This window comes from Coregonus lavaretus, assembly GCF_964263955.1.
Source record: "Coregonus lavaretus genome assembly, chromosome: 20".
NCBI classification, from domain to species: Eukaryota; Metazoa; Chordata; class Actinopteri; order Salmoniformes; family Salmonidae; genus Coregonus; species Coregonus lavaretus.
In genome coordinates this window covers 7,021,327-7,165,505 of record NC_140007.1, presented here as the reverse complement: position 1 = coordinate 7,165,505, position 144,179 = coordinate 7,021,327, and the positions used below count along the sequence as shown (strand labels likewise).

The window sequence follows — 144,179 nt, the reverse complement described above, 5'->3', positions numbered from 1 at the left end:
GTTGTTTCTATGACCAGAGAAAGTGAAATATTCCTCGATCTTAAAGTAGACACGATGAGCTGCTAATAATAAAAACACAAGGCTACCGATACACTTGGCTACTCATTCATTGCCGTGCCAGTGGAAGTAGGGAGAAGCATGTTTTATATTTTGTAGGCCTAATAGTGTTGAATATAAACAGCGTTGACAGTGCTGAATAAAAACAGACCTGAACTCATAAAACAGCAGCTCTTTGCTGTATTCTTTGACAGTCTCTCTTACTCTGGTCAAGGTTTTAAAAGTTAATCATCTCACGTAGGCTAGTATCAAATTTAGCTGTGGCCGGGGTTGTGGAAACTGTAGGCATGGTGATTTGAGCCATCTGATTGGCCAGCGCAGTAGGCGCACTCGATTTAGCCACAGATCTCCCGGTCCGCCGGGTAGGCGGAGTTTGTATTTTCAGACAAATGAAATGGTTCAATATTGGAACACTTTGACTACCCGGTGCGCAGGGCTTCTGAATCAAGTGCACCTACCGCCAACAGCGCGACACAAAAAAAAAAAGGAGCGCAACTCTTGATCGTTGGCTTTTCAATAGAAATGTTTGGTGATCGACTAGGAATTTCTTGAAGATCGACTGGTTGGTGACCACTGATCTAGATGAATGCTTATCAGATCTGCAAGAGGACAGCATAACTTAAGATAATTAATAACAAGGACAGTGGAAAGTAAACAGTGGATGTTGAGTACGACTAGCATCATTACAGAGGGTAAATTCAGGATGTCATCTTCGCCAGCACATACCGTAGAACCTTCTCTCTAATTGTTATGAATCCCCACTTTTAACAACCCTGCTGCCTCCTGGGTCTTATTGACAAGAGGTCAAACGGCAGCGCTTGCCTTAATTATAGTCTAGTGCAGGGGTGTCAAACTCATTCCATGGAGGGCCTAGTGTCTGCTGGTTTTTGTTTTTTCCTTTCAATTAAGACCTAGACAACCAGTTCCTCAATCAAGTACAAGGGAGGAGCGAAAACCCGCAGAGACTCGGCCCTCCGTGGAATGAGTTTGACACATGTGGTCTAGTGGCTGTAAGCATCGCACAAGGGAACTCCACCAGGGACAGAGCGCAACTGCCAAAACGTATGAACATTTGTCCCCTATGGGTGAGTTCTTTAGTATTTTTCTCAATGCATATGTTAAAATATCTGAATCATAGAATTGTTATACAGAAAGAGTGTTATAACTACATTACATATTCTTATTTCTACTCCCGCGGGTGGGTCAGATGAGACACCAAGTATTCTAGATTAGAATACATCCTATGTTGTGTTAATAAACACCTGCAGATACAGTGCCTTCAGAACTTATTCATACCCTTTGACTTATTCCACATTTTGTTGTGTTACACCCTGAATTCAATCCTCTGCTTTTCCACAGGCTTCAAATTAGCACAGAATGAATCAAACTACCACTCCGCTTTCACCGTTTTACAGGGTTAGCGAGTGTTGGCCTTCCGCAGGCTAGAAAAACAACAAACACACAGTTTCTCCTCTGCTGGGTGCAAAATTAATTGGTCCCTGTGTCTCTTTACACACCGTAATTACAGTTTTTGAAAAGCAGAGAGGACTGCAACATGCTTTGGTGTTACAGTGCCTTCAGAAAGTATTCATAACCCTTGACTTAATCCACATTTAGCTGTTTTTTCTCACAAATCTACACACAATACCTCATAATGAAAAGTGAAAACATGTTTTTAGACATTTTTGCAAATCCAGAAATATTTAATTTACATGAGTATTCACGCCCCTTTACTATGACACTCCAAATTGAGCTCAGTTGCGTCCAATTTCCTTTGATCATCCTTGACATGACATTACAACTTGATTGGAGTCCACCTGTGGCCAATTTAATTGTTTGGACATGATTTAGAAAGAAACACATCTGTCTATATTCAGTAAGGTCCCCCAGTTGACAGTGTATGTCAGAGCAGAAACTATAACGTGAAGTCCAAGGAATTGTCTGTAGATCTCTAAGATAGAATTGTGATGAGTCATATCTGGGGAAGGGTATAGAACAATTTCTAGAGTGTTGAAAGTTTCCAAGAGCACAGTGGTCTCCATCATTGGGAAAAGCAAAAAATATGGAACTACCCAGACTCTGCCTGGAGCTGGCCGTCTGACCAAACTGAGCAACCGGTGCAAGAAGGACCTTGGTCAGGGAGGTGACCAAGAACCCAATGACCACTGACAGAACTACAGAGTTCCTTGGCTGAGATGGGAGAACCTTCCAGAAGGAGTCTGTACAGCACTTCACCAATATGGGCTTTATGGGAAAGCGGCCAGATGGAGGCCACTCCTGAGAAATAGACACATGACATCACGCCTGGAGTTTGCAAGAAGGCATGTGATAGACTGAGCGCATAAGGCAAAATATTCTGTAGTGTGACGAGACAAAACATTTTACTCTTTGGTCTTAATGCAAAGTGCTATGTCTGGAGAAAACCAGGCACAGCTCATCACCTGTCTAACACCATCCCTACTGTGAAGCATGGTGGTGGCAGCATCATGCTACTGGGATGCTTTTCAGTGGCAGGGACTGGGAGACTGGTAAGGATAGAGTTAACAATGAATGGAGCCAAATACAGGCAAATTCTTGATGAGAACCTGCTTCAGAGTGCAAACAACCTCAGACTGGAGCAAATATTTAAGTTCCAACAGGAAAATGACCCCAAGCATACAGCCAAAGCAATACTGGAATGGCTTCAGAACAAGAATGTGAAAGTTGAGTGGCCCAGCAAAAGCCCAGAATTTAATCCAATTGAAAATCTTTGGAAAGACTTGAAGATTGCTGTTCACCACCGCTCCCTATCTAACTTAACAGAGCATGAGAAAATCTGCAGGGAAGAATGGGAGAAAATCCAGATGTGCAAAGCTGATATAGACATACACAAGATGACTCAAAGCTGTAATCGCCATCAAAGGTGCTTCGACAATGTATTGACTCAGGGGTGTGAATTCTGTGTTTCATTTTCCATAAATTTGCTAAGATTTCTAAAAACATGTTTTCAATGTCATTATGGGGTATTGTGGGTAGGGGTATTTTGAATTCAGGCTGTAACACAACAAAATGTGGAAGTCAAGGAGTATGAATACTTTTTGAAAGCACTGTAATTGTGCTCTCTTACATAAGGTGTGGAGGTTTAGCCAGAAATCAGCAAGATCTTGTTCTGTGCATTAAAGGTGCACTTCATAGCTTCTAATTCCGACCAACAGTGTGGCCCTGACACTTGTTTGTTTTTGTTTTGGAGGACTGAGGGAAAGGGTCTTTGCAAGTAGGACCAACAAAATCAAAGGGGAAGAGGATAATAAGGACGAACAGCGTCCTGATAGTTCTAAATTGAGTGACATTTAGTTGTTTCAGTGGAAAGATAAGCTATGGAGTACTCCTTTAACTAGATACACCTGCTGTAGTTTATCACATATATTGGATTTCAGTCTGACCTCTGGATAATGAGGGAGTGTGTCTGAATGTCTGCTCAACATTATCGATACTGTCATGGATTAAGGTCAAACAGAATATGGATCACTACATAGACCAATACACCTAATCACAATTGCATACAGCAGAGAGAAAATACCACTATTCCAGCAGGAAAGAAGTGGGTGGCAATATATTCTTATGTAGGACTACAGTGCCTTCAGAAAGTATTCACACATCTTGACTTTTTCCACATTTTGTTGTGTTACAGCCTGAATTTCAAATTGATTAAATTGAGATTTTGTCACTTGCCTACACACAATACCCCATCATGTCAAAGTGGAATTATGTTTTAGAAATGTTTACAAATTAATTAAAAATGAAAAGCTGAATTATCTTGAGTCAATAATTATTCAACCCTTTTGTTATGGCAAGCCTAAATAAATTCAGAATTATAAATGTGCTTAACAAGTCACAGTAAGTTGCAGGGGTTCACTCTCTGTGCAATAATTGTGTTTAACATGATTTTTGAATGACTACCTTATCTCTGTACCCCACACATACAATTATCTGTAAGGTCCCTCAGTGAAGCAGTGAATTTCAAACACAGATTCAACCACAAAGACAAAGGGAGGTTTCCCAATGCCTCGCAAAGAAGGGCACCTATTGGTAGATGGGTAAAAAAACAAAACAGACATTGAATATCCCTTTGGTGAAGTTATTAATTACACTTTGGATGGTGTATCGTTACACCCAGTCAATACAAAGATACAGGCGTCCTTCCTAACTCCGTTGCCGGAGAGGAAGGAAAACGCTCAGGGATTTCACCATGAGGCCAATGTTGACTTTAAAACACTTTCAGAGTTTAATGGCTGTGATAGAAAACTGAGGATGGATCAACAACACTGTAGTTACTCCACAATATTAACCTAAATGACAGAGTGAAAAGAAGGAAGTCTGTACAGAATAAAACATATTCTAAAACATGCATCCTGTTTCCAATAAGGCACTAGAGTAAAACTGCAAAAAATGTGGCAAAGAAATGAACTTTATGTCCTGAATACAAAGCATTATGTTTGGGGCAAATCCAACACAACACATCACGGAGTACCACTCTTCATACAGTGAGGGAAAAAAGTATTTGATCCCCTGCTGATTTTGTATGTTTGCCCACTGACAAAGAAATGATCAGTCTATTATTTTAATGGTAGGTTTATTTGAACAGTGAGAGACAGAATAACAACAAAATAATAATTGACGCGTGTCAAAAATGTTATAAATTCATTTGCATTTTAATGAGGGAAATAAGTATTTGACCCCCTCTCAATCAGAAAGATTTCTGGCTCCCAAGTGTCTTTTATACAGGTAACGAGCTGAGATTAGGAGCACACTCTTAAAGGGAGTGCTCCTAATCTCAGCTTGTTACCTGTATAAAATACACCTGTCCACAGATATCAATCAATCAGATTCCAAACTCTCCACCATAGCCAAGACCAAAGAGCTCTCCAAGGATGTCAGGGACAAGATTGTAGACCTACACAAGGCTGGAATAGGCTACAAGACCATCGCCAAGCAGCTTGGTGAGAAGGTGACAACAGTTGGTGCGATTATTCGCAAATGGAAGAAACACAAAAGGACTGTCAATCTCCCTCGGCCTGGGGCTCCATGCAAGATCTCACCTCGTGGAGTTGCAATGATCATGAGAACGGTGAGGAATCAGCCCAGAACTACATGGGAGGATCTTGTCAATGATCTCAAGGCAGCTGGGACCATAGTCACCAAGAAAACAATTGGTAACACACTACGCCGTGAAGGACTGAAATCCTGCAGCGCCCGCAAGGTCCCCCTGCTCAAGAAAGCACATATACAGGCCCGTCTGAAGTTTGCCAATGAACATCTGAATGATTCAGAGGAGAACTGGGTGAAAGTGTTGTGGTCAGATGAGACCAAAATCTAGCTCTTTGGCATCAACTCAACTCGCCGTGTTTGGAGGAGGAGGAATGCTGCCTATGACCCCAAGAACACCATCCCCACCGTCAAACTTGGAGGTGGAAACATTATGCTTTGGGGGTGGTTTTCTGCTAAGGGGACAGGATAACTTCACCGCATCAAAGGGACGATGGACGGGGCCATGTACCGTCAAATCTTGGGTGAGAACCTCCTTCCCTCAGCCAGGGCATTGAAAATGGGTTGTGGATGGGTATTCCAGCATGACAATGACCCAAAACACACAGCCAAGGCAACAAAGGAGTAGCTCAAGAAGAGGCACATTAAGGCCTTGGAGTGGCGTAGCCAGTCTCCAGACCTTAATCCCATAGAAAATCTGTGGAGGGAGCTGAAGGTTCGAGTTGCCAAACGTCAGCCTCGAAACCTTAATGACTTGGAGAAGATCTGCAAAGAGGAGTGGGACAAAATCCCTCCTGAGATGTGTGCAACCCTGGTGGCCAACTACAAGAAACGTCTGACCTCTGTGATTGCCAACAAGGGTTTTGCCACCAAGTACTAAGTCATGTTTTGCAGAGGGGTCAAATACTTATTTCCCTCATTAAAATGAAAAAATCAATTTATAACATTTTTGACATGCGTTTTTCTGGATTTTTTTGTTGTTATTCTGTCTCTCACTGTTCAAATAAACCTACCATTAAAACTATAGACTGATCATGTCTTTGTCAGTGGGCAAACGTACAAAATCAGCAGGGGACCAAATACTTTTTTCCCTCACTGTATTTACAAGGATGGTGTTGGCTGCATCATGTTATGGGTATGCTTGTCATCGGCAAGGACTAGGTATCGTATTTAGGATAAAAAGAAATGGAATACAGCTAAGCACAGACAAAATCCTAGAGGAAAACCTGGTTCAGTCTGCTTTTCAACAGACACTGGGAGACAGATTCACCTTTCAGCAGGACAATAAGGCGACGTCCTGACGACTGATACACAGGAATGTTCTTGCAAGGTTCCCATGAAACGTGTCTAGAACATTAATATCTTATATTCTGAGAACATGGCAACCCTGTTCTGTGTAAATTTGGTGGGACATTGATGGCATGAATATTCTCCTAACACTTAGAAAATCTCTGTTTTGGACAAGACTGTCTTTATGACCAAAATTATCCTATTTACATGTTCTAGTTCATTTTGACACTAGAATAAATGTTTGACTCATATTGATGCCATATGCTTTCAAAAGGATAAGTTGGTTATTACGTTCAATTGTTCTTCAGTGCACGTTATCATTGACTCACAGAAGCATTGCTATATTACCAGAGGTCTATTAAATGCAATGGGAAATTAGGGGTAAAATGGCATGGGGATGACGCACCATCTCCAACACCATTACCAACAATCACCAGGGTTGGGGTCAATTCCATTTCAATTCCAGTCAATTAAGGAAGTACACTGAAATTCCAATTCTCTTCAACGCTTTTAAATGCGGAAAATTTGGAATTGGAATTTGGTTTACTTTCTAAGGGTGCGTTCGTAAATTGTCTCCAGTGTGTCAGAGTGCACACTGGGTCGTTCGTAAATTCAAAGCATTGTCAGATTGCCTGTTCATAAATTCAAAGCATTTTGCTCTTGGAGCATTCAGAGCGCACACTGGACGCTCTGGCCAAGGGTTGATCCGCTCACAACGGCAGTCAAGCGCCCAAGCTAACTGGCTAAAGTTGGCTAGCTTGCTAGCTACATCCAGACACAAATGAGAGAACACCTCACTCTGACCATTTTACACGCCCTAGCAGAGCTGGTTAGGCTGTTTTCATGTGATCTAGAGAGGTTAGTGACTGTAACTGTGCTGCTGGCAACAATTGAATTACTTTTTTTGCCAACATTTACTGACACCAGTCATATTCAGCCAGTGTTGAGGTCGTAAATTCATCAGTTATTCTGCGCTCTGGCACACTCAGACAAGTGCTCTGAAATCTGAGTAGATAGCCACAGTGAATTTACGAACGCACCCTTAATTGTCTGGAATTGAAAATGAATTAGCATGACGCATCAATTAATGTCTATAGTTGGAGAGAAAATACAGATATAGGGGCTGCAGTAGTTTAGGAATGAATCCATACATTTTCATCATTGACATTTAGTGTAGGCTCATCTTAAACGACTTGAAAATGACATTAAATCGGTCTTCTGCCAAATAAGCACAACCACACTGCGATATTTCTGAATGAATCCTCTCTCGCAGTCATCATATTTCACTCCTTCCGATTCGGCTGGTCGGCTCAGCTGGCGCCCAATAGAAGAACCAGACAGCGTCCTCTAGAGGTTAGAACCTACTTTAATCAAATTGCGCACGAATGTGAAATCAATGGGAGACGAGGAATCCTATGAAATTACTACAGCGTGGTTGGCGTGACGGCGGTAACCGCTGACTATAAATGGCTGGACGCGTTGTATAGGAACATACCTATAAACTTGGTCTCAACGGGTCTCCAACCGCTGCAAGAGGCAAAGAACAACCTTTCTAGTTGGTTGGCTGCAATTTAAAGGTTATTGAAGGTGCTGCTAGTGACAATAGCCAGAACATAAATCTAAGGTAAGTTTGGATCACTTTTTTTACATGAGATAATGTCTCTGGACCTTCGGTTTGTGCATTGCAAAATGGTTTGCTAATATCTATTCATAAAGGATTTTCCAGTTTTACGGACTAATAGGCTTTTGAAATCTAGTATGTGTGTAAAACAGATAGAGTACTCCAAATGAGTTATACAATGCCAATGTCAATTAAATATCATGTAGAAATCATGTTTTTTTAAGTAACCTAGTATATTTCCACTAATAATGATCTATTCTCGTTTTCGAACGAATGGCCAGGTTACGATGAAGTCCACCTGCCTGTTCATTCTGGCATCTCTGGCAGTCTGCAACCTGACGTTGGCTCGAGGACAGAGCATCCCCGCTGAGGAGAAGACTGGGGACCCGCAGATAGACGATATCATCCTACAGAGAGCCGAGAGCCTCCTGCTCAGCTCCATTCTAAAAATGATAGAGGATGAGGATGGCGTGAATGGTGCGTAATAGTTGCTTTTGGATCGATTTTGTGTTTTTGTCAAACTGGCCGAGTTTGACACGAGACCAGTGGTGTTTTACATTGAATTGCAAAGAATTTAACACAATTGAACACATGCATTCTAGTTATGCCTTTGTATGCCTGTTTTAAAGTAACTTAGTTGCACGAAAGACAAATTTCGATTAGTTTCAGAAAGACCAGATTAACTCAATAATTTCGATTGTATGTTTTTTTTATTAATAAATAACCTAACATTTCCAAGATCTTTCATTCATGTTTTGTGCAACATTTACGTTAATAAATTAATAGATCGTGTTATTTGTTAGGATACAAATCTATTTGGAGAGGGCAACCGGCAAAGCGCACGTAAAACGCATCCAATATTTTCCAGTAGTTAATCCTGGCACCAAAGCACATATGCCTATATTTTAATGGGGGAAGAATGAAAACAGAAAAAATGATTTGCATGGAATAAATATGTTTGACATAACCTAACTTTCACAAGTAAGTGCTATTCAAACGTTGTATGTTCAATTGTTAATACATGTACACATGGCATAACAAGTGGCGGTATATTTATATTTTCCCCTGTCACTAAACTAATCAGGTTTTAATTTTACAGAGGCATTGTCCTCTCCGCCAGAGTGGATAGTGAAGCGGCAACACCCTGGTAAGAGGTACCAGGAGGAGCTGGAGAAAAGGCAACACCCTGGTAAACGAGAGGAGGCCGAGGACGAAGACTATGGGGAGGTCCAGAAAAGACAGCACCCGGGAAAACGCGAAGACGAAATTGACTCTTTTGTGGAGCTTCAGAAAAGGCAGCATCCAGGCAAACGCTCAATGCTGGAGCAGATTACAGAGAACTCCGCATTTCTAAGTGAACTCTCCAAACGTCAGCACCCGGGCAAGCGCTACCTGATGATGTACAGCAAGCGCCAGCATCCCGGCAAGCGAGATGTGGACGACGAGTCAGACGCAGGGGACCTCCAGGAGTTGGAGAAGCGCCAACACCCCGGCAAACGTTACTGGGATAACATGAGCCCGGATTTGGGCACCAACAATCCCTGTGACGTGCTGGACCCTGGCTGCAGTAAGGCCAACCTATTACTCGAGCTATTAGACAACGTGAACAAGAGTCGCGCGGAGGAGAAGAGACAGCACCCGGGCAAAAGGTCTGCACCTGAGGAGGATTTGACTGAACAGGAGTGACGAGTGGGCTGGTGCTTGAGAAATACTGTGTTGTAAAAAATTCAACGTGTAAATTGATACAAGTAATCATTTCAAATGGTTTATTATGAATATAATGTGGACCCCTCTGCCATGGGTAGTCTATCGTTTCTTTGGCAAGTTGCTTTTATGACGAATATCCAGAAAACGTATACTGAGAAACGTTTAAATTATATATTATTTTTTGGGGAAGCTTGTGTGTAATTAAACACACTTGGATTGTCAGAATCAGTAACGCTCATAGGGATTTCAAGTTAGTTAATAGCTGTGTTGTTTGCTGGACCAATATTTTTGTTCATGAGATGCTCAGAAATGTATTCGTTTTTCAGATTAAGCCTATGAGGCGAAGAAAAAAAGAAGAAAGCGAAGCATCTCAGGGAAATAGCTTTTGGCTCAGCAGGCTCTAAATCTGCTCTCTTCTCTCTGGCCTAGAATTGAATGAGTCTAAGTTTCAGAGTTAGATCTAGAGGTTGTTTTATATCAACCAAATTGACCTGTAGTTTGTTTTATGATTTAATGCGTTCAAATTGTAAAACACAAGTGAATATAACCCTGAAATATATGGTGGGTCTCTGGATTATTTTTCTACTTGAATATTATCGCATGGTATAAAAACTGATTATTATTGTACATTTTCTGTTACTTTTGCCTTAAAGCTTATTAGGCTATGTATCTACAACGCTGTAATAGGCCTACAATAAAACGCATTGGTACAAATCACGGAGCTTTGGTCTACAGTATGTTTTTCGTTTAAAATCCAGATCTATTCAGAGAAAGCCTCTATTCTTAGCCTAGCAACTAACATGGAATAGGTTAATTATGCTTTTACCTTACCCAGCTGTGATGTTTAGATTCAGTGGAAGAGATGGACACGAATGTGTTCCCACTAACAAAGCAATTACAGCGCCATCATTCTGCGCGCAAATTAATGCAAGTCAATGTAGCAGATGTCTGCGTGTCAAGTTAACTCTCCTCCGATTTAATTGGCCTCATTCCTTAAATACCCTACACACTTAGCAGCATGCAGCATGCCTTAGATCAGGGATGGGCAACTGGCGGTTCAAAAACCAGAGTTTCTATTGGACAAATTCAGGTAGGTCCCTCCGTTTCGTTCCGTTTGCTTTGTTTGCTTCCGTTTGGTTCTTAAACAGTAAACGGTTTCCGTTGCCAGACGTAATTAATACACCCCTGGCTCGATCAATGAGAGCAGTTTTCCGTTATCGGTTTAAATCGGTGACCGCTGTTGTTTCGCGGACAGCATGGACAGTGAACCATGGGTGAATGAAGGGGATATTGCTCTCAACAAATTAGATGACATAGAAGTATGTGGAAAGTTAAAACATTATATCCTCGTACCTCCGATTACAGTGAGGGTTCATAGCGCGTTAGTGACTGTGGCATAAGCAACTGAGTAACATTGTAATTTTGATTGAGCCCATCTGGAAATGGGCTGCAAGGAGATAGCCTACAGTTGCAGTTACCCGCCAGAAGGTTTTCCAAATTGTGACCATCAAACTTCTACTTGAAGGGCAAGTCGTCGTAAAAACAAAAAGCAGTGGATTGTTCTCCAGCCACCTCTGATTTCCGAATATACCATATTCATTGTCATGGAATGCTTGGTTCAATAACTATTGACGAGAGAGAACCGAATATCCAATATAAAAATAATTTGACCTTGGTCCCATACACAGGGCACAGGTGGTCACTGAATGGTTTGATGAGCATGAAAACGATGTTAAACCATATGTCATGGCCATCTCAGTCATCAGATCTTAACCCAATTGAACACTTATGGGAGATTATGGAGCGTCGCCTGAGACAGCGTTTTCCACCACCATCAACAAAACAACAAATTATGAAATTTCTAGTGGAAGAATGGTGTCCCATCACCTCCAGTAGAGTTCCAGATACTTGTAGAATATATGCCAAGGCGCATTGAAGTGGTTTTGACTTGTGGTGGCCCAATGCCCTATTAAGACACTTTATGTTACTGTTTCCTTTATTTTGGCAGATACCTGTATGACACTTTCAAACTTTTTGACAACATAAATATTTTGTCTGTCTGCCTACTCGCTATATTTCTAGCCTCCGCAAAGAGGTGACTACGCTCTTTGTGCACCCTGGTCGCACACACATGTGACGTCTCATAGGCTATTTACCTTTTACCCGTACTTGACAATTTCCAACCTCACCCCCCCCCCCCGTGAGAAAATTGTTGTGGTTTAGAGGTGGTTTGTTTCATCCCTAAGACTGTTGGAGCTTCTTTAATATGTCTTTATTTCAGAGTTTATGTTTTTACTTACACTTGTAGCTTAGTGCTAACATTTCAGTCACTGAGAAGATGAGGCAGAGGAGGGAGATTCGGGGTAGGTTGGATAGAGGAGAGGATAGGATAGAGAGGGAATGTGTCCTTTTGCATGCTCTGTCATGTATCTACCTCTCAGGTGAAGCAGCATCTCAGAGTGACTTCCTGCTCCCACTTGTGTGTGAACGTGTGTTGTAGTTACGTAATAAACTGTTCTGCATTAGAGGAAAGGCATTGTCTGTATATTCACTGAATCTGTGTGTGTGTGTGTGCATGCTTGCGTGTGTTAAGTTTTGTGCTTCCGTGTGTATCCTGGCTTTCTACCCTCTGTCAAGGGGTGCTGAAGGTGGGTGTGGTGCATGAATCAAGCGCAGGATGCAGAAGCTCAGTCCAAAATACTTTAATGCAATATTCACGTAGAAAATAAGCACAATAAGCCCGAAGGCGAAATAACGGCGCACACAGGCGTCAAACAAACGGCGCACTAACATGTGCGAAAAACCTCTCCAAAACACTGGAGGGAAGTACGTAGCTCCAACACGAAACAGAAGAGCAATCACACACAAAGACAAACACACACAACGAGAACTAAATAGGACACTAACGAGGACTAACAAGACACAGGTGTACAACATCAAGACAAAACCAAACGAACATGAAACATAGATCGGTGGCAGCTAGTACTCCGGGGACGACGACCGCCGAAGCCTGCCCGAACCAGGAGGAGGAGCAGCCTCGGCCGAAACCGTGACAGTACCCCCCCCCCTTGACGCGCGGCTCCAGCCGTGCGCCGACCCCGGCCTCGGGGACGACCAGGAGGACGCGGAGCAGGGCGCGCGGGATGGTCCCGGTGGAACTCCGACAGGAGAGATGGGTCTAGGATGTCCCTCCGCGGCACCCAGCACCACTCCTCCGGGCCGTACCCCTCCCACTCCACGAGATACTGGAGACCCCCCATCCGGCGTCTTGAGTCCAAGATGGACCGAACGGTGTACGCCGGAGCCCCCTCGATGTCCAGTGGGGGCGGAGGAGTCTCCCCTATCTCATTGTCCTGGAGTGGACCAGCTACCACCGGCCTGAGAAGAGACACATGGAACGAGGGGTTAATATTCTTATACTCAACAAGTAGATGTAACCTATAACACACCTCGTTCAATCTTCTCAGGACTTTAAAGGGCCCCACAAACCGCCGACCCAGCTTCCGGCAGGGCAGGCGGAGGGGTAGGTTTCTGGTAGAGAGCCAGACTCGATCTCCGGGTGCGTACACCGGCCCCTCACTGCGGTGGAGATCGGCGCTCGCCTTGTGACGAAGGACGGCCCGCTGCAGGTGGACGTGGGCAGCGTTCCACGTCTCTTCCGAGCGCCTCATCCAATCATCCACCGCAGGGGACTCGATCTGGCTCTGCTGCCAAGGTGCCAGAACCGGCTGGTAACCTAACACACATTGGAAGGGGGTTAGGTTGGTAGAGGAGTGGCGGAGAGAGTTCTGGGCCATCTCGGCCCAGGGAATGTACCGTGCCCACTCCTCCGGCTGGCCCTGGCAATACGACCTCAGAAACCTACCCACATCCTGGTTGACACGTTCTACCTGCCCGTTACTCTCCGGGTGGTACCCTGAGGTAAGGCTAACCGAGACCCCCAAACGCTCCATGAACGCTCTCCAAACACGGGAGGTAAACTGGGGGCCTCGATCAGACACTATATCCTCGGGTACCCCGTAATGCCGGAAGACGTGGGTAAATAGGGCCTCAGCGGTCTGTAGGGCAGTAGGAAGACCCGACATAGGGAGAAGACGACAGGCCTTAGAGAACCGGTCCACAACGACCAGGATGGTGGTATTCCCCTGAGAGAGGGGAAGGTCTGTCACAAAATCCACCGAGAGGTGGGACCATGGTCGTTGTGGAACGGGCAGGGGTTGTAACTTACCCCTGGGCAGATGTCGGGGCGCCTTACACTGGGCGCACACCGAGCAGGAGGAGACATAAACCCTCACATCCCTAGCCAAAGTGGGCCACCAGTATTTAGTGCTAAGGCAATGCACTGTCCGGCCAATACCCGGATGTCCAGAGGAGGGTGACGTGTGAGCCCAGTAAATGAGTCGATCCCGAATCTCGAGCGGAACGTACTTCCGACCCTCAGGACACTGTGGAGGGCTGGGGTCGGTACGCAACGCTCGCTCGATTTCGGCATCGACCTCCCACACCACCGGTGCCACAAGGCAAGACTCCGGTAGTATGGGAGTGGGCTCAACGGACCTCTCCTCCGTGTCATACCGCCTGGACAGCGCATCTGCCTTACCATTCTGGGACCCAGGGATGTACGTGATTTTAAATACGAACCTGGTGAGAAACATACTCCATCGAGCCTGGCGAGGGTTCAGTCTCCTCGCTGCCCGGATGTACTCCAGGTTCCGATGGTCAGTCAAAATGAGGAAAGGGTGTTGAGCCCCCTCAAGCCAATGCCTCCACACCTTAAGGGCTTGAACTACAGCTAACAGCTCCCTGTCCCCAACGTCATAGTTACGCTCCGCCGGGCTGAGCTTTTTTGAGTAAAAAGCACAGGGGCGGAGTTTAGGTGGCGTGCCGGACCGTTGAGAGAGAACGGCCCCTATACCAGCCTCAGACGCGTCTACCTCAACCTGAAAGGGTAATGCGGGATCCGGATGCGCCAGCACCGGAGCCGACGTAAACAGGTCCTTCAGTCTCCTAAAGGCCCTGTCCGCATCAGCTGACCACTGCAGGCGCACCGGACCCCCTTTCAGAAGGGACGTGATGGGAGCTGCCACCTGTCCAAAACCCCGGATAAACCTCCGGTAGTAATTCGCAAAGCCCAAGAACTGCTGCACCTCTTTTACAGTGGTTGGAGTTTGCCAATTACGCACAGCGGACACACGATCCACCTCCATTCTCACCCCTGACGCGGACAACCGATAACCCAAAAAGGAGACCGACTCCTGGAAAAACAGACATTTCTCTGCCTTGACATATAGGTCGTGCTCCAACAGCCTCCTCAATACACGACGCACCAGGGTTATATGCTCGGCTCGGGTAGACGAGTACACCAGAATGTCATCAATGTACACGACCACCCCTTGTCCCTGCATATCCCGGAAAATGTCATCTACGAAGGATTGGAAGACTGAGGGAGCATTCATCAACCCATATGGCATGACGAGATATTCGAAATGACCTGACGTGGTACTAAACGCTGTCTTCCATTCGTCGCCCTCCCTGATGCGCACCAAGTTATACGCGCTCCTGAGATCCAATTTTGTGAAAAACCGCGCTCCATGCAATGACTCTGTCATGGTCGCAATCAGAGGGAGTGGATAACTGTATTTCACAGTAATCTGATTGAGACCACGGTAATCAATGCACGGGCGCAACCCTCCATCTTTCTTCTTCACAAAAAAGAAACTCGAGGAGGCGGGAGAAGTGGAGGGCCGAATGTATCCCTGTCTCAAAGATTCGGCTATGTAAGTCTCCATAGCTTTTCTCTCCTCTTGAGACAAAGGATACACGTGGCTCCGTGGGAGCGCTGCTCCTGCCTGGAGATCAATCGCACAATCCCCCTGTCTATGAGGAGGCAACTGCGTCGCCCTAGTTTTACTAAACATATATTCAGGCGGAATGTGCAGTGCGGGCACTTGGTTTGGACTTTCACCGAAGTCGCCCCCACAGAAACACCCAGACATCGCCCCTCGCACTGAGCAGACCACCCATCGAGAGCCCTCTGTTGCCACGAAATAGCAGGGTTATGGGTGCTTAACCAGGGAATTCCCAGCACCACTGGGTACGCAGGAGAGTCGATCAGATACAGCTGTATAGTCTCTTCATGACCCCCCTGCGCACACATCCTAAGTGGTGCTGTGATCTCCCTAATCAACCCCGACCCCAACGGGCGGCTATCTAAGGCATGAACGGGAAAAGGTTTGTCAACAGGTAGGAGAGGGATCCCTAAATCTAAACAAAACTTCCGATCAACAAAATTCCCAGCTGCGCCTGAATCTACTAGCGCCTTATGCTGGGAATGAGGTGCAACCTGTGGAAAACACACAGGTATACAAAAGTGCGCAACAGAAAGCTCTGGGTAAGTGGGACGTCTACTCACCTGGGAGGCCCCCCCAGTGCGTGGCCTGTTGTCTTCTCCCCCGGAGAACCCTCCCCAGCACCTGGCCGCAGTGTGCCCTCCACGACTGCACTTGGTGCAGGAGACAGGCCCCCTCGGGCTCCTCCTCCTCCTTTCTCTAGCGCCGGCACCCCCGAGCTCCATAGGGCTCGGCTCGGAGGTGCCGGAGGGCGGAATGGACGGACCCCCCTCGGGACGTCCACGGGTGGCCAGCAGGATGTCCAGACGGATGGACATATCGACCAACTGGTCGAAGGTGAGATGGGTATCCCTGCAGGCCAACTCACGTTGAACGTCCTCCCGTAGGCTACATCGAAAATGGTCGATGAGGGCCCGTTCATTCCACCCTGCGTCCGCCGCTAGAGTCCGGAACTCTAGAGCAAACGCCTGTGCGTTCCTCCTCCCCTGTCTCAGGTGGACTAGACGCTCCCCCGCCGCTTTGCCCTCAGGTGGATGGTCGAACATGGCCTTGAAGCGGCGGGAGAACTCGGCGTAGGAGATGGTGTTGGCGTCCATCTTCCTCCACTCGGCGTTAGCCCACTCCAACGCCTTGCCCGTGAGACAGGAGATGAGGGCGGAAACGCTCTCGTGTCCCGAGGGCACCAATGTACAGTGGCCAGGTAGAGCTCCACCTGCAGGAGGAACCCCTGACACCCGGCAGCTGTTCCGTCATACGCCCTCGGGAGCGAGAGCCGAATCCCCCTGGGTTCCGGACCTGGGACTGGTGGACCGGCCGATGGGGTAGGCAGGGTAGGTGGAGGTGTGGGTACCCCGCTGGCCTCCCATCGGTGCAGGGTGTTGATGACGTCCTGTAGAGCGGTCCCCAGTTGTCGTATCTGGTCATCTTGGCCGCGAACATGCTCCTCGAGCGACTCAGGCGTTACTGCAGATCCTGCTGATTCCATTTTGGTGTGTGATTCTGTCAAGGGGTGCTGAATGTGGGTGTGGTGCATGAATCAAGCGCAGGACGCAGAAGCTCAGTCCAAAAGACTTAAGACTTAAAATAAGCACAATAAGCCCGAAGGCGAAATAACGGCGCACACAGGCGTCAAACAAACGGCGCACTAACATGTGCGAAAAACCTCTCCAAAACACTGGAGGGAAGTACGTAGCTCCAACACGAAACAGAAGAGCAATCACACACAAAGACAAACACACACAACGAGAACTAAATAGGACACTAACGAGGACTAACAAGACACAAGTGTACAACATCAAGACAAAACCAAATGAACAGGAAACATAGATCGGTGGCAGCTAGTACTCCGGGGACGACGACCGCCGAAGCCTGCCCGAACCAGGAGGAGGAGCAGCCTCGGCCGAAACCGTGACACCCTCTAACACACAGGCGAACCTCGACCGCCTCAACCCCTCTGGAAAGGTGTACCGGACGATTAACATGAACCACTACGCCAATGAAAAATATTGCAGCTCAGAGTATGCTGGATGTGACTCTACTAATGGCTAACTCATCTCAGCTAAATACTTTTCTACACGTGGGGCCACAGCACTGATTCTACATACCTCTTATAGCACTGCTGTCCATGTCTATTACACTATAGGTTGTCGTGGGACTACTGCTGGTCTTTATAGGTTAGTAATACTCATGCACACATACTAAATACACAAACACGCACGCATGCACGCACACACACTAATGGCCAACTGTAAACAGGAAGGTGAACATGGTGAATAATGCTGAGTAATACACTGTCACTCATTCGCACATACTAGCACACACACACACACACACACACACACACACACACACACACACACACACACACACACACACTAATGGCTAACTGTAAACAGGAAGGTGAACATGGTGAATTATGCGTTCTCTCGCGCTCGCTCTCTGTCTCTCTCTCCCTCACTCTTTCTCTTTACAGTGAAGTATGATTTGAATGATGTGAGGAAGCGTGATGAACAATACAGTAACAGTGTTGATTTTCTTCACTGTCCTCGTCTTCATCACTGTGCTCGGCTTTGAAGGTGCTGTGACAGCATTTCCAGAACCACAATCCTTCCCTCTGACCACTAAACAGAACCAGACCAGAGGCCTCTAGACCACAACCTGACCACACCCTCAGACCAACCTCAGACAACTGACGGCTTGTAGAGCACAAGTTGAACACAACCTGGCCACAACCTAACCAGAGGCTTGTACAACATCAGCAGAAACCCAGAACCTAACCCTACAGTGCTGTCAGTTCCCTCTGCAGTTACAGGGCATCTTTCACAAAGGTGTGTCTGGTTAATATCGAGGGGATCAGGCGGCTTTGCGGGCTAATGTCTAGCAGCAGAAGACCAACAGCAAGATACCTCTACTCTTGGTGGGACTTACAGTATGTAACAATTCTGAAAGTATTCATACCCCTCGACTTATTCCATATTTTGTTGTGTTACAGCCTGAATTGAAAATATATTAAATATAATTGTTTTCTCACCCATCTACACACAATACCCCATAATGACAAAGTGAAAACATGTTTTTAGAAATGTTTGCAAATGTATTGAAAATGAAATACAGAAATCTCATTTCCCTACGTATTCACCCCTCAATACAAGTTAGAATCACCTTTGGCAGCGATTACAGCTGTGAGTCTTTCTGGGTAAGTCTCTAAGAGCTTTGCACACGTGGATTGTATAATATTGTTCATTCTTTAAAAAATTCTTCAAACTCTGTCAAGTTGGTTGTTGATCAATCACATTTATTTACAAAGCCCTTTTTACATCAGCAGATGTCAAAAAGTGCTTATACAGAAACTCAGCCTAAAACCCCAAACAGCAAGCAATGCAGATGTAGAAGCACAGTGGCTAGGAAAACTCCCTAGAAAGGCAGAAACCTAGAGAGGAACCAGGCTCTGAAGGGTGGCCAATCCTCTTCTGGCTATGCTGGGTGGAGATTATAACGTTGGTCATAGATGACCAACAGGGTCAAATAATAATCACAGTGGCTGTAGAGGGTGCAACAGGTCAGCACCTCAGGAGTAAATATCAGTTGGCTTTTCATAGCCGAGCATTCAGAGGTCGAGACAGCAGGTGCAGTAGAGAGAGAGAGGGAGAGGGAGAGTCAAAAACAGCAGGTCCGGGACAAGGTAGTACATCCGGTGAACAGGTCAGGGTTCCATAGCCGCAAGCAGAACAGTTGAATCTGGAGCAGGAGCACGACCAGGTGGACTGGGGACAGCCAGAAGTCATCAGGTCAGGTAGTACTGAGTCGGGCCACCAACTTACTACCCTGAGACAAGGCATAGTATAACCCACAAAGATCTCCTCCACCGCACGAGCCTGAGTGGGCGCAAGACCGGACAGGAAGATCACGTCAGTGACTCAAGCCACTCAAGACTAGTATAGCACAAAAAAGCCTGGCATGACGAGACGCACCCCTCCTAGGGATGGCATGGAAGAGCACTAGTAAGCCAGTGACTCAGCCCATGTAATAGGGTCAGAGTCAGAGAGAGGGGAGCTGGCAAGGCAGAGACAGCAAAGGTGGTTCGTCATTCCAGTGCCCTGCCGTTCACCTTCGCACCCCTGGGCCAGACTACACTCAATCCTAGGACCTACTGAAGAGATGAGTCTTCAGTAAAGACTAAAAGGTTGAGACCGAGTCTGCTTCTCTCACATGGATAGGCAGACCATTCCATAAAAATGGAGCTCTATAGGAGAAAGCCCTGCCTCCAGCTGTTTGCTTAGAAATTCTAGGGACAATAAGGAGGCCTGCATCTTATGAATGTAGCGTACGTGTAGGTATGTACGGCAGGACCAAATCGGAGAGATGGGTAGGAGCAAGTCCATGTAAAGCCTTAACAGGAAGCCAGAGGCTAGCACTGGAGAAATATGATGAAATGTTTTTATTCTAGTCAAGATTCAAGGAGCCATATTTAGCACTAACTGAAGTTTATTTAATGCTTTATCAAGGTAGCCGGAGAGTAGAGCATTGCAGCAGTCTAATCTCGAAGTGACAAAAGCATGGATTCGCTTTTCTGCATCAGTTTTGGACAAAAAGTTTCAGATTTTTGCAATGTTACGAAGTGTGTCGTCCGCATAGCAGTGAAAGTTGACATTGTGTTTCCGAATGACATCACTAAGAGGTAGAATATACTGTATAGTGAAAACAATAGTGGTCCTGAAACGGAACCTTGAGGAACACCGAAACGTACAATTGATTTGTCAGAGGACAAACCATCCACAGAGAGGAACTGATATCTTTCCGACAGATAAGATCTAAACCAGGCAAGAACTTGTCCGTGTAGACCAATTAGGGTTTCCAATCTCTCCAAAATAATGTGGTGATCGATGGTGTCAAAAGCAGCATTAAGGTCTAGGAGCACGAGGACAGATGCAGAGCCTTGGTTTGACGCTATTAAAAAGGTAATTTACCACCTTCAAGAGTGCAGTCTCAGTACTATGATGGGGTCTAAAACCAGGCGGAAGAGTTTTATATACATTCTTTTTTCTTCAGGAAGGCAGTGAGTTGCTGCGCAACAGCCTTTTCCAAAAATGTGGAGAGTAAAGGAAGATTCAATATAGGCCAATTTGTTTTTTTACATTTTCCGGGTCAAGGTTTGGCTTTTTCAAGAGAGGCTTTATTACTGCCACTTTTAGTGAGTTTAGTACATTTCCGGAGGATAGGGAGCTGTTTATTATGTTCAACATAGGAGGGCCAAACACAGGAAGCTCTTTTAGTAGTTTAGTCGGAATAGGGTCCAGTTTGCAGCTGGAAGGTTTAGAGGCCATGACTATTTTCATGAATGTGTCAAGAGATACAGGATTAAAAAACTTGAGTGTCTCCATTGATCCTAGGTCCTGGCAGTTCTGTGATGACTCAGGACAAATGAGCTTTGGAGAAATACTCAGATTCAAAGAGGAGTCCGTAATTTGATTTGTAATGATCATGATCTTTTCATCGAACAAGTTCATTAATTTATCACTGCTGAAGTGAAAGCCATCCTCTCTTGGGGAATGCTGCTTTTTAGTTAGCTTTGCGACAGTATCAAAAATTAATTTGGGATTGTTCTTATTCTCCTCAATTAGGTTGGAAAGATACGCTGATCAAGCAGCAGTGAGGGCTCTTCGATATTGCACGGTACTGTCTTTCCTAGATAGTCAGAAGACTTCCAGTTTGGTGGAGCGCCATTTCCCTTATCATTTTCTGGAAGCTTGCTTCAGGGCTCGGGTATTGTCTGTATACCAGGGAGCTAATTTCTTGTGACTGCATCTACAGTATTATGCAAGGTTACATTTAGATCCTCAGTTAGGTGGTTAACTGATTTTTATACTCCAATGTCCTTGGGTAAGTGGAGGGAGTCTGGAAGGGCATCTAGGAATCTTTGGGTTGTCCGAGAATTTATAGCACTGCTTCTGATAATCCTTGGTTGGGGTCTGAGCAGATTATTTGTTGCAATTGGATGGTGGTCATATAGTCCAGGATTATGAGGAAAAACATGTTGGATAAAACTCACTGAGTCTATGATGGATCCAAAAGCCTTTTGGAGTGGGTCTGTGGTCTTTTCCATGTGAATATTGAAGTCACCAAAAATTAGATTATTATCTGCAATGACTACAAGGTCCGATAGGAATTCAGGGAACTCAGTGAGGAACGCTGTATACTGCCCAGGAGGCCTGTAAACAGTAGCTATAAAAGTGATTGAGTAGGCTGCATAGATTTCATGACTAGAAGCGTAATTTTTTTATTTTGCTGTCGTAAATGTTAGCAACACTTCCGCCTTTGCGGGAAGCGCAGGGGATATGGTCACTAGTGTAATCAGGAGGAGAGACCTCATTTAACAGTCAATTCATAAGGCTTGAGACTTGTTTCAGTCAGGCCAATCACATCAAGGTTATGATCAGTGATTAGTTCATTGACTAGGACTGCCTTGGAAGTGAGGGATCTAACATTAAGTAGCCCTATGTTGGGATGTAAGATAATCCAATCTCTTTCAATAATGACAGGAATGGTCTTTATTCCAGTGAGATTGCTAAGGCGAACACCGCCATGTTTAGTTTTGCCCAGCCTAGATCGAGGCACAGACACAGTCTCAATGGGGATAGCTGAGCTAACTACACTGATGCTGGCACTAAGACCACACTCAATGAGCTGTATAAGGCCATAAGTAAACAGGAAAACATTCATCCAGAGGCAGCGCTCCTAGTGGCCGGGGACTTTAATGCAGGGAAACTTAAATCCGTTTTCCCTCATTTCTACCAGCATGTTAAATATGCAACCAGAGGGAAAGAAAATCTAGACCACCTTTACTCCACACACAGAGACCCGTACAAAGCTCTTCCTCGCCCTCCATTTGGCAAATCTGACCATAATTCTATCCTCCTGATTCCTGCTTACAAGCAAAAACTAAAGCAGGAAGCACCAGTGACTCGGTCAATAAAAAAAGTGGCCAGATGAAGCATATGTTAAGCTACAGGACTGTTTTGCTAGCACAGACTGGAATATGTTCCGGGATTCTTCCGATGGCATTGAGGAGTACACCACATCAGTCACTGGCTTCATCAATAAGTGCATCGATGACGTCGTCCCCACAGTGACTGTACGTACAGTGGGGAGAACAAGTATTTGATACACTGACGATTTTGCAGGTTTTCCTACTTACAAAGCATGTAGAGGTCTGTAATTTTTATCATAGGTACACTTCAACTGTGAGAGACGGAATCTAAAACAAAAATCCAGAAAATCACATTGTATGATTTTTAAGTTAATAATTTGCATTTTATTGCATGACAAAAGTATTTGATCGGATTTGACATCAGAAAAGCAGAACTTAATATTTGGTACAGAAACCTTTGTTTGCAATTACAGAGATCATATGTTTCCTGTAGTTCTTGACCAGGTTTGCACACACTGCAGCAGGGATTTTGGCCCACTCCTCCATACAGACCTTCTCCAGATCCTTCAGGTTTCGGGGCTGTCGCTGGGCAATACAGACTTTCAGCTCCCTCCAAAGATGTTCTATTGGGTTCAGGTCTGGAGACTGGCTAGGCCACTCCAGGACCTTGAGATGCTTCTTACGGAGCCACTCCTTAGTTGCCCTGGCTGTGTGTTTCGGGTCGTTGTCATGCTGGAAGACCCAGCCACGACCCATCTTCAATGCTCTTACTGAGGGAAGGAGGTTGTTGGCCAATATCTCGCAATACATGGCCCCATCCATCCTCCCCTCAATACGGTGTAGTCGTCCTGTCCCCTTTACAGAAAAGCATCCCCAAAGAATGATGTTTCCACCTCCATGCTTCACGGTTGGGATGGTGTTCTTGGGGTTGTACTCATCCTTCTTCTTCCTCCAAACACGGCGAGTGGAGTTTAGACCAAAAAGCTCTATTTTTGTCTCATCAGACCACATGACCTTCTCCCATTCCTCCTCTGGATCATCCAGATGGTCATTGGCAAACTTCAGAGGGGCCTGGCATGCGCTGGCTTGAGCAGGAGGACCTTGCGTGCGCTGCAGGATTTTAATCCATGACGGCGTAGTGTGTTACTAATGGTTTTCTTTGAGACTGTGGTCCCAGCTCTCTTCAGGTCATTGACCAGGTCCTGCCGTGTAGTTCTGGGCTGATCCCTCACCTTCCTCATGATCATTGATGCTCCACGAGGTGAGATCTTGCATGGAGCCCCAGACCGAGGGTGATTGACCGTCATCTTGAACTTCTTCCATTTTCTAATAATTGCGCCAACAGTTGTTGCCTTCTCACCAAGCTGCTTGCCTATTGTCCTGTAGCCCATAAATAAAATAAATAAAAATAAATTGGTCATTTAGCAGACGCTCTTATCCAGAGCGACTTACAGGAGCAATTAGGGTTAAGTGCCTTGCTCAAGGGCACATCGACAGATTTTTCACCTAGTCGGCTCGGGGATTAGAACCAGCGACCTTTCGGTTGCTGGCACAATGCTCTTAACCACTAAGCTACCTGCCCATCCCAGCACCGTTATCCCTGATGTCCTTACACAGCTCTCTGGTCTTGGCCATTGTGGAGAGGTTGGAGTCTGTTTGATTGAGTGTGTGGACAGGTGTCTTTTATACAGGTAACGAGTTCAAACAGGTGCAGTTAATACAGGTAATGGGTGGAGAACAGGAGTGCTTCTTAAAGAAAAACTAACAGGTCTGTGAGAGCCGGAATTCTTACTGGTTGGTAGGTATTCAAATACTTTTGTCATGCAATAAAATGCAAATTAATTTACTTAAAAATCATACAATGTGATTTTCTGGATTTTTGTTTTAGATTCCGTCTAAAACAGTTGAAGTGTACATATGATAAAAATTACAGACCTCTACATGCTTTGTAAGTAGGAAAACCTGCAAAATCGGCAGTGTATCAAATACTTGTTCTCCCCACTGTACATACCCCAACCAGAAGCCATGGATTACAGGCAACATCCGCACTGAGCTAAAGGGTAGAGCTGCCACTTTCAAGGAGCGGGACTCTAACCCGGAAACTTATAACAAATCCCGCTATGCCCTCCGACGAACCATCAAACAGGCAAAGCATCAATACAGGACTAAGATCGAATCGTACTACACCGGCTCCGACGCTCGTTGGATGTGACAGGGCTTGCAAACTATTACAGACTACAAAGGGAAGCACAGCCGCGAGCTGCCCAGTGACACGAGCCTACCAGATGAGCTAAATTACTTCTATGCTCACTTCGAGGCAAGTAACACTGAAACATGCATGAGAGCATCAGCTGTTCCGGACGACTGTGTGATCATGCTCTCTCCGTAGCCGATGTGAGTAAGACCTTTAAACAGGTGAACATTCACAAGGCCGCAGGGCCAGATGGATTACCAGGACGTGTACTCCGAGCATGCGCTGACCAACTAGCAAGTGTCTTCACTGACATTTTGAACCTCTCCCTGTCTGAGTCTGTAATACCAACATGTTTTAAGCAGACCACCATAGTCCCTGTGCCCAAGAACACTAAGGTAACCTGCCTAAATGACTACCGACCCGTAGCACTCACATCTGTAGCCATGAAGTGCTTTGAAAGGCTGGTCATGTCTCACATCAACACCATTATTCCAGAAACCCTAGACCCACTCTAATTTGCATATCACCCCAACAGATCCACAGATGATGCAATCTCTATTGCGCCCCACACTGCCCTTTCACACCTGGACAAAAGGAACACCTATGTGAGAATGCTATTCATTGACTACAGCTCATCGTTCAACACCATAGTGCCCTCAAAGCTCATCACTAAGCTAAGGACCCTGGGACTAAACACCTCCCTCTGCAACAAACTAACATGGTTCAAGCACACCAAGACAGTTGTGAAGAGGGCACGACAAAACCTATTCCCCCTAAGGAGACTGAAAAGATTTGGCATGGGTCCTCAGATCCTCAAAAGGTTATACAGCTGCACCATTGAGAGCATCCTGACTGGTTGCATCACTGCCTGTTATGGCAACTGCTCGGCCTCCGACCGCAAGGCACTACAGAGGGTAGTGCGTACGGCCCAGTACATCACTGGGTCCAAGCTTCCTGCCAACCAGGACCTCTATACCAGGCGGTGTCAGAGGAAGGCCCTAAAAATTGTCAAAGACTCCAGCCACCCTAGTCATAGACTGTTCTCTCTGCTACCGCACGGCAAGCGGTACCCCCTCTTTTACGCTGCTGCTACTCTCTGTTTATTATCTATGCATAGTCACTTTAATAACTCTACCTACGTGTACATATTACCTCAATTACCTCGACTAACCGGTGCCCCCGCACATTGACTCGGTACCGGTATCCCCTGTATATAGCCTTGCTATTGTTATTTTTACTGCTGCTCTTTAATTATTTGTTACTTTTATTTCATATTATTTTATATTGTATTTTTGTTTTATTTTTTGGGGGTATTCTTTCTTAAAACTGCATTGTTGGTTAAGGGCTTGTAAGTAAGCATTTCATTGTAAGGTCTACACCTGTTGTATTCGGCACATGTGACAAATACAATTTGATTTGATTTGACTATGCTAGTGGCAGACTCCACTAAGCTGGCAGGCTGGCTAACAGCCTGCTGCCTGGCTTGCACCCTATCTCATTGTGGAGCTAGAGCCCTGTCTATGTTGATAGATAAGATGAGAGCACCCCTCCATCTAGGATGAAGTCTGTCACTCCTCAGCAGGCCAGGCTTGGTCCTGTTTGTGGGTGAGTCCCAGAAAGAGGGCCAATTATCTAAAAAATATATATTTTGGGAGGGGCAGAAAACAGTTTCAACCAGCGATTGAGTTGTGTGACTCTCCTGTAGAGCTCATCACTCCCCCTAACTGGGAGGAGGCCAGAGACAATTACTCGATGCCGATACATCTTTCTACCTAATTTACACGCTGAAACTATGATGCGCTTGGTGACCTCTGACTGTTTCATCCTAACATTGTTGGTGCTGACGTGGATAACAATATCCCTATACTCTCTACACTCGCCAGTTTTAGCCTTAGCCAGCACCATCTTCAGATTAACCTTTATGTTGGTAGCCCTGCCCTATGGTAAACACTGGATGATCGCTGGATGATTATTTTTAAGTCTGATATTGCGGATGATGGAGTCGCCAATGACTAGGGTTTTCAATTTGTCAGAACTAAATGGTGGGAGGCTTCGGCGGCTCAGACCCCGTAACGGGTGGAGGAGAGACCTGAGAAGGCTTGGCCTCTGACTCTGACTCGTTGCTTAACGGGGAGAACCGGTTGAAAGTTTCTGTCGGCTGAATGAGCAACACCGTTTGAGCATGCCAACAGCATTTCTTTCCAGAAGCCTTGAGAAAATTGTCCGGCTGCGGGGACTGTGCAGGGGGATTTATACTACCATCTGTACTTACTGGTGGCACAGACGCTGTTTCATCCTTTCCTATACTTAAATTGCCCTTGCCTAACGATTGCGTCTGAAGCTGGGCTTGCAACTCGGCTATCCTCGCCATAAGTCGATAGTTCTCCTGCATATTATGAGTACAGTGTCTGCAATTAGATGGCATAGCGTTAATGTTACTACTTAGCTTTTTCGGTTGGTGGAGGTCCTGTATAACCATGTCCTGATAAAGCGTCCAGGGTGAAAAAGTTGAATGAAAAAGTCAAGCGAGGTAAGAACTAAGACATTGGTAAATTTGTTAAATACAGAGTGTTGATGAAATGGTTATTAAAAGTAAAAAACTAAAAGTTTGGCAGGTAGCCAGGTAGCAACAAACAGCACAACAACACAGAGATAACGCGGAAGTGTGATGTCAACTGACGATCATTGCTAGACAGCCATTTTCAAGTTTTGCCATAGATTTTCAAGCCGACTTAAGTCAAAACTGTACCTAGGCCATTCAGAAACATTCAATGTCGTCTTGGTAAGCAACTCCAGTGTATATTTGGCCTTGTATTTTAGGTTATTGTCCTGCTGAAAGGTGAATTTGTCTCCCAGTGTCTGTTGAAAAGCAGACAACCAGGTCTTCCTCTAGGGTTTTGCCTCCGCATAGCTCTATTACGTTTATTTTTATCCTAAAAAAACTCCCTAGTCCTTGCTGATGACAAGCATACCCATAACATGATGCAGCCAACACCATGCTTGTAAATATGAAGAGTGATACTCAGTGATGTGTTGTGTTGGATGTGCCCCAAACATAACGCTTTGTAATCAGGAAATAAAGGGCATTTATTTGCCAATTATTTTGCAGTTTTACTTTAGTGCCTTATTGCAAACAGGATGCATATTTTGGAATATTTGTATTCTGTACAGGCTTCCTTCTTTTCACTCTGTCATTTAGGTTAGTATTGTTGAGTAACTACAATGTTGTTGATCCATCCTCAGTTTTCTCCTATCACAGCCATTAAACTCTGTAAGTGTTTTAATGTCAACATTGGCTTCATGGTATAATATCTGAGCAGTTTCCTTCCTCTCCGGCAACTGAGTAAGGAAGGACGCCTGTATCTTTGTAGTGACTGGGTGTATTGATACACCATCCAAAGTATAATTAATAACTTCACCATGCTCAAAATGATATTCAATGTCTGTTTTTTTTAAGTTTACCCATTTACCAATAGGTGCCCTTCTTTGCGAGGCATTGGAAAACCTCCCTGGTCTTTGTGGTTGAATCTGTGTTTGAAATTCACTGTTCGACTGAGGGACCTTACAGATACGTGTATGTGTGGGTACAGAGATGAGGTAGTCATTCAAACATCATGTTAAACACTATTATTGCCCATGCAACTTATTACGTGACTTGTTAAGCAAATCTTTACTCCTGAACTTATTTAGGCTTGCCATAACAAAGGGGTTGAATACTTATACTCAAGACATTTCAGCTTTTTATTTGTAATTAATTTGTAAAATTTTATCCATTTAAAATTCTGCCTGTAACACAACAAAATTTGGAAAAAGTCAAGGGGTGTGAATACTTTCTGAAATCACTGTATAACGTCAGTCACACTTCTTTCAAAAGTTAGTTATTTTGTTACCAATCCTGCGCAGAATTTGCAAATTTTATACACCGTTTTCTCTTTCATTTTTATATCCTATGAACAGGCCTTTATAAATGTGTTGTTTTTGTTGTTGTTAATGTTTCTCAGTTGTATGGGAGATGTATTCTGTTTCTCAACTGAACACATCTGCTGTTACCAAATAAACAACTATTTGTGAATAAACTTAAGACATTTCTGGAATTAATTAACTGTTCTCCCATGGTCAGAGCCGGAGTGAGAATAAAAAGGCAATCAGTGTGTGTGTGTCTGTCTGTCTCTGTCTGTAAACCATACCACCACTCACCAGTTCTTTGTCTGTGCAGGCGTTGAACAAGTCCTGGTCTGAAATGGGGTCTGACAGGTAGGAAAGCAGCAGGTAGAGCCTGAGACCTGTGCACAGCTCGTCTCATCTTCACCTCATTCTGCATGATGGTCACTGGAAACTGATGACAGAGAGTTACAAATGCACATAATGGATGTTTATATTGTAGCAACCTCATCAAGAGGTTCGGACCTCTTGGCGTAACAGTTAAGGTATTGGCTTGACAGTGTCTGGACCTGCATTCGAGTCTCGGTCGGGGCTACGCCCCGAATTTGCAACACTGGTGTCAGAAGTGGGATGACAGTCGTGAGGCCATCATAAAGGTGTGTACATCTGAGGGACTTGGTATAGAGAAGCGTGGAAGGGGGTAATATATCAACCTTAACCCAACACCTAGCGACCTCGTCAAGAAGTTTGTACATCTTGGCGTAACGGTTCAGGTGTTGGCTTGACAGTCGCTGAGCCTGGGTTTGAGTCCCAGTCCAGGCTACCCCTGAATTCGCTACAATATTCTATATTGGTTGAACAGGCTAGAGCCAGTGTTGTAGTGGCATACCTTGGGTGAGGGGTAGCTGGTGAGCCACAGTCTGAAGTCTGGGCTTAAGTCCTCACAGATCTTCTCTAGGGTGGACCACTGAGGTATAAAGAAAGCGGTGGACAGGACATTCTCACTTCTGGTCCACCATGAATATCCTTCCTCACTCACCAATGTGATGTTCAGTGTGTCCAAGAACACTTTTGTCCTCTGATAAATGTATATTTTCCTATTGTAAAATTGGACAGACAGAAGAAATTCAAATAGGTGCCTTCTGGCTTTCCCATCCACGTGCATTATGTCCATTCTCTCCTCCCGTCTCGGCTGTATGCTAATCACATGACTATGCTGGGGCTGCTAACGTTTCAACCGCGGAGAGCGTGTTGCAGCGAGCTGTCAACATTTAATTCATAAACTACACCGTTAACAGGTTTACATTGCGATCTGTAAGTACACAAATGCGTCTTTGGATTGTTTTTGTAAGTGCAAACGGTGTACTCACGGTCCTGGCGAAACGTAATCACTACCTACAGTAACTAACTCTTAGCTAGCTCGTTAGCCTTTTGCTAACTTTAGCCAGCTAATTTTAGCTAGCTAGTGTGAATAGTTCTAAGTTAACTGGTTAGCTATATATGACTGTCTGGTTCTAATCAAATTATGTTCCTCCCTACTGCCAATGTGTCTCTCAATCAGATACAAGGTATGACAGATGACTACTGTAAAGATAAGCTAACTAACGTTATCCAGTACAGCCATCACTGGGTTGTGGAACGTTGTAAACATACAGCCGACTGTTGTTAGCTAACGTTACTGTGTAGTTAGCTAGTCTGTTTATTCTTTCAAACGCGGTTCCTTTAAGTAACGCCTTGCATAGCATTTACGTTAGCGTTCAGTAAGGAATCAGTGACTGCCATGTCATCTGACAAGTCTTTCTTGCTGGAAGTTTTTAGAATTGTCATTCAGTAAGCCACTAAACAATGACTTCCATAAACAAGTCTGAACTTCTTAACTGTATGTTATTGTCAGTACCCTTGACCCCTCTACTGCTTCCAACTATCAGTTTCTGCCTCAGGCTTTCTCCTGGTATAATGGAGCGGATGAGGTGTGGGCGTCACACCCAGTTGGGCGTGGCATGAGACAGACACACACCCCGGGTGTCTCTTTTACCATCCTGCACCCACCCCACCCCCACCAAAATGGCCTCCAGCTACCCGCCCCCCTTCGAGGGCACAGGGGAGGTTAAGGAGGGCTTCCTGTGCCCGCTGTGCCTGAAGGACCTGCAGTCGTTCTACCAGCTCCAGGAACACTACGAGGAGGAGCACTCTGGGGATGATCGACATGTCAGGGGACAACTCAAGAGTGAGTCTGTTACTGCTGGTCTCTTGTACATTTTTTGCTCTACCAGACTGAATATGCACATCTTGGAGGAGTAAAGGAAATTCTAAATCAAAAGGGCCTCTAATAATACTTTTAGAAGGCATCCTTCCTATCACCCTTGCCTGAAGTAATCACTACTCTCTCCTGTTGGCTGCAGGTCTGGTCCAGAAGGCTAAGAAAGCCAAAGACAAGCTGCTGAAGAGGGATGGCGAAGACAAGCCAGAGACGGGCAGTTATGAGTCCTTCTACTACGGCGGAGTGGACCCTTACATGTGGGAGCCTCAGGAGTTGGGTGAGACTGGGAGCAGTATGCAGGGGGGAAACTGGGAGTAGAGGAAAGGGGTGGGGTGGTGTGGTAGAGGGCTTTGCATCCACTGCTCAAAATCTACACTACGTAAGAGATGAATTGGTCTGGTCATTGAATGCTAGTGAGTCATCTCAACTGAATTGAAAATAAGGGTGTTACATTGTAATGTAACACCCTTCCATCCGGTCTGATGGTGTCCCTCCTATACCCCATAGGAGCCACAAGAAATCATATGGACTTTTTTAAGAAGCACAGAGCTGCCAGGATTGACCACTACGTCATCGAGGTCAACAAGCTCATTATCAGGCTGGAGAAAGTGAGGACTCTCGCACAAACTACAGCAGACAATCACAAGTCGTTTGCCCTTTTGTTTGTCAATCTGATTTTGACACATACAGTAGCAGTTACACCACCCATACTGCAAGGACATGACTCACCATGTATCCTATGTTCTGTTTCAGCTGACATCTTTTGACAGGATGAACATAGATGCAGGCAAAATTAGAGGTGGGTTAAGTGGGGGTCATATTGCAGTGTGTTTTGGTATTCACCATCACATTATACCAGACCCACATTTCTTCTTATTGGGTACAGCTCCTCCCAGTGTCATTTCCTTTGTGTGTATCCTGAAAAGCTTCTTCTCTTCCTCTCTCTAGCAATTGAGAAGTCTGTAGTGTCGTGGGTGAGCGACTCTGATGTTCCATTCTGTCCCGACTGCGGGAACAAGTTCAACCTTCGGAACAGGCGACACCACTGCCGCCTCTGTGGCTCCATCATGTGTAGGAAGTGCATGGAGTTTGTGCCCCTGCCTTTGGCGTGTGAGTAGATTAACACACTCTGACACACAAATGAATACATGGAAACACAACACGTTATGGACATATACAACGTGTGCATGTGTTTACACACATCCAGCGATATTACATATTATTACAACATATCTCAGTGTTGGTAGAGCATGGCGTTTGCAACGCCAGGGTTGTGGGTTCGATAAAATAATGTATGCGCTAACTGTAAGTCGCTCTGGATAAGAGCGTCTGCTAAATGACTAAAATGTAAATGTAAATGTGTTGCTCAGTGAATCCTCACCCTGTTTGTTCTCTTCTCTCCAGACAAGCTGACCAGTGGGACGCGGGAGGCCCGTAGTGTTACGGGCAGCCAGGGCCAGTCCCAGTCCCCTCCAACAGGGGGCGGCGGGGGCAACGTTAGCGGGATGGGCTCCAGGAGGGGCAGCATCAGCAGCCTGAGCAGCGTCACCTCAATGCTGGAAGAGAAGGACGACGAGAGGATCCGATGCTGCCTCCACTGCATGGACACCCTGATGAAGAGACAGCAGAAACTGGAGGAGAAAGACTACGTGCCTGACATCGTCAAGCTCTACGAGGTAACACAGAGCTCTATTGTGTGCTTCCTCTCGTTCACTATGTAGTGTACTTCCTGTCATTCACCATCCATCTTCCTGTCTTCCTCCCAGAGGCTGAGGCTGTGCATGGACAAGGTGGATGAGAGGGCTCCAGAGTACATCAGAATGGCTGAGTCTCTCAAGTAAGATGTGTCTTAAATAACACCTCATTCCCTATATAGCGTACTACATTTGACCAGAGCTACAGTTGAAGTCGGAAGTTTACATACACTTAGGTTGGAGTCATTAAAACTCGTTTTTCAACCACTCCACAAATGTATTGTTAACAAACTATAGTTTTGGCAAGTCGGTTAGGACATCAACTTTGTGCATGACACAAGTAATTTTTCCAACAATTGTTTACAGAAAGATTATTTCACTTATAATTCACTGTATCACAATTCCAATGGGTCAGAAGTTTACATACACTAAGTTGACTGTGCCTTTAAACCGCTTGGAAAATTCCAGAAAATGATGTCATGGCTTTAGAAGCTTCTGATAGGCTAATTGACATCATTTTAGTCAATTGGAGGTGTACCTGTGGATGTATTTCAAGGCCTACCTTCAAACTCAGTGCCTCTTTGCTTGACATCATGGGAAAATCAAAAGAAATCAGCCAAGACCTCAGGAAAAAAATTGTAGACAAGTCTGGTTCATCCTTGGGAGCAATTTCCAAATGCCTGAAGGTACCACGTTCATCTGTACAAACAATAGTACGCAAGTATAAACACCATGGGACCATGCAACGTCATACCGCTCAGGAAGGAGATGCGTTCTGTCTCCTAGAGATGAATGTACTTTGGTGCTAAAAGTCCAAATCAATCCCAGAACAACAGCAAAGGACCTTGTAAAGATGCTGGAGAAAACAGGTACAAAAGTATCTATATCCACAGTAAAACGAGTCCTATATCGACAACCTGAAAGGCCGCTCAGCAAGGAAGAAGCCACTGCTCCAAAACCGCCAGACTACTGTTTGCAACTGCACATGGGAACAAAGATCGTACTTTTTGGAGAAATGTCCTCTGGTCTGATTAAACACAAATATAACTGTTTGACCATCGTTATGTTTGGAGGAAAAGGGGGGGTAGCTTGCAAGGCGAAGAACACCATCCCAACCGTGAGGCACGGGGGTGGCAGCATCATGCTGTGGGGGTGCTTTGCTGCATGAGGGACTGGTGCACTTCACAAAATAGTTATTAATTATGTGGATATATTGAAGCAACATCTCAAGACATCAGTCAGGAAGTTAAAGCTTGGTCACAAATGGGTCTTCCAAATGGACAATGACCCCAAGCATACTTCCAAAGTTGTGGCAAAATGGCTTAAGGACAACAAAGTCAAGGTATTGGAGTGGCCATCACAAAGCCCTGACCTCAATCCTATAGAAAATTTGTGGGCAGAACTGAAAAAGCATGTGCGAGCAAGGAGGCCTACAAACCTGACTCAGTTACACCAGCTCTTTTTTTATTTTTTTATTTTACCTTTATTTAACTAGGCAAGTCAGTTCAGAACAAATTCTTATTTACAATGACGGCCTACACCGGCCAAACCCGGACGACGCTGGGCCAATTGTGCGCCGCCCTATGGGACTCGCATTGACGGCCGGTTGTGATACAGCCTGGAATCTAACCAGGAGGTCTGTAGTGATGCCTCAAGCACTGAGATGCAGTGCCTTAGACCACTGCGCCACTCGGGAGCTCTGTCAGGAGGATTGGGCCAAAATTCACCCAACTTATTGTGGGAAGCTTGTGGAAGGCTACCCGAAATGTTTGACCCAAGTTAAACAATTTAAAGGCAATGCTACCAAATACTAATTGAGTGTATGTAAACTTCTGACCCACTGGGAATGTGATGAAATAAATAAAAGCTGAAATAAATCATTCTCTCTACTATTATTCTGACATTTCACATTCTTAAAATAAAGTGGTGATCCTAACTGACCTAAGACAGGGACTTTTTACTAGGATTAAATGTCAGGAATTGTGAAAAACTGAGTTTAAATGTATTTGGCTAAGGTGTATGTAAACTTCCGACTTCAACTGTATATGTGGCTCTGGTTCTGTTGTTTATCCTCATTGTCAAACTTACATTTTCACAGTGCTGGAGAGACCACCTATAACCTGGACACGGCTGGTGGACTGAGAATGGAAGTCCAGAAATACTACGAACTGATCGATGCACTGAGGTACATACCGTTTACAGAATATGTGTTAACTAACTGCAAGTCACTTTGGACTTCTAAATGACCATATTATAACATTCTCTATATATTCATGTCAGTAAGAAGATCTTAACACTGGGAATGAAGGAGGAGCCACAACCCCATCCAAAGACTCTCCAGCTGCAGAGGATGGTCAGATACACAGCCACGCTGTTTGTCCAGGTGAGACCCAGAGGGTACACTACTGTACACACAGAGCAGCTATGGATGAGCTGAATGGCTTACTAAACAGTGATTGATAACTCCGACTGCCACCAGTAAAATATGTTACATAGTATACTCAAGCATCCCCCCCCCCCCCCCCCCACCCATCTCTATCATTCTCTCTCCCACCCTCCTGCAGGAGAAGTTGCTGGGTCTGATGTCTCTACCCACTAAGGACAAGTATGAGGAACTAAAGGAGAAGAGGAAGCAGGAGCAGGAGAAGAGACTCACGCAGGAGAGACTGGTGAGGAGGCTGCTTATTGTTTAAACTAAAGACCCAACAATGATATTCCAAAAAGGATCTAAAATGTCTATGATACCAGACAAGCAAAAAGCAACACAAGTAGTGTTTTATAATAAAGCTGTCTCTAAAAGCTTACCTTCCTATTTTCTTGCCAGGCTGCCCAGGAGGTCCAAAAAAGGAGGCAGAACTCGGAGAAGAACCGCCCGGCCACCAACACCAATGGGGAGGCTCCCCAGGCCCCCAGGGCCCCCCGCATGACCAAAGCTGGGGGATGGCTGCCCTCTTCTGATACCCTCCACACGGGCGGGGAGCTGGAGGACCCCCTGCTGCAGCAGATAGACAACATCCAGTCGTTCCTGCGGCAGGCCAAGGCCGCCCAGAGGCATGACGAGGTGGCCATGCTGGAGGAGAACCTCAGGCAGCTGCAGGTGGGGAAACCTATATTATATCAGACTAGTATTGATCATAGCATTCATTGTGTTGTATCTACTGTGATTACAATGCACCACATCCAGTAGAGCTCTGGTCCAAAATAGTGCACTGTGTAGAAATAGGGTGTTATTTTTTTGAACTGTGTGTTTCCCAGGATGAGTACGACCAGCAGCAGACCAGCTTGGCCATCGCTCTGTCCCAGAGGCTGGCCCAGGAGGAGAGTCTACAGCAGGACGAGCTGCAGCGCCTGGAGGACAGAGAGAGGGGGGAGAGGGAGCACAGGGCCCAGAGCCAAGCCCCAGGATCCCAGGCCACATACACCTGGCAGGGCTCACTGAACCTAACCGATATAGGGAGCCTCCGTAGGGAGGAAGAGGGGGAGGAAGAGTTGACCCCTAAAGCAGAGAGCAGCCCCCCGTCCATGAGGGCCTTCCCTGCCCTGACGGACCAGGATGAGGAGTCACCCCCCCGGCTGAGGAGGCTGGGGGGAGATGTGACGCCTCCTGGTGGCGAGGGACAGAACAGCTCCTCCCTCAACCCCTTTGAGGAGGAAGACTCCACCCCTGTGGAGGATCCGTCCAATCCGTTCTTCGAGGAGATCCAGAAGGAGCACAAGGAGGTGGCTAACGGGAAGAAGGAGTACAACCCGTTTGAGCAGGAAGAGGAGGGTGGGGAGGAAGAGCAGGGGCAGGCCGAGGGCGCCACTGGCAACCCTTTCGAAGTGAAGGAGGAAAACAATAAAGGTAACCCTTTTAAAGAGGCTTCTGGGTGTACCCTGCCGGGAGCGTCGACCAATCCCTTCGAGGGGGAGGATGAGGAGGCGATGCCAGACGTTGACGTGATCGAGGAGGAGTTGCTGCTGCAGCAGATCGATAACATACGGGCATACATATTTGACGCCAAGCTCAACGGGAGGCTAGACGAGGTGGAGCTGCTGTCAGAGAACCTGAGAGAGCTGCAGCACACGCTGCAGAAACAGAAGAGCAAGACACACTGACGGAGACACCTCCTCCTCCCTGTCTCTATTTCTCTCATATCCACATGCCATCACCTGATACTTACAACAGGGCTGCCCACCCAGAGCTAGAAGGCTACTCCTGAGACTCTACGGTAGTTCCCTTTAAATGACCAATGATCTCGTTGATACTGGGTTGGGTTAGGCCAGTTGTGTTAGGTGGGTTAAAACTTTTTGTGATGGAACCACCCCGCACCACCCTTGGTGAGTAGCCCTCTAGAGCCAGGGTCCAGAGGTGCATCTCAATATAGTCTCCTTTTCTTCATCTGCACTGATGTGAATGAACTGCACAGGTGATATCATTATTTATTTGCCGATCCTGATCGCCCTACCAAGTAAGTGCAGGTCAAGGAGAGGAGACGAGGAGAGGAAGCATCTCCAGACTTGAGGCCCTTCTCAGGGTTTGGCAGCCTAGCCACTAAAATGATGTCGACCACAAGATGCATTTAGGTTATGTGTTGATTTACCCACTCTCTCCTACTTACTAATAACACTCACACTAGAAAGGTGTCTTTTAGGAACCCAGGGCTGTTGTTTTTATTATATTTGTATGGTAAGAAGAAGCACAAGGGCAGAGGATCATCACTTACAGACAGTTGTCCATAGTCATCCACAGGAGAGAGGATACAAGGGGTCACAAGGTTAGAGAAAGGTTATTTGGGTACCAGAGGCCAGACATCGATCTGTAGTCCTAATTCTCAATAGATATCTTATGTAGAATCAGGGTTGCATTCAAGATTACATTTACATTTTAGTCATTTAGCAGACACTCTTATCCAGAGCGACTTACAGTTAGTGAGTGCATACATTATATATTTTAATTTTTTCATACTGCCCCCCCGTGGGAATCGAACCCACAACCCTGGCATTGCAAACGCCATGCTCTACCAACATCCCTGCCGGCCATTCCCTCCCCTACTCTGGACGACGCTGGGCCAATTGTGTGCCGCCCCATGGGTCTCCCGGTCGCGGCCGGCTACGACAGAGCCTGGATTCGAACCAGGATCTCTAGACCACTGCGCCACTCGGGAGATCATCGTTTTGGAAATATAATGGTCTTCTTGAACGAAAACATTCACTCTAGGGTTGGGCGATATTTGGGGAGACCTCTCCTACGATATGCTACTCCAAATACTGAGATAGCCGATATAATTGATTTGATAATTCCAGACTATGCAATTTTTCTCCTTATTTACTATATTAGAGTCACGTTCTCATTAAAAATCTTAGTATGGTGAAAAAATAAGGCTTCGTTAATTAAGACTTCATGTTCAACATATTGATACAGCATAACTGATAAAACTGCGCAGTTTTGATTTGTAAAGTTCAAATAGAGTATAGTCTTGCACATCATTATATATCGCCTTGCACTTCACGATATATCGTGATATTGGATTTAATCATATCGGCCCAACCATAGTTCACTCTGAGTAGTTTACAATGACAGCTGTAAGTGAGTGTGTCATGAAAATGTGTGTGTCGTCGGCACTTAAATGCAGCCCTGAATACTAAGCATGTCTAACCTGTAACCGCTACATTTTTGTCTGTCAGATCTTCACATGCTTGTTTCAGTTTGTAGGGGAGTGGAACCTCATTGCCGTTAGCACATCATATTTTATCTCTTGTCTTCTGTCGTCCCTGGGGGTCCAGTGACCGCTAGAAAGAAAATGTTGAACAAAACATGAGCGAAACCAACAAAAAACTGTTTTTGAATTCCTACTTTGCTTTGACTCTTTAAGTTTCTGTAAGCTGGTTTTGTCTGTTGACAGTGTCTCAGTTGATGAAGCGCAGGATAGATGCATTAGCTGTCAGTGTGTGCATGATTCATGTGTGTATATCACACCACTATGAGGCACTTCAGCAGTGGTCCAAAGTAGGCTAGTCTTTCAAAGCTGATATTGTCCTGGTCTCTCTCCTCACTGTCTCATGCTGTTTCTCTAACACAGTGATGTGTCCTAGTTCTCCTACTGTTTTCTCTTTTAGTGCACTATAAGGAAGGTCAGAATCTGTCCTGCTTTTAACAAATCTAAAGCACTTTCTTTTTTTACCCTGCAAACATCCTATTTACTTTCCAAGCCTGGTTCAGAATATGGGCCTTTTTCGTCCATATTCAATAGCTTTCTAGTCCTGGAACTTCAGTCTGTATTTACATTGTATTTATGCAAATGATTCAGCCAAGTCTTTCTTAGCAGCACTTACCATTAACTCACCACACCATTGTTGCAGTGGAGATGTTTAGGTATGAGGCACAGAATAATAGGTTAATTTAACCAGAGTGCTCTGCTTGGCGCCTATATCTGTTGTCACAGCATCAGCCTGCTCTGTATCCATAAGGTTGTGACAAAACTTTAGGATGTAAGATTAAGTATTTTATCCTATCTTGATTAATCTCTTGTTGTCATAGGTAAGTTAACACTAAACCTATCCCACGCTACCAAGTTATCACTGTTGGCAAACTCCTGTGTCCCCTGTTGAATAAGTACTTTGATGTTGTATCCAAGTACTGGTTCGCTTGCCTTGCAGAGTATACAACAGTACTTGTCATTTTGTTGAACTAAAGCAGTATTGTGTTCACTGTAATCGATCATGCACCACTAACTCTCAGCTGTGTTGCGTCTTAACAACATTTTGAAACATGAAGGACATTATGAATAATGTATTTGTGGCAAATGTGAATGACTTGTCGAGTAGCTTTTTGATAATGTTGCTGTTTCGCCTTTTGTTATCGTCGAGGCTCCGTCGCTCAACACTAATTAAAGACATGACCTATGTGAACAATGGAAGTGTGGCCTTTTCATTCACCCACGCATCGACACTAGATGGGAGTGTGTTGCAAAGATTATATATTATCAACTTCACAACATACATGATTTAATGTATCTGAGAAGCAGATTCAAGTTCATCGATCTCCAAATTATCATTGTTTACAACAGCTGACATCGAAACTGAATCCTGTCTGGTTTCCTTTTTTAATGTACAGAAAAACATCAACATTTCCAGTGAAACATATGTCTTAGTCACACAATTTTACATCTAACTAAGATGTTTGGTGCAGTATTAAGCAAGTGGGAAAAATTGCATGAATGCTAGTAGTCTCTCGTTGAATGACAAACACTTCATATTCCCCACTCCTACTAGGAGTAGTACTGTTGACCAATCACCGACGAAGGGAGTGTAGACTTTAGCAACTGAACTTCGACTTGACTCAATAAAATGTGTAGCAACTGAACTTCGACTTGACTCAATGAAAAATGTGTGGACGAACAGCCAGAAAAAAAAAACTGGCGAAGACCAAAACGTCAACATTTTGTCATAGTACACTGCTCAAAAAAATTAAGGGAACACTTAAACAACACAATGTAACTCCAAGTCAATCACACTTCTGTGAAATCAAACTGTCCACTTAGGAAGCAACACTGATTGACAATCAATTTCACATGCTGTTGTGCAAATGGAATAGACAACAGGTGGAAATTATAGGCAATTAGCAAGACACCCCCAATAAAGGACTGGTTTTGCAGGTGGTGACCACAGACCACTTCTCAGTTCCTATGCTTCCTGGCTGATGTTTTGGTCACTTTTGAATGCTGGCGGTGCTTTCACTCTAGTGGTAGCATGAGACGGAGTCTACAACCCACACAAGTGGCTCAGGTGGTCCTCTGTAGCTCAGCTGGTAGAGCATGGCGCTTGTAACGCTAAGGTAGTGGGTTCGATCCCCGGGACCACCCATGCACAAAAAATAAATAAATGTATGCACGCCTGACTGTAAGTCGCTTTGGATAAAAGCGTCAGCTAAATGGCATATTTATTTATTTTATTTAGGTAGTGCAGCTCATCCAGGATGGCACATCAATGCGAGCTGTGGCAAGAAGGTTTGCTGTGTCTGTCAGCGTAGTGTCCAGAGCATGGAGGAGCTACCAGGAGACAGGCCAGTACATCAGGAGACGTGGAGGAGGCCGTAGGAGGGCAACAACCCAGCAGCAGGACTGCTACCTCCGCCTTTGTGCAAGGAGGAGCAGGAGGAGCACTGCCAGAGCCCTGCAAAATGACCTCCAGCAGGCCACAAATGTGCATGTGTCTGCTCAAACGGTCAGAAACAGACTCCATGAGGGTGGTATGAGGGCCTGACGTCCACAGGTGGGGGTGGTGCTTACAGCCCAACACCGTGCAGGACGTTTGGCATTTTTTTGAGCAGTGTATATGCGCTAACTGTTTCGACAGGGAAGCATACGGTAAACTTTAGACAAGAGCGTAGCATCTAACCTGACAGACATTCCTCTTATTTGTCTACAGACAGACTAATTCACTGGCATCTAGCCTGAGCACTGGTCTGTTTCTAATTTAGGCTAGCCAAGTCCTTTATCAGTATGCCAAATAGACTGCTGCAACCCAGGTTGGCCTACACCATCTACTTCTGTTCTAGAACCAAATCGAGCAGTGGGCTGTGATGCGAATGGGTATCTGGGGTTAGGGTACAATGAGTACAAGCCTCTACGAATCCGAGTGTGGACCGGACAAGCCTCCACATTCATCTCGAACATATACAGTGAGGGAAAAAAGTATTTGATCCCCTGCTGATTTTGTACGTTTGCCCACTGACATAGAAATGATCAGTCTATAATTTTAATGGTAGATTTATTTGAACAGTGAGAGACAGAATAACAACAAAAAAATCCAGAAAAAGACGTCAAAAAAGATTTGCATTTTAATGAGGGAAATAAGTATTTGATCCCCTCTCAATCAGAAAGATTTCTGGCTCCCAGGTGTCTTTTATACAGGTAACGAGCTGAGATTAGGAGCACACTCTTAAAGGGAGTGCTCCTAATCTCAGCTTGTTACCTGTATAAAAGACACCTGTCCACAGAAGCGATCAATCAATCAGATTCAAAACTCTCCACCATGGCCAAGACCAAAGAGCTTTCCAAGGATGTCAGGGACAAGATTGTAGACCTACACAAGGCTGGAATGGGCTACAAGACCATCGCCAAGCAGCTTGGTGAGAAGGTGACAACAGTTGGTGTGATTATTCGCAAATAGAAGAAACACAAAATAACTGTCAATCTCCCTCGGCCTGGGGCTCCATGCAAGATCTCACCTCGTGGAGTTGCAATGATCATGAGAACGGTGAGGAATCAGCCCAGAACTACACGGGAGGATCTTATCAATGATCTCAAGGCAGCTGGGAACATAGTCACCAAGAAAACAATTGGTAACACACTACGCCGTGAAGGACTGAAATCCTGCAGCGCCCGCAAGGTCCCCCTGCTCAAGAAAGCACATATACAGGCCCGTCTGAAGTTTGCCAATGAACATCTGAATGATTCAGAGGAGAACTGGGTGAAAGTGTTGTGGTCAGATGAGACCAAAATCGAGCTCTTTGGTATCAACTCAACTCGCCGTGTTTGGAGGAGGAGGAATGCTGCCTATGACCCCAAGAACACCATCCCCACCGTCAAACATGGAGGTGGAAACATTATGCTTTGGGGGTGTTTTTCTGCTAAGGGGACAGGACAACTTCATCGCATCAAAGGGACGATGGATGGCGCCATGTACCGTCAAATCTTGGGTGAGAACCTCCTTCCCTCAGCCAGGGCATTGAAAATGGGTCGTGGATGGGTATTCCAGCATAACAATGACCCAAAACACACGGCCAAGGCAACAAAGGAGTGGCTCAAGAAGAAGCACATTAAGGTCCTGGAGTGACCTAGCCAGTCTCCAGACCTTAATCCCATAGAAAATCTGTGGAGGGAGCTGAAGGTTCGAGTTGCCAAACGTTAGCCTCGAAACCTTAATGAATTGGAGAAGATCTGCAAAGAGGAGTGGAACAAAATCCCTCCTGAGATGTGTGCAAACCTGGTGGCCAACTACAAGAAACGTCTGACCTCTGTGATTGCCAACAAGGGTTTTTCCACCAAGTACTAAGTCATGTTTTGCAGAGGGGTCAAATACTTATTTCCCTCATTAAAATGCAAATCAATTCATAACATTTTTGACATGCGTTTTTCTGGAATTTTTTGTTGTTATTCTGTCTCTCACTGTTCATATAAACCTACCATTAAAATTATAGACTGATCATGTCTTTGTCAGTGGGCAAACGTACAAAATCAGCAGGGGATCAAATACCTGTTATTTTAAATATTCACTCCCTGTACCTGCTTCTCGTCTCCCAACGTCTGTTCTCACAGTCGCACCCCTAAAAACTAAAAATAGAAACGAGCCCTGAAGCAAGCTTCCAGAAAGTTGGAACGGAATTGGCGCTCCACCCAACTGGAAGTCTTCTGACTAGCTTGGAAAGACAGTACCGTGCAATATTGAAGAGCCCTCACTGCTGCTCGATCATCCTATTTTTCCAACCTAATTGAGGAGAATAAGAACAATCCCAAATTTATTTTTGATACTGTCGCAAAGCTAACTAAAAAGCAGCATTCCCCAAGAGAGGATGGCTTTCTCTTCAGCAGTGATAAATTCATGAACTTGTTCGACGAAAAGATCATGATCATTACATATCAAATTACGGACTCCTCTTTGAATCTGAGTATTTCTCCAAAGCTCATTTGTCCTGAGTCATCACAGAACTGGAGTCAACACAGAACAATGGAGACACTCAAGTTTTTTAATCCTGTATCTCTTGACACATTCATGAAAATAGTCATGGCCTCTAAACCTTCCAGCTGCAAACTGGACCCTATTCCAACTAAACTACTAAAAGAGCTACTTCCTGTGCTTGGCCCTCCTATGTTGAACATAATAAATGGCTCCCTATCCTCCGGATGTGTACTAAACTCACTAAAAGTGGCAGTAATAAAGCCTCTCTTGAAAAAGCCAAACCTTGACCCGGAAAATGTAAAAAAACAAATTGGCCTGTATCGAATCTTCCATTCCTCTCCACATTTTTGGAAAAGACTGTTGCGCAGCAACTCACTGCCTTCCTGAAGACAAATAATGTATACAAAACTCTTCAGCCTGGTTTTAGACCCCATCATAGTACTGAGACTGCACTCTTGAAGGTGGTAAATGACCTTTTTAATAGCGTCAAACCAAGGCTCTGCATCTGTCCTCGTGCTCCTAGACCTTAATGCTGCTTTTGACACCATCGATCACCACATTCTTTTGGAGAGATTGGAAACCCTAATTGGTCTACATGGACAAGTTCTTGCCTGGTTTAGGTATTTTTGTAGAAAATATATAAGTTTGTCTCTGTGGATGGTTTGTCCTCTGACAAATCAATTGTAAGTTTCGGTGTTCCTCAAGGTTCCGTTTTAGGACCACTATTGTTTTCACTATTTATTCTACCTCTTGGTGATGTCATTCGGAAACACAATGTCAACTTTCACTGCTATGCGGACGACACACAGCTGTACATTTCGAAGAAACATGGTGATGCCCCAAAATTGCCTACCCTGAAAGCCTGTGTTTCAGACATAAGGAAATGGATGGTGGCAACAGAGATGCTAGTTCTAGGTCCCAAGAAACAAAGATATCTGCTGTTGGATCTGACAATTAATCTTGATGGTTGTACAGTCATCTCAAATAAAACTGTGAAGGACCTCGGCGTTACTCTGGACCCTGATCTCTCTTTTGACAAATATATCAAGAATATTTCAAGGACAGCTTTTTTCCCATCTTCGTAACATTGCAAAAATCCGAATATTTTTGTCCAAAAATGATGCAGAAAAGCTAATCCATGCTTTTATGACTTCTAGATTAGACTACTGCAATGCTCTACTCTCCGGGATAATGCACTAAATAAACTTCAGTTAGCGCTAAACACGGCTGCTAGAATCTTGACTAGAACCCCAAAATGTGGTTATATTACTCCAGTGCTAGCCTCTCTACACTGGCTTCCTGTTAAGGCTAGGGCTGATTTCAAGGTTTTACTGCTAACCTACAAAGCATTATGGGCTTGCTCCTACCTATCTCTCCGATTTGGTCCTGCCGTACATACCTACACGTACGCTATGGTCACAAGACGCAGGCCTCCTTATTGTCCCTAGAATTTCTAAGCAAACAGCTGGAGGCAGAGCTTTCTCCTATAGAGCTAAATTTTTATGGAAAGGTCTGCCTATCCATGTGAGAGACGCAGACTCGGTCTCGACCTTTAAGTCTTTACTGAAGAATCATCTCTTCAGTAGGTCCTATGATTGAGTGTAGTCTGGCCCAGGGGTGTACGGCGAGGCACTAGAGCGACGAACCGCCCTTGCTGTCTCTGCCTGGCTGGCTCCTCTCTCTCCACTGGGATTCTCTGCCTCTAACCCTATTACAGGGGCTGAGTCACTGGCTTATTAGTGCTTTTCCATGCCGTCCCTAGGAGGGGTGCGTCTCTTGAGTGGGTTGAGTCACTGACATGATCTTCCTGTCCGGTTTTGCGCCCCCTCGGGCTCGTGCGGTGGAGGAGATCTTCGTGGGCTATACTCAGCCTTGTCTCAGGGTAGTAAGTTGGTGGTCTGTTGATATCCCTCTAGTGGTGTGGGGGCTGTGCTTTGGCAAAATGTGTGGGGTTATATCCTGCCTGGTTGGCCCTGTCTGGGGGTATTGTCGGACGGGGCCACAGTGTCCCCCGACCCCCATCTCAGTCTCCAGTATCTATGCTGCAATAGTCTATGTGCCGGGGGGCTAGGTCAGTCTGTTATATCTGTTGTAATTCTCCTGTCTTATCCGGTGTCCTGTGTGAATTTAAGTATGCTCCCTCTAATTCACTCTCTCTCCCTCCCCTCCCAGAGGACCTGAGCCCTAGGACCATGCCTCAGGACTACCTGGTCGTGCTGCTGCTCCAGTTTCAATTGTTCTGCCTGTTCTATGGAACCCTGACCTGTTCACCGGACATGCTACCTTTTCCCGGACCTGCTGTTTTTGACTCTCTCTCTCTACCACACCTACTGTCTCAACCTCTGAATGCTTGGCTATGAAAAGCCAACTGACATTTTCTCCTGAGGTACTGACCTGTTGCACCCTCTACAACCACTGTTGTTATTTGACCCAGCTGGTCATCAATGAACGTTTGAACATCTTAAAGAACAATGTGGCATTAATGGCCATGTACTCTTATAATCTCCACCCGGCACAGCCAGAAGAGAACTGGCCACCCCACAGAGCCTGGTTCCTCTCTAGGTTTCTTCCAAAGTTCCTGCCTTTCTAGGGAGTTTTTCCTAGCCACCATACTTCTACATCTGCATTGCTTGCTGTTTGGGGTTTTAGGCTGGGTTTCTGTATAGCACTTTATGACATCTGCTGATGTAAAAAGGGCTTTAAAATAATTTCTAAAATATAAAGTCTATGAATATTTAGGTCCTTCCTCTGACACCGCCTGGTATAGATGTCCTGGATGGCAGGAAGCTTGGCCCCAGTGATGTACTGGGCCATACGCACTACCCTCTGTAGCGCCTTGCGGTCAGATGCTGAGCAGTTGCCATACCAGGCGGTGATGCAACCAGTCAGGATGCTCTCGATGGTGCAGGTGTAGAACTTTTTAGAATCTGAGGATCCATGCCAAATCTTTTCAGTCTCCTTAGGGGTAATAGGCGTTGTTGTGCCCTCTTCACGACTGTCTTGGTGTGTTTGGACCATGACAGTTTGTTGGTGATGTGGACACTAAGGACCTGCTCCACTACAGCCCCGTCGATGTGAATGGGGGTGTGCTCGGCACTCCTTTTCCTGTAGTCCATGGTCAGCTCCTTTGTCTTGATCATGTTGAGGGAGAGGTTTTTGTCCAGGCAGCACACTGCCAGGTCTCTGACCTCCTCCCTATAGGCTGTGTCATCATTGTCGGTGATCAGACCTACCACCGTTGTGTCGTCAGCAAACGTAATGATGGTGTTGGAGTTGTGCTTGGCCACGCAGTCGTGGGTGAACAGGGAGTACAAGCGGGGACTAAGCACACACCCCTGAGGGGCCCCTGCGTTGAGGATCAGCGTGGCAGATGTGTTGTTGCCTACTCTTACCACCTGGGGGCGGCCCGTTAGGAAGTCCAGGATCCAGTTGCAGAGGGAGATGTTTAGTCCCAGGGTCCTTAGCTTAGTGATGAGCTTTGAGGGCACTATGGTGTTGAATGCTGAGCTGTAGTCAATGAACAGCATTCTCACATAGGTTTTCCTTTTGTCCAGGTGGGAAAGGGCAGTGTGGAGTGCAATAGAGATTGTGTCATCTGTGGATCTGTTGGAGCGGTATGTGAATTGGAGTGGGTCTAGTGTTTCTGGGATGATGGTGTTGATGTGAGCCATTACCAGCCTTTCAAAGCACTTCATGGCTACAGATGTGAGTGCTATGGGTCGGTCGTCATTTAGGCAGGTTACCTTGGCGTTCTTGGGCACAGGGACAATGGTGGTCTGCTTGAAACATGTAGATATTACAGACTCGTCAGGGACAGGTTGAAAATGTCAGTGAAGACACTTGCCAGTTGGTCAGCGCATGCTCTGAGTACACGTCCTGGTAATCCGTCTGGCCCTGCGGCCTTGTGAATGTTGACCTGTTTAAAGGTCTTAAAACATTAATGCATTTCTATAGCTTCCAAAATGTATACATTATTGGGGTTGTCACTACTTACCACAGCCACAAAATCAAAATTCATGAAAACTAAAATGAGCTTTTTGTTCTTAATTTAAGGTTAGGGTTATGCATATGGATTAGCAATGTGGTTAAGGTTAGGGTTACATTTAAAAAAGATTTTAAGAAGATACATTGTGTGGCTTTGGTAACTAGTGATGACCACTGACAAGGGCCTTTATTTGTTGACCAAATTCGACACTCTCCTTGACCTCCATACATCAATTATTTTCATGGACAGATTATGGGCGGAGTTAAACCTCTTGCTTTGTCAAACCTTTTTGTCCCCATAATGCAACACACTTTGAAAGCCGGTGACAACTTGGCAAAAGTGATCCACTTGAACAAGCCCAGAGTATGAGTCGAGAAACCTTCCTATTTTCCTGAGAAGTAAGTAATGTCAGGATTGCAGTGCTGTCACGCTCGTCGGGAACAGAGGAGGACCAAGGCGCAGCGTTGAATGCGAACATATTTATTTAATTAATGATCACACGATCAAAAACAACAAAACGATGACGTGACAGTCAATGGTCAAACACAAACCAACACGAACAAAACGATAACGTGACAGTTCACGGTCTAACACAACAGACTAGAAACAAGATCCCACAAACTCTGTGGGGAAACAGGCTGCTAAAGTATGGTTCTCAATCAGAGACAACAAGCAACAGCTGAATCACGTTGCCTCTGATTGAGAACCACACTGGCCAACATAGAACAACAATACTAGAATGTGAAACCTAGAACAAAACACATAGACTTTACACACCCTGGCTCAACATATTAGAGTCCCCAGAGCCAGGGCGTGACAGTACCCCCCCCTAAAGGCGCGGACTCCGACCGTGCCCACCAAATACCACAGGGGAGGGACCGGGTGGGCACTCCGCTTAGGCGGCGGATCCGGCTCCGGGCCTGATCCCCGCTCCCTCTCCAACCCCCCAAAGTACCCCTGGTCCGGTCTGGCCCCGCTGGCCGGAGCTGGACTGCACACTGGTGGAGCGGATTGCTCTAGCTCCGGCGTGAAGCATCTGACCGGTGCCGGACCAGCCACCGGTGGAACAGGCACGGGCCGTGCCGGACTGACGACGCACACCACTGGCTTGGTGTGGGGAGCAGGAGCGGGCCGAGCCGGGCTGACGAAACGCACCACTGACTTGGTGCGGGGAGCAGGAGCGGGCCGGACCGGGCTGACGAAGCGCACCACTGACTTGGTGCGGGGAGCAGGAACGGGCCGTGCCGGGCTGACGAAGCGCACCACTGACTTGGTGCGGGGAGCAGGAACGGGCCGAGCTGGGCTGACGAAACGCACCACTGACTTGGTGCGGGGAGCAGGAACGGGCCGGACAGGGCTGACGAAACGCACCACTGACTTGGTGCGGGGAGCAGGAATGGGCCGGACTGGGCTGGCGACGCGCACCACAGGCTTGGTGCGGGGAGCAGGAACAGGCCGGGCCGAGCTGGCGACGCGCACCGTAGACTTGGTGCGAGTGGCAGGAACAGGCCGGACCGTACTGGGAACACACACCACTGGCCCTACGTGGGGATCAGGAACAGGCCGGACCGGACTGGCAACACACCCCAGTACCTCTCGCCGTGCCTCTACACCTTCCATCCCCTCTTCGACCAGTGGCCCCCGTAACCTGGCGGCCTCCTCTGCCAACCCGCTGGACCGCTCTATCGCGGCCTCCTGCTGCCCCGACGTCGTGAGCCCCCCCCTAAAAATTTTCTGGGAGTCTCTCTTCCCCGTGGGCCAGGCCTCTATAGTTCTCGCCCAACTCTCGCTCTTCTGCTTCCAATTCCCGCCATTCAGCTCCTCATTCGGCTTGACCCAGTCGAAGCTCTTCCTCCACTGTTCCCAAGTCCACCCTCTCTGCTCCTCACTAGGCTGCTTGGTCCAGTTCTGGTGGTTTCTTCTGTCACGCTCGTCGGGAACAGAGGAGGACCAAGGCGCAGCGTTGAATGCAAACATATTTATTTAATTAATGATCACACGATCAAAAACAACAAAACGATGACGTGACAGTCAATGGTCAAACACAAACCAACACGAACAAAACGATAACGTGACAGTTCACGGTCTAACACAACAGACTAGAAACAAGATCCCACAAACTCTGTGGGGAAACAGGCTGCTAAAGTATGGTTCTCAATCAGAGACAACAAGCAACAGCTGAATCACGTTGCCTCTGATTGAGAACCACACTGGCCAACATAGAACAACAATACTAGAATGTGAAACCTAGAACAAAACACATAGACTTTACACACCCTGGCTCAACATATTAGAGTCCCCAGAGCCAGGGCGTGACAAGTGCTTTCAAGTCAACGAGGTCAAATCATGACGTCAGTGATCTTCAGTTGGAAAGTCAGAGCTCGAGAAAGATGCCTGAGTTTCCAACTTGGAATTCCGAGTTGGATGACCATTCAAAACTATTTTTCCCAGTCGGAGCTCCCAGTTGTCTTGAACACACTGAAGTCACAAGTCAGAGATTTCCCAGTTCCGAGTTCCCAGTTGTTTTGAACGCGGCATGACAGACGAGCAGCTATTTTTGTGTGTAAAAATGAGACAGGGACGGTACAGGAAAGTTTTGCGGTAGAATTGTTGCGGGATCAGGATAGTAAGTAGCCTATGCCTACGGGGAAAAAACTGACTGGACAAGACAGGAATTAATTTTCACTCCCGGGTCAACCTTTTTTCAGCACATGCCACACATTTTTTACATTTACAGGGAAATTATGTTCTTGAGAGGAATTAATAAGTCAGTTTCATCGTCCTATTATTAAGCCTAGATGGTGTGTGGATCAAGGCGTGCATTCATAATTATATTAGGAAGATGAGTAGGTTTACCGTGCCTGCTTTTCCTCCTGCAAAAGTATAGTCACAGACAGAACAATGAGACAGATATTTCACCGGATGTATAAATGTGAAGCATCTGGTTGGCGTTGTCACTCACTACCAACTATGGTGGTAAAAGGAAGCCCAGTGGCTAGCAGTGGGAGAAGATGGAGCGAGATGGATTTTGGCTGACATTCTGCAAATCTTCTCATCAATGAAACATTTGATCTCAATAGAGTTTTCTGCTTCCAAAACTATAATATAATATAGCTAAGTTTTGTAGACTTTACCCTTTGCCAAAGTTGCAAAAAAATTCGTTGTTTAGAAGGAATGCAAGGGCGAACTGAGATATTGCACACTCACACACCAATTGGTGTAGGCTTACCTTGGCTTGACGTTAAGATAACCATTTAATTCTCTCTCGGACAAGGTGAGTTTTATCAATATATTCATCTCAATTTACTCTCAAAAATTTTAAATGCTAATTAGCAACAAAGAAGACCTCAGCAAGACTACAAATTCCTGCAGGAAGCTCCTGCACGTCATCTCTAGCCGACACTGTCAGCTACCGTTCACCAGCACGATCAGAGACCTGTGCCCAATCCATGATAAATCCACGTGCTGTATTGAAATGAATAAAGTGTTGAACTTCTTCTGTCCCCTTTCTCTGTCTTACCTAGCCACTGACTACACTTTAGCTAGCTAGTTAGCAGAGCAGTAGATCAAAAAAGCGTCTTGTATTACTTAGCCTAGATAATTGTCAACTTTGGTGTCTATTTCAGAACTTATGGCATTTTTCAAGGATGAGCATAAGAGTATTAAAAGGGGAGAAGACCACTAGAAGTCTGGCCATGTGGAGAAGTGCAGCTATAGTGAGGGGCAACTTACCGCTTTTGTCAGGGCCAGCATGAGGGATAAAGTTGATACTGTGTCGGTGAGTGTAGCTATTAGGTTAAGTTTGAGCATCATAGCAATATAATATGTTATATACTGCTGTCAACATTCTACAAGGAAAGAGCCACTTAATCAATTATGTAATCATTAACCAGATTACCCTGGATACCAGACTTAGATGAGTGATAACCAGTGGCGACCCGTCATTCAGCCCCACCTGTTTAGCAAAGAAAAATATTTTGGCATTAATATGTGTCACATATCAGTTTGCAAACAATACTTTCTTGAGTAAGGCAGCTCCAAAATGCAGGTGTTTCAGCCTAGCTCAGTGCTTTCTGTGGTGGTGGGGTAGCCACCGGAAAATAAGGAGCGTAGGGGTTGGTAATGTCCTCTGTGATTGACTCAGTGTTCTGGCACTCATGGGGACACTACGTCACCGCAAAATCTATGGGGAGAGCTAAAAAATTCAAGCCCCTTGGGTGCTGCCATAGAGTTACATTAGAAGTGCCATTCCAAGAAGGTTCAAGATCATTGGCCACAGATAAAATTACGTCAAATCACGTTATATCTACAGTTGCTTTGATTGGACTGATCATGTCAACATCATACTTTCAAAATCTTAAATTGTCGACTTGATTCATGATGATCATGAATCAAGTTGACAATCTACTGGCAAATCCTTTTCAATCCTTGTCATATGAAAATAAATGATGAAGAGAAATTATAGATAAAACGCCAGTGGTGCGCGTCGCCAGCCCGGCCCGGCCTGTTCCTGCCCCTCGCACCAAGCCAGTGGTGCGCGTCGCCAGCCCGGCCCGGCCTGTTCCTGCTCCTCGCACCAAGCCAGTGGTGCGCGTCGCCAGCCCAGCCCGGCCTGTTCCTGCCCCTCGCACCAAGCCAGTGGTGCGCGTCGCCAGCCCGGCCCCGGCCTGTTCCTGTCCCTCGCACCAAGCCAGTGGTGCGCGTCGCCAGCCCAGCCCGGCCTGTTCCTGTCCCTCGCACCAAGCCAGTGGTGCGCGTCGCCAGCCCGGCCCGGCCTGTTCCTGCTCCCCGCACCAGGCCAGTGGTGCGCGTCGCCAGTCCGGTACGGCCCGTTCCTGCTCCCCGCACCAAGCCAGTGGTGCGCGTCGCCAGCCCGGTCCGGCCTGTTCCTGCTCCTCGCACCAAGCCAGTGGTGCGTGTGTCCAGTCCGGCACGGCCCGTGCCTGTTCCACCGGAGCCAAAGCAGTCCGCTCCACCGGTGCCCAGTTCAGCTCCGGTCAGCTGCTCCACTCCGGAGCCAGAGCAGTCCGCTCCACCGGTGCCTGATCCAGCTCCGGTCAGCTGCTCCACTCCGGAGCCAGAGCAGTTCACTCCACCGGGCTCCAGTCCGGAGCCTGAGTAGTCCGCTCCACGGTGCCCGGTCCAGCTCCGGTCAGCGGCTCCAGTCCAGACCCAGACGTCAGCCCCTCTCCAGGTTCGGGGTCTCCCACACCAGGGTCCAGACAGGGCTTGGAGTATAGTGGGAGGAAGGAGAGGGGAAGCAACGCGCCGAGGTCTAGACCAGACCAGGGGCGCAACAGGGAGGCGAAGAGTGAGAGGTCGTCACGCCCTGAGCCGGATCCGCCTCCGAGGCGGAATGCCCACCCGGCCCCTACCCTGTTATGTTTATGTTGTGCGGTCAGAGTCCGCACCTTTGGTGGGGGGTACTGTCACGCCCTGACTCAGGGGACGCTTATATGTTGAGTCAGGGTGTGTATATTCTATGTTGTGTAGTTCTATGTTTTCTATCTAGTATGGGTATTTCTATGTTGGCCGGTGTGGTTCCCAATCAGAGGCAGCTGTCGCTCGTTGTCTCTGATTGGGGACCATACTTAGGCAGCCTATTTGGCACTATTGAGTTGTGGGATCTTGTTCCGGATAAGGCATGTTGTTTGTGTCTACCTTGGACTTCACGTTTCGTTTATTGTTTTGTCGAGTGTTTATTAAGTTTAAATAAACATGTATGCATATCACGCTGCGTCTTGGTCTGACCCGTCTATGAACGAACGTGACAACAGTTTTGCACACTCTTGGCATTCTCTCAACCAGCTTCATGAGGTAGTCACCTGGAATGCATATCAACAAACAGGTGTGCCTTCTTAAAAGTTAATTTGTGGAATTTCTTTCCATCTTAATGCGTATGAGCCAATCAGTTGTGTTGTGACAAGTTAGGGGGGTTATACAGAAGATAGCGCTATTTGGTAAAATACCAAGTCCATATTATGGCAAGAACAGCTCAAATAAGCAAAGAGAAACGACAATCCGTAATTACTTTAAGACATAAGGGTCAGTCAATACGGAACATTTCAAGAACTTTGAAAGTTTCTTCAAGTGCAGTCGCAAAAACCATCAAGCGCTATGATGAAACTGGCTCTCATGAGGACCGCCACAGGAATGGAAGACCCAGAGTTACCTCTGTTGCAGAGGATACGTTTATTAGAGTTACCAGCCTCAGAAATTGCAGCCCAAATAAATGCTTCACAGAGTTCAAGTCAGACACATCTCAACATCAACTGTTCAGAGGGGATTGTGTGAATCAGGACTTCATGGTCGAATTGCTGCAAAGAAACCGCTACTAAAGGACACCAATAAGAAGAAGAGACCTGCTTGGGCCAAGAAACACGAGCAATGGACATAAGACTGGTGGAAATGTGTCCTTTGGTCTGGAGTCCAAATTTGAGATTTTGGGTTCCAACCGCCGTGTCTTTGTGAGACGCTGTGTGGGTGAATGGATGATCTCCGCATGTGTAGTTCCCACCGCAAAGCATGGAGGAGGAGGTGTTATGTTGTGGGGGTGCTTTTCTGGTGACACTGTCTGTGATTTATTTAGAATTCAAGCCACACTTAACCAGCATGGCTACCACAGCATTCTGCAGTGATACGCCATCCCATCTGGTTTGGGCTTAGTGGGACTATCATTTGTTTTTCAACAGGACAATGACCCAACACCTCCAGACTGTGTAAGGGCTATTTTACCAAGAAGGAGAGTAATGGAGTGCTGCATCAGATGACCTGGCCTCCACAATCCCCCGACCTCAATATATTTCGATTTGTTTAACACTTTTTTGGTCACTACATGATTCCATATGTGTTATTTCATATTTTTGATGTCTTCACTATTATTCTACAATGTTGAAAATAGCAAAAATAAAGAAAAGCGGTTGAATGAGTAGGTATGTCCAAACTTTTGACTGGTACTGTATATCAAGGAGGGAGGGTCTTACCGCCTCTGTGAAGACCATCCTTACTGGCACCAGGTCCAAGGTCAGCTCCACATCACTGGAAGGGACACCTGCTTCTTCATTGTGTGAACCACCAAAGCCTCCATCACCATCCCCATCCAGGGTGACAACCTCTGACAGACTCATATTGCTTCTTCTGTTAGTACCTGTTTTCAGGGAAGCTAATGGTCCATAAATATTCCACATAGTTCATACACATACACTAGGCTCACAGAATAGGTTATGTTACATAAAAGTTTTGCTCAAAGCAGCCAACTAAAGTAATGTAGTTAATATAAGTTCAATCACAAAGGCTGGTCTGAGTGCATCTCCTCACAGTTTCATTCAGTAATACAACACAATTCACATTGCATTTTATCATGGGCACTGTGGGAATTTACAGTATATCTGTGATGTTTAAATTATGTCTTACCCCCAGAGTGAGAGTGTGAGAGTACATCACTTCCAGCAGATTTCCTTGCTGAGGGTGGCGTTGATCGATCATGCACTGCTTCTCGTGGGGTGAAACTGATGTTCTGTATGTCACGCCTCATGTCTAAAACATGGGGGAAAGGGGACATAAAGTCAAAATATCGATCCCATCTACAAATGCAATGTTTTACACAATATTGTATTATATTTGATGAGTGACTGACCTGTCCGTCCACAGGCTCGATGTGCTGTAGTCTCCACAACTGGACGCCTGCGCTCGGATCACACTGACACAGGATGTCCATGCACCGGAAGGTCTGAGGGATGCACTCCTGTTGGACTGGAAAACAAAAAAACATTTAGTCAGTGGAAGGTCTTTTTCAATGCTGTATCAATATCTTTATCTGGACAGAAAACGCATTGTTTATCATAACACAAACACACCTTGGCCAATGTGACAAGTGGTCCCTCAACACCCAATTTTAAAGGAAAGGTTCCCCCATTTTGAATGTTATATTGTTTTTGTGCATCTCTGAGTGATGTTCTACTGTTTCCCTGGGTAATTTCATGTTTTCAAGCAGACAGAAATCCGGCCGGTATGATGTAGTACTGTGATAAAGTCGCTCTCACTTCACTGGAAGTTAATAGGAATACGACTTTTAGATCGCGAAAACATCTATCATACATGTCAGATTTCAATACTGGCCGATGTCATAACTCGGGAGGATGTCTTCTCTCGAATGAGCCATTGATCAGATTTTTGCGATATTCCTACCTTGAGAAATGTTTAATTTAATGGAGGGTCTAGCACATTTTTCCTATTTGTCTGCCTGTTTAGTCGAGGGTGCATTGCATGGTACTGTTGCCAGAGATATTCGAGAAAGGAGATAGTAATCCAATGAATGAAGGAACGTATAACGATAGTTACCGGAGTGTAACTCCAGTTCTATGAGTGGAGCGGAGCCCCATATGGGAGCTCTGCTCCTATTGGTTTACCCACTGCCCTAAGGCAGCATCAGCCTGAGACAAAATTATGCACACACCTGCAGCCAATAGGATTACAGGTGTCCCTATAAGAGGGGATGCCTCCCCTCAATCAGCCTCCCGAGATATTTATCTTCAGCGAGACTAGAGAGGGTCGGCAGGGCCTTAAGTCCTATGGGGCTCCGCTCCACTCATAGAACTGGAGTTACACTCCGGTAACTATCGTTCTATATCGTGGAGCTCCGCCCCATAGGGGAGCTCTGCTCCTATTGGTTTAAGGCGGAGCGAAACGCTCCAAAATGTACTCCCTGCCGAGTCCAACACTTCCCATCAAAATGAAAAGGTCAGGCCTAGCAATGGCTGCAACCAAATCCCGCAGTACTGCACCACTGTATCACCATACAAGTGTCACAATATACTGCGTCATCGGATAAAACCCGCCCCACCTAGTCCAATGGCAACACCAATGTCTAGTGGGCAGATCAACAGAATACGGGCCATATTAATCTGTACTAGCAGATAGATGGTACCTCAATATCCTGTTACAATAATACCGACCACTAATGGAGTAACACAAAGTGTCACTCTACATTGTGTACACGGTAGCCAGCCCCACTCAATCAATGGAACCCCAGAGATTAGTGGGCAGATCCCAGAACATGATTCATACTAATCTGAACAAGCAGATAGATGATGTCACATTCCGTCAAAATTGTCATGACCGGTCTAATAGTACCGTAACCAAGGTTACTACTATTATCCCTCATCATTCCACCTCAATCCAGTTATTCACTGATGGCAGATCAATGCATGCCTTCTACTGTACTGAACATGTCAGTCAGGAGTCATGCCAAAATATGTCCTTCTACCAGAAGCGGACCTGAAAGAGACCTGTCTCCTCAGTCCCACTGTCACGAGTGCTGTAGGTGGGTGTAGTGGTGGAATCAAACGCAGGACACCGAAGTATAGTCCAACAGACTTTAGTAAATCTCCAACAAGGAAAATACGACACGACTTGCCCGAAGGCGAAATTACGCACGAAGGCGAACAAACAAAAAGCGCACTAAACAGGTGCGTAAACACTCCAACGCAGTGGAGGTAAGCTCAACCGAGCGAAATAGCTAAATAAGCCCAACACACGACAGACCAAAATCAATAACACACAACACTAGACAAACACAACGAGAAACTTATAGGACACTAATTACGCTAAACGAAAACAGGTGTCACAACAAACAGACAAAAGCAAACGAACATGAAACATACAACGGTGGCAGCTAGTATTCCGGAGACAACGAACGCCGAAGCCTGCCCGAACAAGGAAGAGAGGCAGCCTCGGCCGAAACCGTGACAGTACCCCCCCCTTGACGCCCGGCTCCAGACGTGCGACGACTCCGGCCTCGGGGACGACCAGGAGGACGCGGAGCAGGGTGCGTCGGGTGCCCACGATGGAATTCCGTCAGGAGAGACGGGTCCAAAATGTCTCTCCTCGGCACCCAGCACCGCTCCTCCGGACCGTACCCCTCCCACTCCACTAGATATTGGAGACCCCCCATCCGACGTCTCGAATCCAAGATGGACCTCACGGAGTACGCCGGTGCCCCCTCGATGTCCAATGGGGGCGGAGGAGTCTCCCTGATCTCACTTTCTTGGAGTGGCCCAGCTACCACCGGCCTGAGAAGGGACACATGGAACGAGGGGTTAATACTTTTATATTCAACAGGTAGTTGTAATTTGTAACACACCTCGTTCAACCTTCCCAGGACTTTAAATGGCCCTACAAACCGCCGACCCAGTTTCCGACAGGGCAGGCGGAGGGGCAGGTTTCTGGTAGAGAGCCAGACTCGATCACCAGGTGCGTACACCGGTCCCTCACTGCGGTGGAGATCGGCGCTCGCCTTATGACGTCGGAGGGCCCGCTGCAGGTGGACGTGTGCAGCGTTCCATGTCTCCTCCGAGCGCCGCGCCCACTCATCCACCGCAGGAGCCTCGATCTGGCTCTGCTGCCAAGGTGCCAGAACCGGCTGGTAACCTAACACACATTGGAAAGGGGTTAGGTTAGTGGAGGAATGGCGTAGGGAATTCTGGGCCATTTCGGCCCAGGGAACGTACCTTGCCCACTCCTCCGGCCGGTCCTGGCAGTATGTTCTAAGAAACCTACCCACATCCTGGTTCACATGTTCCACCTGCCCATTACTCTCCGGGTGGTAACCCGAGGTGAGGCTCACCGAGACCCCCAACCGCTCCATAAAAGCTCTCCAGACTCTGGAGGTAAATTGGGGACCTCGATCAGACACAATATCCTCGGGTACCCCGTAGTGCCGGAACACATGGGTGAATAGGGCTTCGGCAGTTTGCAGGGCGGTAGGAAGGCCCGGCATGGGGAGCAAACGACAGGCCTTAGAAAACCGGTCCACAACGACCAGTATAGTGGTATTCCCCTGTGAAGGAGGAAGGTCAGTAAGGAAATCCACCGAGAGGTGGGACCATGGTCGTTGTGGAACGGGCAGGGGTAGTAACTTACCCCTAGGCAGATGTCTAGGAGCCTTACACTGGGCGCACACCGAGCAGGAGGAAACATAAACCCTCACATCCCTTGCCAACGTGGGCCACCAGTACTTGGCACTAAGACAGTGCACTGTCCGGCCGATACCCGGGTGTCCAGAGGAGGGTGACGTGTGAGCCCAATAGATCAATCGATCCCGAACCTCGAGCGGAACGTACTTCCGACCCTCCGGGCATTGCGGTGGACTAGGGTCGGTGCGTAACGCCCGCTCGAGCTCAGCATCGACCTCCCACACTACCGGTGCCACCAGACACGACTCCGGCAGTATGGGAGTGGGCTCCACGGACCTCTCCTCCGTGTCATACCGCCGAGACAGCGCATCTGCCTTACCGTTCTGTGACCCAGGGATGTACGTGATCTTAAATGTAAACCGGGTCAAAAACATATTCCATCTTGCCTGCCGAGGGTTTAGCCTCCTCGCTGCCCGGATGTACTCCAGGTTACGGTGGTCCGTCAAAATGAGGAAAGGGTGTTGAGCCCCCTCGAGCCAGTGCCTCCACACCTTTAGGGCCTGTACCACGGCTAACAGCTCCCTGTCCCCTACGTCATAGTTTCGCTCCGCCGGACTGAGCTTCTTGGAATAAAAGGCACAGGGGCGGAGTTTAGGTGGCGCGCCTGACCGTTGTGAAAGCACGGCTCCTATACCGGCCTCAGATGCGTCCACCTCTACCTGAAATGGTAAAGAGGGATCCGGATGCGCCAGCACTGGAGCCGAGGTAAACAGGTCCTTCAGCCTCCCAAACGCCCTGTCCGCCTCGGCAGACCACTGCAGACGCACCGGACCCCCCTTCAAAAGAGACGTGATGGGAGCTGCCACCTGCAACGGTTCCAATGCCACCTCTACACACTTGGAAAACGTGCGAGGTGCCAGGGCGCACCCGAATGGCGTCCTCGTGTATTCGTACGCCACCCCTTGAAAGGCGAATCACAGAAACGTTCTGTGATGCGGCTGCACCGGCACATGAAAGTACGCGTCCTTTAGGTCTATGCTTGTACAAAAGTCTCCTTTCTGGACACATTCCAGTAGACGTTTTGTCGTGAGCATTCGGAAGGGCCGTTTGGTTACGCTCTCGTTGAGAATGCGTAAATCCAATATCGGCCTCATTCCCCCCGTCTTTTTGGGCACCAGGAAGTAGGGCGAATATAGCCCTTTGTTCCTTTGCTCCTGGGGAACTACTGTGACAGCCTCCTTCGCCAAAAGTTCCGTAATCTCTGATACCAGAGCGGCCACTTTTTCGGGCGCTTTCATCACCGTCTCCACCACTCCCCTGAATGGGGGCGGGGTCCGATGGAATTGGATGGCATAACCCTTCTGCAACGTCTGGTCTAGCCAGCGTGAGAGGGTACCGACCCTCCGTGAACGCAGCGCGGGTCTGAACTGCACTGACTGAGGCTATAGCCTGCGACAGAGCACCATCCCCAGAAAGCGATTGCGTCATCATTCCAGTATCTGGCTGTGACTGCAGTCCGCTATGAGAGCCCTTCACTACAGTACTCCTAGGAGTCTGTAATGTGAGGTCTCTATGAGGCAACACAAGGCGGCGCCTTGATACCTTCTTAACCTTCACCTCCTGTGTGTGCTCAGCTCTGCACCCCTGGTGGGCTGAGCTACACTCAGCGTGGTGAGCATCAGCGCGTTCTGAGAGAATCGGGGGCGCCGATACGTTGGTTAAACTCGTAACCGTAGTATTCCGGCCCTCCGTGAACGCAGCACGGGTCTGAACTGCACTGACAGAGGCCTTAGCCTGAGACAGTGCGCCATCCCCGAATAGCGGTTGCGTCATCCTGCCATTATCTGACTGAGACTGCAGCCTGCTGTGTGAGACACTTTCTACAGCACTCCTAGGAGTCTGTGAAGTGAGGTCTTTATGAGGTAATACAAGGCGGCGCCTTGATACCTCTCTTATACCTACATTATGTGTGCGCTCAGCAACGCACCCCTGGTGGGCTGAGCGGCACTCAGAGTGGTAAGAGAGAGAGAGAGGGAGTGAGGTAGGGCGAACACTCTCGGATGTATTATGTAAAAGGGGCTCTTTTTTGACAAAGTCAGGTGGAGCCAACTCTTTATTGCATATAACATCAACAACAACATTCTCACCCATCCCCTCAACCGAAGGGTGGGGGGGAATAGCGGGCATATTCGACACTGTCGTTGCGCCATCTTCTATCCTCTCCCCCGCGTCCCGTCATGTGCGCCGTCTCTTGTGGCCGCCCTTAGGCTGCCAGGTCGACGTTCTGACGATTTCCCTCGCCGGCTGCGTCATCGGGGCCACCGTAGCTGCTGGGGGGGCGGGGCCCACTCTCCTGCTGCTTGTAGCCGCCTTCTGGCGCCGGGCACGACGCCTCGCAGTAGAACCTGGTCTACTCTGGGCGGTGGAGGTGGACTGCTTCTGGGTCACGGGGCCTAACCTCCCAGCCAGTGGCAGGTGTCTGGCCAGCTGCTTCCTCTCCTCGTCAAGTTTAGAGAAACGCTCCGTCGCCTCCTTGACGGCGACTCCGAAGAGTCCGTCGTCAGAGAGGGGGGCGTTCAAAAGCGACGCTCTGTCTGCTTCCTTCATGGTTGTCAGTGACAACCACAGGTGTCGTTCCGCGACCACCGAAGTGGCCATGGACCTCCCCGCACAGACAGCCGAAGCCTGAGTTAGATGAAGAATAGCGCCAGAAATTCTGGGCGCCTCCTGCACCTCCTCCCTGTCCAGCTCGGTCTTACCCGTGGTTAAACAAGGTGGCTTTTTTAGAAGAGGGCCAGGGACTCGAACCCGGCATGAGATACGCAGCCAGGGTGCTCTCGAGCTTGGGGATTCCCTTAGCGAAGCCCTGGTGCCTTCCTTCCACTCTGGTGAATGGGAGGTACGACTTGGCCGGCGAACGCGCCGCCAGAGTTGCCTCCCATGAGCCCTCGACGTACTTTGCCAGTGAGAGCATTGCTGGAGCCAAAGGCTCTGCCGCCCTCCTTGGCCGAGAATAGGGGCCGCCCTCCATCATATCCACTTCCAGTGCGGAGGGAATGGTGGGCAGCGCTATCTCCAAGCGTCGAGCAGCCCTCTCAATGAGTCCGGGAAAATCCGAACGCAGAGAGGCTGCAGCGAAGGACAGGGCTACTGATCTCTCAGAGCCTGTGTCGTCATCGCCCAGGGAACTACAAGCCCTCTCGCTTTCCAAGGGAAAGGGGGGCTTGAACGTGTTGGTCAGCGGGTCGGATTGTTCCATCGGAATATCCGTCTCTTCCCCATAATCGCCGTCATCTCCTGAGTCGGCGCCATCTGATGATACCTCTGAAGCAGAGGCTAGCACCGACAGCACGTCCTCTAGAGGAATATCCTCCCTAAAAAACGCCCAGCGCTGCTTCCTCTCCTTTAAAGAAAGGAGGGCGCAGCTGGCGCAATTAGGGGGATTGCTGATGCCCTCCTTGGCGTGCTGTGAGCCCAAACACATGAAACATAAGTTGTGTGAGTCCACAGCCGTCATGGAGGAGCATCGGCATTGAGCTCTGAAAAGAGCTTTTGGGGGTGGAAAATCTCCTGGTGTGCTCATTCTAGGACGACGTCGATGACTGGAAAATCCGACGGCGTATCTCGTCCTGAGACTTCTTCTCTTCGTCTCTTCTTGGCTCTTCAGTCTAGTCCAGTCGCTGAAGATAAAGGGAGGCTGATTGAGGGGAAGCGTCCCCTCTTATAGGGACACCTGTACTCCTATTGGCTGCAGGTGTGTGCATAATTTTGTCTCAGGCTGATGCTGCCTTAGGGCAGTGGGTAAACCAATAGGAGCAGAGCTCCCCTATGGGGCGGAGCTCCATGATATAGAACACCCCACTCAGCAAACTGTCAACCAATCGCGTTCACGTTGTCATGCTTCGTCACGCGGTTGCTAAACTAATCATCACGCAATCCCTTCTCAAAGTCAGTGTATATTTCGAGAAACGTGCCTATTTTCCTCGAAAGTACGTAATATCACGATTCCAAAGATAGCAAGATAGTTACTTATTTCGGAAAATATTTGTAATGTTGTACTTCTTGTTGACGAAATTCGTGCTAATGTTGGGTTTTTGAGCTAGCGCCCAATAGACTCCCATTCACTCCTTGAAGGAGAGCGCTCCTTATCCCAGAATCGCCCAGAATGCACCGTGCGGAAATCAGTCAATTGAAATAAATACATTTGTCCCTAATCTATGGATTGCACATGACTGGGAATACAGATATGCATCTGTTAGTCTCAGATACCTTTAAAAAAAAGTAGGGGCGTGGATCAGAAAACCAGTCAGTAACTGGTGTGACCACCATTTGCCTCAAGCAGTGCGACACATCTCCTTCACATAGAGTTGATCAGGCTGTTGATTGTGTGGCCTGTGGAATGTTGTCCCACTCCTCCAATGGCTGTGCTAAATTGCTAGATATTGGCAGGAAATGGAACAAGCTGTCGTACATGTCGATCCAGAGCATCCCAAACTTGCTCAATGGGTGACATGTCTGCTGAGTATGCAGGCCATGGAAGAACTGGGACATTTCTGCTTCCAGGAATTGTGTACAGATCCTTGCGACATGGGGCCGTACATTATCATGATGAAACATGAGGTGATGGTGGCGGATGAATGGCACGACAATGGGCCTCAGGATCTCTGTGCATTCAAATTGCCATCGATAAAATGAAATTGTATTCATTGTCCGTAGCTTATGCCTGCCCATATCATAACCCCACCGCCACCATGGAGCACACTGTTCTCAACGTTGACATCAGCAAATCGCTCGCCCACACAGTGGCAATTTTAGCATGTACATTTTGTTGGGGCAAACTAAAAAAAATGTTTTTAGATGCATGCCAGCAAAGCCACTATAACGGTGAAAAATGGTGCCCACAAAATGTTAGGGCCATCATAAAGCTGTCCCAACAGCAGAGTCCCAACAGCAGTCCCAACACCTTACCACCGCTACACCTGGCTATCAGTGGAGCCTTGTCTGGTAGCGAAACAGTTCATTCAGCCTCATTTACTGCCTTTTAAAAAAACATAGCTGATATGGCTGACTTGCTTAAACAAATGTGGTTTCTACTGACAATTGAGATGTACAAACTATGGCATAAGGGGACGACGAGCGGATAAGAGGCAATCTGTATTTCAACTAAGACATTAATGAGCAAGCTAGGACGGACGTAGTCAATATAACTATTTGTTCAGCACCTTTGAAATGTACAGCGACAGAATTCAGAACATGGGCCGTTCTTGAAGTATTCTCCCTGTACACCAAGTCAGAACCGTAGGATAAATAAAGGGGGCATATAAGCAGACAATGAAAGTTCTTACAATATTTGATTATTAAATTTCTCTAAAACAGGCTATAGGCTAAATGTGCACCACCAAGTCAGAACAGTAGGCGAAATTAAGAGCGGAAAATTGACCAAATTATTAGGGTGAGGCACATGGGCTACTAACAGCTTACTACAAAACATACACTTAGTATTACTTTCTTAGCTACAGTATACATATCTCCCTGGCATATAACATAATTTATGCAGCAGCATAAAATACATTTTTGGACTCACCTTGTTGTGCTGTGCTCACTTGAACAGGAAGGTGGCGCGGCGGTCCTTCATGTGTAAATTGTGTCATCAAACTTTGTCATCAAAGTCTGGCATTCTCTGAATGTTTTTGGTTCTTTCAAGACAACTGGGGAAAAAAACAAGGTTGAATCATGATGACGTCAGCGATCTTCAGGTCGGAGCTCTAGAAAGAGGCCAGAGGTCCCGACTTGCAATTCCGAGTTGGATGGGGGGGGGGGGGTGACAGTCCGCCCATAAATTACAAAAATCACATATGCCTTTAATGTATAAAGATATGTTTATTTCACTGGTAATAGGGAATGATGTGTTACATGAGTCAAGTCAGTCTCCACTGTCATGAGGTAGACTATATTAATACAAATTGTATCCATTTCCTCCCTGTCCATATCCCCCTGGTCATACGTAAACAATAGAACACAGTTTCTGTTGCATTTGGTAGTTAATGCATTGAAATGTTTAACATTTTTAAGCCACACCATTTAAACTGCTTTTTTGTTTTTTGTTTACAGCATTTAATAAAACGCATACGCAATTGCATGCACAGCAATGCACTATACAAAAACAATCAAAATGGTCCTTGTCTTCAGGGCAAATAATGGCAACATTATAAAACTCTGATTAAAAAAGGACATGCACTAATTTTAATGAAATGACATGTAGTACAAAGCTCAGTTCACAAAAGTCATAAGAAGCAGTATTTGTAGGTTTTAAAACCAGATATTACAACAGTACATCTATAATTACCTACTTATGACTTCTTTAGATGTCATACGTTACTGTTACTGGTTTTGTTTCTGTTTTTGGACAATGTATACATATTTTCATGTGGTACTCTAGAGGTATAGTATGTTACTTCCAGTACCCCTAACATGGGACAAATACATTTCTTCACAACAAAACGTTTTTACATTTAGGAAACGATATCTCAGAACTATATACTGTGAAAGAATACAAAATGAAAATAGCTGGTTAGATGTTCATTCAATAGAGAAACTATTCTGAAATAATGTTAGGAAAAAAGTGCAAATCTTAGGGGATAAACACATTTTTATATTGAGAACTTAAAATGTATTTATTTCCTCAGGGGAAATGCTATGGTGTGAATACCTGCATATGAATAAACCTGCTACTGTAAAGCAACACTGGTAGTGGACTGAGATTCCTACAGAATACAGAGCGTGTTAATGCACTTCATAAACTGGGTGCTTTGAGCCCTGAATGCTGATTGGCTGAAAGCCGTGGTATATCAGACCGTATACCACGGGTATGACAAAATATTTTTACTGTTCTAATTACATTGGTAACCAGTTGATAATAGCAATAAGGCACCTCGGGGGTTTGCGGTATATGGCCAATATACCATGGCTGTATCCAGGCACTCTGCGTTGCGTTGTGCAAAAGACTAGCCCTTAGCCGTGGTATATTGGCCATATACCACACCCCCTCGTGCCTTATTGCTTAAGTATAATACGTGCGGGATTTAAATAAATAAGGAGAAATACTGGACACTCAGAAAAGGACAACATGTCACAAGGCTTTGATTGTCATGAGGGCAAAATAAAGTGATGACCATAAAGTTGCCCATAACCACTCGGTGTCAGACTTTTTGGACCTCTCTAATAGTTAAGGTTAGAACTAGGTGCAGGATAATCTGATTATGTGGTTAAGGGACATTTTTACCTGGAGCCGTGGCCATGTGGCAATTGCACAAATAACATTTTCAAATCATAGATAATGGTCTAACCATATAATGAATGTGCATTTGCTTTAGGCAGAGACATAGAAACAAGTCTGTTATTAAACTCCCTCTGTAGGATCGATGACTCTACCCAGCAACAAACAATTGCAGTGAAATTAACAAGAATACTATCATACAAATGTATGAAATACATGAAATGGTACTGACCCTAACCTGAAACCAAGAGGACATTTGATGTTTTATCTGAAGCGGAGAGTACGTGTTATATTATCCTGAATGGAGTGGCTCAGTACCCAAATGGCTTGTCTGCCGTATACTCCGTAGATTAAGGATCCAGGTAAGATGCTAATAAATGGAGAATTAAGTCTTGTACCTGATTTAGAGGAATTGGACATCTTTTCAACCACAACAAAGTTTTAGGGACAGACAGAACTTGAGGCATGGACGAGCATCATAACATATTCATACATTTAAAAATGTTTCTTTTTACATTGTAAAAGATGGTGAAAGGTTCAAAGTACAAAAACTAAACTTTACACCAATTCATGTCTCAATTTACTCATGTAATGACATTTAGGCAACCGCAGCTCATTCTTAGTCTATGTCTGCTAAGTGATAAATACAGCTTATCAAGATTACAGGCAGAAGCAAGCGGTAACTGGATTGATATACTTGTTGGAAATGAATGTACAGTAACTAAGTCTTGTATAAGATAAAAGCATATTGAAAGGCTTGAGCTAAAAGGTCAACTTTACAGTACATTGGAGGCATTTTGCTGAAGTGCTAATGACAGAGAGAGAAGGTGACCGTGACATGTCAGCCATGGGGACTCCTGCCACTCTGGGGGTTAAGTGCTCACAGCCACGGAATCTGGACAAGAGACTCACAGTCCCATCATACATCTCTTCCAGAGAACATTCAAACCCTGGTCTTCATGGTTATAACGCATATTCACAAACATGGAGAGCGGACATTCTGAGAGCCACACGGTCCGAAAGGGATTCCTCAATGACTTTGCATCTTGTGAAGAATAGTTAAAAAACAACAAGCGTTTGCAGGATAATAGCCGGGGGTATTAGAGTAAGTGTGTTTTTTTGGCGTATGGGGTACAAGTCTGGAAATGGGCTGGAGAGGTTTGGCGGTGGGTAGGGTTGTTGGAGGGGAGTCACGCTGTGGGACCGGTGTTGTAGTCTGCGGTCTCCATCTTGAGGATGTAAGGGATGATGCTGTCGATGGGCACGTTGCCGATCAGGCCGGTGAAGAACAGCTCCTCGGTGATGCTGGAGGTCATCAGACGCAGCGCCGGGAGACGCATCAGGATACGCGTTAACCTGGGAAAACCAATCAGAGTAGAGGGTGATTTATGGATCCAATCAGAAAGAGACAGATTCACATATGAATTTATGGGACCAGTGGGGAGATTCTTAGGATATATCACGGTCCTGATAGGCTGACAGACACATGTACCTGTAGGTGTCATCTGGATAGGTCTTCTGCACATAGTCCTGCAGCTCCATCTGGGCTTTCTCCTGGAACTTCTCTATCTGGCTGCAACTGTTCAGGCCTGGATGGTCTGATTAGTGAGATACACACAATAGCAGTTTCCTAACAATACACTACAAGGTAAATAAGTTATCATGATGTTATGAACTTCTAAATATTTAAATTTAATATTTAAATTCTACTCAGAGTTGATTTACTGTACACATACCTGCACTATATATACACAACAGTATGTGGACCCTTCAAATGAGTGGATTCAACTATTTATGCCACCCCCGTTGGCGGATACCAGGACAACGCTGCCTGCCCCAATGCATAGTGCCAACTGAAAAGTTTGGTGGAGGAGGAATAATGGTATGGGGCTGTTTTTCATGGTTCGGGCTAGGCCCCTTCGTTCCAGTGAAGGGAAATCTTCATGATACAGACGATTCTAGACAATTCTGTGCTTCCAACTTTGTGGCAACAGTTTGGGGAAGGCCCTTTCCTGTTTCAGCATGACAATGCCAAAGCGAGGTCCATACAGAAATGGTTTGTCGAGATCGGTGTAGAAGAACTTGACTGGCCTGCACATAGCCTTGACCTCAACCCCACCGAACACCTCTGGAATGAATTAGAACGCCGACTGCGAGCCAGGCCTAATCGCCCAACATCAGTAGCCGAATGGAAGCAGGGCCAGACGGATTACCAGGACGTGTACTCCGAGCATGTGCTGACCAACTGGCAAGTGTCTTCACTGACATTTTCAACATGTCCCTGACTGAGTTTGTAATACCAACATGTTTCAAGCAGACCACCATAGTCCCCGTGCCAAAGGACACTAAGATAACCTGCCTAAATGACTACCGACCCGTAGCACTGACGTCTGTAGCCATGAGGTGCTTTGAAAGGCTGGTCGTGGCTCACATCAACACCATTATACAGTGAGGGAAAAAAGTATTTGATCCCCTGCTGATTTTGTACGTTTGCCCACTGACAAAGAAATGATCAGTCTATAATTTTAATGGTAGGTTTATTTGAACAGTGAGCGACAGAACAACAACAAAATAATCCAGAAAAACGCATGTAAAAAATGTTATCAATTGATTTGCATTTTAATGAGGGAAATAAGTATTTGATCCCTCTGCAAAACATGACTTAGTACTTGGTGGGAAAACCCTTGTTGGCAATCACAGAGGTCAGACGTTTCTTGTAGTTGGCCACCAGGTTTGCACACATCTCAGGAGGGATTTTGTCCCACTCCTCTTTGCAGATCTTCTCCAAGTCATTAAGGTTTCGAGGCTGACGTTTGGCAACTCAAACCTTCAGCAACCCCCACAGATTTTCTATGGGACTAAGGTCTGGAGACTGGCTAGGGCACTCCAGGACCTTAATCTGCTTCTTCTTGAGCCACTCCTTTGTTGCCTTGGCCGTGTGTTTTGGGTCATTGTCATGCTGGAATACCCATCCACGACCCATTTTCAATGCCCTGGCTGAGGGAAGGAGATTCTCACCCAAGATTTGACGGCACTTGGCCCCGTCCATCGTCCCTTTGATGCGGTGAAGTTATCCTGTCCCCTTAGCAGAAAAACACCCCCAAAGCATAATGTTTCCACCTCCATGTTTGATGGTGGGGATGGTGTTCTTGGGGTCATATTCAGCATTCCTCCTCCTCCAAACACGGCGAGTTGAGTTGATGCCAAAGAGCTCGATTTTGGTCTCATCTGACCACAACACTTTCACCCAGTTCACCTCTGAATCATTCAGATGTTCATTAGCAAACTTCAGACGGCCCTGTATATGTGCTTTCTTGAGCAGGGGGAAATTGCGGGCACTGCAGGATTTCAGTCCTTCACGGAGTAGTGTTTTACTAATTGTTTTTTTGGTGACTATGGTCCCAGCTGCCTTGAGATCATTGACAAGATCCTCCCGTGTAGTTCTGGGCTGATTCCTCACCGTTCTCATGATCATTGCAACTCCACGATGTGAGATCTTGCATGGAGCCCCAGGCTGACAGTTATTTTGTGTTTCTTCCATTTGCGAATAATCGCACCAACTGTTGTCACCTTCTCACCAAACTGCTTGGCGATGGTCTTGTAGCCCATTCCAGCCTTGTGTAGGTCTACAATCTTGTCCCTGACATCCTTGGAGAGCTCTTTGGTCTTGGCCATGGTGGAGAGTTTGGAATCTGATTGATTGATTGCTTCTGTGGACAGGTGTCTTTTATACAGGTAACAAACTGAGATTAGGAGCACTCCCTTTAAGAGTGTGCTCCTAATCACAGCTCGTTACCTGTATAAAAGACACCTGGGAGCCAGAAATCTTTCTGATTGAGAGGGGGTTAAATACTTATTTCCCTCATTAAAATGCAAATAAATGTATAACATTTTTGACCTGCGTTTTTCTGGATTTTTTTGTTGTTATTCTGTCTCTCACTGTTCAAATAAACCTACCATTAAAATTATAGACTGATCATTTGTTTGTCAGTGGGCAAACGTACAAAATCAGCAGGGGATCAATACTTTTTTCCCTCACTGTATCAGAAACCCTAGACCCACTCCAATTTGCATACCGCCCCAACAGATCCACAGATGATGCAATCTCTATTGCACTCCACACTGCCCTTTCCCACCTGGACAAATTCATTGACTATTCATTGACTACAGCTCAGCATTCAACACCATAGTGCCCTCAAAGCTCATCACTAAGCTAAGGATCCTGGGACTAAACACCTCCCTCTGCAACTGGATCCTGGACTTCCTGACGGCTCGCCCCCAGGTGGTAAGGGTAGGTAACAACACATCTGCCACACTGATCCTCAACATGGGGGCCCCTCAGGGGTGCGTGCTCAGTCCCCTCCTGTACTCCCTGTTCACCTATGACTGCATGGCCAGGCACGACTCCAACACCATCATTAAGTTTGCCGACGACACAACAGTGGTAGGCCTCATCACCGACAACGATGAGACAGCCTATAGGGAGGAGGTCAGAGACCTGGCCATGTGGTGCCCGGACAACAACCTCTCCCTCAATGTGTTCAAGACAAAGGAGATGATTGTGGACTACAGGAAAAAAAGAGGACTGAGCACGGCCCCATTCTCATCGACGGGGCTGTAGTGGAACAGGTTGAGAGCTTCAAGTTCCTTGGTGTCCACATCACCAACGAACTATCATGGTCCAAACACACCAAGACAGTCGTGAAGAGGGCACGACAAAGCCTATTCCCCCTCAGGAGACTGAAAAGATTTGGCATGGGTCCTCAGATCCTCAAAATATTCTACAGCTGCACCATCGAGAGCATCCTGACTGGTTGCATCAATGCATAGGGTAGTGCGTACGGCCCAGTACATTACTGGGGCCAAGCTTCCTGCCATCCAGGACCTCTACACCAGGCGGTGTCAGAGGAAGGCCCTCAAAATTGTCAAAGACTCCAGCCACCCTAGTCATAGACTGTTCTCTCTGCTACCGCACGGTAAGCGGTACCGGAGTGCCAAGTATAGGTCCAAAAGAGTTCTCAACAGCTTCTACCCCCAAGCCATAAGACTCCTGAACAGCTAATCATGGCTACCCGGACCATTTGCACTGCCCCCCCACCCCCACCCCCACCCCCATCTTTTTACGCTGCTGCTACTCTGTTAATCATTTATGCATAGTCACTTTAACTCTACCACATGTACATATTACTTCAACTACCTCAACTAGCCGGTGCCCCCGAACATTGACTCTGCACCGGTACCCCCCCTGTATATATAGCCTCCCTACTGTTATTTTATTTTACTTCTGCTCTTTTTTTCTCAACACTTTGTTGTTGTTTTATTTTACTTTTTTATTAAAAATAAATGCACTGTTGGTTAAGGGCTGTAAGTAAGCATTTCACTGTAATGTCTGCACCTTTTGTATTCGGCGCATGTGGCCAATAAAATTTGATTTGATTTGATTTGAAGTCCCCGCAGCTATGTTCCAACATCTAGTGGAAAGCCTTCCCAGAAGAGTGGAGGCTGTTATAGCAGCAAAGGGGGGAACCAACTCCATATTAATGTCCATGATTTGGAATGAGATGTTCGACAAGCAGGTGTCCACATACTTTTGGTCATGTAGTGTATTCGGAAAGTATTTTCCACCTTTTGTTACGTTACAGCCTTATTCTAAAACAGATTTTAAAAAATACATCCTTAGCAATCTACACACAATACCCCATAATGACAAAGTGAAAACAGGTTTTTAGAAATGTTAGCAAATGTATTACAAATAAAAAACTGAAATACCTTATTTACATAAGTATTCAGACCCTTTGCTATGAGATTCGAAATTGAGCTCAGGTGCATCCTGTTTCCATTGATCATCCTTGAGATGTTTCTACAACTTGATTGGAGTCCACCTGTGGTAAATTCAATTGATTGGACAAGTATTTGGAAAGGAACACACCTGTCTATACAAGGTCCCACAGTTGACAGTGCAAAAACCAAGCCATGAGGTCGAAGGAATTGTCTGTAGAGCTCAGAGAGCATTGTGTCGAGGCACAGATCTGGGGAAGGGTACCAAAAAATGTCTGCAGCATTGAAGGTCCCCAAGAACACAGTGGCTTCCATCACTCTTAAATGGAAGAAGTTTGGAACTCCAAGACTCTTCCTAGAGCTGGCTGCCCGGCCAAACTGAGCAATTGGGGGAGAAGGGCTTTGGTCAGGGAGGTGACCAAGAACCCAATGGTCACTCTGACAGAGCTCTAGAGTTCCTCTGTGGAGATGGGAGAACCTTCCAGAAGGACAACCATCTCTGCAGCACTCCACCAATCAGGCCTTTATGGTAGTGGCCAGACGGAAGCCACTCCTCAGTAAAAGGCACGACAGCCCGCTTGGAGTTCGCCAAAAGGCACCTAATGACTCTCAGACCATGAGAAACAAGATTCTCTGGTCTGATGAAACCAAGATTGAACTCTTTGGCCTGAATGCCAAGTGTCACGTCTGGAGGAAACCTGGAACCATCCCTACGGTGAAACATGGTGGTGGCAGCATCATGCTGTGGGGATGTTTTTCAGCGGCAGGGACTGGGAGACTAGTCAGGATCGAGGCAAAGCTGAACGGAGCAAAGTACAGAGAGATCCTTGATGAAAACCTGCTCCAGAGCGCTCAGGACAACGACCCTAAGCATACAGCCAAGACAACGCAGGAGTGGCTTCGGGACAAGTCTCTGAATGTCCTTGAGTGGCCCAGTCAGAGCCCGGACTTGAACCCGATCGAACATCTCTGGAGAGACCTGAAAATAGCTGTGCAGCAACGCTCCCCATCCAACCTGACAGAGCTTGAGAGGATCTGCAGAGAAGAATGGGAGAAACTTCCCAAATACAGGTGTGCCAAGCTTGTAGTGTCACCAAGAAGAATCTATGCTGTAAGGTGCTTCAACAAAGTACTGAGTAAAGGGTCTGAATACTTATGTAAATGTAATATTTCAGTTTTCTATTTTTAAATTAGAAAAAAATGTCTAAAAACCTGTTTTTGCTTTTTCATTATGGGGTATTGTGTGTAGACTGATGAGGAAAAAAAACTATTTAAGCAATTTTAGAATAAGGCTGTAACGTAACAAAATGTGGAAAAAGTCAAGTGGTCTGAATACTTTCCGAAGTCACTGTATATCTCAAAGAGAATTTATCTGAGTAAATTGACTCGTCTGAGTATGATGTTGTTCTCAAAACTAGGGCCCTTGTATGTTCCTGACGACGTGACCTCACCAGGAAAAACTTGGGGGCCTAGTCATAGCCTATGACTTATGATGTATTTCTAACATAATGTACGATGTTAATGGGACCATGCTCACCAGGGCTAAAGAGGACTATGGCCTTCAGGTAGGCGTACTCATAGCTGTCTGTCTCCATCTTAACCATGCTATTACAGAACTCCTGCAGCTTCCAGATGTGTTCCATCACCAGCTTCACTCTCTCCCCAGACACCTTATCTACAGAGGAACAGCAGACAAAAGTTTACAACATCAAATATTTACCAACAAAGAACTTAGAATGTGTTTTGTGGGGAGTTTGAGCCTTGCATCCATATCTTCTATATATGCGTGTCTGATTGTATGTGTGTTTTGTGAATCTGGTGTGTTCGTTGTGTTGTATGGAGATCTGGTTTGATGTCGTACCGTCCTGAATGCTGTTCTGGAGATGGTTGATGATGGCTTCCAGGATGGTGGAGAGACTCATGATCTGGGCACATTGAGCCAGCCCCAGAGTGAACAGCTCATTCCAACAGGCACGCACCAGGCTGGTGTTACTCTCCTGACTGAGAGAGACACACTCAGTTACAGCACTGAATCGAGATACATGGGTAGAAAGATACACGGATGACACGCACACACTTACAGGTCAAGTCACACACACACCCACCAAAAGCGTAATAAAATGTTGTTAAGAGTGTTCTCACCCGAGAGTGGAGAATGCAGGGATGGAGCGTGCCCAGTGCATGGAAAGGAAGAGGAGGCGGGACGCTGACTCACAGATGTAGTGCACATTTAGATACTCTGGCATGGGGCTGGGCATAGTCAGCTATAGGAGGGACAGGGAGGGACCGAGATAGAGATGTCAGGTTATTGAAAACACAAAAATAAATGGCTGAATGCCAGCAGAATGTGAATACATATAAAACATCAGAGTTCAAAGTTCAGAACCCCCACCTTGAAGCTGACATGTGTGTCTGTGAGCAGTGGGCCCTCCACCTCGATGAGGGGGGTCACCTGGTCTCGGCTGATAACCTGGATGGTGGCTCCGCCCACATACTCCCCCCCCTCTGCCAGGTTCTGCCCCGCCCCCGTCTCGGACGGGTTTAGGGCTTTGGCCAGGGTATCGAAGGCACTGAAGACACATACACTACCGCTCAAACGAAATTCCCTTGTTTTCGAAAGAAAAGCAATTTTTTGGTCCATTAAAATATTTATCAGAAATACAGTGTAGACATTGTTAATGTTGTAAATGGCTATTGTAGTTGGAAATGGCTGATTTTTAATGGAATATCTACATAGGCCCATTATCAGCACCATCAGTCCTGTGTTCCAATGGCACGTTGTGTTTGCTAATCCAAGTTTATCATTTTAAAAGGCTAATTGATCATTAGAAAACCCTTTTGCAATTATTATGTTAGCACAGCTGAAAACTGTTGTGCTGATTAAAGAAGCAATAAAACTGACTTTCTTGAGACTAGTTGAGTATCTGGAGCATCAGCAATTGTGGGTTCGATTACAGGCTCAAAATGGCCAGAAAAAAATAACTTTATTCTGAAACTCGTCAGTCTATTCTTGTTCTGAGAAATGAAGGCTATTCCATGCGAGAAATTGCCAAGAAACTGAAGATCTCGTACAACGCTGTGTACTACTCCCTTCACAGAACAGCGCAAACTGGCTCTAACCAGAATAGAAAGAGGAGTGGGAGGCCCCGGTGCACAACTGAGGAAGAGGACAAATACATTAGAGTGTCTAGTTTGAGAAACAGATGCCTCACAGGTCCTCAAGTGGCAGCTTCATTAAATAGTACCCGCAAAACACCAATCTCAACGTCAAAGGTGAAGATGCAACTCCGGGATGCTGACCTAGGCAGAGTTGCAAAGAAAAGGTCCAGTGTCTGTGTTCTTTTGCCCATCTTAATCTTTTCGTTTTTATTGGCCAGTCTGAGATATGGCTTTTTCTTTGCAACTCTGCCTAGGTCAGCATCCCAGAGTCGCCTCTTCACTGTTGACGTTGAGACTGGTGTTTTGCGGGTACTATTTAATGAAGCTGCCAGTTGAGGACCTGTGAGGTGTCTGTTTCTCAAACTGGTTAGAGCCAGTTTGCGCTGTTCTGTGAAGGGAGTAGTACACAGCGTTGTACGAGATCTTCAGTTTCTTGGCAATTTCTCGCATGGAATAGCCTTCATTTCTCAGAACAAGAATAGACTGACGAGTTTCAGAAGAAAGTTATTTGTTTCTGGCCATTTTGAGCCTGTAATTGAACCCACAATTGCTGATGCTCCAGATACTCAACTAGTCTCAAGAAGGCCAGTTTTATTGCTTCTTTAATCAGCACAACAGTTTTCAGCTGTGCTAACATAATTGCAAAAGGGTTTTCTAATGATCAATTAGCCTTTTAAAATGATAAACTTGGATTAGCAAACACAACGTGCCATTGGAACACAGGACTGATGGTTACTGATAATGGGCCTCTGTACGGCTATGTAGATATTCCATTAATTTTTTTATCAGCCATTTCCAGCTACAATAGCCATTTACAACATTAACAATGTCTACACTGTATTTCTGATCAATTTGATGTTATTTTAATGGACAGAAAAATTGCTTTCCTTTCGAAAACAAGGACATTTCTAAGTGACCCCAATCTTCTGAATGGTAGTGTACATAATACAGGAGCAATTACACACACACACACACACACTGCATACATACCGTGTTATCTTGCTAGCAGACTGCTCCTCCTGCTGGTCGTCTGAGGTATCATCGTTATTCAGGGACTCACTGAGGGAGTCGTTCAGGTTGGCCATACACGTCACTACACTGGCCAGCGTCCCCAAGTCTCCCTGCCCCGACTCAAAGTGGAGAGGTGGACACAACCATTGAGCCAGTGATGAGAACAACACACTGATTCCAATGACCAGTCTCTTTCATAGCATATTAGGAAAGGCATTACACTGAGAAAATGTTGAGGAATAACTGAGTTTGTACCTTGGTGTCTGTGGCCAGCAGTAGTGTTCCGTCAGCCTGGATCAGAGGCTGCTGGATGTTCACCAGCATCCCTGGGTCTAGCAGACTAGACCTGCACACAACACCAGTCAGAGGCAAAAGGACCAATTAGAGCCCAGAGACTAACCCAGAGCACCAATCAGAGCAGATAGTCTAACCCACGGGCCCAATCAAATCACATGATCGAGTAAGGAGGCAAAGTAGTAATCTCAGTCTCTGACCTGGAGCCATCAGTGATGAAGGCTGGCGTGGCGATGAGTGGGCTCATCAGGTTCTTCCTGATGTAGATCTTCTCTGTGGACGCAGCACAGTTAGCAGGCCTCTCTCTGGGCAGGTCAATGGGCTTCCTCTCACTCTGCACGGCTGAGGACACAGGACATAAACACCATCAAAAACACTATTACCCCACAGGTACTCAGAAATTACTTGGTAACTCGAAAATTACTTTGTGAGCAGACATTACTTAGGTGGGATGTTAGACAGAGTTTCTGGTGTTGGAATGGGGAATGAAATTCCAACCACCTTCATGTGCGTGCGTTCGTGTGACTCACACTCCATCTTCATGCCCATGTCCAGGCATTTCCTCAGCCGACAGAACTGACAGCGGTTGCGATGGTGCTTGTTGACAACACAGTCCTGGTTGCTACGGCAACTGTATGTCAGGTTCTTCCTCACACTCCTCTTGAAGAAGCCTTTACAGCCTTCACAGCTGACAGCCCCATAGTGACGCCCTGGACACAGAACAGAGAGGGAGGTTAATAGGTATGAATGGGACAATGGCCTGTGTGTGTGTGTGTGTTTGTACCTGAAGCCTTGTCTCCACACACCACACAAAACTCCACAGGTTGAGGCCGGTCCACATCCCCAGCTATCCCCAGTAACCGATCCACCGACGCGGCATCTGTTACAATCTGGAACACCAGGAGGAGTAGAGGTCACTGAGAGGTCACTGTGGGGTCAAAAGTCACACAGTGTGTCATCTGATGCTGTGGTTTAGATTTGTGATGTAGTGAGGTCTATATTTGTATCTGGCTGTGGTTTAGATTTGTGGTGTTAAGGTGTATTCCATTCCTGTATCCGACTATGTTTTAGAATGGTGACGTTATATCTTTCTCCGTACCTGTATCCTGCCGGGTAGCAGGCTGTCTGCTGTGGTGAAGATGAGCTGCTTGGTGCCCTGGTTCTCTGGGGACATCAGGATGACTTTACCCGTTCCAGAGCCATCAGCCGCCGCCAGCATGAACTGCTGCTTGGGCCCGCTGGAGGGATCCATGGTCGTAATGATCTGGATCTTCTGACCCGTCTGCTGGTCCGTTACAATCTGAGAGGGAGAGAGGGAGGGGGAGACCGAGAGAGAGAGAGAACGAGAGCGAGAGATCATAATCCCACATCCATCCAAACAACTGCTATCCTTTAAATGTAAAGGGATAGTTTGTGATTTTTGCAGAGTTAGATGAACTCGTGGATACCATTTTTATGTATCTGCATCCAGTATGAAGGAAATTTGAGGTAGTTTCGCGAGCCAATTCTAACTAGTGTTAGCGCAATGACTGGAGGTCTACAGGAACAGCTAGTCTGTCATTGCGCTTACGCTAGTTAGCAACTTCCTTCTAACTGCATGCAGATACATAAAAATGGTATCCACAAATTAATCTGACTCTGGGGAAGGTAATAAAGGGACTCATTGCCAAAATCCCGAACTCTCTTAAGCACTTATAACTTTTTAAGCCGTATTCAAATAGTATTAGTGGGATTTGGAATCTGTGTACATTATAAGTTGTCACTAGGGTGCAGTGTGTGTATGCTATCAATAAGTGGCTTCAAGCAGAAGCGTACATGTCACTAATGTGGGATACTGTTACCTGTATGCGCTGCTGTGTGGCTGAGGGCTCAGTTGAGATGATCTGGAAACGCTGTGGAGAGCCACTCATCACTGACTAGTCAGCGGGAGAGGCCTGCACCTGAAACACACAATACAAACACATTAACAGTCAAATCATACAAATGATGTGCAACAAAGCACACACACACACACACATGTACGCACACACACAGACACAGTACATCCGTGAGCAGCAGGGAAGCCAGCAGCTAGACAGAGGAGGAGGGGCTTGACTGTGCCCTCAGTGACACTTCTCCTCTGAAGGTTAAGAGTGGCCTGTCTCCACGGCAACGAAGGAGACAGAATCGCCCGGCCACACAGAGCAGCAGTGTATCACCTTTGTCTCACAAAGTGAATCATCTTTGAACGGGAATCGTGGGATGGGTCAGGGACAGGGTCAGGGTGCTCTTTCACATACACAGCACAGACACAGTCACACACAGAAAACCAACATGCAAGCACAAGTAGTCACTTTACCCCTACCTACATGTACAAATTGCCTCGACTAACGTGTACCCCCGCACATTGACTCGGTACCGGTACCGCCTGTATATAGCCTCGTTATTTAATTGTGTTACTTTTATAAATTTTTTAACTTTAGTTTATTTAGTAAATATTTTCTTAACTCTGTTTTCTTAAAACTGCATTGTTGGTTAAGGGCTTGTAAGTAAGCATTTCACGGTAAGGTCCACACCTGTTGTATTCGGCGCATGTGACAAATACAATTTTATTTGAATTTACTTACACTACCGGTCAAAGGTTTTAGAACACCTACTCATTCAATGGTTTTTCTTTATTTCTACTATTTTCTACATTGTAGAATAATAGTGAAGACGTCAAAACTATGAAATAATACATATCATGGAATCATGTAGTTGTCACACCCTGGCAATGGGACTCTAGTTGTTGAGCCAGGGTGTGTTTGTTCTATGTGGTGTGTTTCTATGTTGGGGGTTCTGGTTTGTTGTTTTCTATGTTTGCCTTAGTGACTCCCAATCAGAGGCAACGAGTGTCAGCTGTTCGTTGGTTGTCTCTGATTGGGAGCCATATTTAAACTGTCTGTTTTTCATTCGGGTTTGTGGGATTTTGTTCCGTTAAGGTTTGTGTTGTGTATAACTTCAGGACGTCACGCATCGTTGTTTATTGTTTTTGTGTCGTGTTCAGTACAAATAAAGTATGTACGCTTATTACGCTGCGCCTTGGTCCTCCTCTCTCGTAGACGATCGTGACAGAAAATCCCACCAAGATGTGACCAAGCAGCGTGTCCAGGAGCCATCGCCAGGGAGATCCCTAACAGATCTCCTTCGCCTCCTCGACTGGGTCAAGCCGAGTGAGGAGGAGAAGGGCTTGACCTTGTGGCAGAAGGGCGAAAGGCTGGCGAGGGACATGGAGACCTGGTCCACGGGTAGGGGAGACGCCCAGAAATTTTTTAGGGGGGGGCTAACGCCGTGGACGACGGGCCAGCAGGAGACCGCGGCAGAGCGGCCCAGCGGATTGGCAGAGGAGGACGCCAGGTTACGGGAGTCACTGGTCACCAGGGGGAAGGAGGTTGTAGAGGCACGGCGAGAGGTACTGGCGTGTGTTGCCAGTCCGGTCCGGCCTGTTCCTGATCCCCACGTAGGGCCAGTGGTGTGTGTTCCCAGCACGGTCCGGCCTGTTCCTGCCACTCGCACCAAGTCAGTGGTGCGCGTCGTCAGCCCGGTCCGGCCCATTCCTGCTCCCCGCACCAAGTCAGTGGTGCGTTTCGTCAGCCCGGCTCGGCCCGCTCCTGCTCCCCACACCAAGCCAGTGGTGTGCGTCGTCAGTCCGGCACGGCCCGTGCCTGTTCCCCGCACCAAGTCAGGGGTGCGCTTCGACAGCCCGGCTCGGCCCACTCCTGCTCCCCACACCAAGCCAGTGGTGTGCGTCGTCAGTCCGGCACGGCCCGTGCCTGTTCCACCGGTGGCTGGTCCGGCACCGGTCAGAGGCTTCACGTCGGAGCTAGAGCAATCCGCTCCACCAGTGTTCAGTCCAGCTCCGGCCAGCAGGGCCAGACCGGACCAGGGGTACTTTGGGGGGTTAGAGAAGGAGTGGGGGTCAAGCCCGGAGCCAGAACCGCCGCCGAGGAGGTATGCCCACCCAGCCCTCCCCTGTTTTGCTCTTTTTGAGGCGCGGTCGCAGTCCGCGCCTTTAGGGGGGGGTACTGTCACACCCTGGCAATGGGACTCTAGTTGTTGAGCCAGGGTGTGTTTGTTCTATGTGGTGTGTTTCTATGTTGGGGGTTCTGGTTTGTTGTTTTCTATGTTTGCCTTAGTGACTCCCAATCAGAGGCAACGAGTGTCAGCTGTTCGTTGGTTGTCTCTGATTGGGAGCCATATTTAAACAGTCTGTTTTTCATTCGGGTTTGTGGGATTTTGTTCCGTTAAGGTTTGTGTTGTGTATAACTTCAGGACGTCACGCATCGTTGTTTATTGTTTTTGTGTCGTGTTCAGTACAAATAAAGTATGTACGCTTATTACGCTGTGCCTTGGTCCTCCTCTCTCGTAGACGATCGTGACAGTAGTGTTAAACAAATCAAAATATATTTTAGATTTTTCAAATAGCCACCCTTTGCCTTGATGACAGCTTTGCACACTCTTGGCATTCTCTCAACCAGCTTCACCTGGAATGCTTTTCCAACAGTCTTGAAGGAGTTCCCACATATGCTGAGCACTTGTTGGCTGCTTTTCCGTCACTCTGCGGTCCGACTCATCCCAAACCATCTCAATTGGGTTGAGGTCGAAGGATTGTGGAGGCCAGGTCATCTGAGGCTGCGCCATCACTCTCGTTCTTGGTCAAATAGCCCTTACACAGCCTGGAGGTGTGTTGGGTCATTGTCCTGTTGAAAAACAAATGATAGTCCCACTAAGCCCAAACCAGATGGGATGGCGTATCGCTTTAGAATAAAATATATTTTGATTTGTTTAACACTTTGTTGGTTACTACATGATTCCATGTGTGTTATTTCATAGTTTTGATATCTTCACTATTATTCTACAGTAAAGAAAAACCCTTGAATGAGTAGGTGTTCTAAAACTTTTGACCGGTAGTGTATGTATAGTACACAAACACATCCTCTCCCCTAATAACAAAACAACCATACACACACACACACACACACACACACACACCACTCACCTCTGCCACCTGCTCAGGGGCCACTATCTGCTGAGCAAGCACCTCCACGTTGGTCGTCATGGTGATGTAAGGTCATTAGTCTGGAGCGAGGCCAAATACGTCTGTCAACCGTAGAAGCAGGGATGTGCCACCTCTTATATCAGTAGGCAGGGTCACGTTCAATAAGAACAAAGCTGAGGAAATGTTTTGAAAAGAGAAAACAAACGTGAGCATTGTCATTGACCAAGTTCAGGTAGTGCTTCGTACATTTGTACATCATTTACATCGTAACAAGAGTGTGCGGCTACAGCCACAAAATATAACAACTGTAAGGCGAACAACTACTTGGGCAAATTTTTTTTGAAATAATGTTGTTTCCACTCATTTCAACCCCATAAATCTATGTGATGAGGTTGTATCAACATGGAAAACTAATTGGATTTGCAAAAAGTCATCAGCGTGATATGTGATCATCTCTTCGCATACAAAGCCCTCTCGTTCAGAGATGACCTCTGTCCTCTGACAGAGGACATGTACTGTGTGTCTGGGGACAATCCTTCCGGGGGAAGGCGTCTTGTTTAGTGATTCAACCAGTGGTGGCTGGCGGGAGGAGCTATAGGATGATGGCCTCATTGTAATGGCTGGAATGGATTAAATTTAACGGTATCAAACACATCAAACATATGGAAACCACATTTTTGACTCTGATTCATTCATTCCATTTCAGCCATTACAATGAGCACGTCCTCCTATATCTCCTGCCACCAGCCTCCACTGGATTTGACTAAGTAGTGGACGGCATAAGGATGTAAGTGTTCGCATCAAAAAGGCTTAAGTTACACCTCAGACAGTACACCTCACACTTTCCAGTTCTGGATTTTACCAATGATATCTGTTTCAGAGAGCGAGAGAGTCTGTAACTTTCTTTCTGTCTGTCTCTCTGTGTGTGAGTCACATTCAAGGAAGAAAAGGCTTTGGTCGCGATGCCCTGTGCAGACGTTGCATGCATCAACCAATGGTTGCGTGACACGTCATCAACTGTGCAGTCGGGCACTACAGAGATATTAGAAAAAGGAGGAGAAAGGAATCCCATTGGGCAATGAATGGAGGAACGTGTAACCCCCCCCCCCCCCCCCCAACACAGCAGACTGTCGACCAATCGTGTTCACGATGTCATACTGCGTCACACGGTTGCTAAGCTAATCGTCGCGCAATCCCTTTTCAAAATCAGGGGGCTCGTTTGAGTGGTAAGCCTGAAGCAACTAACTGTAAATGAAAAATGAGAGGAGTGAAGTCGGGGGAAGTGCATCTGTGACAGCCGAAAGTCAAACACTAATGTGGTTTTCCAACAGCAAGGCTCAGACAGAGAGGAAGAAAGAGGCCCAACTCGGAGGAAAATCTGTCTCCCTCCAGCAGGTGGCGTTTTTTCGTTGTTTCGCCCACCAAGCAAGGGGTTTTTGTATTTGCCTAATTCGGTCAACCAAAAAAAAAAAAGGCTTATTCGCTACATGAGGTTTATTTGATCTAATAGAAGTTACTTAATGCTTAAGTTGTTACGAGTGTACCGCTATAAGTAGGACGACACATCGAGAAATTTCGAGAAAAAACACTTTATATCGGAGTTGTCACTTTATATCGGAGTTGTCAGTATATCCATAATCTTTTGCACAGATAAACATGGCAGGGTTGATTATAGCCTAAAAGTTATTCTTTATAATGCTGAAATAAACATGCCTCCAACCCCCATATCCCATGTAAAATAAATTGAGCAAGGGTCCATTCTTGCGAACATAAGCAACCATTTACATGGGCCGTACTGGACTGTTCCCAGTCCAGTACGGCCCATACCTGCTCCCCGCACCAGGCCAGTGGTGCGTGTTCCCAGTCCGGCACGGCCCGTGCCCGTTCCACCGGCACCGGTCAGCGGCTCCACTCCGGAGCCAGAGCAGTCCGCTCCACCGGTGCCCAATCCAGCCCCGGTCAGCGGATCCATTCCGGAGCCAGAGCAGTCCGCTCCACCGGTTTCTAGTCCAGCTCCGGTCAGCGGCTCCACTCCGGAGCCAGAGCAGTCCACTCCACCGGTGCCCAATTCAGCCCCGGTCAGCGGATCCATTCCGGAGCCAGAATAGTCCGCTCCACCGGTTTCCAGTCCAGCTCCGGTCAGCGGCTCCACTCCGGAGCCAGAGCAGTCCACTCCACTGGGGTCAAGTTCAGCTCCGGTCAGCGGCTCCACTTCAGACCCAGAAGTCAGCCACACTCCAGGGTCGGGGCCTCCCACACCAGGGTCCAGACAGGGCTTGGTGCATCGCGGGAGGATTGCCGATCCAGGCCCAGACGTCAGCCCCTCTCCAGATTTGGGGTCTTCCACACCAGGGTCCAGACAGGGCTTGGTGCATCATGGGAGGAAGGAGAGGGGAAGCATCGCGTCGAGGTCCAGACCAGACCAGGGGCGCAACGGGGAGGCTGAGAGGAAGAGGTCGTCACGCCCGGAGCCGGATCCGCCTCCGAGGCGGAATGCCCACCCGGACCCTACCCTGTTATGTCAGGTTTGTGCGGTCGGAGTCCGCACCTTTGGGGGAGGGTACTGTCACGCCCTGACGTATGGAACTCTTGTATGTTGAGTCAAGGTGTGGAAATCTATGTGATGTATTCTATGTTTAGGATCTAGGTATTGTGTTTCTATGTTTGGCCGGGTGTGATTCCCAATCAGAGACAGCTGTCGCTCATTGTCTCTGATTGGGGATCATACTTAAGTAGCCTGTTTGCCTACCTTTGTTGTGGGATCTTGTTCCTGTGTTAGGCTTGTATTGTGTTAAGCCTTGGACTTTACGTTGGTTTGGTGTTTATAAATAATAAACATGTTCACATCGCACGCTGCACCTTGGTCTGACCCGTCTCTCAACGATCGTGACACTGATCAGGCCTAACACTGTTGTGTCGTCGGCAAACTTAATGATGGTGTTGGAGTCGTGCCTGGCCATGCAGTCATGGGTGAACAGGGAGTACAGGAGGGGACTGAGCATGCACCCCTGGGGGGCCCCCGTGTTGAAGATCAATTGCAGAGGGAGGTGTTTAATCCCAGGGTCCTTAGCTTAGTGATGAGCTTTGAGGGCACTATGGTGTTGAACGCTGAGCTGTAGTCAATGAATAGCATTCTCACGTAGGTGTTCCTCTTGTCCAGGTGGGAAAGGGCAGTGTGGAGTGCAATAGAGATTGCATCATCTGTGGATCTGTTGGGGCAGTATGCAAATTGGAGTGGGTCTAGGGTTTCTGGGATAATGGTGTTGATGTGAGCCATGACCAGCCTTTCAAAGCACTTTATGGCTACAGACGTGAGTGCTACGGGTCGGTAGTAATTTAGGCAGGGGACTATGGTGGTCTGCTTGAACAGGGACTATGGTGGTCTGCTTGAAACATGTTGGTATTACAGACTCAGTCAGGGACATGTTGAAAATGTCAGTGAAGACACTTGCCAGTTGGTCAGCGCATGCTCGGAGTACACGTCCTGGTAATCTGTCTGGCCCTGCGGCCTTGTGAATGTTGACCTGCTTAAAGGTCTTACTCGCATCGGCTACGGAGAGTGTGATCACATAGTCATCCGGAACAGCTGATGCTCTCATGCATGCTTCAGTGTTGCTTGCCTCGAAGCGAGCATAGAAGTGATTTAGCTCGTCTGGTAGGCTTGTGTCACTTAACAGCTCACAGCTCTGCTTCCCTTTGTAGTCTGTAATAGTTTTCAAGCCCTGCCACATCCGAAGAGCATCAGAGCTGGTGTAGTACGATTCAATCTTAGTGCTGTATTGACACTTTGCCTGTTTGATGGTTCGTCGGAGGGCATAGCGGGATTTCTTATAAGCGTCCGGGTTAGAGTCCCACTCCTTGAAAGCGGCAGCTCTACCCTTTAGCTCAGTGCGGATGTTGCCTGTAATCCATGGCTTCTGGTTGGGGTATGTACGGTCACTGTGGGGACGACGTCATCGATGCACTTATTGATGAAGCCAGTGACTGATGTGGTGTACTCCTCAATGCTATCGGAAGAATCCCGGAACATATTCCAGTCTGTACTAGCAAAACAGTCCTGTAGCTTAGCATCTGCGTCATCTGACCACTTCCTTATTAACCGAGTCACTGGTGCTTCCTGCTTTAGTTTTTGCTTATAAGCAAGAATCAGGAGGATAGAGTTATAATAATAATAATAATAATAATAATAATAATAGTAATAATAATAATATGCCATTTAGCAGACGCTTTTATCCAAAGCGACTTACAGTCATGTGTGCATACATTTTTACATATGGGTGGTCCCGGGGATCGAACCCACCACCCTGGCGTTACAAGCGCCATGCTCTACCAATTAAGCTACAGAGGACCACATGGTTATGGTCAGATTTGCCAAATGGAGGGTGAGGGAGAGCTTTGTCTGGGTCTGTGTATGGAGTAAAGGTGGTCTAGAGTTTTTTTTCTCCTCTGGTTGCACATTTAACATGCTGGTAGAAATTAGGTAGAACAGATTTAAGTTTCCCTGCATTAAAGTCCCCGGCCACTAGGAGCGCTGCCTCTGGATGAGGGTTTTCCTGTTTACTTATGGCCTTATACAGCTCATTGAGTGCAATCTTAGTGCCAGCATCGGTTTGTGGTGGTAAATAGACAGCTACGAAAAATATTGATGAAAACTCTCTTGGTAAATAGTGTGGTCTACAGCTTATCATGAGATACTCCACCTCAGGCGAGCAAAACCTTGAGACTTCCTTAGTATTAGATTTTATGCACCAGCTGTTGTTTACAAATATACACAGACCGCAACCCCTTATCCAGAAGCTATTTTCGGTCATAAGACACAGTGCCAGAAACATTATGTACAGAATAAATTACAAATAACGCGAAAAAACACACATAAAAAGTACAATTGGTTAGAGGGCTGTAAAACGGCATCCATCTTCTCCGGCACCATTACCTCTATTTTCTGTGACTTTCGATCCATTTCTGCAGTACAATTGACAACGATGGCTATGAATGTCAAGAAACCTACCTTACTGAAGCACATATTCTTCCTATCACTCTCTATTAGTCTCTGCCTATTCACAGGAGGCCTCAGGATTCCTCACCCTGTACCAATCTTCCTCTACCACTCTCTTCACTGCTTCAACATATGATACTTTCTGTACTGCTCGGACCCTAGCAACCTCAACCTGCCTTTCTCTCACCGGGCACCCCCACAACTAACACACACAACTTCCTCCACAGAAAGCACACATTCCTTTGTCTCATGCCCTCCTGCACACTTCTCACATCTAGGACTCCCCCTTCTACATACTGCTGCAACATGCCCATAAACTTGACACCTAAACACACTAAGTATTTTAGGAACAAATGATCATACCGCCCATTGATGACGCATGGGCAAGGTACACAATGGGCGTTAATACAATTCCAATGGAGTCTCCCATCTCCTCAAAAGTATCTGTGCTATAAAATATGATGTGGTTACCAATACTTAAAATACCCATCAGGCGTTGTAAGATCTGGCATGCGTCACTTTGATTTAAACCGCGGTGAGGAGTGTCATTGGCTAACGGATGGGGGGGTGGCCATGGGTTCGTTCGCTCACTGGCCAAATTACGAGTCTTTCAAAAACGAATTTCTACTGACGTTCAAACGGAACAAAATGGAGAACCTGGCAATTCGTCAACAATATGGCAGGCAGCCGTTCATTAAATTAAAAATATATATTTATATCGATGAGATACCCGTTATTTAACATTTGAATGAGAAAACCCTGACAAGAAAAATCTAAGCGCCCGCGTGCAACCCCCCAAAACAACCTTTGTCCCCGAGATGGCAAAGGTAAAAGGGTCGGACTGGTTAATCTGCGCCGTACTAGCCGTCTAACTAAATTACCTACTTGGCTGCACTGACAGCTACAGCTCATCTTTTGCCCTCCGTTAGATCTTTAATTTGGCAAGTTTATATCAAAAGTTTGACACGGGAAACAGGGTATTCAACGACGTTGTCACTGAATGGATATTTTAATTAGCGTGAAGTAGGCTAATAAGTTAAACATTGAAAGAAGATGGGATGACAGCACCGCTCAGTTTTGACAACCATTCCCCAGCCCACCGGGTAGAGTTCTCCCTTGAACATCACACAGCAGCAGCAGGCTAACCTAGCTAAATTGTCCTGTTTTTTGTTGTTATCTCGCTTGTGCCTTCAATAGCTTTAAAATGCTTAAATATTTTGGTTGACGACTTACCCCCGGGATTTAATTTATTTTTTATTTTTGTGTTGTTATTCTTCTTTGAAAGGTCATAGTTCGTGACCCCGTTCTGCCAGCGTGCTGGGAGTTTTTTCTGCTTTCTCCTCAAGCACCGTGCGCTTTTCTCCCTCCTAGCGCGCGGCGCGAGTCAGACAGCGCTGACGTCAGCCTGTCTGCCTTCTTCAAAGGGGAGCTGATTGGTAGATTTTGTTGTCAATATTGTAATCCTTTCATACATTCTTTATAATAGAACATTCCTTAAAATAAGGTGAGAGCTGATTAGGATATTTATGGATCTGTAAATCTAACCTATATGCATTTATTGAATCTGACCGTAAAAAGCCTAATACTTTTTCTTGTTATAAGCCCTAGTTAATTTGTGGTGCATATATACACTGAACTAAAATATAAACCCAACATGTAAAGTGCTGGTCCCATGTTTCAAGAACTGAAATAAAAGAGCCCACACTAAAAGCTTATTTCTTTAAAATTTTGTGCACACATTTTGCACCCTGTTAGTGAGCATTTTATCCTTTGTCAAGATAATCCATCCACCTGACAGGTGTGGCATATTAAGAAGCTGATTAAACAGCATGATCATTACACAGGTGCACCTTGTGCTGGGGACAATAAAAGGCCACTCTAAAATGTGCAGTTTTGTCACAACAAAATGCCACAGATGTCTCAAGTTTTGAGGGAGCATGCAATTGGCATGCTGACTGTAGGAATGTCCACCAGAGCTGTTGCCAGAGAATTGAATGTTCAATTCTCTACCATAAGCCGCCTCCAACGTTGAGGAGTACTTCTGTCTGTAATAAAGCCCTATTGTGGGGAAAAACTCATTCTGATTGGCTGGGCCTGGCTCCCCAAGTGGGAGGGCATAGGCCCACCCACTTGGGAGCCAGGCCCACCCATGGCTGCGCCCCTGCCCAATAATGTGAAATCCATAGATTAGGGCCTAATTAATGTCCTTATATGAACTGTAACTCAGCAAAATCTTTGAAATTGTTGCATGTTGCGTTTTATATTTTTGTTCAGTATATATTTCAGATGGCATTACATTGCTTCCCCAGGCTTCATAGCTAATTGTTGTTGAAATAAAAATGTGTGTCCAAATTTGGCAGAACTTCATGTGTAATGTATTCCCAAGCACTGGTGGATGGTCTCCATGCTTACACAAACCTGTTATTATACTGTTACTGTGTGAACTGTGTAATCTGACTGTATTTGAAGGATGTTTTTTCACCTGTACTCTAATCTAAAGAGCACATGATACGTAAAAGCAATATGGTTGGTGGCTTAAACCTGTCCAGCAGATTCATGAGCAGTTAGGAGACACATGGAGATGGGTGCACCTACAGGGTTTGGAATATCACTGTCACTCTCTCAACCACACAGTGCCTGGGCTTGGATATTGTAACTTTATCAATCCCATCAATGGAACATTGGACGAGATGGGTCCCATTATGCCTGGCGAAAACCAAACACTACATTCCACAGTAAGAACATCATACCAAAGGTCAAGCATGGTGGTGGTGTGATGGTTTGGGGATGCTTTGCTGCCTCAGGACCTGGACGTCTTGCCTTAATAGAAGGAACCATGAATTCTGCTCTGTATCAGAGAATTAAACAGGAGAATGTCAGACCATCCGTCTGTGAGCTGAAGCGCAGCTGGGTCATGCAGCAAGACAATGATCCAAAACACACAATCAAGTCTACATGAAAATTGCTAAAAAGCAACAAATTGGAAGTTTTGGAATGGCCTAGTCAAAGTCCAGACCTAATCCCAATTGAGATGTTGTGGCAGGACTTGAAACGAGCAGTTCATGCTTGAAAACCCACAAGTCACTGAGTTAAAGCAGTTCTGCATGGAAGAGTGGGCCAAAATTCCTCCACAGCGACGTGAGAGACTGATCAACAACTACAGGAAGCATTTGGTTGGAGTCATTGCAGCTAAAGGTGGCACAACCAGTTATTGAGTGTAAGGGGGCAATTACTTTTTCACACAGGGGAATTGGGTGTTGCATAACTTTGTTTATGAAATAAATATGTAATTGTTGTGTTATTTGTTCACTTATGTTCCCTTTATCTAATATTAGGTTTTGGTTGAAGATCTGATAACATTCAGTATCACAAATATGCAAAAGTAGAGAAAATTAGAAAGGGGGCAAATACTTTTTCATAGCACTGTCTATATATATATATATATATATATATATATATATATATATATATATATATATATATATATATTATATATATATATATATATATATATATATATATGTATATATGTACAGTGGGGAGAACAAGTATTTGATACACTGCCGATTTTGCAGGTTTTCCTACTTACAAAGCATGTAGAGGTCTGTAATTTTTATCATAGGTACACGTCAACTGTGAGAGACGGAATCTAAAACAAAAATCCAGAAAATCACATTGTATGATTTTTAAGTAATTAATTTGCATTTTATTGCATGACATAAGTATTTGATACATCAGAAAAGCAGAACTTAATATTTGGTACAGAAACCTTTGTTTGCAATTACAGAGATCATACGTTTCCTGTAGGTCTTGGCCAGGTTCGCACACACTGCAGCAGGGATTTTGGCCCACTCCTCCATACAGACCTTCTCCAGATCCTTCAGGTTTCGGGGCTGTCGCTGGGCAATACGGACTTTCAGCTCCCTTCAAAGATTTTCTATTGGGTTCAGGTCTGGAGACTGGCTAGGCCACTCCAGGACCTTGAGATGCTTCTTATGGAGCCACTCCTTAGTTGCCCTGGCTGTGTGTTTTGGGTCGTTGTCATGCTGGAAGACCCAGCCACGACCCATCTTCAATGCTCTTACTGAGGGAAGGAGGTTGTTGGCCAAGATCTCGCGATACATGGCCCCATCCATCCTCCCCTCAATACGGTGCAGTCGTCCTGTCCCCATTGCAGAAAAGCATCCCCAAAGAATGATGTTTCCACCTCCATGCTTCACGGTTGGGATGATGTTCTTGGGGTTGTACTCATCCTTCTTCTTCCTCCAAACACGGCGAGTGGAGTTTAGACCAAAAAGCTCTATTTTTGTCTCATCAGACCACATGACCTTCTCCCATTCCTCCTCTGGATCATCCAGATGGTCATTGGCAAACTTCAGACGGGCCTGGACATGCGCTGGCTTGAGCAGGGGGACCTTGCGTGCGCTGCAGGATTTTATTCCATGACGGCGTAGTGTGTTACTAATGGTTTTCTTTGAGACTGTGGTCCCAGCTCTCTTCAGGTCATTGACCAGGTCCTGCCGTGTAGTTCTGGGCTGATCCCTCACCTTCCTCATGATCATTGATGCCCCACGAGGTGAGATCTTGCATGGAGCCCCAGACCGAGGGTGATTGACCGTCATCTTGAACTTCTTCCATTTTCTAATAATTGCACCAACAGTTGTTGCCTTCTCACCAAACTGCTTGCCTATTGTCCTGTAGCCCATCCCAGCCTTGTGCAGGTCTACAATTTTATCCCTGATGTCCTTACACAGCTCTCTGGTCTTGGCCATTGTGGAGAGGTTGGAGTCTGTTTGATTGAGTGTGTGGACAGGTGTCTTTTATACAGGTAACGAGTTCAAACAGGTGCAGTTAATACAGGTAATGAGTGGAGAACAGGAGGGCTTCTTAAAGAAAAACTAACAGGTCTGTGAGAGCCGGAATTCTTACTGGTTGGTAGGTGATCAAATACTTATGTCATGCAATAAAATGCAGATTAATTACTTAAAAATCATACAATGTGATTTTCTGGATTTTTGTTTTAGATTCCGTCTCTCACAGTTGAAGTGTACCTATGATAAAAATTACAGACCTCTACATGCTTTGTAAGTAGGAAAACCTGCAAAATCAGCAGTGTATCAAATACTTGTTCTCCCCACTGTATGTGTGTGTATGTGTGTGTGATATTTATCATCAGGTTATTTATATAGCAGGGAATCAGCTGCTACACATCTTTTATATTTTATAGGATCAGTCTGTGTGATAATGCTCATTCAGGAGCTTTGCCAAGGGCCTCAAGGTGGAAAGACTTACTCTCTTTCGTTTTCATTTGCGCTGAGAATAGCGACATCGTTTTGAAGCATGTATTAGGTTTTGGGAAATAAGGCCATTGACAGCTCCAGGCAAATGGGTGTGTCTGTTAACCCGATTGTATTTGCCTCTTTAATGCGCAGTTTTACCAGTCCGCAGAGTGACAGCATCACACAACACCCACCAACAACCTGGATAGTTATCCGCCCGCAGATCAACTGCGGGTCGAGGAAGAGATACAAGAGACAACGAGGAAGTTAAACATGAGGAAAGTGAACAATTCAGAGTTATAAAGCTGGAGTGAGAGAAGACCGGAGGATAAAGAGAGAGAGAAGGGGTGAGTTGTGGAGCTGCCTGAGTGCTGCAGTGTGGAGGTTGGAGGGAGGTCATGGTGGGGCAGGGGCTGTGGGTGTTTAAGCGCCGCTTTGGGAAACGTGGGGGCCGGTTTGGGGTGGTGCCTGCTCTCTGTGTGCTGATAGTCAGTGCTGCCCTGCTAGCTCTACTCTTCATTGACTCCATTGAGTCATGGGCCACATCCATGAACATGAACACAGTGGTAGAGGCGCAGGGGGGGATCATACCCCCTCAGGGTGTCCCCCCAACCAGACCCGAGGACTACCTCCTTATGCCCAGCCCTCATGTCTGCCAGCATGCCAAGCCCTACCTCATCACCATGGTGACCTCCGCCCCAGCCAATCAGAGGGCCTGCCAGGCCATCCGGGACACGTGGGGTGGGGAGGTGGAGGTCAGGGGTCATAGGGTCATGACCTTGTTCATGGTCGGGGTGGCCTCTGACCCCGGGATAGCCAAGTTGCTGATAGATGAGGCCTGGGAAAGAGGGGATCTGATCCAGGGGCGCTTCTGGGAATCCTACTCCAACCTGACCCTGAAGACCCTATCGATGCTGCGCTGGGCCCAACGCTTCTGCCCCCAGGCCCACTTCCTGGCCAAGGTGGACGATGACGTCCTGTTCAACCCTGGGGGCCTGCTGCGCTACCTGAACAGGAGCACCGTGAACAACACCTATGAGCACAGGGACCTGTACCTGGGCCGGCTCCACCTCCACGTGGCTCCAGACCGAGAGCCAGACAGTAAGCACTACCTCCCTGGAGGGGCGTACCCTGCCTCTGTCTTCCCCAACTACTGCAGCGGCACTGCCTACATCCTCTCTCGCTCCGCCCTGCTCAAGATCTCCCTGACGGCCGCTGCCACGCCTCTGTCCACCCCTCTGCCCCCCGAGGACGTGTTTGTGGGTCTGTGTGCCCGCACGGCCGGAGTGCTGCCCTCCAACTGCCCGCTGTTCTCTGGCGGGCCTGCGGTGCCCTACGGGCGCTGCTGCTACCAGGCCATGGTGTCCATCCACCACATCTCCCCCAGAGAGATGCTTCGGTTCTGGGCTGATGTCCACTCCCCTCCCCCCTGCTCCTGGTTGGGTCTGCGTGCCTCCCTGACGGTCTGTAAAGTCTGGGCCATGCTGGGGACCTTTCTGGGGGTGGAGCAGGGGCTGTGAGAGTGGTATTGCCATCGTGGATAGGAAAGACTAGTGTGTTATGGGGGGCTGTGCCTCTGCCAGTATTTCAATACTGTGAATAGCACAAGCGGCAAGCACTCTATTTCATTAGCTACGATGAGGAATCACTGCGCACTATGAAAATACTTTTACTTTTATAGACTTTTAGGAATACTTCAATGTATTTTATGTTGATGATTATTACGCTAGCATTTTGTAGAAGCTGTAGGTATATGAATCAGTTGTTGAAGGGAATTAGTGTGAATATATTTTTAAGACTGTTAGAACACACACACTACACAGACATTTACTGTAGATATGAAAATATTACTGACTAGGAAACACATAACCTACAGGATAGCCTAATGTCAGTGTTTCACCTATATTCATTTAGCAGAGTGTTTGATATTTAATTTCCATGGTACTATCCAGTACAACACTGACACGTTTAAAAATCTAAAATTACAAATCATTTCTCATGTTTGCCATTTAATTTCCTTGTGATAGCATGAATTGTGACAAAAATAACATTAATTCTCAATTGGCAATTGACAATGCATTGCCATACTCTGTTTGGTTTAAGACAGAGAGGAAGAGGAAGAGAGAGGTCCATCTCGGCGGAAAATCTGCCTCCCTCTGCATTTTTTCATTGTTTCGCCCAACAAGCAAGGAGTTTTTGTATGGAGGTCAATGAGAGAGTGTCGAATTTGGTCAACAAAATGCGTTTTTTGGCAGAAATGCCTTCTGGACCATGTGAACTTTCATGTGGCTTAATAACAAACTTGTATGCCATCTGTAAATACGAATACAACATTTAAATTACGAGCCTAGTTGGTTTAGCCATGAAAAAAGACCGGAACCTTCCCACTAGCCATTATTGGCTGAGATAATGGATGTGCTGGACATGCCAAGAGATGAGTTCAGATTGGTCTGCCATGTAGCACGCTTCTGTCTATAACATGAACTGCTTAGTATGTTTAGGTAATCCTTTCTAAAGCGGCTTTTTTGAAAGATATCATGAAGAACTGCAAAAGCGTTGCTAAGGCTCTCCACTTTCTGGAGGACCTAGTTTTGAAATCAGTGTAATGCGTGGTGGAAGCAGAGTATGATAGCTAAGGAGATGGAGAAAATGCAGGCATTTGATTGCAAATGCGGAGGGAGTCGAAAAGAGAACACAGAAGGCTGTTGTATAAAACACCTGTCTCCGGATTACATCTTCAAACTAAGGGCAACCATGGCATCCGTGACAGAGAGGGAGAAGCGTTCATCCATGTATACAGGGAAGAGAGTCTAGCTAGCTACATTTTCAGATATTATACGTTTTCATTGCAAGTTAAAGCATACTGTTAGCTAACTAGCTAATGTTAGCTGGCTGGCTGGCTCGCTAGCTAACGTTACGTGTATGATCTGTGTTGTAATATTATACGTACACTACCAGTCAAAAATTTGGACACACCTACTTATTCAAGGGTTTTTCTTTATTTTTACTATTTTCTTTACATTGTAGAATAATAGTGAAGACATCAAAACTATGAAATAACAGCCTGGAGGTGTGTTGGGTCATTATCCAAACCATTGATTCACACAGTCCCCTCTGAACAGTTGATGTTGAAATGTGTCTGTTACTTGAACTCTGTGAAGCATTTATTTGGGCTGCAATTTCTGAGGCTGGTAACTCTAATGAACTTATCCTCTGCAGCAGAGGTAACTCTGGGTCTTCAATTCCTGTGGCGGTCCTCATGAGAGCCAGTTTCATCATAGCGCTTGATAGTTTTTTGCGACTGCACTTGAAGAAACTTTAAAAGTTCTTGAAATGTTCCGTATTGACTGACCTTCATGTCTTCATGTCGTTTCTCACCTCGCTCTTTTGTTTGGGTTACATCCCAGTGTTATATATATATATACGTGTTTGTTTTGGGCTTCGTCCCCTTCGTTTTTTCATGACGTACCTTGTGTTGGGTGGAGTAATAAAAAAAACGAATACGTATTCCTGCGCCTGTCTTCTAATCATTATACAACGTGACAAAGATATTCAATCCATATTTTGTATCGAGTGAGAAATGGCTCTTGCATGTGTGTAGATCACGGGTGGGCAAACCTTTTGACTCAATAGCCTCATAGTTTTTGAAACCAAGTGAAGGGCCACATACTATACGAGTGACAAAACATGTGAAGCCTTTATTTATTTTCACATTGACACGCAACTACTAGTGTACTGTAGGTATACGTATGCTTGCAGAACAATTCTACCCTTGTACCATCTCTAATTTTTCACAGAATTGATATAATTTATAACATCACAGACAGTCAAACACACACACAGATCCTGCATCTCTACCCTTGTAAAGTACAATCAAACTTACAGTCACAATATGCAAACTTAAAAATATACATATATTGTATGACTGGAGACATGCAAAATGTAACAGCAGATGTGTAAAAAAAACTATTCTAAAATTTGAGTGAAACATATGGTAAGAGCATCCGTTTCATTTGGAATGGTCTGTTTTTGAAAGCATATTAAGGAACAATTCTGATCTCCATTGTGAGCCATATTTGCAGTTATCCAATCACCTCAGCCCAAATCTGACTGATTAGTTATTACCTGTATCCAAGTGCATTGCTGCATAATTCTCACTGCATAACCATCACCATGAAAAAGCATAATCCTTGCCTACCCCAGTCCCAGTTATTCAAGTCTTAATGTGAACAATGGGTCTGGTTACCTCTCTTGGCAAGGGCATCAAAGTCTGGTGTCATCTTTGATGTAGAGATTCTCAGAACAGCTGACAAGTGGTCATTTGTTAAATTTGACCTGTGACGGGATTTGTTGTAATTCATTACATTTACATTTTACATTTTAGTAATTTAGCAGACGCTTTTATCCAGAGCGACTTACAGTTAGTGATTGCATACATTTTTTCATACTGACTGAGAACATTTGACTGAGAATTCATGACTGAGAACGTTTGCTCACAAACATATGTGGACCCGAATAAAACAAGCATCCTTTGGGCGTGCTTTTTAATGTTTGGAAACTTTGTTTCATTCAGTGAGCCATATAACTGGTCTATTGTTGCTGTTTTGTACTTCTCCTTCAAAGCACTGTCACATTGGATGTCGATGAGCTCCAATTGTGTGTCTGGTGGTGTTTTCTCACTGTCGGAAGACAGGGGGCATGATACAAGCTCCAGCTCAGTCTCAATCTTGGTGAAGTCTGAGAAGCGGCGGAAAAACTCAGCATGCAGGTCGATCAAAGTGCTACTGTATGTCTCAGTGCGGCACTGCGATGTGGGCGTGTTCAGTGCGGCCAGTTTTGGAAAATGAGCGAGAGACCGGCTGCTCATTTGTCTGAAGAACAACATAAGTTTGGCCTTGAATGCTTTCACGTTGGAATACAGTTCATGTACAAAAACACAATTTCCCTGCAATTTCACATTTGGATCGTTCAGATGCCCCAATATGTCCACACCGAAAGCAAAGTCGCCCAGCCAATCTGTGTCTTTCAACTCTGAGAAGTCGTCAGCTTTACCAACTGTATCAAGGGACATACCTATCTCCCCTCTCAGTTCTCACACACGGCTAAATACTTTTCCCAGGCTTTGCCAGCGCACATTTGAATGGTACAACAAGTCCTGGTGCTCTGCCTCTGTGTCATTGAGCAGCTGAATGAACTGACGATGGTTAAGCCCCCTTGCCCTTATAAAGTTGACAAGTTTTACAACCACTTTGACAAAATGTTCCAGCTTTAACACACTTTTACACAGGGCTTCCTGATTAATAATACAGTGCAGAAATATCAATTCCTCTGAGTTAAGGCTTTCTTCTTTTACTTTGTCTTGTAATCTTTTTAGTAGGCCAATGTTTTTACCGGTTAGATTTGGTGATCCATCTGTTGTGACGTTTGTCAGTTTCCTCCACGGTAGATTCATTTTTTCCAAGCAGGCAGACACCCTGTCATATAAGTCAGAGCCCTTGGTTGTTCCCATCATTCAGAGTCCACTTTTTTCATTTTCGCAGCACTCATTTTTCACATCAAAAGTCGTCAAACAATGAAGTGGCTATGATGACTGAGCGCATTCTGAATCTGACTGTAGGCCCAAGCGCCATCTATTGGAGGTTGTTTGTATATCATGGAATTAGTCATTTTAGGCCAAAAATCGTAACTCAAATAAGTCGGCATATCAGTTTTTTCCAAAAAGCATACTCCTACCAGATACGATGGGGTATTACCAGAACTATACGTATTATTTCCCACAGCAATTTCTCTTTGGATGAAAGTCTATTCGTCCTTGTTTCCACCGCCATGAGATTCAAGCTCCATATCTGCTTCCGACATCGTCCCTACAATCCCAACTCACCTCCGCTCCCACTGTAGAACACAGATATGAACCGGGACTCCCTAAAAACACGCCACTTGGATACAGCTTTGACCGAAAGTGACTTTTCGTGGCAGGTTAGGAGAGAAAACGGCAGCAAGAAAAAAAGGCAGCAATATTACTGTTTGTCTCTCTTGAGACGCCGTAGCAACAACATACAGTAATACGTCCTCAAAATAATCAGAATCACTCTAATATAAATCAAGACAACTAACACAATTGAGGAATCCCTACTGTTGACCTATCACAGACAAAGGGCTACCGAACTTCAACTTGCCTCAAGAAAATGTTTAGTGCACTCTAACAGCCGGAAAAATACCTGCGGATCACTGCCGAACACTAAAAACATCATGATATACATAATATATGCACAAACTGTTTTGACTGGGAAGCATACGTTAAGCATATGTTAAGTGTGATTTTTTAAATCAGTGTTATTTCCAGATAGTTGCTGGTTGAAAATACAATCTACACAGGATCTACTAACAGCCCGTTTGCATGGGCGACATCACCAGGCAGTTAATAGACCAATAACAAAGAGAGTTCCAAACCTCTCTACCAATAATGGCTAGTTTTAAGTTTCCCCCTCCCCACTCAGACCACTCCTAGAGAGTTCTAGCTAAGTTCTTGCTTGTGAAATAGTTTTTTGCTGAAAAGCTATGGTCAATTTTAATGGAAAACAGCTGCATTGGGCCTTTAACGTTCTTCTTCTTCTTCTTCTTCTGTGATGTTTTATGGCGAACTACACGCAAAAAGGTGTATTGTTGCCACCAACTGGACGGGGCAGAATAAAGTCACAAAAGAAAAGTCAATTCCATTAATGGGCTTTTAAATGGCGGTTGGCAACCAACTTTAAAGGTGCGTTACCGCCACCAACTAGACTGGGGTATGGGCGGAAGTTCTAAACCCTACCCATTAAACCAGTCTCCCTAAAGAAACAAAATACATAATTAAATATGACATCATCTGAAAGTTCTCTTAACAGTTTTCTTAAACTTGGCTCTTCAATACCATTATTCCGTAAATCTAAAATCAGACTGTCCCTTTCCCTCCCATACCTCTGGCATTGAAGTAGAATGTGTTCCACTTTCTCCATCCCCTCCTGGCAATCATCACACTTCCCAGTTGGATATTTTCCTACTAGTTCCAAAGTGCCTTTGAGCCTTATGTGGCCTAGCTATAGATTGTACACCACATAATGCAATATAACCAAGTACACTATATACACAAAAGTATCTGGACACCCCTTCAAATTAGTGGATTTGGCTATTTCAGCCACATCCGTTGCTGACAGGTGTTTAAAATCAAGCACACAGTCATACAACCTGCTGTAGAATGGCCTTACTGAAGAGCTCAGTGACTTTCAACTTAGCACCGTCATAGGATCTTAGCCACCTTTCCAACAAGTCAGTTTGTCAGATTTCTGCCCTGCTAGAGCTGCCCCAGTCAACTGTAAGTGCTGTTATTGTGAATTATACAACAGGTGGGTCTAATCCTGAATGCAGAAAACCTAATTCCAGACGGTGTCTACTCCACAAGTTACCACCGGCTAAATCTATGACGTTAAAATGCCTATTTACTCTGTTCAATCTGACTGCACAATCCACTGTCTCATCAGCCCAGCCAAGCAATTTATAAACTTGATCTCCACTATAAAAAGTACCTGGACATTATCTCACATTTCTTTTAGACTAACATTTAGTTTTCTACAGCGGAGATTTGTATAAACCTTGCTGTCTGTCTCTCCGACATTTGCAACAATGTTTCAATATTCGATCTCCAGCTGTCCCATAGTAATGAACGTGTCGGGACGAGACAGACAGACAGGCAGCATTTCTCAGACAGTCGAAATCATGAATCAGCTGGCATCATTTTATGGATATATACAGGTAAAATGAAACGTAGTGCAGCTAGTTTGCAGTCTTTCTAGCTTCAGTTTGAAGTGATTGTGTTAGCTGTGTTCTTGGCTAGCTCCTCTGAACAACAGTGTCCTGATGAGTGAGCACATTTTCTATGCCAGGCATAATCGCGCCTCATTAGCTCATTGTTGTAGATGTATCCAAATAAATGTCACTAGAAAACAGTTTAAACAAATGCAAATGCAGCTACTTTGCTGTTATTCTGGTTGTACCTTTTGATGTGACTGTAAATTAGCCATAGTTGGCTAGCTAGCAAGCAAGGGATAAGAACGTTGCCAGCCAGTGTGGCAACGGAACATTTAGAACGAATGACTGAATCACGTCCATAGATACAGAACAAAAAGACTGCACGACTGGGTCGCGTCTCTAGCAGCCAAACCGATAGAATGACCAGCCGGCTTGGGTAGCAACCCTAGATTTGTGTTGGGACACTATCTTGTGGAAGGATGAAATAGTATGAATAAATTCATCAAAATAAAGTTTTTAATGAAAATATGTCAATCGTTATTTGAATATGTTGGTAACCCGTTGTATAAAAGTAATAATGCCCTCAAAGCCAGTGTTTGGAGGATATATTGGCATGGTTTGCTGGCACTCGACTTCGTCTCGAGCCTAACAACACCCATGCCAATATATCCTCCAAACACCGGCTTCTCTGGCATTATCACTTAAGTGGAAATGTCTAGGAGCAACAACGGCTCAGCCGCGAAGTGATTGGCCACACAAGCTCACAGAACGGGACCACCGAGTGCTGAAGCGCGTAGCATGTAAAAATTGTCTGTCCTCGGTTGCAACACTTACTACGGAGTTCCAAACTGCCTCTGGAAGCAACGTCAGCACAATAACTGTTAGTCGGGAGCTTCATGAAATGGTTTTCCATTGCCGAGCAGCCACACACAAGCCTAAGATCAGCATACGCAATGCCAAGCGTCGATTGGAGTGGTGTAAAGTTGGCTACCATTGGACTCTGGAGCAGTAAAAACTCGTTCTCTGGAGTGATGAATCACGCTTCACCATCTGGCAGTCCCGACGAACAAATCTGGGTTTGGCGGATGCCAGGAGAACGCTACCTGCCCCAATGCATAGTGCCAACTGTAAAGTTTGGTGGAGGAGGAATAATAGTCTAGGGCTGTTTTTCATGGTTTGGGCTAGGCCCCTTAGTTCCAGTGAAGGGAAATCTTAACGCTACAGCATACAATTACATTATAGACGATTCTGTGCTTCCAACTTTGTGGCAACAGTTTGGGGAAGCCCCTTTCCTGTTTCAGCATGACAATGCCCCCGTACGCAAAGTGAGGTCCATACAGAAATGGTTTATCGAGATCGGTGAGGAAGAACTTGACTGGCCTGCACAGAGCTCTGACCTCAACCCCATCGAACACCTTTGGGATGAATTGGAACACGACCGCGAGCCAGGCCTAATCGCCCAACATCAGTGCCCGACCTCACTAATGCTCTTGTGGCTGAATGTAAGCAAGTCCCTGCAGCAATGTTCCAACATCTAGTGGACAGCCTTTCCAGAAGAGTGGAGGCTGTTATAGCAGCAAATGGGGGACCAACTCCATATTAATGCACATGATTTTGGAATGAGATGTTCGAAAAAACGACATTCACCACACTGAAACTGATCAAGATTTACTCCAGGAAAACCACCGGGCAGGCCTTTCAACCAGCAATGGATGGACTTCATTTTCAAATGATCATCATCTGATGAGTGGAACAGGTTTTTTATTGCAGTTTGCTTGCTGTTGCTATTAATCTCTTTGATATAATGCATGTGAAACATTGTTGCATTTTAACTTTAGACCACCAGTTATTTTGTGTGCTGAACGTGTTAAAATATGTTTGCAATAGGAAGTAATAGCTAGCTTGTTCATTTTGTGTTGGAATTGCTAAATGTCTTTGTCTTTGTATTGGGGTCTACTGGCTTATTATGAGTGAATGGGCTGCTTATTCTTTAACATTATTTGATGCTGTGTGTGACTGCTGTTTCTATCGGCGCTCTCTTTCAGCATGATGCTGAAATAGCAGAGGCAGTGTGCCCGTTTTCTTTGCTCTGGCTCGCAGTAACTGTCCGTAGTCCTGAATCAATAGTGAAGCCTATGTGTGTGCAGTTGAATTGATTAGGTTTCCATCCAAGAAAATATGTGCATTTTCCGACTGGTGGTGTGAAAGAAAAAATCAGTTCGTAATGACGTAGAGCGCACAAAATAAAAAATGTTGCTTAAGTTTTTATGTACCAATAAAAATCTAAAATTCAATGTGTTTCCATCGCATTTTCAACTCTACCGATAGCTTTGTCACAAACACTGCTGCGTTGAATAGCCAGGCCGGGATCAGCCGCCCTGATCCCGCCCTGGAGTTTCAATGATCATGAGAACGGTGAGGAATCAGCCCAGAACTACACGGGGGGATCTTGTCAATGATCTCAAGGCAGCTGGGACCATAGTCACCAAGAAAGCAATTAGTAACACACTACGCCGTGAAGGACTGAAATCCTGCAGCACCCGCAAGGTCCCCCTGCTCAAGAAAGCACATATACAGGCCCATCTGAAGTTTACCAATGAACATCTGAATGATTCAGAGGAGAACTGGGTGAAAGTGTTGTGGTCAGATAAGACCAAAATCGAGCTCTTTGGCATCAACTCAACTTGCCGTGTTTGGAGGAGGAGGAATGCTGCCTAGGACCCCAAGAACACCATACCCACCGTCAAACATGGAGGTGGAAACATTATGCTTTGGGGGTGTTTTTCTGCTAAGGGGACAGGACAACTTCACCGCATCAAAGGGACGATGGACGGTTCCATGTACCATCAAATCTTGGGTGAGAACCTCCTTCCCTCAGCCAGGGCATTGAAAATGGGTCGTGGATGGGTATTCCAGCATGACAATGACCCAAAACACACGGCCAAGGTAACAAAGGAGTGGCTCAAAAAGAAGCACATTAAGGTCCTGGAGTGGCCTAGCCAGTCTCCAGACCTTAATCCCATAGAAAATCTGTGGAAGGAGCTGAAGGTTTGAGTTGCCAAACCTCAGCCTCGAAACCTTAATGACTTGGAGAAGATCTTCAAAGAGGAGTGGGACAAAATCCCTCCTGAGATGTGTGCAAACCTGGTGGCCAACTACAAGAAACGTCTGACCTCTGTGATTGCCAACAAGGGTTTTGCCACCAAGTACTAAGTCATGTTTTGCAGAGGGGTCAAATACTTATTTCCCTCATTAAAATGCAAATCAATTTATAAAATGTTTGACATGCGTTTCTCTGGATTTTTGTTGTTATTATTCTGTCTCTCACTGTTCAAATAAACTTACCATAAAAATTATAGACTGATCATGTCTTTGTCAGTGGGCAAACGTACAAAATCAGCAGGGGATCAAATACTTTTTTCCCTCACTGTGTATATTGTAATTATTTTGCACTATGGCCTATTTATTGCCTTACCTCCATAACTTGCTACATTTGCACGCACTGTATATATATTTTCTGTTGTATTTTTTGACTTTTTGTTTTGTTTTACCCCATATGTAACTCTGTGTTGTTGTTTTTTATCGCACTGCTTTGCTTTACTTGGCCAGGTCGCAGTTGTAAATGAGAACTTGTTCTCAACTGGCTTACCTGGTTAAATAAAGGTTAAATAATAAAAAAACTAAAAAAAAACTCTTACGAACCACGTTGGTCTCCTACATTCTAGACCTGCTGTACTTCGGTCAGACAGCCCCTGAGCTTCAGACACCCAAGTTCCATTCCTGAAGATGCACATTCCTCTTTTCCCTTCAGGTTAGAATAGAGATTTAGAAAACTTGAACATTTACTTCTGCCATTTTGTAATTTCTCTGTAAAAAATGTATATAATAAGTCAATACATTTTTAATATCAAGACGTTGTTTATGACCATCAAACAGCTACTGTATTACTCTACTGTTTGTCCTAGGGGTGGAGGTTCTGGACAATTAACCACCTCTCCTCGCCTCATCAAGTCTCACCTCCCAGTCCAGTTGCTGCCCAAGTCCATCTGGGAGCAGAACTGCAGGGTACCGTATGTGTACCTTTATGCTTGTCCTCTATGTTTCTCTGTTATATACCTCACTCACTCACTCACTCACATGGCCAAGGACATAAGAACAACTTCTTATAGACATTCGTGGATGGAAAGAGTGAGTGAACAAGATAATAAAGTATAATAATATAGGACTGCCTTCATCATCTAAAGCATTGTACAGTTCTTAAAAATGTCACAGCATGTAATACAAGTGTAATAACACATAATACTGTAAGTACTGTGAATAAACAACACGTTATATCAGACATCTTTTTTATATTTATCATATTTATTTGAAACCAGATAAGAGGCCGCAGCGCAATATAATACAACTTCATATAGAAACAGTCAATTAGCAAATTAATGAAATTAATATGTTGGAAAATCTCTAATACTATACTTCTGCACTGTGACTACTGTTCACAGAGGAGGACAGATTGGTTTACTGTGCTATGGCACAAACAACACAAACATCCCCACAACTGCCAATCACTGCTGAAGGTTCTCCTAACCCAACCACATAATGAAATGAAGGAGAAGGCAGAAGTTGCCCCAGATCACTGATATAGCGTCAGATATTCTTCCTCCATCCAAATGGTTAAGGTTAGAATTGGAGGTAGGGTAATCTGATCCTAAACATGTACTTATAAGGATGATTTCTACAGTACCTCGAGCTGAAAGTGAATGGAGAAACAGCAAAGTATGCTGAAATCAGATGGGGTCATTGGAATGTAGGCAACAACACAACCCCATTGTACTGTACTGTAAATATCAAACAAGTCAAGCATTTCACATCACAGGGAGAGACTGCACTGACACTGAGGGAGGCAGGAAACAGAAAACAGCTGATCCTGTAGCACAGGGACCCGGGTCGTGTTCAGTAGGACACGTTTGGAAGGATTTTGAAACAGAAAAAAATAAATGAGTTTCTTATTGGACGGGTTCAGGTAGTACCTCCCCATTTTACTCTGTTTCAAAACATCTTCTCCCATTTTGTGCCTATTTTACTTAACCCAGGTCTCAAGTGGAGATATGGGACTGAGGATTGACTCCTGGGCTTTGTTCAGTATCACTCAACATTTTTTAACTGTTTTCAAATGGACACAGCTCCAAATTAGAGAGTGCCATTGACACTGCCCTTTAACCCCTAAACATTAAACGCTAACCTCTACTGCAATCCCAGGTACTGTTGTGAAACTTCTTTCAACACTTCTATCCCGAACAGAGCCCTGAATATCAGAAATTAGGGCTGGACAGTCACTGTTCCCAATATTCCTCCATAAGCCATGACCAGTCATCACTTTCTTGGCAGATAACTCTGTTGAACGCCTCAAAGACCTCAGCAAGACCACTTTAGATTGTCTTCATGGTAAATACCTTTTGATCATTTTTGAAGTGCACCTTTATTTACAAACATCCAAAAATAACAGTATTGACATACTTTCTTATGTTACATAATATACTTGTATAATATTTTCCTCTTGAGTAGTAAAAATACTTCAGTCTAGAGTGCTCAGGTTTAGGCTTATAGACGTCTGTAGAGTACTACAGTACAGGAGTGGTGTGGTTCATAGTAGGCAAGTGTTATGAAATACAGCTGCTTAGCTGTATGGAGCAATGAGTATAGCTACAAAAAAAAAAAAGTTCACGTTGTGCACTGACATGCTGCAACTGATAAAATATTGTAGGTGTGTTTATACTGTTGTCAGTTATATTGCGTGTTACAAAATGCAGTCATAGGCTTTGACGGTCCGTGATGATAGAATGTACCACAATCAGCAGGTGAAATGTATCAGCATCATTTTCAAACTAAAATGTCTGGTTTTAGCAGGAACTATTTTAGCTACAGCTCCGGGCATCAGCCACAGTTTCACAGGATAATGCACTTTCTTTCTGCCTGTCAGTTCAGTTGTGTCTCTAAGGGGTTGTTTTTACTTATGTAATAAACATCACATTTACATACAAGGCAGACTATTGAAACAGAAACTCAATTATGAGCCAATTACCAGCAATCCTATGCATGTGGACTGCTACCTTCCTGCTAGAGGAAGTGTGGGAAAAGACCACTGTTGTCAGTCAGGTAATGTGTTATTCATGTATTTTTAAGCATAACTTGAAATCAACCACCAACGTGATCAATGTATATGGCACAAATCTTAAAAACACATATGCATCAAGTTGAAATATCAAGGACAGCAAATGAATACTATCAAAATGTAAATACATTTTCACAAGGAGGACAACGGCTTTCAGAAAGGTAGGAGCCACGGCATTCATATTTAGCATACATCCATCAAACAATGGATTCACAGAGGGAATGGTAGGGATGACCAATAAATATTTTAAAGAATCCCTGGGTCGTCACCAATATGAATCCTGTGTCAATCCATTCCTCTGTTCACTCAAGTCCACCTTAAATAATAGTGCTACAAAGAGTGAATGTACAGTACATGCTGATGTATGTGATGCTTGAAATGCAGCGAGTTAATCAAATGTACATAGGTGTGTATCTGTAGGTGTGTGTTGGTGTGTGTGTGTGTTCTGTTGTTCACACATGTGCTCTATGCCCCAGAATCTGAGTCAGGTTGGCCACACCTTTGCCAAAAAACACAACATTTGAACCACTCACATTTAGAGCAAACACTGGATAATGTCCCATATAGGACATCTGTTCAACTCAGTGGATATGAAAGCTTTTATGTATTTTCCCTCATCTTCTCAAAATAAGTCCTATGTCCATGATTCACGTAACATTCCTCATGTAGTTGAGTCAATGTTTATGATAAAGTCTATCTAGTTGACTAGATAGATTTAAAGTTATTATCTAAGGGTTAAGGTCTTATGTAAGTTTGTTTTTTGATGGTTTTGTTTGGGGCTTGGTCATTGGTCCTGATGTCCTGGGTTGGAGTTGAGAGTTATGGGTTCAGAGGTCAATAATCTCACTGCTGACGCTGGCTAAGTCGTCCTTCCTGCTGACCTCCATGTAGCTCTTCCCTCCCGCTCCCTTCCTCCCTGCCCACCCCCTCTGGGTCTCAGAGTCTGGGGTGAGGAAGGGCCTTGTGTCGTCTCCCCCGTCTTCCCCAATATGCCCCTTGGAGGTTCTGGAGGGGCGCAGGGAGACGGGACAGGACATTGAGGAGGGGACACTGGCACCCCCGTCCCCGGCCCAGCAGTGCCCCTGGTGAGAGGGCGTGGGGGGAGCAGTGACCTGCCTGCTGGGAACACTGCTGAGCACACTGCCCCCCAGTGGCACGGAGGACTCTGTACAGGCTGAGCGATCTTCACTGCTGTCAGAGATCTGGGGGTCGCTGTTCCTGCGGAGCCAGGGGCCCCCCTGACTGACAGCTGAGCCCGGGGAGGGAGTGGGTGAGGGGGCGCAAAGGGGCTGAAACAGGCTGCCCCCATGAAGGATGTGCTTTCGATGCAGGGCCTCATCGATGCTGCGGCTCAGGTCGATGGGGGAGGGGGGTCGCAGGTCAAACTCATACAGAGACACCCCTGACTCCTTCTCCTGCTCCAGGCTGCCGCTAAGCATGTGCAGTGGGGGGCGGCCTAACGCCTGCAGCAGAGATCCTGTGGACCCATCCGACACCCCCCTTTCTGCAGACCTGCCTCTCTGGTTGCGTCCACGGTTGCTGTCCTTGACGCCGCGTGGCTGTGAGGGTGGAGCCTCAAGGTTCTGGTTTCTGATCAGACTCTTGCTGATGTCGGCCCCCGAGCGCTCCTGCCCCGCCCAGTTATTAGGCAGTTCCTCCGCCCCGCCCCCTCCTACTACTACTCCTCCCACTCCGTTACTCTCTAACTTCCCACAGGGCTTCCCTGTCAGGCTCTGGACTATCTTGGACCAGCAGGTGTGTTTATGAGTCGACCCAGATGACTGTCCAGGTGAGGGGAGATCTCCTCCCGCCCTGCTCTCCGCTGCTCCCTCCTCTCCTCTCCCTTGGGCCCCCCGGGGCCTCCAGAACACCCAGGAGCCCAAGAGGATGAGAGAAAAGGCCCAGGCCAGCTCCAACAGCCGGGCCCAGAAGTGAACCAGCCACCAGTCCCAGCAGAAGCGCCTCCAGTCCCCCAACATCCCGTAGAGCCACAGGGTGGCGTAGATGTGGAGTCCACAGCACAATGCCCCTAGGAGGGCACACAACACCAGCACACGACCCAGCACTGACCCTGCCCTCCTACCCCCCGGCCAGGCTTTAACTGCCCTCTCCTCCTCTGGGATGGGTGGCTGGGCAGGCGGGTGGTGGAGGTGGGGGAAGACGTAGCACAGGAAGCCCAGACAGAGTGCCAGGCCCCAGCAGAGAGACAGGGACTGCAGGGTGACAGGCACAGCTGGGGACAGGGCTGGGGAGAGAAGGTCAGCAGCCAGCAGCAGGGTGCACTGTATTACAGCCAACACAGCCAACAGAGGAGGGTGCTCAAGAGCAGAGGGCAGCAGACTCACACCTGCCTCCTTCATGGCGAGCAGCGCCAGTGCAGCCTGAGCCCATACCAGTAACGGCAGAGGGAGGTTATAAAGAGCAGTCACTGCAGGCCGGGGAAGAATCTTCCTTGTTCCGTATGGGTCAATCAGGAACAGAGCTGCCCTGGCTGCGCCCACCAGGAGAAGGAGGGCGTTGGCCAGGACCAGCGCACCACGGTGAGGGCAGTGCATGCTGGGGGCTAGAACCAGACCCAGGGCGGCTCCAGCCAGGAAGAGCAGGAAGAGGATAGCCGTGCCGTAGACGTGGAGCCCCCAGGCGAAGGCCAGCGTCCTGCTCAGGTCATCCCACAGGAGAGAGGTGCCGTTGGGGGAAGAGAAGGAGGAGGGAGAGGAGGAGGGAGAGGAGGATGGGGGGAGGCGAGGGCGGCCCACGGGGATGGAGTGGTTCCTCTGAACTGGGTGGGTGTCATTTTTTTGAATTTGTAGAGTAGGGGTGATGTGGAGAGGGGACGTCCCTGGAGGCAGAGAGAGAAATTCTTAATTCATCATATTGAACTGTCCCAAAACATCTGTAATGATTGACAATAATACTCAAAAACACTTTCTTTAACAGAGCAGAACCCAGCTATAACAAGCGGACACATACAGTGGACAATCTACCCCACAAGAGGGGGCTAATTTCCTATGAGAAGAGTGTATTGAGAGCACAGAAGGTTCTACTCCACAAGGCAACAAATAACCCACAGGGAGTTGAATATTTTGACCTTCTATTCTCATACCAGGCCAAAGGACACTCAACAGTGTTTTCCAATGAGGGCAAAAATCACAAAGGGTAATTGTGAAACAGTTCACCTCTTTCAACCCCACACAGCCCTCATAAACACTCCAAATAGTAAATAGTCTGTCTCTCTCTCTCTCTCTCTCTCTCTCTTATTAGCACCCCTTCTCCACCTCTTGTTCTCCCTGATAGTACGTGTGTGGCAGGTAGCTAGATAGTGTGTGTTTGTTGACAGTCGTCGGCTCTTACGTAAGACACCTCCCAGCGAGCCCAGCATGGGGCCTACAGACTTGACCTGGACAAACTGTCTTCTCCTCTCTACTGTTAGAGACTGGAGCACAGATTAGATAGCACGCACACACATTAACACATCCCTACTATACGAAAGTATTGCGCACATCACACACACTCGTCCGTCAGACACATGCACACACCTTAACACATACTGTATGTACTTTAAGAAAGTAGTGTGCGCATCACACACACTTGCACATCATATGCACACACACACACACACACACTTGCAGGTGAAGACATGCACACGCACACACACTTAATTAATGAAAGGTATCTTGAGGTGAAGACATGCACATACCACACAAACTCAGTGACATTAAGCTATTAAGGAGGGCTGAGTCTTCAGTCATTTAGAATGTATTTTAATTGGAGCTCACTGCTTACTACTAGATTATGTAATTGATGAGATCATCTCTTTACATAATCTTTAGATAATGTAAAAAACATACACAGTGCCTTCAGAAAGAATTAATACCCCTTAACCTATTCCACATTTTGTTGTGTTACAGCCTTAATTTAAAGTGACAAAACATTTTTGCAAATTTATAAAAAATGAAATACAGAAATATCTCATTTCGATAAGTATTTACACCCCTGAGTCAATACATGTTAGAATCACCTTTGACAGCGATTACAGCTGTTAGTCTTTCTGGGTAAGTCTCTAAGAGCTTAGCACACCTGGATTGTACAATATTTGCACATTATTATTTTACAAATTCTTCAAGCTCTGTCAAGTTGGATCTTGATCATTGCTAGACAGCTATTTTCAAGTCTTGCCATAGATTTTCAAGCTGATTTAAGTCGAAACTGTAACTAGACCACTCAGGAACATTCAATGTCGTCTTGGTATGCAACTCCAGTATATATTTGGCCATTGTGTTTTAGGTTATTGTCCTGCTGAAAGGTGAATTTGTCTCCCAGTGTCTGTTGGAAAGCAGACTGAACCAGGTTTTTCTCTAGGATTTTACCTGCTCTATTCTGTTTCTTTTTATCCCAAAACTCTTCCTAGTCCTTGCCGATGACAAGCATACCCATAACATGATGCAGCCACTACCATGCTTTAAAATATGAAGAGTGGTACTCAGTGATGTGTTGTGTTGGATTTGCCCTAAACATAATGCTTTGTATTCAGGACATAAAGTTCATTTCTTGGCCACATTTTTTGCAGTTTTATTTTAGTGCCTTAATGCAAACAGGATGCATCTTTTGGAATAGTTGTATTCTGTACAGGGTTTTTTCTTTTCACTCTGTCATTTAGGTTAGTATTGTGGAATAACTACAATGTTGTTGATCCATCCTCAGTTTTCTCCTATCACAGTCATTAAACTCTGTAACTGTTTTAAAGTCACCATTGGCCTCATGGTGAAATCCCTGAACGGTTTCCTTCCTCTCTGGCAACTGAGTTAGGAAGGACGCCGGTATCTTTGTAGTGTCTAGGTGTATTGATACACCATCCAAAGTGTAATTAATAACTTCACCATGCTCAAAGGGATATTCAATGTCTACTTTTTAATTTGTACCCATCTACCAATAGGTGCCCTTCTTTGCAATGAATTAGAAAACCTCCCTGGTCTTTGTGGTTGAATCTGTGTTTGAAATTCACTGCTCGACTGAGGTCCCTCATTGAATTTCAAACACAGATTTAACCACAAAGACCAGGGAGGTTTCCCAATGCCTCACAAAGAAGGGCACCCAGTGTAATTGTGACTTTAAAACAGTTTCAGAGTTTAATGGCTGTGATAGGAGAAAACTGAGCAAAATAGCATGAGTTGAGCTATACAACTGCACATTTTCCTCTGCCCCATGGCAAAATCTGTAGAATTGCAGGAAATTTGCTTTAAAACAGCAACATTTTCTCTCAGCCTCATGGCACAATGTGTATAATAGAATGAGATTAGCTATAAAACTGCACATTTTTGTCAACATTTGTCTCAAAATTACTGTAGCTGGCTATTTAATTTGATCATGCTTTGAGATACACCCGGTTTTATGCTGTTTTAGTCCTCACAACATGTCGCCCTGTCACCTACAGTAGAACCTTATGAACAACATGTGGGGAAACAAAATTGGCCATGCTTTTTTTCCTACCAGATCCGCGATGTAGTTGTCCGGTTTACAAGGTCACAGGCTCCCATAACTGTTATGACTATTTATTTACAAGTTAATTACAATTTGCTTTTTGCTTTAGCGTCATCTGTACCTGATAGAGCAGATCTAGTCTCACATGCGGAAGTAAGCCATCTGGTGCGAGAGACTCATTGGGATGGAGAATAGAGCAGACCCAGAAGTTCTGACTGAATGGACGCACATTTGAACGCCCAAGGATGGTCCACTTACTTTGTGCTGTTAGAATTAATGCTATGAAATCTTGCGATTTCATTAGGACAGTTCCCCCTCATAGCAAAAAGCTTTCAAAACAATCCAAGCAATGTTCGCAAGCCTATGTGCCCACGGAGGCGGAGCTGCTGCTGCTGGCAGTCACTGAGGGGCGTAGCAGTAAGTAACTGAACAGCTTGTTTTAAACAATATATTTTTAAAACAGGAAGATGTACACATTTACCGCACTTTTATGAGTATTTAAAACATAATTATATAATATATATATATTTATCACGTCCGTGGGCGGGCTGCCGCTGTTATGGACATTTTCTGTGTAACACCTTTAATATATCTGTGGGAATGGAGCAAGAAGCGCGACACATACTGAAACTATCAAAGACCTGTCACAATATCTATCACATATGCCTGTTCCCGCTCCCTTCACACACTCGCTCACTCTCTCTCTCTCTGACGCTCACTCTCTCTCTCTCTCTGACACACATGTACATGTGTTCACAATTCCATTCATCACCTCCAACCACCAGAGCTTAAACACTAAGATAACACTGACAGGGTGGACTACCATAACACGACTTACAGTGCATTCGGAAAGTATTCAGACCCATTGACTTTTTCCACATTTTGTCACATTACAGCCTTTTTCTCAAATGGATGAAATTGTTTTTTTCCCCTCATCAATCTAAACACCATACCCCATAATGACAAATCAAAAACAGGTTTTTATAAATGTTTGCAAATGTATTAAAAATAAAAAACTCAAATATCACATTTACATAAGTATTCAGACCCTTTACTCAGTACTTTGTTGAAGCTCCTTTGGGGGACCTTCAATGCTGCATTAATGTTTTGGTACCCTTCCCCAGATCTGTGACTCGACACAATCCTGTCTCGGAGCTCTCATGGCTTGGTTTTTGCTCTGACATGCAGTGTCAACTGTGGGACCTTATATTGACAGGTGTGTGCCTTTCCAAATCATGTCCAATCAATTGAATTTACCACAGGTAGACTCCAATCAAGTTGTAGAAACATCTCAAGGATGATCAATGGAAACAGGATGCACCTGAGCTACATTTCGAGTCTCATAGCAAAGGGTCTGAATACTTATGTAAATGAGGTGTTTCGCTTTGTCATTATGGGGTATTGTGTGTAGATTGATGAGGATTTTTTTTTGTTTTTTATCCATTTTAGAATAAGGCTGTAACGTAACAAAATGTGGAAAAAGGTTTGAATACTTTACGAAAGCACTGTATACTGTCCAAACGAGAAATTTATGGGGTTTGGCTAAACTTTAATCCCAATTTGTAACCATACATTCTACCAGTCTCTCCCAGCCCTCTCTAAAGACACACACGCACACACATGCACATGTGCGTGCTCACTAGCTCATGCACGCAAGAACGCACACACACACACTTGGAGAAGTAAAGAAATGATGAACAGAATCATCTGAAGGAAAGGTCTGACAGAGAACACTCAGAGCTCTTTGAGTCCTAAAGGCCAGTTATACTTGGTCTAACAACATGTCTGTAGACAATTAGAATGCGACTGTCAGTTTCCTTGTTGCACAGACATGAAAAAAGTTTAAAGGCTGGTTTACAGTCTGTCTATCAACATGTCTGTAGACAATTGTCGTCCGACATCAAACTTGTCATTGCCATTATGAAAAAGTATAAACACAAAACGACAGCCTCTGCATGACATTAGCAGTCCGGTTCTCCAAATAGCATACATTCTCTATTTTAACACCAATAAACCCATCTGTTTAAAAATGAGTTCAGTAAATGTCAACCTAGCAAGCCAGGCAACTAAAATCTATTTCTAAACAATGTGTTGGTTCGTTGCTAGCTAGTTAGCTAGCTAGCTAGCTGGCTAGCCAGTTCAAATAATGACCAGAGTATAGCTGACAACGTCTTAACTTTAACTACGTTTTATTTATTATTACAGGAAAATAAACCCACAAACACATAATTATTTACAAGGTAATGGCAAGCTTACAGAAAAGACCTTACTGCCACAGTGTGACAAAACAAATGTAGGTCATTTTATCTGAGAATTTTAGAACTCCATCATCTTGTCACAGGAAGATTTGGTCTGGTTGCTGTGGCAGTCCGGTAACCATGACAACAGACAGTTGCTGAGACTTAAACTTTTTTCATGTCTGTGCAACAAGGAAACTGACAGTCGCAGCGACGGTTTACAGACACTCCACCGGAGTATAAATTAAATGTTGTTTTGACCAGCGACACTTATCACATTCTAAAGGTATACAGACATGTTGTTAGACCAAGTATAAACTGGCCTTACGTCTCTGCGACTGTCGCAACGTCCATTGCCGGGGTTACCATGGTCAGTTGCCTGGCTTGATTAGTTGCCTGGCTTACTAGGTGGACATTTACTGAATTCATTTTTAAACAGATGGGTTTATTGGTGATAAAATAGAGAATGTATGCTATTTGGAGCACCGGGCTGCTGATGTCATGCAGAGGCTGTCGTTTTGTGTTTACGCTTTTTCATAACAACAATGACAAGTTTGATGTCATATGACAATAGAATGTTCATGATGTCGCTATGACAATTGTCTACAGACATGTCGATAGACGGACTGTAAACCAGCCTTAACTCACCCTGAAGAACACACCATAAACCTGACACACTGACTGATGGCTCCTTCCAACATGTGTTACACTTCCTGGCTCTCTCTCACTTTCTCTCACTCCCTAGTCTATTAAACAAAATATTTTAGTAACTCCCTTCTCTTAACTACACTCTCCTCTTCATGAGCAGCAGGACTCAGACATGTCCCAGATGTGCTGCTCAAATTTCACAGCTGGAGGCACTTGGAAGTCCCCACTCTCTAACACACACACACACACACACACACACACACACACACAAACGTTACGACACACTAACGAGACCAAAACACGTGCCAATACACACAAAATACATATGGAAGCACATACTGTATAAACATCTCTCTGTTATCATTATTATGAGTCATTAGTTAACCAACCAACCTCAGTGTTCTGTAAAGAGGTATAGTCGTTCAGTTTCAGTACACTCCTGGGGATAACAGACCAAATGGAGGGTTGTTTAAACGTTGCTCGAATGTTGTCCCCATGTGTCATATTTTTCCTTCTCTGTCTGCTTTTCCTCTCCTCCACTTCTCCCCTTCCTCCTTCACTCTCTCCATCCATCTGGTTTTCATTATTCACCCTGTGTACTTTCTATACCCCTACCTCTCCTTCTGTTTTACTTTCTCTTTCACTCACCTCCTTACTCTTCTATGTCCTCCTTATCCCCTTCCATTGTTCAAACTCTCAGCATCACTCTTTAATCATTTATCTTGTTCTTTCCTCTACAATCTTAGAATTAGTGGTGACTCGATGAACCCTGGAGATCCTCAAGGACCCATTGATAGTCAATGGTTCATATTTGCACCTTTGGTTAGTTGAGGGGTTCTTGGAGGAACCTTTAATGTTTCAATGTAGCAAAGGGTTCCTGGAGGAACCCTGGACTGGAGGCGTGGCTTAGTAAGGTGCGTGGCTTTCCGATAGATCTTTTTTGGCCTACCGTTAGAGTTAATGTCATTCTTGTTAATCTGTTCTGTTGTATTTTCATGTTAAGGTTGAACATTGACAGTTTTGTAGCTTCAATGAGGCGTATGAGTTCCCAAAGTGCCTAGTCAAATCCCGAAGTTGGAATAGTTACTAGATGTAGTTAGCAATGTTAATATTATATCAGAATATGTAATATGCATAAACACTCCATTTCTATAATTTTATAAGCAGTGTACAAACTTAACATGATGAACAGAAGGACATTTACTCTAATTGGTGGCCAGAAATAATGATCTGAAAGCCACGCCTCCAATAAGCCACACCTCCATTCTTCTGATATATTATTTCAAATGTTCAAAATTACACCCATCCCATCACAAAAAGGTTCCATCGTTGTAGCAACCCAAAAGGTGTTCCAGGCACATTTACTTCTAAGAGTGCACTACATTGTTTCTATGCTCTTCTCTCTGTCCATCTTTCTCTCCTTCCTGCCTGAGTCTACCCTGCACACCTCCACTTTCCATCCCTCTCTCGCTCACTCTGTCTCTGCCTCTTCAGTCCTTTGAGCCTGTTCCAGGAACTTCCAGTAAAAACTCCAGCTGCATAAATAATTCAAATCTAAATCATCACAGGAAAAGGAAACTTAGGCCCAGTCAAAGTGGCCATTGTTTTCCACCCTGGGAACTACAACACCCAAAAGCCTCCTTTCTCTACCTGTCTTGGTACTTGTTGTAGTTCTTCCTGGTTCAGTAGCCTTTGTTGGTTGATTGGTTGTGTTTGTTGAAGTATTTTTGTGTTCTGCTTTTGTTGCCGTCGTATTGGTTGTAGTTGTGGTGGTCTCTCCTTGTGTTGTGGTACTTGGCTGTTGATTGGTTGAGCTGGGGGTGGGTCCTTGAGGTGCCGCTGACTTTGGCTGTTGATTGGTTGAGCCAGGAGTGGTTGCTCTGGGAGATGGTGATGTCACAGTGGAGGTCTGTCCTGCTATTGGTCCGTCTGTGGCTGTAATAGTGTTAGCTGTCATATCACCTGAAGAAAGACACAAGAGACATGAAGCAGCCCCTCTGCTGACAACTACATAAATGTCACTCAAATACTACTCAAAAGTTATAACAACATGATAAAGAACCACTCAGAGATAATAGCATAGTACTCAATCTCCAGTTATGGATGGCAGTCTACTACTCCATTAGTCATCCTAGGTTAAAACATATTCCTCTGAAACGACATATAAGTTCATCTTTAGGTATACACCTGTCACTGCTCCTCCACGGACTGTTGATTGTGACACCACAGGGACGACTGTCAATCTAATGTCAGGTGACTGTGTGGAGAGGATCTTATTGGCTGTTGTCAGGGCAGATAGGCGGGGCTGGACAGTGAGGCTGACCGTCGGGGTCATCTGTGCTTTGGCCTTCTTGGATGATGGCCCTCCGCTGAAAGCCGTCTGAGCCTGTGGCCGGAACTGTGCCATTCCATCTGATGTTGTCAAGGCAACCGGTGACTCTTTCTTCACAACAGCCATCGCTGTAGGGACAAATTCACTTCCTGATCCAGTTGTCTGCCAATCATCTACATCCTCTGGTACGATTGGTCCACCAGATTCCCTGCCTCCTGATGTCACTGGCTCAGCACCTGAGAGTTTGGTGGGTGGGAGCGCAGATGGTCCCTTTGCAGATGCAATCCCACTTGGTTCTGGGGTTACCATAGTACCTGTCCTAGCCTCAACAGAAGTGGACAGGCTTTGGGCAGACCCAATGTTGAGTTTCTGAGAGGGGGAATGGGATTGACTGAGGTCTATAGTTCTAGTCTGTGTTGTGGGAGTGCCCATTTCTCCCCCACCCTGTCCCAGGTCAGAGCCCCCTTCGCCCCTACCTCCTCTCTCTGTGGACCAATCACCGTTGGTCACTCTGACAGACCTGTCGCTCTGACCTCTGGGACGAGAGGAGGGCAGACTGGGTTTGAGGGATGGAGTGTTGACAGGGTCTGGAAGAGAGGAGGATGAGGAGGAGGAGGAGCTGACCATCACTTGGCCAGAAGAGGGATGGAGGGAGGAGAGGAGGAGGAGGAGGGTGAGGATGAGAGTGAGGATGGATGCAGTGGCCATGGTCTGGCTGTTGAGGGTAATGATTTATACAGTCCCTCTGTTTGTCTTTCCGTCCGTCTGTCACACCATCCTCCTACTGGGCTCTGTAGACACAGACAGAGCAGAGAGACATGGATGAGGTTAACTCAGTATAGGAGCGAATATTATAACATGCACGCCACAGTCTTTGGGTGCTGGGAATAAAATGTAACTTCCGCAGAACACACATGATTACCTCTGCATATTTCATTTACACTTTCACTTGGTACAGCTCTCAGGGACCACACATACAACCACATAAGCAGTACACATGTATGTACAAATGAATGAATGAGTGAAATTGTATTTTTGTGTCAAATCTCCAGTTGACAACCTATCTCTTACGGGATTAATTGACACATATATAAACATTACAATGATTCACAGTGTTAATTCAGTGATCATTCTTACGGTGTTCTACGTAGTGCACACCGAATAAAGAATGAAAAAGACATCAATACATAATAGGAGATAAGGTTATCCAAACAATAATAATATTTATTTTTATCCTTATTTTACCAGGTAAATTGACTGAGAACACATTCTCATTTACAGCAACGACCTGGGGAATAGTTACAGAGGAGAGGAGGGGGGGATGAATAAGCCAATTGGAAGCTGGGTATGATTAGGTGGCCATGATGGTATGAGGGCCAGATTGGGAATTTAGCCAGGACACTGGGGTTAACACCCCTACTCTTACGGTAAGTGCCATGGGATCTTTAGTGACCACAGAGAGTCAGTACACCCGTTTAATGTACATATGAAAGACGGCACCCTACACAGGGCAATGTCCCCAATCACTGCCATGGGATCTTTTTTTTATACCAGAGGAAAAAGTGCTTCCTACTGGCCCTTCAACACCACCTATAGCAGCATCTGGCCTCCCATCCAGGGACTGACCAGAACCAACCATGCTTACCTTCAGAAGCAAGCTAGCAGTGGGATGCAGGGTGTTAGGCTGCTGGTAATAAAACATTTAAAAATTTATAAAAACTACAGATAAATAAATACAGAAAAATTAAACGGAAGGCGTTGTACATGTTTTACAACACTGTGAAGCTCGAGGGGTCAGCACAGCTTTAGATATGAAGTTCTACGTTTGTCTCTCTCTGGCGTACTTGGGTTCATATTGTCTTTGTGTGAGTCTCATTCTCTTTTGAGGAATTTTTGTATAGATTGTGTGTGTGTCTATGTGAGTGTGTGCATTTGTGTGTGTGTGTGTGTGTGTATGTGGGCCCCGCTACGACCTCCACAGAGCCATAAAACAAGCAAAAGGACAATATAAGAACAAGGTGGAATCCTATTACACAGGCTCCAACGCCCGACGCATGTGGCAGGGGCTACAGTCCATTACGGATTACAAAGGAAGACCCAGCCGAGATCTTCCCAACAATGCCTCTGTACCAGATTAACTCAATGCATTTTATTACGCTTGGCAGTAGAATGGCCTTACTGAAGACCTCAGTGACTTTCAACGTGGCACCGTCACAGGATGCCACGTTCCAACAAGTCAGTTTGTCAAATTTCTGCCGTGCTAGAGCTGCCCGGTTAACTGTAAGTCCTGTTATTGTGAAATGGAAACATCTAGGAGCAACAACGGCTCAGCCGCGAAGTGGTAGGCCACACAAGCTCACAGAACAGGACCGCTGAGTGCTGAAGCGCGTAAAAATCTTCTGTCCTCGGTTGCAACACTCACTACCGAGTTCCAAACGGCTTCTGGAAGCAACTTCAGCACAGAAACTGTTCATCGGGAGCTTCATGAAATTTGTTTCCAAGGCCGAGCAGCCGCACACTAGCCTTAGATCAGCATGCGCAACGCCATGCGTTGGCTGGAGTGGTGTAAAGCTCGCCGCCATTGGACTCTGGAGCAGTGGAAATGTGTTCTCTGGAGTGATGCATCACGCTTCACCATCTGGCAATGGATGGACAAATCTGGGTTTGGCGGAAGCCAGGAGAACGCTACCTGTCCCAATGCATAGTGCCAACTGTAAAGTTTGGTGGAGGAGGAATAATGGTCTGGGGCTGTTTTTCATAGTTTGGGCTAGGTGCCTTAGTTCCAGTGAAGGGAAATCTTAACGCTACAGCATACAATGACATTGTAGACGATTCTGTGCTTCCAACTTTGTGGCAACAGTTTGGGGAAGGCCCTTTCCTGTTTCAGCATTACAATGCCCCCGTGCACAAAGCGAGGTCCATACAGAAATGGTTTGTCGAGATCGGTGTGGAAGAACTTGACTGGCCTGCAGAGAGCCCTGACCTCAACCCCATCGAACACCTTTGGGATTAATTAGAATGGCGACTGCGAGCCATGCCTAATCGCCCAACATCAGTGCCCGACCTCACTAATTTGGACTATTTTGTGTATGTCCATTACATGAAATGCAAATAAAAATCAATTTAAATTACAGGTTGTAATGCAACAAAATAGGAAAAACGCCAAGGGGGATGAATACTTTTGCAAGGTACATCAATGGGGCTGAGCTACCTGCCATCCAGGACCTCTATATCAGGCGGTGTGAAAGGAAGGCCCGGAAAATTGTTAGACTCCAGCCACTCAAGCCGTTCTCTCTGCTTCCAAACAGCAACGGTACTGGAGCATCAAGTCTGACACCAACAGGCTCCTGAACAGCTTTTATCCCCAAGCCAGAAGACTGCTAAATAGCTAACAAAATGGATACATGGACTATCTGCAATGACCCTTCTATAATGACCCTTCTCTATGCACACTCACACGCTCACTGTATGCACATTCTACACACTCACTCACACACATTCCAACACACACACACACACACACACACACACACACACACACACACACACACACACTTTCTCACACAGACATAACACACACACACATTCATACTGACTCTACACACATGCACACACACTCACATACAATCATCATACAAGCTGCTGCTACTCTGTTTATCATATATCCTGATGCCTAGTCACCTTACCCCTATACATATCTAACCCTCCCACTCCAGTATCCCTGCACATTGTAAATATGGTATCGGCACTGACCCTGGAACTGACCCTACATATAGCTACTGACCCTGGAACTGACCCTGTATATAGCTGCGGACCCTGAAACTGACGCTGTATATAGCTACTGACCCTGGAACTGATCCTGGAACTGACCCTGGCACTGACCCTGGAACTGACCCTGTATATAGCTACTGACCCTGGAACTGAACCTGTATATAGCTACTGACCCTGGAACTGACCCTGTATATAGCTACTGACCCTGGAACTGACCCTGTATATAGCTTACTTACTTTTCGTGTTTCTCGGGTGTTTTGTTATAGTACTACTGCATTGCAAGCAAGAAAGTTATTTCCCTGTACTAGTGCACGTGACAATAAAAACTTGAACTTGTGTGTGTGCCTATATAGAGGGGTGTTTATAGCTGTTCTACTGTGCTGACTCAGAGGGCAGGTCACTGAATTCTCCCAGAGGTCTAAGCAGCACGACACCAGGACACACACAGAGGGGTGTGGTGTATAGTTACAGTGAGTCATTGACACACGCACATGATCAAACGTGCACGCACACAGACACACACACATGCACGCAAGCACACACAAACAGACCAGACTTTGGCCTGCAATTTAAGTCGCATAATGCAGAAAGCCTGCAAAATGACGAGAGCAAAGGAGCAAAGTTGGTTTCACTCCTCCAATGCAGATGGGCAATATCTCTCTATTTGTATCTCTTTCTATCTCACTGGCTCCTTGCATCTCTCTTTCTCTCTGCCTCTGACACTATAACTACAGTTTCTCTCTATACCTCGATTACTAATACTATCCTCTGTTCAACTGAATCTCTCCAGCTCTGAATCCATAGCAGTAACATTGGCTGAAGGTGACACAGTATAAGACAGTTGCAAAGCTGCCCAGAGGCTCCTACAGTGCATGATTACACAATCATATCAGTACCACTCCACACTGCCATTCTGTCTAATCCACTCTTAACTAGGGGTGGGCTTTTGAGGTAGTGATGGAAGCGAGTGAGCTGTTCTGGTTTCAAGCACCTCAGGGTGTGGAACACAGCACTAACACACCTGATCAAACTAATGGATGGGTTGAATCAGGTGTGTTAGAGCTGGGCAGAAACAAAAGCATGGACTGGAATGGCTCACCCCTAGGTCTTCTAAAAAAACACCCCTTCCTTCAATGTGGCATCCTCTGACTCAAAATCCCCTCTATCCACATTACCAGTCTTTGTGACCCACAGAGGAGGGTGAAACTACCCCAAGGCACAGATCAGCTTACACTCACCAAATCCTAACATCAACCATTAGGGAGGAAAACAAAAAACTGACTTAGGATCAGTATCTGGGGCAACCTCATCCGACTCCTTATGACTCATACATGCCCCTTGTATAACAAATACGCCTCATTCTCTAACTCACATGTAGAAGAACAAACATCTGTGTGCTAATCTTGACGTGTGTTTTATGCTCATGAACAACACATGCGTGAAGAGGTTATGGTTATAGCTTTTCTTTCGAAAACAAGGACATTTCTATGTGACCCCAAACTTTTGAACGGTAGTGTATATCTTGATTTGATACACGTAAGTATTCAACCCCCTGAGTCAATACATGTTAGTATCACCTTCGGCAGTGATTACAGCTGTGAGTATTTCTGGGTAAGTGTTTAAGAGCTTTCCACACCTGGATTGTACAATAAATGCACATTATTCTTTTAAAAATTATTCAAGCTCCATCTAGTTGGTTGTTGATCATTGATGAGTTTAAGTCTTGCCATAGATTTTCAAGCCTACTTAAGTTAAAATTGGATCTAGGCTACTCGGGAACATTCAATGTCATCTTGGTAAGCAACTCCAGTGTATATTTGGCCTTGTGTTTTAGGTTATTGTCCTGCTGAAAGGTGAATTTGTCTCCCAGCGTCTGAAAGCAGACTGAAGCAGGTTTTCCTCTCTGATTTTTCCTGTGCATAACTCCCTAGTCCTTGCCGATGACAAGCATACCCATAACATGTTGCAGCCACCACCATGCTTGAAAATATGAAGAGTGGTACTCATTGATGTGTTGTGTTGGATTTGCCCCAAACATAACACTTTGTATTCAGGACATAAAGTTTTACTTTAGTGTCTTATTGCAAACAAGATACATGTTTTGGAATATTTTTTATTCTGTACAGGCTTCCTTCTTTTCACTCTGTCAATTAGGTTAGTATTGTGGAGTAACTACAATGTTGTTGATCCATCCTCAGTTTTCTCCTAAAACTGTGTTTTAAGTCATCATTGGTCTCATGGTGAAATCCCTGAGCGGTTTCCTTCCTCTCCAGCAACTGAGTTAGGAAGGACGCCTGTCTCTTTGAAGTGACTGGGTGTATTGATACATCATCCAAAGTGTAATTAATAACTGCACCATGCTCAAAGGGATATTCAATGTCTGTTTTTTTACCCATCTACCAATAGGTGCCCTTCTTTGCAAACCATTGGAAAACCTCCCTGGTCTTTGTGGTTGAATCTGTACATAAAATGCTCAACTGAGGGACCTTACAGATAAATGTATGTGTGGGGTACAGAGATGGGGTAGTCATATAAAAATAATGCTAAACACTATTATTGCACACAGAGTCCATGCAACTTATTATGTGACTTGTTAAGCACATTTTTACTCCTGAACGCATTTAGGCTTGCCATAACAAAAGGGTTGAATACAACACATTTCAGCTTTCATTTTTTATGAATTTGTAAACATTTCTAAAACATAATTCCACTTTGACATTATGGGGTATTGTGTCTAGAGCAGTGACACAAAATCTCAATTCAATCAATTTTATATTCATGCTGTAACAAAACAAAATGTGGACAAAGTCAATGGGTGTGAATATTTTCTCTTCTACAAATAGAGAAACAGGTGCAAACACTTATTTCCAAAACTGAATGGCTTCTAAAAATCACAGGCAAATATCAGGATCTCTAAAGTTAATTCCTTAAGCTCAAACTAAACGTCTAAATCTGAAAAACCAAGCCACGTACATTGGAGCAAGCCAAAAGACCTCTCCAATTCTGAAAGAAATCTCTGTTCCAGATTCAACTGAAATTACCACATATCATAGCCATTTTTGACACAGACATTGCCCAGATAGACATGCACACACAAACGCATGCACGCACACACACACAAACTCTCTTTCTCTATATTTCTTTCACACACACACACATTTATGTCAGATTCCAGAGAGTCTGAGGGTCTGACATGTCCGTTAATTTGAATGAATATTTCCAGGAACAGAGACTAGCCTGTTTGTGGACAGAGGGATCTCTGAGTTCTCCTCAGCAATCCCCAGTCTGAACGGTGACATACTGGCCTCCATGCGTGTGTGAGTGTGTAATAAAAATGATCAACAGACTAATAATAGCATACATGTGGACAGTGGGAGAGTGAGAATCAAGAGAAGAGTAAGAGGGAGGCATTGAGCTGGATGACAGTTAGACAGAGAGTGTAGTGAGAGAGTGACAGAGAGGGAGAGGGACAGACATAGAGTACTCTAGAGAGCTGTGGTTCCACAGTCCAACAGAACAGTTCAAGTATTACTGCATATTCTTATGCATCTATGGCCTGTTAGCGTGCCATGTAGGGGAGAGGTGAGAGGGTGAGGGGGATGTGTGTGTGTGTGTGTTTGTGTACGGGGTAAAGGAGGTGGGAGGTGGTCGATTAACAGTTAAGTTTCCACCATCTTGCAGGAATGTAAACACACAACTTACTATCAGACCAGACCCTCCCTCCACCGACACACACACACACTAATTCACTCACAGTATTCCCAACAACTCTGACTCAATACCATGTGGAGAAAACATGTGGAGTAATAAATACATGCAGTAGTTGTGCACCTACAGTCTCATGACAGTTATCTCCATACTGTGAAGTACTTAAGGATCTGGTTAAAGGCACTATATTAGGGCTATAGACACACCATCATGAACCAGCCATACAGGCACTAAAGGTTGTTGACCCTGACCCTCTGCCACTCTGTCTGGGGATATAACCCTGTCCAATGTGACTTTGACCACACAGAAGAGTCGGTCACATGATGAAGCCTTAGAGAGGTGTCCACTAAGTTAGGCTTGTTACACTGGCTCCAGAACCAATCATCTGAGTCCTGCTGTCCCGTTTTGATCTCTGGATGAGGCAGATATCCAGCTAGGTCTGAGGCGGACATCTTTCTCTGATGTTCTCCTCTTCTGAGACAGGCCACAGTTCAAAGGTTAAGGTATTTTAACTGCAGATAGGCACACTGATGCACGCACGCACAGACACACGCACCTGCACACACACACACACACACACACACACACACACACACGGGTCAAATACGGGTTGCCTTGGCAACACTAATGAGTGAAGCATACAGAGGATCATACCCATGGAACCCCCTAACCTACATTTGCTGTGACCACGACCAGTTTAGACGTGAGACCAGTTTAGATGTGAGACCAGTTTAGATGTGAATGCAGAAAGAGCAGAGACACACACACACATAAAACACACTCTAATTGGCAGACTCTTGACCGATTGAAACAGCTGATAGTAGTGGAATACTGAGGAGTCTGCCGATCCCAAGATGAGTCACTGACATATCAAGAGAAAAACTGCTGATGCACAACCAAATTTCGAAATTGCACCTGGTGTATTCTACTATTCTTCCTCGCTTATGTCGCTTATGCCTGCCTACACACTTATTCTGTCTGTTCTAAGTGTTTTGTGACAGTTCTCAATGTTCTGTCTGTGTTCTGTCTGCGCTGTGTTCTGTCAGGACAGGTTTTGGGGTTTGTTGTGAGTAATGTTCTCTGCCTGCTGTGTGTTTTGTCAGTCAGAAATGTTAACTATTCTGTCCTGCTGATGGGTGTTCTGTCTGTGCTGTGCACTTTATTGGAGAGGATTACTATACCATTATCCTGCCAGCTTCACAACTCACTCTGGCCTAAAAGATGAAAGAATGATAAACTCGTAACAGATTAAACATATAGAAGTTGGCTATGATATTCCATACCTTCAAGGTGTTCTTGAGTGTGTATGGTCTGTACATGTCCACAATTTGAAAGCCCCTTCCAAAAGCCCACTTCTCTAAAATAAGAGTATCAAAGCAGGCCGTAAATCCTCTCGGGCAGAAGGCTGTTTTGGAGGTTGACAGCTGTTATTCTAGTCGGCGGATCGCTGTGTTTTTGTTTCTCTTCGCAATCCAAGTCGTCTGGCAGGGCTCTGCGTTCAATCCAGTAGCACTCTGGAGCAGATTGCCGGAGCGTTTATACGATCCAGAGGCGCATTGGCATTGTCTCTCCCTCCTTCCTTCTCTCCCTCTATCCCGTCCTCCGCTGGATTCAGCCGCGGTTGAAGTCCTGATGAGAAACAGGTGGATCTAGATTCTCCAACGGCCCTGTCCCTTCTCGGCCTCTGGCCTTGGTTGGGCCACCCTCGTAAACACAGCTACAGTTGAAGTCAGAAGTTTACATCCACCTTAGCCAAATACATTTAAACTCAGTTTTTCACAATTCCTGACATTTAATCCTAGTAAAAATGCCCTGTCGTAGGTCAGTTAGGATCACCACTTTATTTTAAGAATGTGAAATGTCAGAATAATAGTAGAGAGAATGATTCATTTCAGCTTTTATTTCTTTCATCACATTCCCAGTGGGTCAGAAGTTTGCATAAACTCAATTAGTATTTGGTAGCATTGCCTTTAAATTGTTTAACTTGGGTCAAACGTTTCGGGTAGCCTTCCACAAGCTTCCCACAGTAAGTTGGGTGAATTTTGGCCCATTCCTCCTGACAGAGCTGGTGTAACTGAGTCAGGTTTGTAGGCCTCCTTGTTCGCACACGCTTTTTCAGTTCTGCCCACACATTTTATATAGGATTGAGGTCAGGGCTTTGTGATGGCCACTCCAATACCTTGACTTTGTTGTCCTTAAGCCATTTTGCCACAACTTTGGAAGTATGCTTGGGGTCATTGTCCATTTGGAAGACCCATTTGTGACCAAGCTTTAACTTCCTGACTGATGTCTTGAGATGTTGCTTCAATATATCCACACAATTTTCCTTCCTCATGATGCCATCTATTTTGTGAATTGCACCAGTCCCTCCTGCAGCAAAGCACCCCCACAGCATGACGATGCCACCCCCATGCTTCACGGTTGGGATGGTGTTCTTCGGCTTGCAAGCAATCCCATTTTATCTCCAAACATAACGATGGTCATTATGGCCAAACAGTTCTATTTTTGTTTCATCAGACCAGAGGACATTTCTCCAAAAAGTACGATCTTTGTCCCCATGTGCAGTTGCAAACTGTCTGGCTTTTTTATGGCGGTTTTGGAGCAGTGGCTTCTTCCTTGCTGAGTCGATATGGGACTCGTTTTACTGTGGATATAGATAAGTCAACTTAGTGTATGTAAACTTCTGACCCACTGGAATTGTGATACAGTGAATTATAAGTGAAATAATCTGTCTGTAAACAATTGTTGGAAAACTTACTTGTGTCATGTACAAAGTAGATGTCCTAACCGACTTGCCAAAACTATAGTTTGTTAACAAGAAATGTGTGGAGTGGTTGAAAAACGAGTTTTAATGACTCCAACCTAAGTGTATGTAAACTTCCGACTTCAACTGTAGGTCACCCCTGATACAAGTCAGTATTTTACATCCATGTCTGTGGACATCGGGAGATGACGTGGAAATCGGCCACTTGGGGCAACAGTGAGCATCTGCCTCTGATTCAAAAGGTTGCAAATTTGAATACAGATATTTGAGATTTTTGTTTTTATCCTATCCCAAACCTTATCTCTTACCTTAAACATTCGGAGTTCATGCATAACTTTAAGATTTCGGACTTAATGTCAAAACTTAACCTCGAAATTTGACATTTGCAACAACTTCGAAATTCCAAGCATCCGCCTCTAACCCTAGGAAGCTCTTTGCCACATTCTCCTCCCTGCTGAATCCCCCCCCCCCCCCCCCCCCTCCTCCTTCTCTGTGGATGACTTCGTCAACCATTTTGAAAAGAAGGTTGACGACATCCGATCCTCGTTTGTTAAGTCAAATGACACTGCTGGTCCTGCTCACACTGCCCTACCCTATGCTTTGACTTCTTTCTCCCCTCTCTCTCCAGATAAAATCTTGCGACTTGTGACGGCAGGCCGCCCAACAACCTGCCCGCTTGACCCTATCCCCTCCTCTCTTCTCCAGACCATCTCCGGTGACCTTCTCCCTTACCTCACCTCGCTGATCAACTCATCCTTGACCGCTGGCTATGTCCCTTCCGTCTTCAAGAGAGCGAGAGTTGCACCCCTTCTCAAAAAACCAACACTCGACCCCTCTGATGTCAACAACTACAGACCAGTATCCCTTCTTTCTTTTCTCTCCAAAACTATTGAGCGTGCTGTCTTTAGCCAACTCTCTTGCTATCTCTCTCAGAATGACCTTCTTGATCCAAACCAGTCAGGTTTCAAGACTGGTCATTCAACTGAGACTGCTCTTCTCTGTGTCACGGAGGCTCTCCGCACTGCTAAAGCTAACTCTCTCTCCTCTGCTCTTGTCCTTCTAGACCTGTCTGCTGCCTTTGATACTGTGAACCATCGGATCCTCCACCCTCTCCGAGCTGGGCATCTCCGGCGCGGCTCACTCTTGGATTGCGTCCTACCTGACCAGTCGCTCCTACCAAGTGGCGTGGCGAGAAGCTGTCTCCGCACCACGTGCTCTCACCACTGGTATCCCCCAGGGCTCAGTTCTAGGCCCTCTCCTATTCTCGCTATACACCAAGTCACTTGGCTCTGTCATATCCTCACATGGCATCTCCTATCATTGCTACGCTGACGACACACAACTAATCTTCTCCTCTCCCCCTTCTGATAACCAGGTGGCGAATCGCATCTCTGCATGTCTGGCAGACATATCAGTATGGATGACGGATCACCACCTCAAGCTGAACCTCGGCAAGACGGAGCTGCTCTTCCTCCCGGGGAAGGACTGCCCGTTCCATGATCTCGCCATCACGGTTGACAACACCCTGTCGTTCTCCGCTAACATCAAGGCGGTGACCCGATCCTGTAGGTTCATGATCTACAACATTCGGAGAGTACGACCCTGCCTTACACAGGAAGCGGCACAGGTCCTAATCCAGGCACTTGTCATCTCCCGTCTGGATTACTGCAACTCGCTGTTGGCTGGGCTCCCTGCCTGTGCCATTAAACCCCTACAACTCATCCAGAATGCCGCAGCCCGTCTGGTGTTCAACCTTCCCAAGTTCTCTCACGTCACCCCGCTCCTCCGCACACTCCACTGGCTTCCAGTTGAAGCTCGCATCTGTTACAAGACCATAGTGCTTGCCTATGGAGCTGTGAGGGGAACGGCACCTCCGTACCTTCAGGCTCTGATCAGTCCCTACACCCAAACGAGGGCACTGCGTTCATCCACCTCTGGCCTGCTGGCTCCCCTACCTCTGCGGAAGCATAGTTCCCGCTCAGCCCAGTCAAAACTGTTCGCTGCTCTGGCGGCACCCCAATGGTGGAACAAGCTCCCTCACGATGCCAGGACAGCGGAGTCACTCACCACCTTCCGGAGACATTTGAAACCCCACCTCTTTAAGGAATACCTGGGATAGGATAAAGTAATCCTTCTACCCCGCCCCCCCCCCCCTTTTACTCCAACCCCCCCCCCCCCCCCCCCCCCCCCCAAAAAATAAAAAAAATAAAAAATAAAAAAACACATTGTAAAGTGGTTATCCCACTGGCTATAAGGTGAATGCACCTATTTGTAAGTCGCTCTGGATAAGAGCGTCTGCTAAATGACGTAAATGTAAATGTGATGTTTGAGTAACATGGATGAATGTATAATCCTGACATGAGACTGTGAGAGCTAGTTGCATAAACACACTCAAACACACAACAGGCTGCCAGCTTGAGAGCACATACCTCAGTTTCAAAGGAGTACGCTTAAATCACACACACACACACACACAGAACTTGTGCACAACAACTTGTTGCTTGCTCTTTCAACGAACCATAGGCTATTTGTGCAGTCCACATCCACAATAGAGATCTCAATCATCCCCTCATTGCGTGTGTCCAATGGAACCATCTTTCCGAGGGTAAATTGGGGATCTGGGTCTGTCAGTATTTAAACATGAGTAGGTCGTCGTGAGGAGAATAGTCTAGCGTAGTATCAGGTAGCCTATCATCGCTTCATTGGGAGGAAAGGATCGTCTTTCCTTGCCCGTTTTTTCCGAAAGGTTGGTCTAGGCTACAGAACCGACGATGCTGCCAAGTAGGCTATCGCAACTGGCAGAGAATGTCCGCAGCAGCCTGTCCCCACTGTGCCAGCCAGCTCAGAGATTCCCAACTATAGAAAAACGACCACAGCCACTCAAATATTTCGATTTCATTAATTCATATTGACAAAATGTGGCACACAGCCCGAAATAATAAGCTCATTATATAAATGGCATATGAATATGGTATCTTCAAGCGCGCAGGTATGGCTAAATCACACATTAATCACTCATAGCCTGTAGTAGGCCTAACGCATTTTCTCCTCTGTTCATACAGTTTTTATGTATCCCAAGCTCGCCTTTCATTATTCACAACCAACCTGCGCCCATGTGTCCTGTCCTCAGATATGACATCATCTGCGTCAGATCATGACTCCGGCATACATGTCGCTACGGGCAAAATGCGTATCCACAGCCCTCTGTCTCGCGCTTCCACCTCTGGTGAGCCGCAACCTATAGGCTAAAATACATAGTCAGTCTTCTGTCGATTTTGACTTGGATTCCCAACGCCAGTTCTCTCTACAATAAACCAAACCAGCAGGAGCAAGCGCGCTAACTGACGCACCCTTCAGATTGCTCAATCTCTCTCTGCCGCTCTCTCTTTCTCCCTCCCACTCCGGTTTACATGGAAATCCACATGATTGCCTCCAAACGCCCCTGCTCGCCGCAGTTACTATTACACAATAGCACAGCTCAAGCACAGAGACCCAGGACCCACACCATTACATTTGCCTACATTTACAGTCCCAGCCTTCCTTGTGAGGAAAACTGACATTTTCCACTCATATACATTTAATCTAGTCAGAGCTATGCTTTTCACCTTTTCACTTTTTTTTCTTCCTCTCTCTGTCTCTCTCTTGACAGTAGTAATAATAAACTCATACAGGTCTTTCTTTTGCTGTGTTTCAACCTTTTTTATGTTTATTCATTATGATAATTCCGTTATTACATATTTGATGTGATCAGCATACTGGAAGACATTGCAGTGTGATGATGGCATATGTGGATCTATAATATTGATTGACAAAGGTGTGAGAAAATAGTTATGAAGCCAACATATAGCTTTTTAGATGCTTCCTGGCAGTTAAAAGAGCTGTTACAGTAAATTAAGTAGTTATGAGTTGCTGTCATCCCCAATAGACAGGAAGCCATGAAATATCATGTGAAAGCTATCTTGACACCTGACTGTTCCAGCTACAAGAAGAAAGGCTTGTTTGTAAATAGAAAGAAACCAAACCTGAGGTAATATCTGACTTCCAACTGAGGCAGGTTGAGAATGGTGCAGGACAGGAGCGACAAAGGGGTTGGAACAGACTGTGTTCTCATGCTGAAACTCTACCCTCCTCCTCTCCTCTATCTGTCCCAACCTCTGCCTTTGGGCGGGAGAGAGGCAGCCAAGGCTGCTGGTGTTTCCCTGTGCCAAGCCCTGCACCCTGGCTCCATGCCACCCCTTCATCTCCTCCCTCTCTCCGTCACTCCTTCACTCACCCGAGGATGTACAGGTGATTCAGAGAGAGGCTAGGGAGTCATTTACAGTGGGGGAAAAAAGTATTTAGTCAGCCACCAATTGTGCAAGTTCTCCCACTTAAAAAGATGAGAGAGGCCTGTAATTTTCATCATAGGTACATGTCAACTATGACAGACAAAATGAGAAAAAAAATCCAGAAAATCACATTGTAGGATTTTTTATGAATTTATTTGCAAATTATGGTGGAAAATAAGTATTTGGTCAATAACAAAAGTTTCTCAATACTTTGTTATATACCCTTTGTTGGCAATGACACAGGTCAAATGTTTTCTGTAAGTCTTCACAAGGTTTTCACACACTGTTGCTGGTATTTTGGCCCATTCCTCCATGCAGATCTCCTCTAGAGCAGTGATGTTTTGGGGCTGTCGCTGGGCAACACGGACTTTCAACTCCCTCCAAAGATTTTCTATGGGGTTGAGATCTGGAGACTGGCTAGGCCACTCCAGGACCTTGAAATGCTTCTTACGAAGCCACTCCTTCGTTGCCCGGGCGGTGTGTTTGGGATCATTGTCATGCTGAAAGACCCAGCCACGTTTCATCTTCAATGCCCTTGCTGATGGAAGGAGGTTTTCACTCAAAATCTCACGATACATGGCCCCATTCATTCTTTCCTTTACACGGATCAGTCGTCCTGGTCCCTTTGCAGAAAAACAGCCCCAAAGCATGATGTTTCCACCCCCATGCTTCACAGTAGGTATGGTGTTCTTTGGATGCAACTCAGCATTCTTTGTCCTCCAAACACGACGAGTTGAGTTTTTACCAAAAAGTTCTATTTTGGTTTCATCTGACCATATGACATTCTCCCAATCCTCTTCTGGATCATCCAAATGCACTCTAGCAAACTTCAGACGGGCCTGGACATGTACTGGCTTAAGCAGGGGGACACGTCTGGCACTGCAGGATTTGAGTCCCTGGCGGCGTAGTGTGTTACTGATGGTAGGCTTTGTTACTTTGGTCCCAGCTCTCTGCAGGTCATTCACTAGGTCCCCCCGTGTGGTTCTGGGATTTTTGCTCACCGTTCTTGTGATAATTTTGACCCCACGGGGTGAGATCTTGCGTGGAGCCCCAGATCGAGGGAGATTATCAGTGGTCTTGTATGTCTTCCATTTCCTAATAATTGCTCCCACAGTTGATTTCTTCAAACCAAGCTGCTTACCTATTGCAGATTCAGTCTTCCCAGCCTGGTGCAGGTCTACAATTTTGTTTCTGGTGTCCTTTGACAGCTCTTTGGTCTTGGCCATAGTGGAGTTTGGAGTGTGACTGTTTGAGGTTGTGGACCTGTGTCTTTTATACTGATAACAAGTTCAAACAGGTGCCATTAATACAGGTAACGAGTGGAGGAGAACTTTTTAAGTGGGAGAACTTGCACAATTGGTGGCTGACTAAATACTTTTTTTCCCCACTGTAAGTTTAGGGTTAAGATTAAGCATCAGCCAATTAAAATCGTCGACGTAGTGTCATGTGATAAAACGCTGCCACATTAGCCCTATGCTATACTCACCAGGTAGCAGTGATTATTTCCTGTAACAAATTCCTCCTGAGTATCGAAGATCTTAAACTTTTTCTCCACAAATCAATGGCATTTCTTAAAATAAGTCAACTCGGCCACCAGAGGGATACATGTAAACCTCCAAATTCAAGATTGACATGTATCCCTCTGGTGACGGAGTTGACCTATTTTAAGAAATGCACATGATTTGTGGAGAATTAGTTAAATATCTTTTATAGGCTGAAGAGGAATTTGTTACAGGAAATAATCACTGCCACCTGGTGAGGTTAGCATAGGGCTAACGTGTGCCAGGTTGTCTGATGGGACCAGCTACAATGTAGCATTCTATCATGTGGCATTACATCAACTATTTTAATTGGCTGATGCTTAAACTTAACTTTAAACTTTTTCTAATGTTTGCAAGTATGGCCCCCTTTATTTAAGCTGTCCATGGACACTGTGTCAACAATATTCTATTCAGTGCAAAGAGTGCAGGGAAGTTTTTTTAAACAGTGATAACAGTAGAACCTCACCCTTCCTCTACTCCCCCAGGCTGAACTATCTGTCCTGCTGCACCCCAGACAGTAGGCCTGTATCTACTGTCCACAATGCCAGACAGTGTCCCACTGCCACATAGACTGTAAACAAACAACAACCCATACACACACTACTGCAGAGTTTGGAGGGAAGTCATAGATAATCAATTTGCGCCTTTGTCTTTACCTAGGACCTAAAATAACCCTAGGCTTTCCCTAAGACCATTATATTAGTACTGAGCCAGCAACAGAGGTGCTTGAGGTGACGAGAGAGGGGTGAGGTAGGAAAACTTCCAGAGCGTAATCAAATCAGTGTATTCATATTTTACAACTAACATACAAATGCACCGTGAGACAGGAAACGAACAAAGTTAAGCAGGTACAAAAATCTCTCATCTTCACACACACACACAAACCAACACACATGCGCACACACACACAAAGGCGATCACACATTTGTCATTTAGGTTGTTATGATTTAATACTTTGGAATAACTAAGGGTTAGGGTTAGAGTTACTTCATACTACTTATGTTCTGTAATAGAATACAAACGCTGCATGAATGTGTGTGTTTGTGTTTCCGCCTCTTTGTTCTTGTGTGCATGCACTGCTCTCTCTTTGTCCCTCAATTATTTTGACAGTGTGGAATATAGAGAGAGAGTCCGAGAGAGTTCAATGGAACTGATTTCTGTGTATGGATATGATTAATGCAAGCAACCTACTTGAGTGTGGTGCTTCGGTCTTTTCAGTTTGTCAATGTGTAATATAAAAACTTAAACTTGTGACCATGTACAGTATGTGTTTTCATGCGTGATTTAATATGAATGACACCTACAGCATGCAATGCGTGTGTTCACACAATGGGCGTGACTGCGCAGCACATACACGTTACGCTACAGGAATGACCACAGGAATGTGTAGGCGTGTGAATGGGAGAGTGTGTTGCCATGTGTTTAGGGTATGAGCGGGGCATTACCAAGCTACGTTCCCTGGGTACCGAGATTATAGGAATCTGGTCCTCTCACTGGGGGGCCTGATTCAGCTGACAGCCTAAAATCACCCAAAAGCCCCCCCCCCCATGAGTTACCAGCCCAGCACGGGTGTCCATCTGTCAGCCTGCGCAAAATATCACATATCTGCGTCTCAGAGAGAGGGAAATATATATCTGAGAGAGACGGGGAGAGAGAAATAGATGTCCAATTTGAAAATCTCTCTGGATAAGAGCGTCTGCTAAATTACTTAAATGTAAATGTTAATGTAGTGAGAGATAGAAAGATAGCCTAAGCCATATTATACACAGGGAGAGATAGAGATAAACATATACACAGTTAGAGAGGGGTACAGTACATGTTTCAGGAGGTCCAGATACAAACATGGTTAGCTTTCCGGCACACTTGGAGCCATATGTGTTAAAAAAACAACTTATTTGTGAAATGTCCTTGAGCTGAGAGAGGGAGTTGGTTGGTCTGAAAACACAGAGACATGCACAGTCACACACAAAATCACAGCCACATGTTACTGAACATACCGGTAGTCAGACACACACAGTCAGGCAGTAGATCACACACCTTCCTGGTACAAGAATGAGGTAGATGCATACAATTTGGTCATTAGGACTTCTAGACTGGAACTCAATGGAAAAACGCTGTCCTGACAGGAAGCCACACAAATCTACCTCTTAATCAAAAGGATCTTTCCTCCAAAACCAGGCATGGGGCTCCATCTCAAATAAATAACACTACAGCAGCAGGATACAAGCGATCAGATTAAGACCCATATTAATTTCATCAATGTGATAAACCCTTCCTTATTAGGCCTAGCACAGGCTTCTCATATTCTAATGTATGGTCACAAATGAGTCAGTGGGGAGCTTAGCACCAAAATACCTCCACAGGATGCAACCTCTCTCTGGTTGTCTAGACACTCAGGGATAATTCCCCACGCTGGGCCCTAAAGACAGAGCTCCATATGGGGGCCGCTCTCCCTCTCCCTCAGCCTCCCCCTCGGCTCTCTCCTCCACTAGCATTGAGTTTCATCAGATCTGGAGGGACGAGAGGAAGGAAACCCATTACAGTCTCTGTGTCTGTACAGCATGATACTATACAGTGCCTTCAGAAAGTATTCACACTCTTTGACTTTTACCACATTTTGTTGTGTTACAGCCTGAATTTAAAAAGGGATTAATTTGAGATTTGTTTTGTCACTGGCCTACACACAATACCCCATAATGTCAAAGTGGATTTAAAAAATCTATTTTTTTACAAATTAATAAAAAATGAATAGCTGAAATTTCTTGAGTCAATAAGTATTCATCCCCTTTGTTATTTTAAGCCTAAATACGTTCAGGAGTAAAAGTGTGCTTAACAAGTCACAATAAGTTGCATGGACTAACTTTGTGTGTGATAATAGTGTTTAACATGATTTTTGAATGACTACCTCATATCTGTACCCCACACATACAATTATCTGTAAGTTCCCTCAGTCGAGCAGTGAATTTCAAATGCAGATTCAACCACAAAGACCAGGGAGGTTTCCCAATGCCTCACAAAGAAGGGCAGCTAATGGTAGATGGGTAAAAAAAAAGCAGACATTCAATATCCATCCCTTTGAGCATGGTGAAGTTATTAATTACACTTTGGATGGTATATCAATACACCCAGTCACTACAAAGATACAATTGTCCATCCAACTCAGTTGCCGGAGAGGAAGGAAACCGCTCAGGGATTTCACCATGAGGCAAATGGCGACTTTAAAACAGTTAGCCTACAGAGTTTATTGGCTGTGATAGGAGAAAACTGAGGATGGATCAACAACATGGTCGTTACTCCACAATACTAACCTAATTGAGAGAGTGAAAAGAAGGAAGCCTGTATAGAATACAAATATTCCAAAACATGCATCCTGTTTGCAACAAGGCACTTAAGTAATACTGGAAAAAAATGTTTTGTTTTGAATACAAAGTGTTATGTTTTGGGCAAATCCAATAAAACACATTACTGTGTATCACTCTCCATATTTTCAAGCATAGCGGTAGCTGCATCATGTTATGGGTATGCTGCATCATTTTATGGGTATAATTTTTTTATGATGAAAATAAATGTAATAGAGCTAAGCACAAGCAAAATCCTACAGGAAAACCTGGTTCAGTCTTCTTTCCAACAGACACTGGGAGACAAATTCACCTTTCAGCAGGACAATAACCTAAAACACAAGGCCAAATATGCACTGGAGTTGCCTACCAAGACGACATTGAATATTCCTGAGTGGCCTAGTTGAAGTTTTGACTTAAATCGGCTTAACAATCTATGGCAAGACTGGAAAATGGCTGTCTAGCAATGATCAAGAACCAACAAGCATTGCCTTTAAATTGTTTAACTTGGGTTAAACGTTTCGGGTAGACTTACACAAGCTTCCCACAATAAGTTGGGTGAATTTTGGCCCATTCCTCCTGACAGAGCTGGTGTAACTGAGTCAGGTTTGTAGGCCTCCTTGCTTGCACATGCTTTTTCAGTTCTGCCCACACATTTTATATAGGCTTGAGGTCAGGGCTTTGTGATGGCCACTCCAATACCTTGACTTTGTTGTCCTTACGCCATTTTATAAAATAAAATAAAACAACAACAAAAAAGTGTTGAAAGCAGAAGTAAAATAAAATAACAGTAGGGAGGCTATATATACAGGGGGGTACCGGTGCAGAGTCAATGTGCGGGGGCACCGGCTAGTTGAGGTAGTTGAAGTAATATGTACATGTGGGTAGAGTTAAAGTGACTATGCATAAATAATTAACAGAGTAGCAGCAGCGTAAAAAGATGGGGTGGGCGGTGGGGGTGGGGGGGCAGTGCAAATAGTCCGGGTAGCCATGATTAGCTGTTCAGGAGTCTTATGGCTTGGGGGTAGAAGCTGTTGAGAAGTCTTTTGGACCTAGATTTGGCACTCCGGTACCGCTTGCCGTGCGGTAGCAGAGAGAACAGTCTATGACTAGGGTGGCTGGAGTCTTTGACAATTTTGAGGGCCTTCCTCTGACACCGCCTGGTATAGAGGTCCTGGATGGCAGAAAGCTTGGCCCCAGTAATGTACTGGGCCGTACGCACTACCCTCTGTAGTGCCTTGCGGTCGGAGGCCAAGCAGTTGCCATACCAGGCGGTGATGCAACCAGTCAGGATGCTCTCGATGGTGAAGCTGTAGAATTTTTTGAGGATCTGAGGACTCGCGTGTGCGAGCAAGGAGGCCTACAAACCTGATTCAGTTACACCAGCTCTGTCAGGAGGAATGGGCCAGAATTGACCCAACTTATTGTGGGAAGCTTGTGGAAGGCTACCCGAAACGTTTGACCCAAGTTAAACAATTTAAAGGCAATGCTACCAAATACTAATTGAGTGTATGCAAACTTCTGACCCACTGGGAATGTGATTAAAGATATAAAAGCTGAAATAAATAATTCTCTCTACTATTATTCTGACATTTCACATTCTTAAAATAAAGTGGTGATCCTAACTGACCTAAGACAGGGCATTTTTACTAGGATTAAATGTCAGGAATTGTGAAAAACTGAGTTTAAATGTATTTGGCTAAGGTTTATATAAACTTCAGACTTCAACCGTACATACACAGTTGTACATATAAATACATAAATTAGATATTTCTGTATTTCATTTTCAATAAATTAGCAACAATTTCTAAAAACATGTTTTCACTTTGTCATCATGGGGTATTGTGTGTAGATGCATAAGAAAAAAGTATATTGAATACATTTTGAAATCAGGCTGTAACACAACAAAATGTGGAGTAAGTCAAGGGGTATGAATACTTTCTCAAGGCACCGTACACGAATATCAGTGTCTATTTAACAAAGACTGATAAATATTTCAGCTTTTATTGTTTAATATAATAGCTATCCCTTGTATTATTAGACAGAGGGGAGAGGAACAGTAGGAGACAGACAGACCATGTTAAGTGTAATGTGTGAGAGAGAGGGGAAGACACACAGAGCCCATGTGTGTCTGAGAGGGAAAATGGTGAAATTAAAAACAGCGAGGCACTGTGGCACATGTTGTTCCACTGGCTTTCACACTGTCTTTCCATTTAAGAACACAAAAGCCCAGGATTTAGACATAACAATCAGAGCCACATGGAGACATACTCTTATGCAGAGACAACACACACGCTCTCTTACACCCACACACACGTACCACTCTTTCTCTGCCACATCCCCACACGACACTCTCTCTCATACACACATACTCACACACACTCCCACTCAGAGAGACAAACATACCCCTACTGCTGCAAATCTGGTGGCTGAGGAGAGTAACAGAACCCCTTCAGGGGAGCAGCATCTTCCAGAGAGGTATCCTTTCAGCATACACACTCCTATACACCAGTAGAGGCTGGTGGGAGGAGCTATAGGACTGGCTCATTGTAATGGCTAGAATGGAATTAATGGAACGGTATCAAACACGTTCCATTTATTCCATTCCAGCCATTACACTGAGCCCGTCTTTCTATAGCTCCTCCCACCAGCCTCCACTGCTATGCACAGACATGATGACACAGACTGGAACCCATCTCTTACGCAATACTTAGGGCAGTAATGGTTATTTCTGTCCTAGTGAGCATATGTGTTGGTGTGTAGATATTGCCTATTCAGTCAACTTATGTCAAACCCCCCTCCAACTCACTTTTCTCCTCAACCCTCCCCACTGTTTTTCTTCCTCCTGTTCTCCCACTCCACTCTCTCTCTCTCTCTTTATGTGCCCTAAAGCTGGGCCCCAGCTCCTGCCTAACTCAACTGGAGATGAAAGGTGACTCACTCACACATTAACACAAATAATCAACCTATGGATGACAACACACACCGAAACCCGTGCAGACATAATAATATGCCATTTAGCAGACGCTTTTATGTGTGCATACATTTTTACATATGGGGGGTCCCGGGTATCGAACCCACAACCCTGGCGTTACAAGCACCATGCTCTACCAATTGAGCTACAGAGGACCACTGACATACAAGCAGATGCAAGTAAACACATGAATGCGTATGCTTAGGTTCTGAACAAACTAAGTACGTACATAAGGAGGGAAAGGGAAAACCTAGTCAGTTGCACAACTGAATGCATTCAACCAGAATGTGTCTTCCGCATTTAACCCAGAGAGGTGTGGGGGGCTGCCACGTCATCGGCACCGGAGAGCAGTTGTTGGTCGGGGTTAACTGTTTTTTATTTTAATTTTTTATTTTATTAGGATCCCCATTAGCTGTTGCAAAAGCAGCAGCTACTCTTCCTGGGGTCCACACAAAACATGAAACATTACATAATAGAGAACATTAATAGACAAGAACAGCTCAAGGACAGAACTACATACATTTCTTTTTTTAAAGGCACACGTAGCCTACATATCAATAAATACACACAAACTATCTAGGTCAAATAGGGGAGAGGCGTTGTGCCGTGAGGTGTTGCTTTATCTGTTTTTTGAAACCAGGTTTGCTGTTTATATGAGCAATATGAGATGGAACGGAGTACCATGCAATAATGGCTCTATATAATACTGTACGCTTTCTTGAATTTGTTCTGGATTTGGGAACTGTGAAAAGACCCCTGGTGGCATGTGTGGTGGGGTATCGTTCAAAAGTTTGGGGTCACTTAGAAATGTCCTTGTTTAAAAAAACAAAAATCAAGAGGACAAATACATTAGAGTGTCTAGTTTGAGAAACAGGCGCCTCACAGGTACTCAACTGGCAGCTTCATTAAATAGTACCCGCGAAACACCAGTCTCAACGTCAACAGTGAAGAGGCGACCCTGGGATGCTGACCTTCTAGGCAAAGAAAAAGCCATATCTCAGACTGCCCATTTTAATATTTTATTTTTATTGGCCAGTCTGAGATAAGGCTTTTGGTCAGGTCGTCCATTCCTTTATTAGTCGAATCCACCAGTATTTGGACAAAGCAATAGCACTACAAAGCACTATTTTCTTGTTGTTGTAACAACTGCTTGTAGAACTCTTTTTGTTAATTTAAAAGATCCTTCACGTGTGATAGAGAGACCACTGTCCTCGACAACAGTACTCCCGGCGGCTTTGGTCTTTGTCATGGTAGCTAGCAACATAGGTTACGCTGTTACTCCTCGCAGTTCCAGACAGGGCAGGTCACAGGGAAGATTGAAAACAACAAACAGCAGGGATCTAGACATCCACAAACCCGGGACAATCCGCGGTCCCAGCCACAATGGCTAACCGCGTCGCGGGCTGCGTTAAAGCCCTCAAGAAAACCCAGCTAGCTTGATATGATGCTAGCTAGCAGCTAAGCTAGCTGCAATGCCAAATAGCTCCTCAGACCCGTCCTTAGTCAGCAAAGAACTTCCCAATACACTTTCAAAACAACACACTTTTCAAAAGAACAAATCCGAGCTCTTCCTTGTTCAACAGGAAGTGACGTACGTGTGGGACCTCGTACTGTTAATAATAATAACATATATATACAGTACCAGTCAAAAGTTTGGACACACCTACTCATTCAAGGGTTTTTCTTTATTTTTACTATTTCCTACATTGTAGAATAATAGTGAAGACATCAAAACTATGAAATAACATATGGAATCATGTAGTAACCAAACAAAGTGTTAAACAAATCAACAAAGACACAGCGGTTGGAACCAAAAATCTCAAATTTCGACTCCAGACATATAATGACACATTTCCACCGGTCTAATGTCCATTGCTCATGTTTCTTGGCCCAAGCAGGTCTCTTCTTCTTATTGGTTTCCTTTAGTAGTGGTTTCTTTGCAGCAATTCGACTATGAAGGCCTGATTCACACAGTTCCCTCTGAACAGTTGATGTTGAGATGTGTCTATGACTTGAACTCTGTGAAGCATTTATTTGGGCTGCAATTTCTGAGGCTACTGAACTTATCCTCTGCAGCAGAGGTAACTCTGGGTCTTCCATTCCTGTGGCGGTCCTCATGAGAGCCAGTTTCATCATAGCGCTTGATGGTTTTTGCGACTGCACTTGAAGAAACTTTAAAAGTTCTTGACATTTTCCGTGTTGACTGACCTTCATGTCTTAAGGTAATGATGGACTGTCGTTTCTCTTTGCTTATTTGAGCATTTTTGCCATAATATGGACTTGGTCTTTTACCAAATAGGGCTATCTTCTGTTTTTCCACATTTTGTTACGTTACAGCCTTATTCTGAAATGGATTAAACAGTTTTTCCCTCATCAATCTACACACAATGCCCCATAATGACAAAGCCAAAACAGGTTTTTAGAAATGTTTGCAAATTTAAAACTGAAATATCACATATCCCAAAGGGGACATGTTTTCATGAGCTTGAGTCCCAGGAAAGCACAGAATTTTTCATTTGGGTCCCAGGCTGTAAAAGCTTAAGAACCCTTCCTCTGGCCTGATTAAATAATCTATTGGTGATGTAGCCAATTCCTCAGTTGTTTGTTGTCATGCCAATACAATACGTTTGGCTTTGGCATGACAACAAACATGTCAGAGCAGTTGTCTAAAAACAGATTAGATACAGATTATATTATTCACACTCTCACAGTGACTCCTATACAGTCCATACTCTAGTAGAAATCAGTGACAGCACCTAGTGACATACATATACTTATAGCTCATAGCAAGGCACTTTACCCTAATTGCTCCTGTAAGTCGCTAAGGATAGGAGCATCTGCTAAATGACTAAAATGTAAAAATATAAATAGCATCGAGGGCAGATAACTGCAATCCCAGCTATAAACAGACATGCTGACGCAGCTGACTAATTTCTATAGATACATGTAGACACCATGGCATTTCAGAGCTGGCCAGACATACTGCTTTTTAAGGACAGACGCACAGACATACACAGTAAACATATCGAATCAGCAAGAGAGACTGGGTGTGTATTGCATCAGAGGGGCAATGGACACCATTTTTGGACATACGAACCCGCACATGCACACTGCTAAATGCATTTGCACATAGGCTACCCTGAAAGTCATTGACTACTGATTCAAGAGGCAATCTGCGATTGCTACATACTTGTTTTTACTTTTAAATGAATGATATAAACCCATTGATTCTTGATGAATACCCCATGAGCATAGCTCAACTGTCATACCCCATCAGAACCTAAATATAAGCTTGTTTTACTCAATTGTTTGTAAACAATGTAATTGTCAGCTTAGCAAAAAACGAATCATGATATTAAGTAGAGAAACCTTTAAAAGTGATTGGCCCAGGAAATCATATGATCCTGTGATGAAGAATCTTCCCATATCTTATCGGCATCTAGAAGTCACCTCTGATACTCCACTTTTTCTATCTGGGTCTACTACACTGGTAGAAGACGAATATAGGGGTGTCCAAAGACTGGAAGAATCCACAACTAGACAATCAAAATGTGTGCATAATCTCTCATCACTGACAAAGGAAAACCTTTTTATTTCATTGTAAAACAAATCAACTGTTACAAATACACAAAATCTGTGTGGTGGTCCATTAATCTAGAAAATAATAGATAGGAACTAAACACAGAGACAGTATCTATGTAAACACAGTACAGTAAAATTACACATACCTGTAGAGATTCATTCACAGACAGAAATCGCAGTAAAAGGAATCAGTAGCCTTCAGTTCAGAGCCTTTACACAGACATGTTTGACAGACAATGTAGGAAGTATGGTTCGGAGTGAACTCTGTCTCTTTTATAACATCTATCACATTTATATCTCGGTCTTACATCATTCTACAAAGTGATCAGGAACAATCTCCAGACAGTGACCTTGGTTTGCATGTGATCATGTCATGAACCTAAGGAGACAAGGTCAGCCTCACAGCCTAGTTGCTCCAGAAAGGGCTATGCAGAGAATTACAGATATTCAGTTTAGCCTCCTGAGCTAACATAAATCATCAACATACAGTGGCTTGCGAAAGTATTCACCCCCTTGGCATTTTTCCTATTTTGTTGCCTTACAACCTGGAATTAAAATTGATTTTTTGGGGGTTTGGATCATTTGATTTACACAACATGGCTTCCACTATTTTTTATTGTGAAACAAACAAGAAATAAGACAAAGAAACAGAAAACTTGAGCGTGCATAACTATTCACCCCCCCAAAGTCAATAGTTTGTAGACACATTTTGCAGCAATTACAGCTGCAAGTCTCTTAGGGTATGTCTCTATAAGCTTGGCACATCTAGCCACTGTGATTTTTGCCCATTCTTCAAGGCAAAACTGCTCCAGCTCATTCAAGTTGGATGGGTTCTGCTGGTGTACAGCAATCTTTAAGTCATACTACAGATTCTCAATTGGATTGAGGACTGGGCTTTGACTAGGCCATTCCAATACAGTTAAATGTTTCCACTTAAACCACTCAAGTGTTGCTTTAGCAGTATGCTTAGGGTCATTGTCCTGCTGGAAGGTGAACCTCCATCCCAGTCTCAAATCTCTGGAAGACTGAAACAGGTTTCCCTCAAGACTTTCCCTGTATTTAGCGCCATCCATCATTCCTTCAATTCTGACCAGTTTCCCAGTCCCTGCCGATGAAAAACATTCCCACAGCTGCCACCACCATGCTTCACTGTGGGGATGGTGTTCTCGGGGTGATGAGAGGTGTTGGGTTTGCGCCAGACATAGCGTTTACCTTGATGGCCAAAAAGCTCAATTTTAGTCTCATCTGACCAGAGTACCTTCTTCCATATGTTTGGGGAGTCTCCCACACGCCTTTTTGCAAACACCAAACGTGTTTGCTTATTTTTTTCTTTAAGAAATGGCTTTTTTCTGGCCACTCTTCAGTAAAGCCCAGCTCTGTGGAGTGTATGGCTTAAAGTGGTCCTATGGACAGATACTCCAATCTCCGCTGTGGAGCTTTGCAGCTCCTTCAGGGTTATCTTTGGTCTCTTTGTTGCCTCTCTGATTAATGCCCTCCATGCCTGGTCCTTGAGTTTTGGTGGGCGGCCCTTTCTTGGCAGGTTTGTTGTGGTGCCATATTCTTTCAATCTTTTAATAATGGATTTAATGGTGCTCCGTGGGATGTTCAAAGTTTCTGATATTTTTTTATAACCCAACCCTGATCTGTACTTCTCCACAACTTTGTCCCTGACCTGTTTGGAGAGCTCCTTGGTCTTCATGGTGCTGCTTGCTTGGTGGTGCCCCTTGCTTAGTGGTGCAGACTCTGGGGCCTTTCAGAACAGGTGTATATATACTGAGATCATGTGCCAGATCATGTGACACTTAGGTTGCACACAGGTGGACTTTATTTAACTAATTATGTGACTTCTGAAGGTAATTGGTTGCACCAGATCTTATTTAGGGGCTTCATAGGAAAGGGGGTGACTACATATGGATAAGAGCGTCTGCTAAATGACTACATATGCACGCACCACTTTTCAGTTAATTATTTTTTAGGATTTTTTGAAACAAGTTATTTTTTTCATTTCACTTCACCAATTTTGACTATTTTGTGTATGTCCATTACATGAAATCCAAATAAAAATCCATTTAAATTACAGGTTGTATTGCAACAAAATAGGAAAAACGGCAAGGGGGAACAATACTTTTGCAAGGCACTGTATAACCTCTGCTGACCTCACACCACATCTGCCTCTTTCTTCACAGAGATTTTCACCTTCTTATTACACATTTAAGATTTTCTTGTTCTTCCCCATTCCCTCTCCCTCCACCTTTATCTATGTCTTGGTCTTGACCTTCTTCTCCTCCTCCTGTTTCAGAGAGGGTGTTTCTTTCAGCTTCTGGAACTTTTTCAGGGCAGCACAGAACACCTGAGAGAGTGAGAGACAGTCATGCTCCATTGACATCAATGCATGACTTAGTGAAAGTTCAAGTAACCGGTGTCTCAATTTAGGACTGCCTTTATAGATTAGAGAGAGAGAAAGAGAGTAGAGAGGGAGAGTGAAGAGAAGAGGGGATTGATTCCGACCACTAGTTTGTGTGCTACTCACCGAGTGTGCCCAACCAGCGTAAGGACCCCATAGCTGTCTGAAGAAGTCCCCTATGCAGAAATAAAATCAATCAGTGATGGTCTGTTCAGAATGACACGGTTTGAGGTTGTTAAGCAC

General features: G+C 45.3%; 6 protein-coding genes and 1 pseudogene across 7 annotated transcripts in view; 4 read left to right on the top strand and 3 right to left on the bottom strand.

The window, feature by feature from the left end:
• Positions 1-7,863: 7,863 nt before the first annotated feature.
• Positions 7,864-10,418, top strand: trh (thyrotropin-releasing hormone). Its single transcript, XM_084184427.1, has 3 exons — positions 7,864-7,996; positions 8,275-8,470; positions 9,093-10,418. Exons 2-3 carry the CDS (start codon positions 8,281-8,283, stop codon positions 9,677-9,679), a joined length of 777 nt encoding a protein of 258 aa, XP_084040553.1. The 5' UTR covers positions 7,864-7,996; positions 8,275-8,280; the 3' UTR covers positions 9,680-10,418.
• Positions 10,419-10,956: 538 nt separating this feature from the next.
• On the top strand, positions 10,957-18,199 carry LOC311147520 (ninjurin-1-like; annotated as a pseudogene). Its single transcript has 3 exons — positions 10,957-11,019; positions 17,479-17,723; positions 18,023-18,199. The product of its transcript is annotated as a ninjurin-1-like (transcript).
• A 12,323-nt stretch (positions 18,200-30,522) lies between these two features.
• LOC311147357 (rabenosyn-5-like) lies at positions 30,523-39,393 on the top strand. Its single transcript, XM_084184043.1, has 12 exons — positions 30,523-30,780; positions 30,956-31,090; positions 31,321-31,421; positions 31,567-31,612; positions 31,762-31,923; positions 32,218-32,489; positions 32,580-32,650; positions 34,606-34,692; positions 34,788-34,890; positions 35,072-35,176; positions 35,332-35,604; positions 35,763-39,393. The coding sequence occupies exons 1-12, from the start codon at positions 30,618-30,620 to the stop codon at positions 36,603-36,605; spliced, it is 2,361 nt and encodes a 786-aa protein (XP_084040169.1). The 5' UTR covers positions 30,523-30,617; the 3' UTR covers positions 36,606-39,393.
• A 25,689-nt stretch (positions 39,394-65,082) lies between these two features.
• LOC311147799 (nuclear receptor subfamily 2 group C member 2-like) lies at positions 65,083-86,923 on the bottom strand. The gene is given in 16 exon segments (XM_084184585.1): positions 65,083-66,699; positions 66,836-66,941; positions 72,659-72,796; positions 72,983-73,122; positions 73,264-73,385; positions 73,514-73,691; positions 75,271-75,410; positions 75,547-75,637; positions 75,786-75,927; positions 76,116-76,295; positions 76,370-76,475; positions 76,685-76,885; positions 77,427-77,501; positions 77,505-77,525; positions 80,603-80,775; positions 86,832-86,923. Coding segments are annotated over 15 exon segments (1,866 nt in total). The 5' UTR covers positions 80,663-80,775; positions 86,832-86,923; the 3' UTR covers positions 65,083-66,533.
• A 4,352-nt stretch (positions 86,924-91,275) lies between these two features.
• On the top strand, positions 91,276-92,397 carry LOC311147314 (beta-1,3-galactosyltransferase 9-like; the record flags this gene model as incomplete). The annotated part of the gene is made up of 1 exon (XM_084184000.1): positions 91,276-92,397. One exon carries the CDS (start codon positions 91,276-91,278, stop codon positions 92,395-92,397), a length of 1,122 nt encoding a protein of 373 aa, XP_084040126.1.
• Positions 92,398-103,003: 10,606 nt separating this feature from the next.
• Positions 103,004-129,153, bottom strand: LOC311147991 (uncharacterized protein). Its single transcript, XM_084184863.1, has 4 exons — positions 128,875-129,153; positions 115,382-116,317; positions 114,845-115,156; positions 103,004-107,670 (listed from the first exon to the last, which is right to left on the bottom strand). The coding sequence occupies exons 2-4, from the start codon at positions 116,232-116,234 to the stop codon at positions 105,659-105,661; spliced, it is 3,177 nt and encodes a 1,058-aa protein (XP_084040989.1). The 5' UTR covers positions 116,235-116,317; positions 128,875-129,153; the 3' UTR covers positions 103,004-105,658.
• A 14,565-nt stretch (positions 129,154-143,718) lies between these two features.
• Positions 143,719-144,179, bottom strand: part of ogg1 (8-oxoguanine DNA glycosylase) — a gene marked incomplete at its 5' end in the record, with an annotated part of 3,534 nt that continues 3,073 nt past the window's right edge. The window contains 2 exon segments of the mRNA XM_084184333.1: positions 143,719-143,882; positions 144,063-144,112. Coding sequence (XP_084040459.1) covers positions 143,790-143,882; positions 144,063-144,112 — 143 coding nt within the window. The 3' untranslated portion in view covers positions 143,719-143,789.

What these genes read in the sequence shown, in the direction of transcription:
- trh (XM_084184427.1), top strand. Translation starts at nt 8,281, where the DNA reads ATGAAGTCCACCTGCCTGTTCATTCTGGCATCTCTGGCAGTCTGCAAC. An exon ending in GGATGAGGATGGCGTGAATG is followed by an intron (nt 8,471 to 9,092) that starts GTGCGTAATAGT and finishes TTAATTTTACAG; the next exon opens with AGGCATTGTCCTCTCCGCCA.
- LOC311147357 (XM_084184043.1), top strand. Translation starts at nt 30,618, where the DNA reads ATGGCCTCCAGCTACCCGCCCCCCTTCGAGGGCACAGGGGAGGTTAAG. An exon ending in TGTCAGGGGACAACTCAAGA is followed by an intron (nt 30,781 to 30,955) that starts GTGAGTCTGTTA and finishes TGTTGGCTGCAG; the next exon opens with GTCTGGTCCAGAAGGCTAAG. An exon ending in TGTGCCCCTGCCTTTGGCGT is followed by an intron (nt 31,924 to 32,217) that starts GTGAGTAGATTA and finishes TCTTCTCTCCAG; the next exon opens with ACAAGCTGACCAGTGGGACG.
- LOC311147991 (XM_084184863.1), bottom strand. Translation starts at nt 116,234, where the DNA reads ATGGCCACTGCATCCATCCTCACTCTCATCCTCACCCTCCTCCTCCTC. An exon ending in CCGTGGAGGAGCAGTGACAG is followed by an intron (nt 115,157 to 115,381) that starts GTGTATACCTAA and finishes GTCTTTCTTCAG; the next exon opens with GTGATATGACAGCTAACACT. An exon ending in TACAACAAGTACCAAGACAG is followed by an intron (nt 107,671 to 114,844) that starts GTAGAGAAAGGA and finishes CTCTGCCTCCAG; the next exon opens with GGACGTCCCCTCTCCACATC.